Below are 128,964 nucleotides of genomic sequence, written 5' to 3'. Positions count from 1 at the left end.
ATAAGAATGTACGAAGATACTTGGTGGATGCGTATGAACTGCCCAGTGGTGCCCAGAGCAGCTGTAAATTGTGATGAGATGGAAACTGTCACGCCTGCAGCTTTGGGTGGCTTTGTGATACCAACTTTGGTCTGAGCTCTGATGAATTCCTCATTGCCAGCAGAATATCCTGTTGTGCAAGCTGCTCCCTGCTAATCTTCTGATGCTTAAAGTCACACTGGCAGTTTCCTTCCTTGCACGTTTTGACACTAAGTCGATACAAATTATTTGCACTGCAAGAGCCTGTATTGTGTGCCACAGAAGAAAGTTAACAGCCTGAAAAAAAGAAATACTATTCAATGGTGACTTGAGGCATATTGTTGGTCATACTGCCTGGTTTTCTGTAGTTATTTAATCTCCTCTTTTCCACCTAAATATCATCAGGGATAAGGGTGCTTTGAAACAAAATGAGGGAAAAAAAATGATAGATGAATTTTTCACTTTGCTTTGATTCAACATTGCATAATATTCTTTAGCTAATGAGGTGGTTTGCTGTCTTGTCCCTCTGAGGACACCTTCAAGACCATTTCTAGCAAAACAACTCCTGACCAATGTTTGCAGAAGGCAAAGAAATAGACTGGGAGCTCACTATTTAAAAAATGAATCTCAAACAAAACTAATTTGTAGCAATACCAAGTCTGAATTCTCCTTAAAATCAAGCCAAAACTGAAAGGAAGGTGAGGTCTGAACGTGCAGTATTTTTCCCTACATCTGAAAATCCATGAAAGCATTTGGCACCCTGAACCTGTCAGCAGATGGTGCCCTTGGATATATTATGTTCTTACACAATTAAATACATGGGGGTGTGCTTTAATCTTGAATGGGTAATGTTAATTTTTACCACAACTTCAACTTACAAATTCCTCCCACAGCGGAAGATGATTATTAGCTAGGAGCATTCCATAAAAGTATTAGTACCCACTTGAAAAATCTTGATATAAAATACCTGATCTTATTTATATAAACGTGCACAGAAACAGCAAAATACTAAACATATTTAAGTTTTAGTAATACGTTTGTGTTTATTCAATGTAAGCAAATAACTATTACTCCTGGTTTTGTTTTTGTTTTTTAAAGTATGCAGAGCTGAGTTGCCTATTTATATGTCCACCATAATTTAAAAATAAATGAAGTGAAATTAATATCATTATACAGGAACTTTTCCAGTTTCTGCTTCACAGCTATCCATTGCAGGTAACTTCATTTACAGTTTTCTTCTGACAGTAAATTTATAATCCTTCTCCTTTCTAAGCAGACATACCTAGACACCACAGTTTTTTCATAAGTGGTTTTACTGTGAAGTGGGTTTAGGTGATTTGCCTGAAGTTGTAAGTTCTGGTTTGAAACAATGAACTTGAACTCACTGTAACCGTGATTCAGAAGCTCCAATGTAGATTCAAAAGAGTGTAGTGCTGTAAAAATAAACTTTCAAGTATTCAAATCTCTGCAGTAAAATACTGAGCCTGAAGGTAGTCACTCTCCGAAAAATGCATGCAGAGAACTGCACGAGATCCAGAAATACTACAAACTGTTTTAAATCGGCAAACTAGCTAAACGAGTTAACCACTGACTATAGGGACATAGTACGATGTTGCTCCTGGGAGCTGTGCGTTCTCCTGCGCTTTCTTTCCTGGCCAGTAGCACGTGTGTGACAGGGGGATGAGATGGCTCAGTTAGTAACACAGCAAAAAAACCCACACATGTGTACAGATGTGATTCCACGAAAACAGCGCCCTGTTCCAAAAGCAATGGGGACAGCAATGAGAAGGTGTGGAAATACATTGCCTGGTGCAGAGATGAAGAGCAGGATAATGGCAGGCTGCATTCAGAGATACTTGAGCTGCTGTGGTTGTTGCTATCAAATGATGCTTCTTGTCAGAGATAACAAAGCTTGTGAAGAGAATATGCCCTTGCACTTGGAAAGGAGCAGGGACTGGAATCCAGAAGAGCCTGTTTTGGGCAGATGCCCCTAAAAGGCTGCTGAAGCTTTTACTTCCTCTGGTCCTCCAAATCTTCCATCCTTTTCTATATTATTTCATAATGGCAGTGGACAAATTGCCAAAACTGGTATACGGACTAGCAGTTAAAACAATTTCAATGGGAAGTGGAAAGAGATAAATTGTGGCTGTTGCTGCATTTTGTGCAGAGACATTCTGAGGACTCCCACCAATAGAAAGTGTGAACATGGGTGGGTATCTCACCCTGGACAATGGCCAAACCTGGATGCGTGACCAAGGCACTGAGCGGTTCAGCTCTGTCAAGGTATTCCAGGGCATTACCCAGTAAAAGGGAATTTAAATTGTCTGCAGGAGAACCCTGATCTAAAAAAAAATGAGAGAGGTTGTCAGACTGGTAGTTTTACATTTAGATGCCTACTTTTGGAGTCAACCATTAAGCCAAATAACTTCTCCAAAGGGCAGAAACCAAATTCTCCAAAGGGCAGAAACCACTGGATAGGTGCACACAGCATGGGATGGCACTAGATGGGATAAGGTTTTGTGCATGCCACTCTTCAGGGGCTTTCTGCCTAAGCAGAGACATGTATAGTAGAACTGGTTTAATTTTTTCCCATGTTTCCCACCTTGAGCGGTAGAAGGGGAAGCAGCAGGGGAATGAAAACTCCAAGATGAATGCATCCGGGAAAAAACACCACAATGAAAAAATTACTGCTGAAAGTGACAGAATGGTGGGTGAGTGATAAGCCCAAATAGGACTTTAAACAACTTCCCTGAAGGCAGCCTGACAAATACACTAGTATCAATCCAGGGGTAGCAATCAAGTAATTCCAGGAGGGATTTCAATCTTGGAAAATTGCTACATGAGCCTCTCCTGTGGAGAACCAGGTAAATTTCCACATTGCGGAAAAGCAAGAAAAAAATAATAATCATATGACAACAGTTAGGTTTGGGTATCTAAACAGTTGCAAATAATTACGTACCTAACTAGGATGAAGGGAGAGCAAGAAGATGAATACGTCTGGGCCAGCCCTCCCATTAAAATACATCTGACAGCTGGACTGAGACTGGACAGGCTGCTAAGCTGCTTGTTTTCACATAGCTGGGAGCCACGAACAATACCCAGATGGTACCTGTCTCCAGCTGGGATGCACCATACGTTTCCTAAGTGATATCTTGTGCCAGAGACGTTGCAGAGAGATTTCTTTTTCTGTGAGTGGTAAGTGTGGTCCAACACACAAACGTTCTGCAGAAAAGCGACAGCACGGTCACTGTCACGAAGGTCAGAAAGCATCCCCGTAGGGCCACTGCTTTACCTAATCAGTGCTGTGTGTCTGTGTCTCCGTGTATTCCTGCTTCTAGCTGCTGGGATGTGTATTGCATTTGTGAGAGCAACTATGTATGCTCCTGTCCCGTTGTCCCTCCTCCTGTTGCTGCTCCACTGAATATGTGGGACCTGGTGGGGGAGAAACTATTCCACCCTATTAGATTGCTTACACAGAGGAGATGTTCAGAGGCTGTAAGCTGTTAGTTCCCAGTCAGGTTCTCTGAAAAAATACTAATAAATTAAGAGCATTTTGCTTGTGTGTTTATCACTCCCTGTATTCTTCACATAATTATTCTGAGATTCTTTTAATTGAACAAATAATGAAAGAAATACTGTGCTTAAAATCATCAGAAAGTTATTATATTATAAAATGAGTCATGCTTTGTCATTTTCAAACTGTTCTAACACAGTAGATCTGTGAGATCTTAAAATGATCTAACAACAAGAAGACTTATTCTTCCACACTCAATTGTTTTAATGGTAGTCTTAAGAGTTGAGTGTAATTTTATAGCTGCAATATAATGAGCTAGATACACATATGGTATTTCCCGCTACTCATCATAACCTATGAATGGACAGTAAATGTGAACATGTGTGGCTGCCCTTGGATATTAAATCTGCAAGAGGCTAAATGAATGCTGAAGTAATTCCTTGACAAATGCTCTTTTACTGCAGTAGTGTGGTATTCGAATCACATATACATTAAGAACATTATTAATTTACATAATCACTTTTGTGGCTCATTTAACTTTTTTATTGTTATTGTTTTGAAACTTTATGACCTCCCAAACTGGTACAAAACTGAGCTCTGAAGAGACTCTCTATGCTAAACTATTGATAACAGATAATTTTTCTCTGCCACATATTAAACATCTCCCTTGCTTGAGTTTTCCTTTTATTTTGCTGCCATCACTTTATGAGATTGATTATCGAGACCTGCTTATCACGTCTTAATAAAATACATTCAAGACATCTGTGTAACTTCATTAGATGTGTACAAACCTTCTGCTGCTGTTCTAGATGGACGTCTTACTAACATCAGAATTCCTAGTACAGTTTCTTCCTTCTTAAATGCACCAAAATGCTGTTAACAGCTATCCATATACAGTGAGCATTGTAGGCATGCAGCATGATCTGATTATAAATTAACTATCAAAGAACTCTTAATGTCAGCAATGAGAACCACAGTGTAGTTCTCTACCTAAAGGTGGCTCAACAAGGCAGAGCCCCCCGGACTTGCCCAGGAGTAGTTTTTAATTAGGACTGCATGCTAGAGTACCAAGATGACTTCCTTTAGAAAGAGGCACTGTTTGTGCTCTCCACTTCTGTATCTGAAACCAGCTGGAATCTTCCTGTCAAGGCACGTGGAAGGAGAGAGCGTCTGCTTTGTTAGCATCATCTGATCAAGGACCTTGTCAAGCAGGATGATAAGGAGAAAAGGGGGAAGCCAAACATAAAGACGCACAAACCCAACCACTGAATGAGGCTCACAGCAAGATGAGCTGGACAGGGACCTTGTCAAAATGCAGCGAGCACCGAGCCCTGACAGCCAAAGGAGAGAAGGGAACTTGGCTGTCAGTAGTTGTGCAAGTCCTGTATGTAGGTGCTATTGAAACTGATGCTGGTTGAGGGACAAAGCAGCGTCCATGTCCACCTGCCTGGGACGGACACACCAGGTCCCCGGGCTGGGCTCCAGCAGCTGGGCAGGAGAACTCCCAGTCCTGGAGCTGCAGGTGGCAGCCCCTTCGTGTAACCGCCCTTCACACTACCTAGGTTGCACAACCTGATACAGAAAATAGTCAGATATAGTAATGTAAGAATGTATTCCAGAAAAGATACCTTGCATATACCTTGCCTGAGGGGAAAAACTGAGTGGTGCCATTTATGACAAGAACATTTTGTTTCAATTTGCCAGACACTCCAGCCTCCTCCTCAAACCCCAGCTACCTTCAACCCAGCTCCTGACAAGAAGCCTGTAATTACCTTTGTTTCCGCTACTATTTTCTTGTGTTTAATGTTTAATACAAGCATGAATAAACTCTGCCCCAACTAACCTCTCCTGTTGTAGAGAGAGGCTGCCCAAGTACAGTCATTTGGGAAATGTGTCCATGAATACCTATGGTTTAGATTATCCCAGGATCTCCTTCTGCTGTAACGCAATGGTCCTTTGATATGCTCATTCTTGAGTTGTTCTGCAAAAAAAAAAAAATTCTGTAGGTTGCACCACAGAGGGAGGAGGAAAGGCATGGAAGAAAGGGTCTCTCGTGACTCATCTGGAGAGTGATGAGAGTCATGGAGGGAACAGAAAGGAAGTGTGGGTGTGAAGAAGAGTAGAGAAGAGCCCACATCCATGGGGAGAACCTACAAGGGCAGGACACAGGGATTCTTCACAGTTCTCTGACCAAAGGATGCTCCAAGATAATTGGGAGCGTCAGTCAAGCCTGGCTTTTTTGTCATAGCTAAATTAAAGTGAGGTTTGTCTGTTTATTTCACTAAATGGCCTAATTTTGAAAAAGAATTACCATGATTTTGGAGCTCTGGTAAAGAGTATGTTATAATAATAATTATCAATGTAATTATTAGCATACTAAATAAGAAAATTCTGATTATTGAGAAATCTGAGCAGTGAGAAGAGGGCAGTAGTGGTCATGGAAAAATTAGAAAGCTGGACTACACAAGCCCATTTCTTTGAGGGGTAATAAAAAGCTTCTGACCAGAAACACTATGATATAATTTCAGGACTATGTAACACATCATCTTTTCATTCCCACATCTCTGGCAAACTGCCACCTCTCTATATACACAATTTTACATAATAACTATTATATCAAGGAATTAATTACTATGTTAAAAAGTCTTCTCTACTATTTACCATGTTTCCCTGGCATGTGTCACTGTTAATAAGCCCAGTATCACATGCAGCATTTTGGAATGGTTTATAGGAGAAAGCTTTTCATAGCCCCCTGGTACGATGCAAAAACTAATTCACCCTTATGTTTTCAGCTGCTAATGTCTCATGGAACAGCCACGTGTCCCTGGGAATACACAACACATGAGATGCGTTATCCTTTGTACCTGAGAGAGGTCACTGTCAGGCATCTCCATCAAATTAATTAAATTGCCTTCATTTCTTTTAACTTTTGCCAGTAAAGCATGGGGTATACCATGAAGTGGTGGTAATTTTGTTCCTTATACTTCTAAATTCTGTAAAGAGTAACGATGGATGTTTTCATTAAACGTACTGAAGTCAAATCCTTCAAATGTTCTATTAAGATGATGGCCTCAGTGATGACTTGCATAATTAACTGCAGGTAAAATAAAATGGCCTCATTAGTTATGTTATGTTGGTTTTGGTCCCTTTCCTCTTCTTTTGTGAAATACAGTATGTAGGAATGGCAAATCTCGTTCTTCCATAAGATTCACTATATCTCTACTTTTTAAATGTATAATACTTAATTCCCCATCATGCAAAAGCTTTTCTTAAGTTATTATATTCCAGCCTTTCGATGGCGTCATATTTTGTTAATTTCTCTTCTATAATGACTATACATTGTGGAGATGGTTTCACTGAGCCATCCACAGTGAGATATGAGTCTTTTTCTTGAATGGGCAAAGATCATTTACTGCCATGGGATACGTAATATTCCTCTCAACACATCATTCTATATTGCTCATTCACATGGTTCATCGTGGCTAACTGGAATTCCTTGGCCCCGTCTTACAGTAGTGAGGGGCACATAATTTTGCATTACGTAAAAACACTGCAGCCATACAGTCAACTTCTTTTTCTGGCTCTTCAATAAACACGCTAGCAACTCCGTTTCGTACTCTGGAACCTGGCAGTACACCTACTATTGTTTTTGTCATATTTTCTCTATTCGTTTTTTCTCTTTCACAGCCTGTTTCTTAATCTATGGCAGTTGTACACCTTCCAGGTTGTGATTACTTAGCTTCATGCGTAGTCTCCTGTGCGTAACCTTATACAAGCCTTTTTTCCAAGCCCTAACACATTGTAATCAGCCAGCTCTTACCTACCGCACCACCAATGCCGTGAGAGACTCTAGCACATTGCAGAAATACTATGGGCCGTGCTCCGCATTTCTAATCCTGGAACGATAATTCAGCAACAATTTGGGTGCACCCACGGCAACGCAGTGTGGGTTTACTATGCCGTTCCACCAGCGTTTCCTTGCGATGGCTGTAACGCGAAGCCTCATCGGGAAAGTGAGTCAGCACAACCCCTCGCCACCTTCCCTTGGCCAAGCACCCGCCACGGGCAGGGCCAGCCACCGAGGCCTCCCGCGGCCTCTCGCACACTTGTTGTTCGTTGTATGTCACTCTGAAACGTTACTTGCAAACAGAGCAGCGCTTTTCTTAACCGAGTGTTTTAAAGTATTCCCAAGGGCACTCAGGTGTCTCCGTCCCCATTCCAGAGGCGGAAAAGCTGTGCCGGGCACCGGCGGTTCAGCAGGAACAGGAGCCATCGGCGCCTCCAGCCACGTAGCGCCCAAAGGCTCCCGCACCTGCGGGCTTTCCGAGGCACGTAACTCATTTTCTCACGAGCTGAGCTGCCCCGGGGCCCGGCCCCGAGCTTCAAGGGAGCGCTTCCCGCTCTCGCCAACGGGCGCCGGCGGAACGCTTCCCTCCCCGCCCGGCCCGGGGCGTCCGGAACCAGCCGGACCCCGAGGGGACGCGGTGGCCCCTCGGCCGGCCCTTCCCCCCTGCCCTGCCCCGGCCCCCGGGGGGGGAGCGGCGGGCGGTGGGAGGAGCGGCCCGGCCCGGCCCGGCCCTGCCGCGCCGGAGAGCCCTGTCAGCGCGGGAGGAGGGGCCGGGGCGGGCTCCGGCGGGGAGCACGGCCGGGGCGCGGGCCCCCGGAGCGAGCGGCCGGGATGCGGTGCGGGAAGATGGCGGCCCCGCCGCCGCCAGCCGGGGCGCCGGGCGCCTGGGGGGGCGTGCGGCGGCGCTGCCAGCGGCTGCTCTACTGGGTGCCGGTGCTCTTCATCTCCAGCATCCTCTGCTGGTCCTACTACGCCTATGTCACCCAGCTCTGCCTGCGTGAGTGCCGCCGCGGCGGGCGGGGGGCGCGACGGGCTCCCGCGGGACGGGGCCGGGAGCAGCCGGGCTCCCACCGCCCGCTCCTGCCGGGACGGGGCTGGCGGGGCGGGGGGCGGCGGCATCTGTTGTTTACGAGCGCTGGGGCCGCCCCTGGCCGCCGCGCCCGCGGGCCGGGGCTGCGACACCGCAAGCGGCCGGCGACCCGCTGGGCTGGGCGGGCCGGAGCCCGGGGGGGCGAACCCACCAGCAGCCCGTTCCCCCCACCCCAGACGGCCGGAGTCGCGCTGGGCCTCCGCGCTGCCTGGTTCCTCCCGCCACCTGGTCACGCGTGTTTTCCATTTCCATGCGAGGAGGGAGCCGGTCGCACCAGGGTGTTTTCCTCCGTGGGGTGCGGAGCATGTGACACCCCAACCCCTGAACGTGGGAACCGGAGGTTCTCTGTGCAGGTGGCGTGAGCAAAGTTACCCGTCCCTTCCCTTCCGCTGCGTGACAGCACGCACATGTATACATACACATATATACAGGGTCTTCTGTCAGCTCACACGGAAGCAGGAACAGGTAGCAGAAAATCCCAGAGGGTCCCAGTACCACTCTTCAGTCATCTAGAAGATGCCCAGCTGTCACAACTTCTTGGTCCTTCTTTGGCATCAGCAGCCTGCAAGTCACTGGGAAGTCATCCTGACCGTGCCCCTTGGCTCTTCCTTAGCGTTAGGCAAATAATTAATCAATTACTGGAGATCTGGGTGTGATCCGAGTAATTGTGTGAATTCGAGTAGTCGACCCAGAAGGATTTATGAAATGACCAGCTTGCTAGGCTCCCTTGAATTAATTTCAGTTTCTGTTGTGGTATATCCTGTAGCAAACAATTTAATCTTTGAATTTTAGAGGCTAATGTATAGCATACTGATATTTCATGAACAGTTTTATAATAATGTCACAAAGTAGCTGTCATCTTCCCTTTCCCCTCTACTGTGGCTGAGGTTCATAGTGACTGTTGGTCATTTAGTGTCTGTTTAAGGAACAGCGATGAGGGGAAAACACCCAACTCAAGTTGAGTGCATTTATATACCTACATAACTTGGCCAGACTTCAGCTGTTCATGTTGAAAATCTCAGCAGTCTGGTACCTAATTTTGGATTTTTTTTTTTTTTTTTTTTTGAACAGAAGACTGTGGTAAAATTTGTGTCCTACAGATGCTTGGCTGAGCAGCTGAGACATTAAGCAGAAAATGATTGCCAGGCCTAGCACCTCTGTTTTGGAGGGAGATACCAGCACTTGGTGTGGTTCCTTTATTGGAGGTGGACTTTTTACATCTTTTTTTCACTAACCATGTTCAGATCTGTTAGTGTTAAATGCTGCTCTTCAACTAGAAAGTGGGAGTTGAGTTGCTCTCAAGAGAGGACTGAAGTGTCTACCTCCAGCACAAGGAAGCGAATTGGGAGGTTGTGGGAGGAGTTGACCAAGAGAGCCTGGAAAGGGGACCTGTAAGCTGACCTGAGGAGGGCAAGGACATTTCAGGGGACAGTGACCCTCTAGTTAAAATCTGTCCAGTGTACACTGCCCCGTGATGCTGACACGGTACAGTAGCCTTGATTCAGACAATAGTGTTTGAGTGATCTGTTGTATTTTTTCTTCTGTGTAATTCGATATAACAGAGAAGATTGGGTTTTAGCTTACCTGAAAGCAAGTTCCTCTTAAGGAAATGGCATGCTTGAAACTTGCTTCAAACTGTAAACTATGGTACCATAATTCTTTGATAACCATGTAAAGCGAAAGGCCTGCAATGGGAGGGGAGGAAGAGGGAATCCTGGGGCTCTGCTAAAACATCTTTTACTGAATTCCTTTCTATGGACAAAGGTGATTTTTTTTTTTGTTCCCCCCTCTCCTCCCCTTCCCCATTCTGCCTGGCTCACCAGTTTTTGAATTCAGCATAATAGTTGTCTGTGACTTCTGCTAATTCCATGTTTTATCTTTGTCTGGATGTTTTCCCTCGTTTTTGGCAAACTAAGATAAAATAAACTTATGTCTTGTCTTATTAATGAATATTTAGTGTAAACAACAGAAGGAATAGCTAACAACTCTGAGAACGAAAGCCAAAGGCAGGAATAGCCTGTAAGCGTTTCAGCGCTTTGAAGCCAGCCTGTCTACTCAGTGCATCTTTCATTCCTGCAGCACTGACTGCTAACGAGGACGTATATAGCTGCTTATTTTATTGCAGCTTACTGTCATTGATGCTGATGACAACGTGCAGGAAACAATGTTAACCATTGTGCAGTAGGACTTAGCAAGGACTTTGGATAGTTGTGATGTAAGTGGTTTCTTTGAGCTTTCAGTAATGAGGAAGTGTTGCAAATGTAGTATTTTGAATGTGTTTTGCAATTTCAACTGAATATTGTAGGAGAGGCATTACATTAAAAAAAAAAAAGAAAAAGCCTACTAAGATGACCCCTTTCAGCCCTAAAGCTGAGTAGTTACAGTATTGAGTAGCATTTTAGAAACAAAACAAAAAGTTTTAGAAACAGAAAAAGGAATCTGCAACTTTTAACTGTAGTATTACCATGTCTAGAATTCTGACTTTTTTTTATTAGCTGATTCAGTTAAGTGTTCGTGCTGCTTCAACCTTTAATGAAAAGGAAAAAGGTATTGAACACTAGCAAATTGCTGTCTTCTTCCTGCTGGTTATAGAATACTGGAGTTAAACATGTAAATGAATTTGTTTTACAATACCTGACTAAAAATTGCTTCTCTCTAATCCAGTTCCATTCTCTTAATTTTGCCAGTATTGTCATCTCATGGCCCCTGTCTGGCAGTAGTAGTTGTCTTTTTCCCCCCAAATAATTTCCTTTGTGTTTAAAATTAATGGGCCTTTAAACATTCTTTCCCTTAAAAAAAAATCGAGTGTGTTTATGAAAACCTGAGGGTTACAGATTTATTGTTCTTCCTTTAAAAAAAGATGAGGAAATACAGGCGATGTACAATGAGTACATTGAACTTTGATAGCTGAAGCTTCTGAAATGTCAACCTAGGATATATGGAACAACAACAACATGAAGTGCAATTGGAATTCTTTCCCCTGGCCCCTACATCCTTGTGCCTGTACTCTGAAAATACATACTGGATTCTGTAAACTCTGCATGTGAAAGAAAATGTTTTTTCTTATATCTTCCTTCTTATGTGTATCTCTAATCTGGGTTAGCAGAAATATTTGGGACGTAGAGTAGTTACCCACTTCATGCTTTGGGTAAGGCAGAACCAGTAGTTATTTGCACTGTTTGTGACAGTTGTTTGTCAGATATGTTCTTGGCAAACTGGGATGTTGAGATCCTTTTGGTTTTTGTTTTGTTTTGTTTTCCTACTGGGTTGTGATTTGGAGCTGCATGTAAGAAGGAAAATGTGAAAATTTGACAGTGCTATGGCATGTTTTTAGCGACAATATCAACTGTGCTGATGAAAGGGCTATCTAAAAAATACAAATTGGTTGTGTATGTTCAGGTTTGATCTGTTTTTACATGTCACTGATTTTAATTCTAAGGATAATGTGCTTGCTCAGGGAATCCTGTCTGAAAATGCAGGTTGAATTTGTAATTTTGAAGAAGGGAAATAGATTTGCCGTGAAACAGAAATAAGCAATAAGTGTTTCCTGACTGTTTGAGTGAGGGGAAAGGGAGGAAATCCTCCCACCTGCTGAGTGATTTGCCTGGTTTGGGAGAGAGTGACTTCAGCATAGCTGAAAAGGGGGACAAGAAGACGTTCCCAATACAGTCCGGAGAGCTCATAAGCTACATCTTTGGTTTTGGAGTAAAATATGTGACTGGGATCTTTCTGCCCCTTCCTTCAGTGTGGAACAGAACAACATGAAATGACGTCCAGCTGCTAAAGATGCTAATGACCGTGAAAGATTTTTGCTGGAGAACCATATTGGTTAGTGCTGAATTCAGGTTTTTGACTCTGTGTAACATCAGTGGAATGGAATTATAGCAGGATGAAAGGTGCTTCATTCATCACAGTTTAGCGGGAGAATTAATGTGTGCCCCGTAGGCATGGCACAGCGTGATCAGGGGATCAGAAGCAGCAGAAAATATGGAGATGGAAGCTGATGGACGAAAAAAAGAAAAGAGAAAAAAATTGTGGACTCAAGATTTGGTCAACTGGATTTGAGCTCTTTGCTCAGTATGTTCTCTGAGTGGATCAAAGGATTTATGGTACTTACTGCTCATGTCTTGTAATTACAGCTTACATTGGGCTATAGAAATAGAAGTGCATTGTAACACTGCAGTTGGCTATTGTCGAATACAGGTTAAACACCCTGCCTGTACATTGCAGTGCTAAGGCAGCAAAGGATTTTGTTCAAAGCACGTTTGTATTTTTATACCATGTTTTGCAAACACCACCTTTTTTATCTTCTCAGATCCCTGGGTACTTCTAGAAAAGTTTCCCAACTGGCAGCTGAAGTAAAATAGGCTTCTGAGTTTTAGCCAGCATGACTCCTGGGCATTTTTAAAAATGTCATTTGGTTTCTTTCTCAGATTTTCAAAGACAGCTGCCATTCTCCACTTCTGAAGTGGAACTGAAGTCTTTGTTAAGTGTGACTGGTTGTCTCTCGTGTAGTGTCTAGTGTACTACCTATGGGGTTTATGCCTTGAAATTTAAATCATGGATTTAAGCTGAAAACCTAAGGTCTATGGTGAAGATAAAATTATTAGATGAGATTGTATTTTCAGTTAAAGATTTAACACTGCTTGATACATAACAGCTTGAATAGATGCACTTGTCAGGGTGTACTCTTTGTTTGCTAAAAAGGATCTGGTCATACAACTTCTCTAGAAGTAGTCTTCACTCTTCAGGTAGTCCCTGTGGCTTGGAAATTAAATGGGAAGTTTGTAAAGATGGAAGTTAGATCGAATCTTGGGCATACTCCATTCAAAAGCAATGGGTTTGTGACCTTACTACAAAGATATCAAATAGCAGCTTGCTGCTGGGTAGGTGTTGAGGTAGTTTGATGGACACAGCATTAGAGGTGAAAATGAACTTACTGACACTTTCACAAATACTGTCAAATCCAAATGTATGGGTTATTGATGACTATTTATGCCAGCCTTAAATCTCCCAGAAATAGTTATTTCTGTTACTTTTGTCCTGGAGGGAAGTGGTGGTGGCTAAGTCTGCACCTTGTCACTGTGAATCAATGCAAATCACTGCTCTGTCTCACCAAGAGGTAGTTTTTATTGCAAGTGCTGATTTTTTTTGCTAAAGGACTACTGCAGACAAGGATAGAACACTTGTCACACCTATAAAACACTTTTATATGTACAGAGAGCTGAGTTAAACTGCATCTATAGATCAGTGTTTTACAGTTTCAAGTATGCTATAAAGATAAAATACGTACTTAGTTTTGTGAATCAGATCCAAGATGTTAAATTGTATAAAAGTTTGAGAGAAACTGCTATTTATAGATGCGGCTGCAGAGTCTCTGAATCAGATGTATCTTATTTTACCATTTCAGAGTTTTAAATATTTTTAAAATGTACATAAAATATGGAAGCAAGATTTTGTATATCCACTTCCATCAAAGCTTTAAAAATTAATTGCTTTCTCCAGTCTTTTATCTAGTCATTACATTTACTGTTCAGGAACTTTGATTTTGGTTTTAGAGGTCATGCAAAATTTAATGTTAGAAAAACAATGCAATTTTTTTACATTGACTTTATCTTCCAAAATAATTTGGGGTTTTTGGTAGCAATGCGTCTTGCTATGTCTGTGGCTACATGGAGATGGATGCTGACTTAATTTTTCCATGGGTGAGTGAGAATAAAGATTTCTAGAGAAAATGAGGTGTGGTTCAAGAAATGGGAAATCCATTTCTATCACTGAATTAAGGTCTGACCCAGTGCAAGGTGCCTGGCTATGATATTCTCTTCCTAGCAAACTAATTTGGTGATGGAGTTCTAGCAGGCAATTTTGAGATACTGTGGTGCCCCCTTTGCCTGCCAAGCCAGCATTCCTAATGCTGCATGACTTTCTCCCCGTGAGGAAGACTACCAGCAAGTGTGGGATGAACTCCCCAGGCTTCTCTGGGTGTCCTCCTCATCCTGGACTTTCTCTTGTCTTTTGTAACACAACTTTTTGTCCTCAATCCCAGTTGTTTTTTGCAAGCACAGGCTGTTCAGCAGCACTGACTACTGAATATGCAGTCCCTGCTTCTGGCTGCTTGTGGCTCAAGGAAAGCGGGGAACGATGTTGCTGGCTCAGGACATAGGCATCTGCATTGGCCAAAGTCCCGTGTGTGTCCCAGCCTGATCCCGAACTCTGATGAGCACCGTCTGCAAGCTGCCTAATGAAACCGAGAGGCTCTAATTATGTGATAGTCTGCTGGAACGGAACTGTAAATGGCATCCTGACACTTCAGCAGTGGAAGGCTGGTTCCTAATGAAATTGGCCCCTGCAGTATCTCAGGCGAGCAGAGCTGTAACTTTTTAATGACTTCTTGAAGACAGGTCATGGTTTTATAATTATCTCTATCTCAAAATATACATAAGCTATCATTCCATTCCTCTCTCAAAGGGTTTTACCCTGTTTTCCTCCCAGATTGTAGAAATTGCTTAACAGTTGGGATTGGTGTGTCCTTGGTGGTTATTTTAGTCATTGTAGACAGAAGTACTTTTTACTTTTATTATTATGTGCTATTTGACTACTGGTAAGTGAATTTGCAGCATTTCAGCTGATATTTATTAATGACAGGCTGCACAGTCTGACCTACTTTTCTGTGCACTACCAGCAGTGAATATAAACCCTTGGAAGAGAGAAATGAGAAAATTGCCAGAAAGACTGTTATAAGTGATTCACAGAAGACTATGTGATCAAATACTATTGAATAATATAGCAATGCCATGTCAATGTATCTTCTGAAAAATATAATATTTGGTTTAAATAAATATATCCTGTGTGCTGTTCGGAAGGTGGGAAAAAATAGCAAACATTTCTTTAATCAAATCCAAAATGAAAGGTGTTTTTCTTGTTAGAAAATTACTTTCCGTGCACTTAAATAGTGTGATTTTAGACTTACAAGCATCTTGTGGTTACCCTAAGAAGTCACGCTACAGATAGAGTGAGTTTAACCTTTAAGAAAAATTTAAGAGAGAGTTTGATTTGCAAGGGCTATTTTTTTTTCTGTGGGTCAATTCTGCCACATTTGTGAAAACAACCAAACAAAACCAAACAAAACCCCCAACAAACAAACAAAAAACCCTTTATGACCTCTGTGGTCCTGCAGGTGCCTGTCTATTACTTTCCCACATATTTCCCACTCCTCCTTCAGGGAGCCATCATCAAAGGCGATTTAAAAGGGTATGTGCAGGAGTCATACTTCACTTTGGGAAAAGCTGCAGGTTATTGGATATCTTGCATATTCCTCTGTGTCACCGTGTGAGGGGACGTTTGTTAAGCAGCACAGCCAGTCTCCTCCTAAACACCAGTTGCAGTAATTGTGGAGAAAATGATGGTAAGATTGAAGATCTGGCATCCCTCTTCAGCCTGACCTCTTCTGCCTTGGTCTCTTAGTGTGGTTGCAGCTTGGGAGGATATGAAATAAATCTGAGTTATGCTAAAGTGGTAAAAGAGATTAAAATGACAAGATGTATCCAAAAAGTTCGTTCTTACCCTAATGGCATTAGCTGGATGTCTTTGGGCACTCATATGGTGTGCACACCTTTGTGGTGTGCAGCTCCTGACTGTCAGGAAGATTTGGCTTCTAAGCTAGGTACCACAAAAGTTGAAAAGATTGTCCACTGAGCAGGTGCAGACTCTGAAGAGGGCATTTTGTCTGGGCAGTGGACAGAAATTTTGAAAAGGTGTAAGCTTGCAGTCAGGTAGAAATTATTAAATTTGGATTTATTAGTTGTGTTGGTCCCTCACAGGTACGTGGAATGGTTTTTGTTGGGCAGAAAATAGGTCTCAAACACGTTAATTAATACATTTTATCCAGGGTTAAGGGGGAAAAAAAGATGACAGCTGCTTTCACAGCAGTACTCTGTGCCATTCCCTTGTTAGGAGAGAAAAATACCACAAATCATTGTGAAAGGTTGGTTAAGTAGATATAATTTTGAAACTGGTGATTCTGCAATGTATGCTTGGCTACAGCTTTTTAATTAGCAGAGAGCAGTCATTCCAAGAAGACTGGCAAAATTTCTGCATAACTTTCTGACCATACCAAGTGGAGAAAGAAAATCAGGATCTGAGTAGTGACTGGTTGGTCCTAATCTGAGACCTCCGGCACTTTTACATTGCACATTGACTCCAAAGATGTCTTTTGCTTTTTTCTGTTAAATGACTGTTTACTTACAATTTTACAATTTTTGTGCATTGTTGTACTGCAGCATCTCTGCTCCTCAGAGTGAAATGTGTATGCATGTTCCTGCAGTTGTTTAGATGGATATTTAGTTTATCAAGCTCCAAAGATTTTTCTTATCGCGAAGTAGAAAACTGAGGGCAGAACAGAGTTTGCTTGTGCAACTTCTGTGGTGTCTTTCTGATTTTTTGTGAGGAACTTCATAAACGTGCTCTTCTTCTTTCTTCTTTCTTCATAAACTCCATAAACATTTACTGTTTTCCCTCTGGTAAAGTAGATGCCCATTTTGGTAGAACTATAGTCAAATATCCATTTTAATAGACCTATTTTATAATTATATACTCATGGAATGATTCATATTTGAGGGGACCTCAGCTTATCTAGTCCAGCCTCCTGATCAAAGCAGAGTTAGCTGTGAGATCAAGCCAGCTTGTTCAGGATTTTGTCTGGTTGAGTCTTGAAAAACTCCAGAGATGGAGACTGTGCAACCTGTGTGGGCAATTTGATCCACTGGTGGACTGTTCTCATGGTGGAAAAGTTTTTCCTTGTATCAAATCCAATCTTCTCCTTTCAGCTTATTCCTATGACTCTTGTCCTCCCACCCTGCACCATTATGAAGGGCCCAGCTGCTCCTCCCTGGAGGTCCTGGTGGGCCTGTTCCTCCAGCCTGTCTGGCTCCCTCTGGATGGCAGTCCTGTACATGAGCATACCAGCTGGTGTCACCAGGGTGTTGTCATCTGTAAACCTGATGAGTGTTCATGCTTCTAGATCATTAGCCAAGGTGTTGGGCAGCACTGGTCCCACAGTAGATCCCTGAATTGTGCAAAATAGATTTAAATAGCGACATTTACTCTTCTCATCAAGCCTAGGTTTAATATGCCAAAGTAGGATGACATGGTTGGTTGGCGTTTCAATAGGATTGCCTAGTGCCTGCTCTTTGGAGAGCAGCCTTGTGAAGCCTTTGTTGTTAGGAAAATGAGCAGACGAGACATCTATATAGCCACTGTCCTCTTGCTTGCAATTGTAGGTGCCAGTGTATTTAAGTTTGTAGCCTCCTTAACTGGGATGGATAAATGTGTGCTGGAGTGGTTTGGGTGGAAAGGGAAGAGTTATTTTTTTCAATAATATGATCGAGTTTCTGTTCTCTCTCTGCGATATCTGTTGCGCATTTTTTGTTTGTTTGTTTGTTTTTAATAATATGAGAGTGGAATATAGGTGTAAGAAGATTTATTCTCTTTCATAAATGTGGTGACTGGTACCTGTGTACTCCACTCCATGCCTGCCATACCTGCACCGTTCTCAGTCTCTCACTATCCCCAAATCCTATAATCCATGGGCAAATTTCTTAAAGGAAATGCAACTTTTATCTGAGATCTGAGGTATCACTGAGTATTGCTGGCAAAACCAGTTTCAGAGTCTGACACCTCCACCTCAAGAACAGAACATATATCAACAGTAAAACCTGTACAACCACAGTTAAAGAAACAACTGTTCTTCTGGGGTGGTTTTTCTTGGGTCAAACTTGGGCAACTTCAGATAGATGGAGGTGTGAGTTCCCAGGAACTGAGCCTGGGAATGGGAGCCAACAAACCTTACAAGCAGTTAGCATTGTCTACCTATTCTTGTGATGAATGTAAACAGCATAAAAACTTGATAGTGTGTGGCCTTAACCTTGTGTTCTTTGATGATTAATCTTCCCTCTTCAGTTGAAAAACAAAAGTTTAAAATATTCAGTTTCATAACTTGCTGTTTAAACATAATTTTTACTCTTCCCTTTTTTTTCTCGTTTTTCAGTGACAATGACAAATATTGGAGAAAAAGGTAAGATATTTCATAGCAGTTTATAAGTGGAATTCATATATCAGAGTAGTATAGTAGTTTACTAATAAAATTGAGATACAGATCTAACCTATTTTAAGTGTATTTTTTGTGTTCTTCAGCTCCTTTTATTATCTTACTGTTTCTGAATATTGCTTTGGCCATTCTGAATAGAAATGAGAAAAATTAGACCTTTTTACCTACTCTTATTGGCTTTCTGAAGGATCAATTAGAATAATCCTTATATTCTCTTTTAAAAAATTTCATTCATAACAAGGAAAGCTCTTGTAAAACCAGGAACTCTAAACATGAGCAAGGTGTTTATGCAGAGTGCAACATACTTAAATGGGAGGTGATTTTTTTTCTGCAGTTTAATTTTAGCCATTGTCTTTGAAGAAACAGAATCCTTCGGATACATAACCTTTTCAGAAGAGAATAAAACTGCCTGATTAGCTGTCATTGGAGTTCCTACCCCAAGGCTGTAGCATGTTTAGATTGCTTTTCCAGATGCTATTTTAATACACGGCGCAACGTGGAAGTGTAAAGCGTGGGGCTGCAGAGCTTTTGGAGGAAGGGGTGGCGATTAGGAGCCAAGGTATTTGATTTTTACGTTGGTGTAATTCCAGTAGGTTTTATTAAGTCATTTGAGACTTCCTCACTTCAGAAAGTGTTTGCCAGTCAAAAAACATTTCCTTGAAAAACTTTTTTCAGTTCAGTGATCTTTCCTCTTACCCTATTTGCATGAATAAGTGTATCTGCAAACTTTGGCACCTGAAAACTTGGAAATAATTCCAGTTTATTGCCACTCCATAGTGTGTATGTGGGGAGACCAGTGTGGTGCTAGGCTTTGCTCACAGGGCAAATTAGAATTATCAGCAAAATGCACTGGGGAACGTTAAATTTCCTTATTTTTAGCTGCTCAAAGCCCTGGTGAGCTTCAGCCAGTCAGAAGTTATTTACCCTGGCTGTACTTGTGCCCTAAGTGTTTTCAGGGGTGGAAACTGGGCAAATGTGGCTCAGCCCTATTACAGGTTGCTGCATATTTTCAGGCAACTCTAGCTATGCTAGCTATTTGTAAATGGGTTGTCTTCAAACCATTGGTTTGGGAGTTTTAGGTTTTGGGGTGCTTGGTGTGGGGTTTTTTGTGTTTTTTTGGTTTGTTGGTTGGTTTTTGTTTGTGGTTTTGTTTTGTGGTGGGTTGTTTGTTTGTTTTGGTTGGTTGGTTGTTTTTTTAAGTGTAAAATAGAAGGATTTCTGCCCAGGGAGCTGCAGACAGCTCTTATTTTTCTGTCTCAAGGGAACTGAGGTTCTTATGTTGGACCCTCAACACCCACAGATCCAGTGGAGCACGTGGGTGGCTCAGGCTCTCCGTCGCGGGGCAGGGACACTGCTGGGTAGGTCGCCTGGCAGATGAGACCGGTTGGGACCTGGGCCAGATTGGAGAACTGATGTGCAAAAGCAAAGAAGAGCTTAAGTCTTGTGCAGATTTTAAAGGGGAAACATGGGATAATGTCGTTAGGCTAAATTTTTGTCTTCCTCCCATAGTCTTTTTTTAGTGCGTGAAACAGGTATTTTCTTACCAATCACAGTTATTGTTATTCTCACAACAATAACATGTAGATGTAGATTAATAAACACATAGTGTACAGAACTGATGTAACTTGCCCTACCTTGTGCTCACTTTATGCTATGAATATACTGTTGTTTAAAAAAATAATCATTTTGCTTGAGTAAATAGGGTTTTTTTAGGGTTGATGGAAGTGTTCTGATGAAAATGCAGAGTATTCCTGCCAGATGCTTGTGCAATAACAAGATGGTAATTTAGAGTAAGCTGGGATATTGTGCTTGATGTGGAGTCCAGTTCTATCACTATACTGATGAGATTTTTTTTTCAGTTTATGGACATGGCATATGGCTCTTTTCTCTTGTCATCCCAAAAGCTTTGTACAGTGCTGCTTTGCAGATTTTGTTAGCTGCTTTGTTGTTTTTTTTTTTTAAACCCGCCTAATGAGTAAGAATAAATATTTACTGTGTTGCTGCTTTTTTGAGTAAACAAACTTCAACACCAGAAACATTATTCAGTGTTACTTTTCAGGCAAAATTACGAAAAACAAGAACATGCTGGGCTCCTGCTCCTGCATTTATGCACACCATGCATATGTTATGGAAAATTCTCTAGCACTGAATAGCATTACGTATATAAAACCGTGGACTAAACATATGAAGACAGTATTTCAGATTGTGTATTTAAAGTACACAAGTTTCCCTTTATAATTTTTTTTATGATCTTATGAATTTATAGAAGTTGTATAAATACTATTCGACCATATAGCTTCCGTATAACCTTGAGCTCTCTATGATCTGAGTTCATCTGTACAGCAGGGAAATAATATTTCTCACTGTTGCTGTCCTAGCTGTCCTTCATTTGCTGCTTCTCTGCCTGAGGAAGAAAAATCCGTGGAAATACACTTTCTTGTGCATTAGAGCATATTAATCAAGGGATACAAGTTTTGGATTTACTACTTACTGTAGTGAATTGCTTAGTACAGTGAGAGCTTTTAAATGGAAACACTTTTCCACCCATGGCAGGCTCTCTGGAAAAGTTAATGTTGCCTTCAGTATTCTAGTAAAATAGTTCAGCATGGTAAATGTTGACTGGTGTCTGTTAAAAAAATCTTAACGATAAACCACTGGCTGTGAAGAATATAAAGTAGTGAATGAACATTTGGATTTAAAGAACCTGCAGGCTTTTAAAAAAACATGTTGCTGTCCTCCCTCCTAAAAATCTCGCAAAACAAATGAACTGGTTATGGTTACTGCTCAGGTGGCATATGCTTATCCACTCAGAGACTCTCCGCACTGTAGCTGTTGTTCAGGAAGTTATGCTTCCTTTTGGGGGGGAAACTGGGGGTTTGGGATTTTTGTGTATGTGTATGGCTAGCAGTCTCTCTACATGGTTTATAAAGCTGAAAACCAGGGACACAGCAGTTAAATAGGGTTTAACAAATGCATGAAGGGAGAGTGCTTGCTTAATAGTTACGGGGCTGCAATAGGCTATTAACCATTCCCCTCAGATTTCTGTAGTATATGTAGCCTGTATCATGACTTTCCCCACTCATTCTGTATTTGTCTCCTGTAAAGTTGCTGTGCAGTATTTTTGTTGCAGAGCCAATGTATTTACATTTGTTAGAGTAACTATCCGTGATACGTACAGCATCTGTTTGTAAGAACTATGATATCACTGGCCTGTTTGTATTAATTCTGTTCCTTTTTTATTTTAGTTGTGTGCCTGGTTGCGTACCACATATTTTTCATGCTGTTCGTCTGGTCATATTGGAAAACAATCTTTACGCTACCAATGAACCCTTCAAAAGAAGTAAGATAAATTAACTTCTGTTTCTGAAATAGCCTAGTCAAATGCCTGATTTTGTAGTATTTGAATAACTTAGACTCTGATCTCATGTAGTTTTACTCTGTGTAGAAAAATACAGATGGTAGTTACAGCTTCTGAATAGGAGTCAGATTGCAAGCAGTGTAATGAACAAGACAAAAAAATTACACCAACTCTAAGTTTTAAAATTGTTTTAATATATTTGAAAATTTACATGATGTTGATGATATTAAGAAGAAAAAGCCTCTCCACTTGAAAAATAAGAGTTATTTGAACTAGCAGCTTAAAGCATACTTTTATATGGGAAAAAATGTATTTTCGTGTGTTTAAGACTTACATTGCCTGTCAACATCTGTCTGTTGTCCTCTAACTTAAAGCTTCTTTCCCATCTGTTTTGGTGTGAAGGAACTTGGTTGTGATGTGAACATACAATCAGGTAAGCTGATGGTAGGAAGCCACGGCTGGCTAAGTGGGAACAGAGCTAGTGTAGAACAGCTGCATGGAAGAAAGGTCTGAGGTAAATATATACCCCAAATCTTAAATCCATCTAGTACAGAAATGCTAAAGAAGGATCCAGTTGTCTTGGAGACTATTAAGATACAAAACCACATTCAGCATGATGTCACCTCAAAATAATTGCTTGTAGTTCAGTATTATTTATATTTTAATTTCACATTCTTTTTAACATTAAAAAAAGAAAGAGAAAACTGTCATAGTCTTGATGGAATTCTTCCCCGTGCAGCTTGGTACAACCAGAACAAGCTTTTGGCCTCTTCCATCCTGTTTCTGTAGAGAAACCCCAAAGTCCTCAGCAGCTGCTACGTCACACAAGCTGTAAGATCACGAGGAATCATGCTATGGCTGCTGTGGAGTTTGAAATATTCACAAAGCCAATACTTCCTTCAGAATGGACTCGTAACTGTAGCTCCTATAACTATCATGCCAACACAAAATAAATAGCTTGTGATTTCTACTGTCTGTTGTGCAGAGGTTTTAATTCACTAATAAGATACGTAATTGCGGAAACAAGTAGATCATTCAAAGTATTTGGCATCTTCCTTGAATTTGGGGTGGAGAGGAAGGAAACAAATTAAGAAACTATTTCATTTGGTAATTACATAGCAAAATATATGCATGTGTATGGTGACTATAGTGGTAATTAGAAGGATTTTCAAATCACTGGGCTGATGCCAGTAAAAGACACTAAAAATTTTGGACAAATCCTTACTAATCATACTGTCATTCTAAAGCCACCATACAATGCTACCAGAGAACCTCAAATGAGATATTTGAAGTATTAAAGTTGGATAATAGAAAGCAACGTGTGGTGTTTCTGTGTTCTTTGAATTTACACAATGTTGCTGGCAGTGACATCTTTTGTTGCTTCGTTTTCCTGATCTACTAGAGCAATATTTTAAAAATTTAATTAGGATATTTTGTAATGTTAAGTTACTGCTTGGCTTCCAGTTTCTAGGATGAAGTCTGTAAATGTAAAAGGATGTCTTTCCAACTAAACTGAACTTGACTTATCAACTAACACAAGTACTCATTTGAAAACTGAAAGACAAATACAGCGTTTGTGTTTTGTTTTCATTAGTACTGCAGCTGGTGCAGGCCACACAGCCTATATATCTCTTTTTAAGCTTATTTCACCTTTTTACATGTATGAAAAGCACTGAAGTTCCATTACTGTGGCTTGGAATTTAAAATATTGTTAATCTGACATTGTTCTTCTGAAGTTCAAAGTGTTATCCCCAGCCCTCCCATATTGGAAGTACATGTCCAGAGAAACACTTCAAACTCAAGCAACAGTGTACTACCCCGTATGCTTTGTAGAGCTTTTGCATAGATGGTTTTCTTCTCTCTTGTGAGAGCTTGTGTGTTAGGAGCTTTTCTCAGTGGTAGAAGAAGACTGCCGTAGTTGAGGATCTGTGGTGAAGGAGTCTTCTGGACGCAGTTTCTCTTGAAGGAAATTTGAGAGACTTCCCCGTAACGTGTGCAGTTCTGTACCTGCGTGCACCAGCTATATACAAGCATTGCATCAAAGTGGGAGAGGTTATGATTTCCCAGGCAGGAAGGTGACGTAGACTTAGGACTACTCCAAGAACCAATACAAAATGATGGAGCAATAGCTCTATGTATGTCATACAGGAAGCATTGAAAATAAAGTATTCTGAATCAAGTTTCTGCAGTGAGAAATCCTATGTATCCCCATATAAATCACTTCTGGTTTTGGCAAGAGTGCATTCTTGCTTGGGAAAAAATGAGAGGTGGCCTGAGAAAGTCATGCTGAACAGTGAACCTCCAGCTTCTGCTGGAAGATGGTGAACCTGTTCAGGGAAGTAGAGTGGTGCCTTCTCTATGGAGATGAGAATAGGCTCCTAACTGTATGTTTCTGACTGGTGTCTTAGTTTTACATGCATCACTTTTGTTTAGGAAAAAAATTAATATTATAATGACTAGCCTTTCTGTAGACATAAGTGCTATGCAGAGGGCTTCTGTTTGTGGTGCAGGTTAGGGACAGCCACTCCTCCTGCCACGTGTGGACTTCTTTTTGGAGGTGATTTTGTGTCCCGTTTCTCTGATGGAAACACCAAAGACTTTGGCATCTGCCGATTTCTAGAAGCTACAGCAACAAAGCTGAGTATGTTGCTGTGTTACAGAGGACTTTATAAGAAATTTGGAAATAGTGTATACCGTGCTTCTCTCCCAGTTATTTCTACCCTCTCAGCTCCTTCTAGAGCAATGTTTGTCATTGCCATTTGGGCAGGGACAGAAGTTGTCCTTTTATACAGGAAGATGTTATGACATGGTTTTTATGTCATACAGGACACCCAGCTCTTCCTTCCCTCAGCCAGTCTCTGAAGTAAAAATACATCCTAACACCTGTGTGAAGAAAACAGCGACTCTCCAGTGGCAAAGAATAAAAGGGAAAATGCCAGACACCAGAAGAGAAATAAAGAAATAAAGCTATTTTTTTTCTGTTATTACTAGTACTGTATTTCAGTTAAAGACTGACATCCCTAGCTTATATTGACAAGCTAATATTTAGTCTTACAGAAGTAAATTAACTCACTTTTCAAGGGAATAGTAGGCTCTTGATCCTCCTCTTGAAAAGTGTCATTTATTACTTCTGGAAGCATTCAGCATTGCATCAATACCAAATCAGAAATATTATTAATTATGTCTTCAATTGCCATAAACTAAATTACTGGCCTTAGGAACACTGATTTATTTGTTGTGATACCTTGCACGTGCTGGTAATCCATCTTTGTGTAATGAATATTTCTCTTTACATTTCTACAGATATTTCTTTAACTTGAAATTTGCTAAAACCTATATTTGATTTTAAAAATTATTGCAGTTTCATCTATCATATTCAGACAAGGAATCCCTAGAGAGGGAGCCTAGAGGTGAATCCCAGCAAGAAGTCTTAAGACGGGCAGCCAAGGATCTTCCTATCTATACACGGACAATGTCTGGAGGTAAATAGGTGTTCAGGGGACCACCAAAGGCAGGTGTCTTGATGTACTTGGCTACCTAAACTCATTTAAAAAAAAAAAAAAACAACAGGGTTTGGGTTGCTGGGAAGAACTACTTTTCATACTTCAGAAAATACAAAAGTGGCCCAAGGAGTTAACTTTCGTGTAGCTTTATGCAACTACACTTACTCGGTGAAAAGATCATTGGAAAGTGAATTGCTGTGTACAATTTATGATTTTAAAGTAGATTGGCAATACCTTGCTAAATGTTTGCAAAGTGAATTTAATAAATAGTTTGTAATACAAAAAAGATGCAGAGGAAGCTGTAGCAGTCTTTAATTGCATAAACTTCCCTTCTTTTGTAAGTTAAAAAAATAACATAATAACAAATCAATCACTTTCTGCATGTCATGTATAGCTAGATAGATCACAGCAAGAAACCATTACTGTTTTAGTTGGTGGTGGTTCTGTTTCAAGAACAAAAGTTTTTCCAAACTAAGAGTTAATGTAATGATATTGCAAGTTTGTGAATGCTGGCTAGGCAAGCAAATCCAAGAGATAATCTCATATAGTAAATTAAAGCTGTTAGAATAATAGCTTAAAATAGCTGTATTGTTGAACAGTCTTTAAAGGTTTTCCAATCTAGTGAGGGTTTTGTGGGTTTTGTTGGTTTGTTGGTTGGTTGGTTTGCAGAGCTGAAGTCTTTGGAAGAAAAAGCCCTGATCAGCATGATCAGCAGAGATTGCAAAAACTGAGCTTTTTGAGTTCACTCTGCTAAATTCAGCCTTGCAAGTACATAAAGAATGCTTCAGTATTCTGCAACTGCTTCTGATCATGCTGAGACGCTTTCCTGGGAGTTCTGCTGGACTGAGCTTCCAGTATTTACTTCTGAGCAGACTTGAGAATCAAAATGTGTAACTGTACGTTGAGATCTAATCTTAGACCTTTTTTCTTTAGCAATCAGATACTGTGACAGATGCCACCTTGTAAAACCAGATCGTTGCCATCACTGCTCTGTATGCGACAAGTAAGAAAATATTTTAAATAAGTGGTTTTCTGAATAAATGGATTTTTTTTGTTGTTGTCACAAAAGCTTTTATTTTTTGATGCTTAGTTTTTTCAGATTTAATGTTTTGGCAGATAAGGTTTTTTTTCTTAGATTTTTTTTAGGTTTAGTTTTTTTTTAATGTATTTATTTCTAAGGAATCATAGAATACGAGGTTGGAAGGAAGTCTGTAACTTACTCTAATTCATTTGATGGCTTTCTTGATGCCAACATGGATTATGTGGTCTTACACATCCTACATGTAATGGTTAAAATTATTAATATTAATGAAGAACTTTCCATAAGAATGTAACCAAAAATAGCTGATGAACAAAAAATTGCTGCTTTTGTTAGAGTCTGAAAAAGGTCACTACCCATCTTAAGCTAATCGTGATGTCACTTGCATCTTATCTGAGGTAATAAACTTAATATCCTGTTTTTAACTGGTTAACTTGCAGGTTATTTGTGTTTAAAGAAAGAAACAACCAAGCATCCCCCATTTCTAACTGAAGCCATAAAATTTTGTTTGTCTAACACAAAAGGAAGTTCACTTCCATATTCCCTAGAAGTCTAATTGCTTTCTAATTTAATCTTTCCTTTAGCTGTTCCTCTCTCTGACCTTTCTCCAGTTAGCTTGGATGTCTTTGTGTTTCTCCACTCTTGCCCCCAGTGGCTTAGATTTCTAACTTTAAGAGAAGATGCTTCCTCAAACATTGATTTATTCTTAGCTTTGAGGCTGTTCCAAATACTCTTCAGCTGATAATGCATCAAACCTTCCAACATGATTGTGAGGGAGAGAAGACTTTCCATTTTGTCCAGCAAAACAGCAGAGGCACTGAAAGATTAACTGAGTTGAGGCAGAAAGAGGATCTTGGTTGTGTGTTATGGGAAGATAGTGGCCGTGTAAGATGGGAATGATCTCATGTCTGAGCAGGGTAGATAAAAAGGGTGACCTGTGCTATCCTATGAAATATGAGTGAAATTTGAAGACTGCCATTAGCTAATGTATTTGCAGAATACCTTAATCTTGTCCTTCTCAAAATTCACTGGCTTCAATTATAACTGATTTTCTTTTGGATGTTTTATTAATGGGGAGCAATTTATTGCAAAAAATGTTTAGGATTTTTCATACAAGGTAAGTTCTTAAAAACCTCATGTGTATATACTTTGAAATATATCTAGTTGCCTTACTAAGTATATAATAATTGAATTAGCTCAGTTTCTAAGTCTCTATCAGAGCATAAACAATAGTTAAAAAACCTATTCAGACTGAGGACCAAATCCTAAAACTGAAGTTGTAGGTAGCATTTTATTACATCACTTCCTGAAAGAACAATTGTTTTGGGATTGGGTTGCCTACGGTTTACTTGAAGGTAAATTGTCTTATGTGAATTTAAATAGGCATCTTTAATAAATAGATTAGGTGACCAGTAGTACATATGGGCAGTTCTTAATCTGTATGTGAGTGATTTAAATCTGACATGTACCTCTGCTTCTAACTTTTTTTTTCTTTTGCATTTTGCAATGCTTGGAATTCTGTTTTTGTAAGATGCATTTTGAAAATGGATCATCATTGCCCATGGTGAGTGTACTATCTGTTTTCTTTTGTTACTTCTGATTTGGTAAAATAAACTCCTGAGGAGCCTGTTATGAAGGTGATGCTTCACTATTCTAGAGTTAGATGCTTATATGAAGTTACTGGTCTTGCAGGACAGTTGGAGCTACTTCTTATATGTCCTCTTTTCCTAGTTGTGAGATGCGGGAAGAAGTTCGTACATGGTTTTTCTTAGACCTTTTGAGTTAGATAACGCCATATTTTAACAGTTAGGATGAGGTAGACTTCCGATCAGTAAGAAAACTACTTTTAAGAATTGTATCTTTTCTTTATGGACTTTGAGCATTATTGTAGCTTAGTTGCACTGAATGATGAAATATTACCCTAGGTTAAAAACCAAAGAGGAAGGACTGCACCTTGTTCCCCTTAGTAGAGCTCCCAGGACAGCTTGAGTGGGCTTGCTGGAAACAGCAAGTTAGCTCTTTTATGAGTTCTTTGTTTTCTTCCATTTTTTCTTTCATTTTTTCTCTCCCTCTCCCTCCCACCCTTCCTCCTTTTGCTGCTGTGTGAGCCTGCACAGCGGTTTTGTTTTCCTGTCTTTTCTCAACAGCCCTTGAAATCAGTGGGTAGGCAGGACGTGTAATTCATTTTATGTCAGTTTGGCATCTACCTCACAGAAATGATTAAAGATAATTGTTTAGTAAGGTCCAAGTTAAGAGGACATGCAGTTCATCACTGCATGAAACTGATCAGCAAAGAATTTCCTGCACAGGATGAACTGAATGGAAGATAGTTCTAAGCAGCTGGTTTGACCTTCTTAAATCAAATTTCTGGGCAGAGGGGACTCTGTCCTGGAGAAGGAAAGGGTGCTGTACTCCTCCTGTTCGTCTTGGTCCTGGCTACAGCCTCTGACATAATGCAGTATGATTTAACAATTCCCCCTTATTTTGTATGGTAGATACAGCTGAAAGAAATACATAACAATATAGTATAGTTAGTTTCTACATCTTTTTTTGCTGTAGGGATATCGACTGGCATGTGAAACTTGGTGATGCTTAGTGTTAGTAGTGCACTTGTTGTAAAAAAACGAATACAGATAAATTGTTGAATAATGAACAAATTTCTTGTAAGAAAAAAAGGCTGTTTCCTTTTTTCAGCCTTCTTAAAGCTGTCTTTTAGAAAGGTATAAGAAAAATAGCTGTCAGGCTATTTCTGACAAGATATCAATGAAAAGTCTCAATATTACTATTATTATTCAGTATTATACATGCTTCTCATAAGCTTTATGGTGTGTTTAGGATTTTTTTGAGTTATGCATTTTGAGATTTGTTGAGTACATGAAAATGTCCTTTATGTAAACTTCAATTTCAGAATAAAATTCCATTGCATCAAACAACAAATCATAAATGGAACACTAAAGTTTGTATAAAGGAGCAGTGAAGTAGTGTTTCACAAGGGCATAGACCATTAGAAAAGTAAACTCCATTTTCCTCTCAGTAGCATTTGCTTATTTTACCTGTTTGCACACTCTTCATATCCAAAAATCATAACATACCCAGTTCAAGAGAGTATTTACACTGCTCATTGTTTTTCATCTAATAAGCAATTGGTGCAAAAAGAAAAAGTGGAGAAGGTACTTGCAAGACATGTAACACTTCTTGTTAGGGGATTGTTCCTTTTGTACTCCAAGTAACAGAAATGCACTAGAAAAAGAGATATTGTCTTGCTTTATTTTTCCTAAGCTGAGTGGATGTCCACAGTTACTTGTTCACCCTGAAAATATTAACTACGTGCACAGATGCTGATCACACATTATAGTTTCCTTTAAAGGCCTGTATTCAAGGGTTCTTTGGGAAATATCCCATGTCTATTTTACCTACAAAAGTAAGGGTATAATCAGTATAATGGGTGGGGTTTAGCCTCCCTGAAAACATCATTAGATCCCGATTTGCCTTTCATCTTGGTGGAAGCAAGTTTGGTGGCAAAGAAGGGAGAAAGAACCCATGTGATACTTAGGGAGAGCAGGCAAACAGTAACGGGAATTGCTATTTTAATGTTCTACGAGGAGAAGGATTTCTGGAGAGAAGACAGGTAAAAATACCCTGGGGAAAGTAAGAGCATTTGGAAGGCAGAGGTAGTAAGATGGTAGTCATGTCCTAGCCCCAGGTCAGCTGTCTTCTACTTTTTGGGAGGCTTTATTTTGGCTATCACTCCTGCAATAATGGAAGTGCTCTGAGAAATGGAAATATTTAATGCCAATTGCCCGGTCACTACTCTAAAAGGTTTAAGTGATGCAGAAATAATAGCATAAGTAATTTCTGTGCTAGTGCTCCTGCTACTCATACTGTTGGTAGAGCTGCAGGCAGGAATGTGATGGCTTGAGGCATCACCCAAAATATAGCAACTCTAATACTAACAAGGTGCGTTAGAAAGACCTTAGGAATTGTTTGAAACATCTCTGCTTTGTCTTTTGGATTATCAAAAAATAATTTAGATTCTCCTTAATTCTGTAATGCTTTTTGTTAATTGAGTTGCATCACCTTTAGTGCTTTGTGAGTTTTTTTGTTGTTGTTGTTGGTTTTTTACCTGGCATTTTCAGTAAAATAGCTTTTAAATGTTTTAAATGTTATCTGTAACCAAATTGTTAAGCTGGGATGTTCTTCTGTATGAATGTTTGACTGCAACAGCACACCATTATTTAGCCAGTTGTTGATACATTGTTGTCAGTTTTACTTTCCCTCAAAATGTTAGACTTCAAACCCAACCACCATTCTTGGGTTTTATGATTTGATACTACATGTTTAACTTGTACAATTATAAAATGTTGGTGTTTACTTTCTCTTTTAAGCTTTTGATGAACTATTCTCTTCCAGTTAGAACCGCTCAGTCTGGGGCTTTGTCAAAACTGAGAGGAGCAGGATAATTTATGAAAGTTTGTTTTAATGTGTGTATCGTATGCAGTAGTGCAAAAGAACAATGAGAAAGAAATCTGTCTTTGATTCAAGAAATTTCCTCTCTGGTGAATAACATTTCACTTTGTATTTCTTTTCTCACTAAATAGTGTCATAAATTAAAAACTGTCATAAAAGAAATACCATGAAAGTAAAGTAGGGTTATCGTAGAAACTTTGCAGTTTATCATGAAATAGCTAACTTGAACATATTGAATGAAAAAGACACTTCACTGTGGAGAATTGTAAATTCACTTTGTAATTAGAATCATGATGATCTTAGAAACATCTCTTCTGGGATTTTTTTTAATTAGAACAATCTCCTGTGAGTCCATCTTAATTGTAGTTAATATCAGTGCTTAGCTACTGCTGCATGTTGAAGTGGCAATGCTAATTTTAATGTTTAGCCAAGGTGGCATGTTTTGTAAAAGCAAAGCAAACAAACAAAACTATCCACCCTGAGGATGGATAACAGTATTGTACAGTGAAAGTTTATTTGGAATTTTAAGATTTAGCCCTATTCTGATTACCATCACTGTCTCCCTAAAGAAGAGAATAGTTGCAATCACTTGTCCTGCACTTCTAGATGCTAAAGTTACAATTTCTACACTAATTTGAGAGTTGAAACTAAATACATTTGAGTAGCTTGAGACATTCACAGGTAGGAAGCAAAACTTGTTTACATGCTGATATTAACTTTTTTAGAGTAAATATGTTTAATTTTAAATTGGATGAAAGCAAATCTTCACGTTACATTTTTATTTTTACTTTTTTTTTGTCAGGGTGAACAACTGTGTAGGATTCTCCAATTACAAATTTTTTCTTCTATTCTTGGCTTACTCTCTACTGTATTGCCTTTTCATTGCTGCAACGGATTTACAGTATTTTATCAAGTTTTGGACAGTAAGTACATACTGTCTTTAAGCTTATGAATTTACTGCTGTGCGAGAAGTCTAAGATTTGGGGCTTTACATAGTAGTCTAGTGTCTCCTAATATGGGGCACAAAAGTTTATCTAATAACCATAGCCCTCTACCTTTTTCCTTTTATCACAGGTTATGAAATTTCACTTATTCCTACATTATTTTGAAGCTGTGTAGTACAAGTATGCAATTACTTAGAAAATATTTTACAAGGAAATTTAAATTATACATAGGTTTTGTTAAATTCCTTTAATGCTATGCTATGAAAAAGCTTCAGAGAAATTTTCCAGTATTTTAATTATGATTATCTGCATTCACAACTTAGGATATTACCTTCTTAGATGTACATTATTCATGCTATTATATGATTGTTTGGAAAAGGCTCATTAAACAAGATAATTTTTGTAAAGATTATTCTTCTCTGAAAGACAGTTCAAAGTTCGGATCCAAATTGCAGGTTCTTGTTGTCTGTATTTATACTTTCTCAGGAAAGAGCCCATTTGTTTAACTTAGATGCTGTCAACAACCTAATTGCATGGTCGTCTGTACATAGAAGGTGTATAATTCATTTATTCAGACCCTTGTTGCGTGGTATGTTTGTGTCTGCACTGAATTTGATTTGGCTGAATAGAGGATTATTAATAATCAAATTAAACAGCTATTTCCCCAATTCTAACGGCATGTTGTGTTGTTTTTTTTTTTTTCTTAGAATGGCCTTCCTGATACTCAAGCCAAGTTCCACATCATGTTTTTATTCTTTGCTGCAGCTATGTTTTCTGTCAGTCTCTCTTCTCTCTTTGGGTATCACTGTTGGCTTGTCAGCAAGAATAAGTCTACATTAGGTAAGCGTATTTAATGCTTCTGTGTTTGACAGCAAGAAATAAATAATAGATGTATATTGTATGTATGAGGTTAATGGAAACAGTGGGCGATCCTCTGCAGGTTCCTGGATCCTGTTTGGAAGTTCCCAGGTCTGGCAGTGTCCAGTACTGACTCCCCAGTTCTGCTGCTCCCCAGAATTTCTGATGCTTTTTCTCCTGCCCCAAAGGACCAAGCTATTAATGAACTTATCCTCTTCCTCCCATCTGCAGCTTGTTAACAGAAATGGAATAAATTTAGAAACATAAATTGAGTTCACTTTGTGATAAATATTGGACACACTAATGGATGCTTGCACAAGTGCTTCTTGTTTGGCATTCCCCAGGTCCGAGTCCTGTGATGTGGTGTCTCAGGGCAGTGGCTCCAGCGCTTCATTCCCACCCTTGCCTCCTGCGGAACCAATGTTCCTCTGTTCAATTTGGCTATAATTTTGCTTAAAAGCTCTGAAAGGCAGTTGTTAATTCCAAAACTTTGCCTGTACTGGAGGCAAGGAGAGAAAAAAACAAAAATCTATAAGGTAGGCTGATGGTGGCCTTGCATTTGTTATTTTTGATCAACATGACTGAGCAAAAAGAGCCAGTGTCACAGAATGATCTGATACAGAAGAACAGACTTTAAGGCAGTGCTTCTATATTTAGTAGTAACTGAACAGAGATCTGAAGGGCAGTTTCACAGTTGTGGGTCCTGTCTACTGCATAATCAAAGATGCATAGAAAGGAGAACGTGTTATGAGTTAATTTAAAAAACCTCAAAGAAGGTGGCTTGTACCTCTGCTATGGGAGTGTATATATAACTGCATCAAATATCAGTGTTAAGCCAGGATTTCCCACCACCTGAATGCATGTTCGTCTGGTTATAAATCTTAAAAAACAACAGTAGAAGTAGGTGCAGAAGATTTGAGTGCCTGTTCTATACTATATCCCAGACTAGAATAATACCAATTTGTGATATATTCATTGAAGTACTTTATTCTCTAGATGCTTTTCGGTTGATGTAAGCTGAATTAGAGCAAGCCAATGAATTGATCTGCTTTTTTCTCATTCTCTTGGGATTTAGTAATATGTAGATGATTAATGGAAAATTTTTAATATATATCATTGGAAGAAAGCTTGTTTACGTCAAGATTTCTCTAGGGTTTGTGGGTTTCTTCAGTATTCTGAAAAATCATCTCCTTAGAAATTAAGTGTTGGAAGAAATTTGTTCACTCCAGTTGTAAGTGGAGAAAAGTTTCATTAATGATGCTTAAATAAATGGAAGTAATTAAGTATTCTGTTTATAAACTGTTCTTATCATTTTAGTGCAAAAAATATTGTTCGAAGGTAACTATAATGTCTTACACTTCTAATTCAACATTTCATGGTTTTAAAGCTAATTTAATTCCGTGCTGTTAATATACCAGGTTTTCTGTACACTTAGCTGCTCAAAAAGATCCGTTTGTCTCATCTTCCCATTTTACTTTGGGAAATTCCTCAATACGTGAAACCCTAAACATGCAATACTTCGGTAATGAAGCTGCTGACAACTTTAAGTGTGACTGTGCTTAAATCATCCTGGGAGCTGATTTCCTAGTCTAACATGGACCTCTAAAAGAGTATCTCTATTTTCCCTTCCCTCTTCTTTAAAACACCTCATAACTAATGCACACTACATGTCAAAGGTGATTTCCAGCAGTTCATAGCTGAGGATTTACTGCAGAAGGACGATCTCTGCACGGTTCCGCCATGATTTGTGTGAGCTGTACTGTCAGCACATAGTTTGCCTGCTATATGTGGCCAATTAAGGGAATTAAATGGCCATCAGTCACTTGGTGGAAAGTGAATGAGTTTTGTGCTTCAGGCAGTTTGCAACACTTGAAGCTATATTTAGCTCTCTTCTCCAGCAAGTTAGGTTGAATGTCCATGGGGAATAATATGGATCTACAAGTAAAGTGATTTCTTTATGCAGCTGTAAAAACAGAATATTTTCATACCCCCGTGTGTGAAAAGCCAGTCTTACTACTGAAGCAGGTTAAGCTTTTCTTCAGTACTCTTACTGTAGTAAACCCTTGTCTAAGTTTTTTTCTTTCTTGAACGCTCCCTGTGGTATGGTCACATGCTAAAATCTTATAACATATCAGACCTTCTTAAAAAGTGAGTTGCTCACTCTTCCTTGCCTTGATAAGAGAGGAGGGTGGAAGAGACTTCATCCTTCCTCAGCCATCGGACTTGCTCTGCTCACACAGTGACTGCCCAGCCCTGCCCTTGGCTTTCAGGAGTGGAGTAGCTTTCCTCAGCCACTTGAGTAGCACGGTCGTTCCTCTTATGTGGTGGTATCACCGGTGCAATTGCCTAAATACCAACATGAAACTTAAATGTACTATCTTGTGAAGAAATCTGATTAATTTTTTCCTTTTAAGAGGTATTCAGAGCTCCCATATTTCGTCATAGAACAGACAAGAACGGCTTTAGCCTGGGCTTCAGCAAAAACCTAAGGCAGGTGTTTGGTGATGAGAAGAAATACTGGTTGGTGCCGGTGTTTTCAAGGTATGCTCAATTTTTAATGCTTCATTTGTTGAAACTGTTGAATAATCAGGATGCACAGGGTGTGAGGGGGTTAGCTTTTTGAAATAAGATATGGTAGTATTCACTTTAGAAAAAATACCAAACAGTTCTTGGAAGCATTTTTTTTCTGTATATGACACTAATTCTGGATTTTTCAGCCTAGGGGATGGTTGCTCCTTCCCAACTTGCCTTGTTAATCAGGATCCTGAGCAAGCTTCCACACCTGGTGGTCTTAATTCAACATCCAAAAAGTAATCTGCTTTTTGTTTCTTATTTCAAATAGTTGATATTCTGGTTTTTTCCAGTGCACATATAAATGGAACCATATATAACATACTTCAAAGTGGTAAGCAAATGAAGAGTCTCCTATTAAAAAATACAAGTCAAATTTTAAAAAGCTAAGCTGTAATTCAGCTAGTCCTCAGACTTATATTTAAATTTATGGAAATATGCTGGGGATTTTTTCCTGTGCTGTGCTTCGTCTTGGTTCAGTGGCCTAACGTTCAGTATCAGCAATATTCTGTTCTGCGTACGTAGGAGATGGTCAGTGGGCCTGCCTGTGATACAGATGGGTTACCTTGCCAGGCTTTTGGGGGAGGGCTGCTCCTTCTTCCTATCTGGTGAAAGATGCTTCACTTAAGGGAATCCCAGGCCTTGGCACTTGAGACAGAGCACGGAAGCTGCATATTAAATGCACATGTTTTGTTTCTGCTGATAACAGGATATATTTTCTTCTTATCCTTCAGGATATGACATCTTTAAAGTGTGAAAAGTATGCAGATGCTTCTTAAACTAAATAAATATAATAGCCTAGTGTTTCCTATTGTAATTTTTTTGCAACAAGTATGTAATGAAGAGTGTGAGAAATATAGTAGACTTGGGTATGTGACTAAGAAATGATAATGGAATCGTATTGACAATCTTTTATTCATGAAGGAAATACATTACGTTTCAGCTAGGTAATTATTGATGTTTTAAATTTTATTGCTTATATTAGGTAAGAGATTTTGGAGGTTTTCTCTCCACTGTTTATCATGTTGGGTTTGTTGTAGTGGGAGAGAATATGGATAGAGTGCATTTGGAACTGAAGTACATGTATTAATATATAATAGCTGTCAAAGGAAAAATCAGAATGTTTCCCTGTTCTGTGCTAGGGAGTTGCTTTTTAGATTGTGCTTGCATCTGTAACAACTACAATGTAATGTATGTAATGATAAAAGTGTGAAAAAGATGAAGCAAGGTCAGGTGGGGAAAATACTGCGTATGACAAACTGTTTGTAATGCGTGGTAAGATAATGAAAATTACTGCAATTTACTACAATTTTATTGGCATTACAGTGAGAACCACCTGTTTCCTGCAAAGCCGTTGCGTGATTCCCAGAGCCACCTTCTTATGGATACATCATCTTGGTCAGAAACTAGTGCAAAGGCTGAAAATGGCAAAGTTGGTAAGGAATTGATTTATGCTGCAATAATTCGTTTTGTAATAAACTAGTTTTGGAGGATATAATGTAAAAATGACCCAGGTCACTTGGTTTGTATTCATAAACCAAAATTAATGAAGCTTATTTTAAATGCATGTTTGTAGGAGGTTCCATGTGTCCAGCTGCTGTGCCCTTCCCAGTTAAACCTGACTGAGAGATACTGAGAACACTAACACCAGTAGGTGCTAATTATCTTTTAGGCTGAGCCTGAGAATTCTTTTGGTGACAAATTGCTCATAGCAGAATGTGATGACACCTTGTTACAACTAGTGAAAAGTCATGTAATGGACACAAGACAGGAACAGACTGGGTAATAGTGGAATGGCATTAAGATGAATTGTTATTTAAAGGTTGTATTATTTGCTGGAGTAAACATGTGACCTTTTCCTGTGGAAATAAAATTTTTTTGTCTTTACAGGTATGAGCAATCCTGCACTAACCATGGAAAATGAAACCTAATTTCCCTTAAAATAAACATCTGATTATGTAAGGAAAGGTATGTTAATATTCTCTCTACTTAATACGTTATTCCATGATTCCTTACCACTTGAAGAATGCACAGAAGAACATTACTAAAGCAATTCCTATGTTTTATTTTTTTCAGTTTAATGGTTTTTACCATGACTAGCAACACATGAATTCAAAGTTTTAAACTGAACCTCCTATTTCTTGATGTCTCGTGTCTGCAAAATAGTTTAACCTTTATACTCATTGCTTTTAGGTAATATTCCAAAATATTATTATTCCCTGTCTTTAGAAAGATAATGAAATTGTGACTATGCAAGCTGTGCAGTAAATATTTGTGAAGTTAAGTTTGAAAATGAAGTTAGTTCTAAACACAACACAAAGACCATAGTTTGGTCTGCTATAGCAGGTAAAGGTCTATCAGATGATGAAGGAAAAAAGATTAATTCTAATTTGTAAAACTATTAGCAGCTTGTTCCTCTGTGCCAGGTACTGAGCTGCATCCTATTTAATAACAAGAAGGTGTTGCCTACTGAAGACAAAAGGTGTCCATGTGACTTCCTGATCATTTAGTCACCTATTGTCTCACAGCTGAGATTTTTTTGATTTCTTGCATTGATATCTTGCAACATAGACTTCTCAGAAGGCGTGTTTGAGAAGCAGCTGGTAAATTCTGTTATGTACATAAGACGAGGAAACCTTAATTGACTTGGAGGGAATGTACCCAACTGATCACCATATTCACTTTTGTATTTCAAGATTTCTAACTCCACCAAAGCTTAATGAAAATCAACTATTTCATATATAAAGCTGGATAAAAAATTTTACTCCAACCCAAATAGTTTACAATTTTTCCAACAACATTGGACAAGTCATTCCAGCAAGGTCATTTCCATCGCTGCTACTGGCAGTACCCTTTCAGTCAGCCTGAAAAAGTGTCTCAAGGGGATGTCCTTCATTTGTGTGTGACATGACTCCTGGACATGCTGTCACGGCTGTCACGTTGCTCTCGGTCACTCCTGGAGGAAGTGGAAGGCCTGGAAAGTCATCAGAGAACTGCGGCGATTGTTATTAGGCCCATCAGGCTTGGCATTGCACTGTCAAGGCAGATAATAAAAATAGTCGGTGTGCAGATCCCACCAGGTGGCCTGTAGCTTTTACCAAAAAGGTCCCAAAAGTTCAGTTGGATTCATCAGAGAAACGAGAAAATTCTTGACCTTTACATTCTGGTTTTGTGTTTAGTGGTGAATGAAGACACAGATGGTTCCAGATATAGGTACATCTACAAACTTGATGATGGTGTGAAGTGTTAAAGTGTTGAAAATGTGGGTGTCAGATGAAGAGAGTTAAGAGATGAGGAAATGAAACTCAGCTGGAGTCTGCAATTTTAGCTGCTCTATGTAGATTTTCTTAATAGAATCTAAACTCTCACTTCTAAGATTTAGTTCAAAATGTAAAATGACATGCTGCTGCCCTGTTTAATCCATCAGTTGTTTCAACAAAACAACAGCCTCTGAAAAAGAATAAATTACTCAATTTCAGTTAGTTTCATGTCTTTTACATATGGTCATTGCTCAAGAATAAAGCACTGGAGACAAGCTTTAAAGAAAACAATTTTTTAATTATGTTACATAAATATCATTACTTGCAACTAGTTTTATCAGGTTGGAGTTCTACTCTCAAAGGTCCCAACATTTTATTTACTCAAGTAATAACCTTTAAACTTAAATCATTCTCTGAACCCTGTGTACATTTTATCAGAACTTTGCCATTCAGTTTATTCTGAATGTCAAACGTAGTCGGTGATTGTTCTCATCGTGCTGCAAGGGTGTAAGAAAGGTTTTTTTTCAAGCTGTTTAACTTGATAAAAATATGTTGCTATTTTTTAGGGGGTTTTGTGGTTGTTCGTTGGTTGGGTTTTGTTTTTTTTTCTTGTTTGTTTGTTGGGGGTTTTTTGGTTTTGGTTTTTTTTGTTTTTTTCTTTTAGTCCAGTCAGGCAAAGTAACAGATTTGTGTTTGTAGTCTGATTACCCCATCCCCAAAGTTTTAGGGGGTGGGTTTTTTGTTTGGTTTGGGTTTTTTGTGGGGTGTTTTTGTTTGTTTGTTTTCTTTTTGAGAGCATCCATTTAGAAGTGCGTTTTTTTTAAAGACAGCCCAGCTTCAGAGGAGGTTATGTTTCAAAGAATGGACGTAACTCTTAAACCACATAAAGAGGTTTGGAAGGCAGTTTTGTCTCGGACTGCATGCACATCTCCAAAGGGCAGTAGCTAAGGACAGATCATTTCTCTGGCACGAGTGTAAGTGCCAGTTTGATTGTACCCTTAGCTCTGTCTGAGGTATTTCTATGTGGCACTTAAAAGACTTTCTAGAGATGTAACAGCAAAGCTAGTTTAAGATTACTCTGTGTATATATAGGTAGCTGACATACAGTTCTTGGAATAAGAGCTCTTATATTAAGAAGTTTTTCACCTTTTTTTTTAGCTATGTTGCATTTAACTTCATTATTTTACTGTCAGTATTTGAGTCTGTCTGTTCCTAGGGAGTGAACAGAATACTTTAATAAAAATGCTGAAGTCATAACAACCAAACCAACTAATTTAATCTTTGACATGAAAAATACAGTCCACAGCCCCTGCCAGTTTGTTAGTAATTTGAATTTCTGTCCCAATTAAGGTTATGTTCAATATCCTGTATCCTGTAATCCTTTATAGTTAATCAGAGGACTAATTACTGAGAGTGGTTTACACTAATGTAATAGAGAATCATTTTTTAATGATGTTGGTACCTGGAAGTACCCTCAAAATAGCTCACTTCATTTTATAAACTGGTAGCCTGCTTGCTATGTAGTCGGTTTTTAATCACTGTCATCCTGAAGTGGACTAATAACAAAACTCTGAACAGTCTTACCGTGTTCCTCTTCAGGGTCAGATTTCCATTCAGCTGTTGTTCACTTTCCTCTTTGAGTTGATGAGACCTGTTGCAATAACTTAATTTTTAAGTATTCTTCAATTCTGTTAATGTATTTTGTGATCGATGTTCTGTTCCAGTTCAAGAAAAAGCTGTTGTTGGAAGGAAGATGCATTCTTCCACGTATCAGCCCTGTAGGCCAGCTGCTCCTGTGTGGACGTGCTCAGAAAACAGACTGACAGACGATTAGCTGTCTCCATGTCACTGCTTGAACCATGAAACTAAACATACTATTTCTGAACCATATAAAGAATGTTTCAGCTTAAAATTACTGGTTTTGAATGACAAAGGATGATTCTGAGTATTAGGAAATGAAGAAAAAAAAAGGCGTCTGAGTTTACTATTGTAAAAATTCAATGGCTTGTTTTACTTGGATATTCAGCAGAAGAAAAATGTGACCTCCTTACATATCAGTCTGTGTTCTTGCCTTGGTTTTGGAAATTCACCCGTTAATTCAAATTGCTGTAAGTAGTTAACTTTAAAATCAAATTGTTGCACTACTGGCTTTATGAATTGGGAAAACAGCCAGTGTCGATTACAAATAATTTAGTGGTTTGGTGGACTGTATTTTGGTTTGAGCCCTTGATAAGCAATTTTTGAAGTTGAGGAGACCCAAGTGAAGTGTCTATTTTTGGATCATTTTTGGAAAACATTATTGCAAAAGCTCCGTTTTCGCTCAGATCTGCACTACCAGTATTTTGAAAAGCTGCAGAGGGGGGAAAACACTCCTTTGTTAACTGAATGCTACAGTGGGTCACTGGTAAATGGAGCCATAAAAAGCCTGCATTCAGATGGCTCATACATAAATGAAGCTGGCCAGCTGGGGATTTTGGTGGGAGCCGCACAGGGCAGTGCTATGAAATGGGGATTTTATTGTCCTATTTGCAGCCATTATCCCCTTCGGGAAATGAATGTTGACACTTAACTTTGATCCAAAATGATTTTACCAACCTGTGTTCCTGAGGGCCACTGTCTTTCAAGATCCTAGTTGCTTATTAATCAATAGTTGTCTCAGATTTCTTTTTTTCCACTTATTCTTTAAGACACTGCCTTTCTTACTGCATAGTTTAACAAATATCGTGTACAATCAAGGACACTTACTGTTATGACTTGTGATATTTGCATTTACAGAACTATGAACGTTTGATTGCAATACCAAAAAGCCAAGCTGCTGCACGTAGGAAACCCCCTTAGGTTAAGTTAGGAACTGGCAGCTTTCTTAGGATCAGAGTGTACCAGCTGGATAATAAAAGATGCTTTATCATCTTTCAAAGTCAAGGAAGTTTCAGCGACATAAATCTAATTGTCTTGTGCCTTTTGTATACACTACATTTATGGTATCAGTGTTTACATTTAAATGCAAATTGTTATTCTGAGAACAACCGTAGGAGAAACTTAGTTATTTTTTCTAGGTGGCTAGATAAAAAGACTAGTCAAAAAAAAAAAAGTGAAAACCTCTCAGATTAAGCTCAGTTCAGTTGAAGCAGAAAAGTACTTCTGTTGTGAAACCTTAGTCACTTAGCAGGTTTGTTCACAGTGTAAAGATGCCAGTTGTTTGTCTAGAAAACTGGCAGCGGGACTGACAGATTTCTGAAAGCAAAAATCTTATCAGTAACTTTTCTACAGGCAGGTAACTTTAAAATTTGTCTTTCCTGGGTATACAACTTCAGTGATAGCTGGTGGAGCACAAATGTGGCTTTTTTTTTTTTCCCAATGAGGAAAAATGCATTTATTTTACTACTTTTTTTTTTTCAAAATGTTACCAGCCTGAAAACATCTGTTTCTTGCCAGAAGTGCCAGAATATGGATCCCTTGATGTAAACACCTTTTTTTTTAAACTAGCATGGAGGTAGCATACAGTTTACATGATGCCTGCAGACATCTAGCAACCAAAAGTTTTTGCAGCTATTTATTCAGTGTTGTTCTGTCAGCTTACCTCGTATTAGCATTTGCGTAAAGGCTAACTTGTCAAGGGATAAGGGGGAAGAGGGAAAATATATTTTTTAACACTTCCAAGTTCTCTATCTGTATAGTCTTGGTGGTTTGTTTTTGTGTTTTTTACACAGTCACAGGGTAGTTTGTCATGGAGCACGCATTTGAAAATAATGAGTAAAAAGTTGAAATTCACGTTCAGTGTAACTTACTCCATATGTTTACATAAAGACAAAGTACAGATTTCTTCCCCAGGAAAACTCATAATGGAAATGGGCCTCTCTAATACGTGACTGTGTCCAGGGCTCCAAGAGCTCTCAATGAGGCTGGGGATCAATGTAGAGAAAGGACAGGGTAAGGGCACTGAGAAATGCCTGGCTTCTCCGTGTCTCAGGAGTCACACTTAGAAAGCACAATAGCCCTAAATAATCTGCAGGTTTGATGTAGCCAGCGGCTGTCCCTCTAGCAGAAAACTGCTGGAGGTGTAGGAGACATACGCTGTTGAAGGGAGGAGAAGGGGAGAGAGAAATGAGGGTGGCTGGGAGGTCAGTGTTGAACAGCTCTGAGCCAGAGAGCTGTAGGTTCAGCAGCTCTCAGGAGGGGTGTGAGCGGTGCCTCTGTGAAGAGCACTCTCGGAAGGATCTTGAGGCAGTTCTCACTGTATAGACAATGGACAAGAGTGAGCTAATCATGCTTCAAAGTATAATTTCTGATAAGACTATATTCTTGGCTTTAAGCTCTGTAGTAATACTTTATATAGCTAAGTGAAAAATGGTCTTTCTGACATATTGTCATTGAACATTGATGCTGTGACAATGCACGCTGGAGAATTTATGAAGAGGTAGGGGAGCAAGGATGCAGTGGTGTTTGTCTGCTCACACTGATTCTCCTGTTCTTTATAATTCTTGCTAGGCACTTTACTACAGCCTTTTGTGTAATTTCAGTATTTTTTTTAAAGACTGCTTTTTAACTACTGTACAGTTATTAATCCACTTTTTGCTAAAAGAATAACAGCCCTGATATTTGTCTGGCAGTATGACTGCATTTCAAGCTTCGGTGGAAGTTGGATGAGTTCTACGGACTTCTCAGGTAGACCTGAGTCCCTAATGACAACAGAGTTCAATTTATTTTGTATACTTGTAAACAATCGTATGTATCGTAGCTCTCCATATGTATGTAACAAGCTTCCTTAATTTGTAGGTTAGAACAAATTCAGTACGTGTCTGCACTACAGCTGGTCTGCATGTATTCTGTATCAGTTGCTGCACTGGTCTTCACAGAGAGCTATTTTTATTGGGTAAATGGAACACCCAGATGGTGGTGAGCCCTTCCCACTGAGCACTTAGACACAGCTGTTGCTGTGCACTTTAATGCTTTAATTTGAGAGAAAAAAGATTATCCAGTTTAACTTGCAGATTAAAAGCTCTTTAGTTACATACAGCTGTGGGCAGGTAGTGAAACACTAGTCATTATTTTTAACTGTTTGCATACTGAAAATCTGGGTGTTCGGGCAAGACTTCAGCATGGTTGGTTCCAGGAAGTTGACTTTGTGCTGATATGCTGGAGCTGTTGCTAATCCCATGTTTGGACTGGTGTGCTGGGTGCAGGGAAAGGAAACTTGTTTCTACAGAAATGTTGTGTATAACTTTGCAACTTGTTTATGTATTGCTCACATAAATAAATGCTTCATGTTCAGCAAGCCATGTACACAGTAGTCATTGACACGTCACCTTTGGTTTTACTGACAGCGTACCTGAACAGCAGAACAGCCATCATCGGTACTATGGCATCTTTAACAACATAGTTGTTGTAAATGTCTCCCTTCACCAGGGATCTTTGACTTTTTCAGGTAAGTTTTTCCTCCCCAGTTTAATTTCTAGATCCATAGCAGCTCAAAAAACACCTACTCTATGAAACAGGTTAAGAGGGAACCAAATAATTTTTCATTTTTCATGGGTGAAACACCCCCGTCTTCATACTGGCAGAGCAGACACAGCTGCAGTCCTTTGGATACCGTTAAAGGTGGAATTCTGCCCTAAAAAAAAGGGGGGGTGGTTCTTAAACCCTCCTTAATTTATAGAACCGAGAAGGTGCAAGGATGCGGAGTTAGTTACTCACCAGAGTTGTCACCCACAGCCACTTTGCTTCATGAGGGCTCTCCAGTCCGTCCCATGCCCTATTCTGATCTGCCCGACTTGCCACTCTTTGCACTTTGCTAACAGTCTCCTCTGGGAAAGCATCAGATCCACCCCTGGTCCAGAGAGGAATGAGACTGCTCAGGGACCTCTCAAAATGCAGGAACAGTCGTGTAAAGATGAAAGCAGCTTTCACCTGTTCCAGTTCAGACATAAGCACCAGTATATGCTCAGAACATTTCCCATTTTTTATTTAAAACCCTTCCATAAGTATTTGTATTGAGCCATACACAAACATTGTCATTCAAAACAAGAAGATTAAAAAAAAGAACATGCTGCTAATGCTGTGTGGGTGGTAGGGTGTCTTTATTGCCACTTCACTTGCAGCTATCACTTCTTCATCAGCAACCTGGTAAGAGAACAGGAAAAGCAGCAGCCTTCTGGGGTGAAATTTTGAGCAAGTGGCATCTGACGTAACCAAAAGGACACCTTGCCTCCTTTGCCATTTTTCCGTTTTTCCCTTTTAAAATTTTTAATCATCCTTCTCTCTCTCCTCTCCCCTTCCTTAGAAGTCCAGATTGAAAAGTCTTTCATTTTAAATGTACTATCATGATCTACCTCTTTGTCTCCCTCCCTCCCAAGGTTTATTCTAGATTGATAATTCCTTCACTTCCCCAAGTTTTCCTGATGGCATCCATCACTGAAATATAGAAACTCAGTCATCCTGAAATCTGGCTGTGTAGTTTCCAGTATTTGGGGCAATAATTACGTGCTTTATCCTAGGTCTCTGAAATGTTCTCAAGCAGATGGGCTCAACAGTTTGCCGGCAGCAGTTGGAGGAGCGTGTTGTAAGCCATGTCCCCTTTCCCACCTCCTGCCTGCTCACAGCTTAACTGATGGGCATAACTGGAACAGTCCCAACACTTTCTGACAGTCATCGTTTTATGAAGTCATTTTCCTTTTTTTCCTCTGAAAACACAATCATTCTCCATTTACCTCAGAAGGAGCCCCAGTTATAAAGAGAAAATATACAATGTACACAACTGTTACAGCCTGAAAAACAGGAACCTATTTCCAGTTATTTTCTGTCGTATCGGAGACTAAACTAGTCGGCCAGTAGTGCAAACAGATAACAGAAAATCAGTAGCTTAGTGATGATATAAGCACACCAACAGTTAGCCTTCATAGAAAACACTACCATAGATACTAGAGATGCACTCCAGAGCACGCAGAGGGACGAGAACAAAGGAAAACAGGGAACTTGCAAAGCTCAGCTATTCTATGATGAAAAGTAAATAAAAGATGCTGCCAACTGCAACCATAGCTCTGATGTGCTACCCTATAAAAGATAAAGCATGCTCCCTGTAGGGCAGCTCAGAAAGTTCAGCTGTTGCCAGTTTGTACCTGATGCTCAGAGAAGCGAAGGCTTCCCCTCCCGTTACCCACCACCATTAGCTGAGGCAAGGCTCTCATGAGCACAGGAACAAGCACACTTTGGCAAGACAATTCTCCCACTTCAGCAGAGGCAGAAAAAAATATCTGTGCTGGTAGAAAAAGGACGAGAGAAGCCTCTGCAGAAATCAGGTCTTCATGCTTGGCATCAAGGAACTCATTTCATTCCCAACCCAAGACTGCTAAAATAATGCAAGAGAATCCTCCTCATTGCTCTACCATCCCCAGTCAGGCAGGAGGGAAGAAAACACCAAAGCTATCTCGCATAAACCAAGCAAGGTACACTAAAGCTTAGATCTACTAGAAAAAGAACTTCATGGTATGAATGGGAAAGTATGTTGAGACAACCTAGGTGTTTCACCGCTATGTAAAAAAGGAGTTCTATTATTTGTGAGGTTTTGTTCAAAATCTACAATTTGTGGTAGTCAAATACCAACAATTCTAGTAAAGGCTTTTGCCTTTCTTTGCCGTCACTGACTTTTGGTGTTAAATAAAAATATCTAGAAGTCTGTTTTATTTAAGAATTCCCTTCTTGTGAAATAATTATTCTAAGTTAATAAACTGCAATGAACCCATGCCATCCTAAATCCATTAACATCATGTGAATATTAACTTTCAGGGAAGTTCTAAAAACGGATTCACTACAGAAGTAATTTCTTCCTTTCAGTGCACTCCACTAGTTCAGCTGAGTTACTAGTTAATTCAAGGCTGAGAAAGCAATTGGGAGATTAAAATGGAAGACACAGAAACACATGCTCTCAAGTAAAAATGACACTTGAGAAAATGGTAAAGAAAAAAAAAAAAATAACACAACCAAAAAACGTCAGCAAAACAAAACCAGATATACCATTGGGAAGCCTAAGTGAAGATGCAGGGGCTTAAGTTTGTGGGTTTTTTTCCTTCCTTTGTTGTATTTGTTAATACATAGCACATTTAAAATAAATAAAATCAGCAATACTTGGCCTTACAAAGCCACGGTTTCATTCTGTGACTGGTCAAAGAGACCCTTTGATGGAGGAGGGCCCAGAGAACACAGGCAACGATGATGTGCTGACGAAGCTCAGAAAAGCCAGCCACACCAACATGGGGACGTGTATATGCCTCGGCTCAACATAGAATATAAAAACTGAACACCCAGCAAGATCACCTTTGAAGAGAGCAATGGGCTTGATCTGGCTTCAAGCCACATGTTCCTTTCCTGTGACTAGGGTCACCCAGCACTGTGACAGTGAGCATGCTATAGAGATCAGTAAAGGGAATGTTCGTATTGTGATTCAACTGCATATACGATTGCTATATTGTGTTTGTGTTGCGATTTCAGTATATTGCTGTATCACTTTTCTAAATCAAAAACCCATATAACATCAAATATCTTCATGTAAGCAAGTTTGGCACTAGAGCATTAAGCCTTCTTCATGTGGAATATATTGAAGAACCTGGTCAGAGAGCATTGGACTAAAGCACTAGCTTTGCCAGCTGAGTTAGTTAGCTCTTCACCTGTTCTTCTAAGCAACTGCAAAAGGATTACGCACGAAAGTTTTGTAGGGCTGAACAAGTACTACCCGCTCAAGAATACTCAGCCAACACGATTAAATGCAAGATTTCCTAAGCACTAATACTTATAAGCTACGAAATTTTACTTGCAACTATTAAATGAAAATACTATAAAATTATACTATCTGCCATGTGGGTTTCTATGACAAGAATGCCTCAAAGGACAAGTTTGATCCTGTAACTTTCATTCTCAAGTACACGCTATTACTTAAGGCAGTGTTTAAGGTTATCCCCCAGCATGAAACAATACCATCAGTGCTGTGTAATTAATAGAAATCTAATTTGTAACCCAGCAGAAATAACTCTCAACTGGATTTATGTACAGCTAAACATACTTGTTATCAACCAGCTTCTCCAACTGTGACTAATCATCCTCCTAGGACGTTACTCAGACCTACTGCGCTCTACATTGCTTAGGCTCCCACAGTGCAAGCAATACTACTGGAATTATCTTTGGTAGAGTAATTCTAAACTAAAGAAAACCAGATGAACCGTCTGTTCTTGCTTTGAGAGGTTAACATGCCCCATTACCCAAAAGTGGAATCAACCACACTTCTGTTCCTTCAGCAAAACACATTGCAAGAGCAAAAGCCTACCTGAGGCAACGCATGGACTTTGCACAAAACAAGCTCTCTGCACAAGTTACATCTTCCAGCCCATGCTATACAACATGAAATAACCACTGTCTTCTGGGTGACCAATAAGCCCATGTACCTTGTGGGTGCAGACACCCATACTCACGCCTCATCTATTTCAGACACAAGGATCCAGTGCAGTCTGCCCAAGCGTGCTCTAATATCAGAGGAGTTAGCACTGGAAGGGACCTGTGGTGACCATCTAGTCCAATATACCCGCTGAAATGAGGGTAAAATACAGCAAAGTGGTCAGAAATTATTTCCCCTTTGAAAGTCCAGGCTACTTCCAACCACCTTATCCATTCTATGTTTGGAAATGGTTTCTAGGATTATCTGCTCCATCCCCTTCCTCCTTGCCCTTCTTCAAGGCCGAAGTGACATCTGTGCTCTTCCACTCTTCAGGAAACTACCCTTAAACACCATGATCTTTCAAAGATAATGAGAATGGCCTCACAATGACATGAGTAAGCTCCCTCAACACTTGTGGGTACATCATATCAGGTCCTCTGAACTTCATGGCCAATTTGTATATTCCTAGTGTGATCCTCCTCCACCAAGGATAAATCTTCCACATTCCAGACCTTCCGAGGTATCTCAAGGACCGGGGGTTCCTGAAGGCAAGTCTTACAAGTAAAGACCAAAGCAAAGGCAGCATTGAGTACCTTGGCCTTTTCCATGTCCTTTGTCACTAGGTCTCCTGCCCCCATTCAGCCAGTAGTCTCTATTTTTTCCGATCTTTCTTTGCTCCTGATGTAGACGCTTTTCTTGTCCCTCACCAGATTCAACTCCAGATAGACTTTGGCTTTCTTAACCCAACCCCTGCACACTTCAGACCTGTCCCTGCTTCCACCTTTCATACACTTCCTTTCTCTGCTTGACTTCAGTCAGAAGATCCTTGTTCACCAGCACAGGCCTCCTGCGACTTTTGCTTTAGTTCCTGCACGAGGGAATGAACCACTCTTGACCTTAGAGTAACCAGTCAGACATGATTAAAGAAAGTTCTTGGATGTCAGAGGTTATAGGTCATCCCCAAATTCATACAGGAAAAAGCCTCAAATACTCTGAATACGTTCCAGACCTATTTTCTTCCATGTCAAAGATCCTTCTTGCCTAGTTTCCATAAGCAAAGGGATTCAATATTTTAAAAAAATGTGACAGAGAACATAATGTTCCTGGAACACTCATCTGACTCCAGAAGCCAAAAATAAAAGTGAACAAAAACCCAGAAATAACAAATATAACAGGTTTTGATACTGCATTTCTTCTGACAAACCTACTCCAACAATATATTTTAAACGGATTGGGAAGAGCAGAGGCCTGGAAAGAGAATTGTCTCTGAGTAAAAAGGTGTATGTCTAGACAGCTGGAACTGTGCCTGCACGTTTATTTTTGCAAAAGCAATTAAAGCTGTCCACTTTGGACATTCAGATTTCAGGCTCTGCAGTATACAAATAACAGTCCTACATACAAGAAGAAAGTATGGCTTTCATAATCTCTACAATTCACCATTTAAGTGACTCCGTAATGGAAACTAAATCTAATTTTGCCATGGAAACCAAACAACGCACAGATGTCTCCCCAGCTGTAATCAACTCTCGGACAAATAATATTGATCAGACCAGGAGTTCTCGCGCAGAATAGAGCTAAATCTTAGTTCCATGCTGGTCAGTGGCTTTTGAGAAAAGCTTTTCTTACATGAAGAAAATTGAAGAGTAGAATTCCTCAAAGTCAAATGCCCACAAGAAGTTTAGGTTAGGGCTTAAGCAAACTCAGCCTGATCCTGCAGACTGCATGCTCATCTGAAGCTGGGACATGAGATGCAGACTCATCATGTATCTTTGGGTTTAGCTTCTTCCAAAAGGAGTCCAAGCTCTGACAGGCTCATGATGGGAAGCTAGGCAAAGCACAGCACACAGCATGTGGGATGCTCAGCAGTCGCTTCAAAACCGCATCCCAATCTAAACTAAAACTTTTATTACTGTAGGCACACATTTAGAAGCCTCTAAAAACTTCCTTTGATACACAACTAAAAAGTTACTTCAAAACAAAAACCCATCGAAGTTCTTTGAAGAGTCATTTCCTTCAAAAGTTAACCCCAGATAGCTGTTATCATATGCTTCAGACAAAGCTACTATGCAAATGCATCAAACTTCACAGGTTCTTCATTCCATGTGTATGCATGTTTTCCACATAAGCCTACAGTTCAAGTGTGAAAAGACACAGATTGATGCCACAGTAAGAATCCATCCTGATTTCCCAATAAATAGTCCCTATCTTCTTATTAAATCCAGAGACAACCAAAGTTAAAACACGTCACCATCATCTAATGCATAATGGTACTAAAATAAATTACTAATGGGATTTGGATGCCTCAGTAGCAAATTGTAAGCACCACTCTTGCAACCTAGGTCAGCAGGAATGAAACAACTGGAAACACATTAAGAGAATTCTGCTCTGAAAGTGGAACCAGTCAGGGAGCAGTGAATTGGAGCATCCTGTTAAGTATGTGGAAGCAACCTATCCTGCCTAAACAAAGCAGAACACAGAACTGAACTGACTGAATACAGACATTCCAGGAAAGATTTTGCAACAAAACCACCAGTCTGTTGTTATGTAAGAAAACATTTCTTAGGCCTTTATTTACAAAAGCTTTAAAAACAAATACCCTCTGTTATGCAAATTATTGGTTGTTTAAAAAGGACCAACCACCCAGTTACATCATCTTAACTCAATGAAAAAAAGGTGTTTGATTTTGTTTTTAAGTACAAGATAAAACAGAATAATTTGGCGAACATTTGGAGATTTCTCTACTATTGATTTCCGTGTCGAACACGCACACACATACGCGCGCACACACAGGCACAGTGTCGCACATTCCATCATTTCAGGCTAGTATTTAGCTATTCAATACCAAAAATCCTTCCTGCACAACTGCTCTGTACATATGCTATGCAGAGTTAACAACATACTTTAGGGTCCTTTAAAACAATATATCTAAAATATATTGCTAGGATATACTCAAAAATAAACTAGCATTACACTCCTCAGGTAACTTTATTAGCTATAAGTTATTTATATTTTGTTGTCTTACAACAAATATCTGTAACATCTGTCTTTGTAGCAACTACAAAAAAGCACGATTTAATTGTCCTTCTAATTTAATAATTCAATTAAATAGTATTTTTGCAGATCTTTGGGTTTTACCTTCAACGAAACTGACTTTCAAAAAATCATCAAATCAAGTACGTAATAAATATGACTTCATAAAAAATATTTGAGGTGTACATTACTAGAATAAAAGCTAGGAAGTTAATCAAGGTAGCGTGCCATTACAAAACTCCTACTATTCCAATATCCTTCAACTCTCAGCTTAATGGCAAAAATGCTAAAGTCATAGCTGTTCTTTTCCTGAAGGGTGTAAAGCTGTTTTTTCAAGCTTCTTTCCCCCACCACAGAGTGGTTTTAAAGCAGCAGGCCAACCAGCAGTTGATGTGTGCAGGATGTGTCTGAAGATGACCGAACGCTAATAAAATAACAGCAGTTGCTATGATTTCAGTAGTTTGTTTTGCTTGAACAAACAGAGGTTATGCAGCAAATAAGTGTTCTACGGGTTGAGATACCAAGGAAATACAGTGTGAAGCTGCTGAACTTGGCAGATTATTGTTTTCTAGCTGAGGGCAAAAGAAAAAACAAAACTTCAAATAAAACAGAGGATCTGAGTCAGAGTCGCTCTCTAAAGTGCAAATTTGATGGTCCACGATCTTGAATAGCTAAAACGCCTGCATACTGGAAGGAACAGACATGAACGGGGAAGTTAGTTACAATCAGTGCCAGTTAATCTGGAGAAGGGAGAGGAAAGAGACAAAAAACTCTAAGATCATTACAGGTATGTTTACCAAACTATTCATTATGATTTAGCTTTCCCCTTCTCTCCACCACACTGATCCTATACATGCTTACAAATGGGCTAGTTACAAGGCCAAAATGTAACCCGGAAAATTTTACATATCAATATTAAGATCAAAATCTGTGATAGGAACAGTCAAGTTTAGTACATACAAAGGCAGAAAAGAAAGTGCGCTGAGAAAGGAGGAAAAAAAGCCTTATTGTCCAATGGATTCGACCAGAGATAAAACCTATATACAAGCATGTGGAGGTCAAAAAGACGGCCTTTCATTTCATGTCATGACTGTTTGTTGGCTTCTTCTTCATATGCATTTCCTGTGCCATTTTGTACATAAGATGACCCCGAACCAAGGCCATATAAGTGGCCACAATATTTAGCATCATCAATGTGATCTTCAAAGAACATCTAAAGAGTTAAAAGAGAGAAACAAATTATTACCAAAAGAAGACTCAGTTTGAATAGAACTATAGAAAGGCTTTAAAATGTTATTTTAGTATAAGATATCAAATCCTCAGGTACAAAAGATGATATAATTAACATAATACAATCTCAACATATTATCAAAATGCACTATATGACATGATTCTTTAACGTAAATCTGCCAAGGAATACCATCAGTCTTCCTGTGCACCTTTCCTGATGAAACGGCCACATGCGATGATTTGATAATTTTGTGTTATCAGTTATCACTTCTTTGGCAAGTGCAACAAAGATATTTCTCCCACCGATTTCTGTGGAGTTTCTCAGAACAGGCATATGCTCAGCATCCATCATCGGTGCCCGTACTCCACCTGCTCCTGAGTGTGGGGGTTTTCATCATACCCTGTCTTGGAACATAGGTCTGTCCTGATTTATAATACAAGGGTCTGGCGGTGGGAAAGGGAGAACGTTTGAGCACAGAACTCATTCTAGAGTTTAGAGAAATGCGGAAATATGCATTTCCAGCTAGCTCCTCACAGTGTGGGACTTCATTTAAAAAAGAAACAGCAAAATTAAAATAAATTTTGTACTAAGACTGCATTTATACAAGTCTTAATTCCAAACAGAACCTTTCAGTGGAAGACATACAAAACCTCATGATACTCTGATATTCTACCTTTCAGACTTAGGTTTTCAAGTGAAAACAAGTTATCACACCACCACCAAAGAAAAAAAAAAAAAAGAAAAAAAGACGACACATATACACAAAAATTCTTCACCCTAAAAACTTCATGGACATTCCTGTGGTTGACATTTTGAGTCATCATCAACATCAGAAATCTAAGGCAGCCAGAAGCATGCAGGAGCAGGGTGGACAATATACAATCTAAATGCAGAGGACTGCATAAACCCCACAGGCTGAAAACTTCTCCCTTTAATCTTTGCTCTTAGCAGCAGAGTCTGGATGGAAAGTTCTGTACTGCAGGAACTGAAGACCTCAACTAAAGGTTTTAAACCCCACAGCAGTTCTTAAAGAAATAAAAAGATAGGAACACCCCAAACCAGCAGCTCTCCTGTTGTAGCATCAGTATTTAAGTATTTCTGATTAAAAAAAAAAAAAAAACACCACACACCACACAGTAACTTTTTTGGCTGGTACTCAAAATCCCAGCAAGTTGCAACTCCTTCACAGCAATTAGTAGCACACTAGTTACACATTTATTGATTCTGTACCTCTAAAAGAACTTTAAGATGAAGTTTTTTCACTCAGAAATACATTGCTAAACCATGAACTCTACTGAAAAGGCTTTAAAACACACATTAAATCAATTTCTCTCTGCTGACTACTGTATCCTTATTTAATAATGCTGTATTTGGAAAGAATCTCTGAAAAATAGTGAAATAAGTAATCATAATCAATCCATCTTTGTTGGCTTAATTAATCAAGTGTTTTGCACTAAAAAAACCTCTACTTCTCCCAATAGGCGTTTTTGGTAAACAAATTCAAGAAGCTAATTTGCTACGCAACACAAACTGCATCTCATTACAGAAACAATCATGGGTTTGAAAGTTTTCCTCTAGGAAACTAGCTTGAAAGGCAGTATTTTAGGCATGATGATCATACACTTCCCTTTTCCCTTTATTTGCTTTGGATTTTGTTTCCAACTCAAGAGTGACGTTAACACTTTCGGGTAGGCGGCAGTTGGCCACACTGGGCTAGGATCGTACGGGAAACACGATCCTCTCTATTGCATCCATAGCCCGTGACCTGCTTGACCACTGCGACACTTCAGCGGGGACAGAACAGTGTTATGATGAGCAAACCAGCTTCAATCACAGACTTTATTTTTCACCTGTCGTCTCGCCAGTATCTGTCTGAGACTTGTGGTCATTTTATCCTTTATACAAAAGGCTGGACTGCAGAAGGTAGACCCTCAGCATACAATACTAAACCTTATTAAAAGATGAGGTTTGCTATTGCCATCTGTTTTGACATGGTAAATGACACCGAATTGCTGGCAGAACGCCATGTTCTGATGCACTGGCATTTGACCAGTGCAACTGCTTTCCAGAAGAGGCCCCTTCCACATTTGTTTCTTCTGGTAATAAAATATACCCTAATATCTTCCTATTGTACGCAGACAAGCAGCAAGAATATGTGAAGCTTGTAAGACCCAATTTTCATTGCTGCATTTGAATTAATTGACCAATGTATAATCTTTCAGAACTACAGCTAATCTGTGCTTTCCCCAATGGTGAGGAACAAATGCATGGACATTCTCCACAGCAGCCTGAAAGTCATTATTTAATATACCTGTAGCCTGCAAGTTTAGCTGGCAGTGGCTAGTCCAGATACTCTTTCCCTTCCCAGGCCTGTCACAAGCAGCAGCGCACACCAGCTGAGTATTACACTGAGCAGAAGCTCCCAAAAAATTGGCTTGAGTATGGTCCCTGAGAAAGGAGTCTGGCTCCAGCAGCTTGTAACTCACTGCAGCAGCCACCTAAAAATAGGTACCCTGCAAAACAGGGCAGGGGGGAAAAAAAAAAAAAAAAAAAAAAAAAAAGCGAGGCACAGGCTGGAAACACAAAGCAACACTAGGGAAAGTACAGGTCGTCTTATTTTTGTCAAGAAATAGTGACCCCTGGAGCCCTTCAGAGACCTCCTTAAAATACAGCAGACTTATCAGAATCAGCAATTCTATCTGACTATCACAGCACATTACTATCACGGAAGTAAAACCAACGTGTCCACCTACTTCTCTCATTTTGAAAAAGGCCATTCCTGTGAGTAGAGAATCAGATCCTGCCTGATGCTGTGGTCCTATCCTTTCTAGCTCTAGCTGCTCAGCCACTTCTTGTAATCCACCCTGAAAAAGAAAACATTTTTGTTAACTGCTGAAAAAAATTAAATCAGAAAACTGAACAGCTATATTTGGGAAAATCTGTTAAACAAGTCATACAACCTCAGGTAAATTTTAACATTTGCACAGTAGCTGAAGCAGTCATTATACTGGATAAATATACACCCAGAGAATCAAACTTTCAGTATCAATAGCAGCATTAGAATTCTGTGTCAGTATTGTTTAAATAATCAGTATCTGTGACCAACAAAACTACTACTCCTTCATGTTTCAGCTTCTCCAGTAACTGGATGTCATTATTTAACAAAACAATTCCTTCAAGATGTCAAAAGGACTGGCAATGCTGAAGAACAAAACCAGGTGTTCTTGTACATTGTATTTGAATGAAAGTTTAAAAGGTAAAAACATCGTTCTACAAACACAAGAATTCAAGTGCTTACAAATGCAGTGCTCATATGCCTCCACATGTTAAAGTATCTAGGCTTCCTTTGAAACAGACCTTTTTCTTTCCACTTACCTTTCCACAATTAAGTTGAGGGTTTTTTCCGCTTCCCTTCACAAAAACTGAGAGTACCCTTAAGTATCTACAACACTACAGGTAGCCCAGGAAAATGTTACAAAGCAGGCATTTAGAAATGAGGCGGTGAAGTCAAAAAAGGAAGAAAGTGTCCACTCAATCTCCATAAGACATTCTAACCCCCTTTGAAGTTCATTTCATCAGCTGCCATAACAGGAGAGGATAAAAAGCACGAAAAAAAAAAAATCCATCATCTTGCAACTAGTTTTCCAAGATACTAAAATCCAATAGTATAGCCAGCTTTTCTGTTAGATGTATATTTAATAGTCACACGTGATGAAAACTACTTAAAAAAAGCATATAAACATCTCACATACAAAAAGGGAACAATCCGACCCAGTAATTGTCTGCTTTGAATGTTGATATGTTGTTTAAAAGGACAGACTCTGAAGCTGTAGACATCACCCCAAAGCTGCAAATCTGTCTGCTCTTAAAGGTAAAACTCCAGCTTTGAAGGAAATTTTCTTCCCAATGAGCTTGTGTGAAAAACTATCCCCTTAACTGCAGAGTGGCTAAATAAGCCTATTTTTGGTGCTGCCCAAAATGGTAATAACCACTATGTGTGGAAGCAAACCCAGAGGTTGGTTTGGCTTTACATAGAGAACACAAATCAGTTGAAGGATAGACATGTTACACTGTAACTGAAATCTTTTAACGCTGTAAGCTACACTGTTAGCACGTTTTTGTACTTTTTTTTTTAATCATTAAGCCATAAAGCTACTGGAAATAGACTAAAGCACATGCATATTCTTTAACATCTAGAAAGATCAAAAAAACAAAGACAAAATCCTTAGTGCTGCCATAAGCTTTGCAAGGCAGGAATGTTGCACAGAGGCAATGCTTTTAAAGACAGACAGACTAGTATCTGAGTTCACCTTTCCTTGTGCACTTAACCTGCTTCAAGTACAGGAAGGGAAGCAAGAAGAGGACAAAGCATAACAGTCAAAGTTACAACTCACAGAGCAAGAAAAATAAAGTCTGACCTGAAAATCAGATCAAGCATTATGAAGATTCCTGTGAATCGCACAGCAATAGGTTTAGGTGCAGGTTTTTGTTTTGTTTAAAGAGATGGAAGCTTCAGTAATAACATTCCCAAGTAACACCTACAAACCAACATGAAAACCTAGTACTAGTACAGCTAGTTTTATTATAGCTTGAGTAGCAGGAATATAGTTTACAGAAGTTTATGACAAGAGTAAGTCTATACACTGTACAATTATAAGCACCAAAGCTACTTTGTTTTCTGTATGTGCTTGGATACAACATTAGAACACTGCAAACATGCTCAGTTATTTAACTCACACTCAAAAACATGCTGAGGTTTGGTGAGCAGAGGAAAAAAGTGCATCTCAGACACAAGCACGCTCTCTGCTAATTCCAACACTGAGCTGTTAGAATTAGCAACAGCGGGTGGGCCCAAACCTTTCCAAGGCACCATATTCTACTCCTAAAGCCTCTGCTTCCTCACGCTGTGGTGAATCAGCAGTACCTCATCATCAGGGTCTGCTAGCTATAAGACCATCTACTCGAGCTTCAAACAGCTTTTAGGAGAAAACACTCAAAAATCAGTGATTTTTACACAGCAGCCGCAAACTCTGGAATGTAGACTTACTAATTCAAAATTTACAGTAACAGCAGCCTACAGAAGAATGCTTTGAAAATAGTGTTTTTAATGGTATATATTTATTTGTAAATATATCACACACCATTTTTGCATGGAACTTCTTAGTCTATAAATGCAATAATCACAGAATAAAATTTGGCTGTCTCTGAAAATTAATAGACTATTGAGATTCTCCTTCAGGCAAGACTTTCGCACTCCAGATAAGAACATTTTACTCTTGGAGGCGAACAACAAATTCTTCCCAAATTTTCAGAGCATTGGACTTCCAAGAAAAAGGCCACAGAATGATTTACGTAACCACATGACCATACTCAACAGCACATCCATTTCTAACCCTTGTTTCATGGCACTGGTACCAGGGTTCATTGTTTTGTACAAACCCCTATATTAAAAGCAAGTTTCCAACAAGGTCTATAAATCTACATTATTTAGAATTGTTGTTACTATCAAAAGGTTTGGAATTGTGTACACAGAAAGATTTTTAGAGAACAAGCAAGAGTTTAACCTGTGCTACATTAACACCTCAAGTTAGCTCCCAATCTGCATGCCAGTAAAGTATATTCATGTCCATTTAACTTAAGAGTAACATACTGTAAATTCACAGACTACTTAATTCCACAAAAAGAGCATCAAACAGCTTCCCCATCCTGAAGCATATTTCTCTTCTCAATGCCAAAAATTCTTTTTCAGATGTGTGGAGGCAGGGAGTGCAGGACGTACTGCAAGTCAGTGACTTTCATATGAAAAATAACTTAGACAAATCAATAAAGGACAACTGCACAGCAGTTCAATTCACTGCAATTTAATAGAGATTGAAAGTGACAGACATTAGGAGACAGCACATGCATTTTTCGAGTGACAGCACTGAATGTTTACCAATTTGTTTTAGACAGCTGCTCTCAGTACAAGTCACCATCATTTCATTGTTGGCAAATTTGGAGGGGTAGGGTAGTCCACATCCCTTCCCCTACTGTCATTACGAGTCTGCAGGTTAGGTGACAGGATCAAGATTTACTGCAGGAAAGCTGACCTACATATTCAGTTCTGAAAAAAAAATGACCCTTGTTCTTAAGGTTTGCTGAAGTAAGACCTGCAAAGGTTTTTCTTGTCTTCCAAAAAACATTTGTGTCTCTAAACAATGCAGGTTACACACAACTATGTCTTAATGAAATGACAGTAAAAACAATCCCCCCCACCCCAAGCCCACTGGGAATATCACCTCTGAAATGGTGACAAAGAATGTCATTCTGTCACCTTTCCTACATCACTAAATATGGATTGTACATTGGGTTCTCGCTAAGTGTGTCACCACCTCTAAGACACTGGATGCTTTACTTTTCTTCACCAGGAGTAAGAAAGGGAGGGCAGCTTTTATTTGAGGTTCTCCCCTGCCCCTCTCTTAAGACTCCTGAAGTTTATAAATATTTCATTTTTTCTTCTGGCCTTTATGAAGGAAAACTGTTACTAAGATGTTTTCTTATACTCAGCCATTTGCCTGGCTGATTATATCAATAACAACTCTAGATGAACACAGTTGTTATGCTTTTCTTACTAACTGGAAGGGAGGTCTCAATTTTCAACATTAATTTGATTAACAAAAGGGTTTACCCACTTTATTTCCCACACAAGTACGCTACTACTTAAAAGTGACACACTCTTTTGGTTTATCTTGGAAAAAAAAAGGACTATAAACCCCACATAGATCACTAGTTGAGCAAGAGGAAGTGGCAAGCCATCCCTTGGTTAGGATTTGGTTGTACTACAGTTAGTTTTCTCTTTTGCCTGCAGGTTCGCATTAAGAAAGCCTAGAGAATCGAGTCACTTTCCATAAAAGCAGCAAGTCGTTAATTTCCTCAGATGAGCGATGCACCTCATTTCAGCAGCAGTCCAGGCTCTTACAGTTCTTTGGCAATAAAGCTGTTAACAATCCCTGTAGCACCTTTCTTTCACTTGCTGCCTTCCCCTTCACATACTTATTTCCAGTTTCCATTCATTCTCCAGTTGAATAAAGTACCACAACTTTATGCCTGATAGAGTAAGCCAATCAGTAACCCCACCAGCTTAACATGAGAGCTTAGTTTCTAACGCTGCAATTTTTTCTAGAAGTCACATGCTGTCCTTGAACATACGCTGTTGTTTATCTTTCCTTATGGGGTCATCTGAAATATTCTTCACTCCATTCCCCTTCCCAAGATGCTTCCACAGCATCATCATTGCAATTCCCTTTGCCAAGATGACTGCAGCCCTTTAGCAGATTGTACAGTGAGGAAATAAAGAGTATACGAAACCCATCAATTCTAATGGCTCAAGAAGCAAAGGATCAATTCCAAACGTGGGTTTATCATCTGTCAACAAAGACTGGGGACTATAAATAGAGTATCAAAGTGCTATTTTTAACTGGTAAGCAGTTATTAAAAAAATTATGTGTGCTCCTGCCTGCCTCTATCAATAGCCTTTAATATTAAATATACAAATTTTGAGACAACAAGGCTGTTTAATAGGTATTATGAAAGCAAAATCAGAAAACAAAAATACAGAAAATAAGTATTTTTAGCAGAAAGTACTCTCTCTCAACCCAAAATTTGTTCTGAACCATTAATAGATTACTTACCTTCAGATTTTTGCAACTCTTCATGAGATATTTTACATCATAGATGACAGGGAAAAACAATCGTAGTATCTCAAAGAAGTCCAGCTCTTCTTCAGGTAAATTAGAATTTGTCAGGATTTTTATTAGATAGCCAAAGTCATATCCACTGCAAATTAATAACAAAAACAATATAAGCAATAACTTAGAAGCATTCTTCTCACTTCCTGTATCAAGAGTTTATTACGCATCAACAGGACATTTTGCTTAATTTCAATGCAAATGACTCTTACAAAAGACTAAGCCTCAGTGTAAATGGCCCCATTGCAGCTTTCAGGGAAAACATTTCAATTTAGTCTCAATAAGGACAAATGAAGAAGCAACACCAGATCTGCCTAGAGGAGCTTCTCCAAATCCTGAAACAAGGTTGTACTGCTGGGGTTTCATCCGAAAACAAGAACTTAAAACTAGAAAGACTCCTAGCTGGTTCCTTTCACAGAGACTGGAGTTTCTCACTACAAACTGAATGGGACGGAGATACTTGTACAGTTCTTCAGTTCCAAAGGACTCCCAAGTTTCCAGAGTGAACATGTGTTTATCAAGTTTCACCCTCAGCAACGAAGAGCAGACTGTCTTCCAATTTTCCCAATTAAATCAGCATACAGACAACTTAAAACTTTAATATTTTGGAGACTATTACCCCTTTTGGAAGCAAGGACAGAGTAAGCTGGAAAATTTTTTGTGAGTACATGTAAGTCAGCAGGAGGCAGTAAGGTAACTGAGCAGTACAGGTTTGGTAGAAAAAACTGAGGTATTACATGTAATTGTGTGTCTAGTGGAGAGAAGAGTTTGGGAAGACTTCCTTCTCAGTAGCTTGACTGAAGAAAGAAGACATAGCAAAGAGGTTTGGCAGTAAAAGGGGAAATCATGTACTTTTACAAAGAGCTATGAGAGGAAACAAAAGGTTTAAAGCATAAGACAGATGTCAGGTATTAAGCAGGACTGAACACCACAACGAAAAGCAGTGATGACTAGTTGTCCTTTTCCTTAGGAAAGCAGAGATTATAAAGCAGATTATTCATTATCTGATCCGTTCTGATCCCTTGTACTTGCAGGATTGTTCATACACGTACACACTGGACTAGATGGAGGACTGAGATGTTATCTTCTTTGTTACTAAGTTTGTGTTGAACAAAATCAGTTCCTAGATTTCATTGATGTGCAATTTTAAAATTGTCTGTACTAACAAAGAAAATGAAAACATGCAGCAGGGCTGCCTCTATTGAAGGCTACATCAGTTTTGCTGCTTAAGGAACCTTAGCTTATAGCCGAGAGACAATTCAAGTGAACAAGTGGCCACCACAGACTCCAAACTCCTAGTTTGAGACTTTGTGTTTGTCCTTGGTTACATGAGGATGACACTCAAAACCAAGAATTTTGCAACTTCGTAAACACTGACTTAGATCTTTAACTGAGAATTGAGCAATACAGAAGATGTATCAGTTAAGAGCACTGTACTGCTGATCCTGTGGATATTTAGCATCCACAAAGACTGGTGACTGCTAATGCAGTCTCAAGGCTTCACTTACATACTCAATGTAAAGAGGCTTGCTTTTTGTACCTTTTGTATATGATGGGGTTTTCTACATCATCTTTATCTTACGTATTTCTAGACAGAGGGTAGAAAATTTTGAACATACTAGGAATGAATGGACTGTTTGCTGAAAGTCCATTAATACAAGATATACAAAAGGTACAGACTATTGCAGCTCTCCCATGGGGACTTCCAGTGCTCTTAACAGGAATTTCATGCTGAACGAATCCTGCGCTGCATCTGGTGCTTTGAAGCTGTGCTGGCAGCACTCCAACCTCCACAGCAGCAGCCACTGGCCAGGGAGCAAAGGAGCCAAAGATAGAGAAGGATTTCAGCCGAGTCTTACAAAGTAAAAACCTGTAGTATACTTAGCAAAACAGTAGCTATGAAGCTTAATTTTATTAGATCACCTATGAGGAAAAAAAAATTAAAAAACGGTGGGGAAGGCTTTATGAGCATAAAGCCCTCTACAGAAATCAAAAATAAAAAAGCCATATTAGCAAAAAAGCTGTTCAGAAAGATGCAAAAAAGACTGTTCAGGATTAAGGAGCCTTATTCCTCTACAGATTACTGATCTTATTAACTCACTGAATTCCTGACATCTGCCATCCTTGTGGCTCAAATGTAACAGCCATATAAAAAACTTGTAAAGTGAAGAAAACTGTATCTGCCCCTCTCTTCCTCCAAATAAGCCTGTTTGTAACTCCCCTCTTCTTTCAAAAAAAATTATGCTCTCAAACACTTCCAATTTCTATTAAGAAGGAAGTACTGTAAGAAAACTCAAGATTTATTTACTATTTGTATTGAGAAGGAGCAGGTTATCATAATCTGCAATTTCGATAAAGAATTTTCATTATATATTATTTTTTCTGCTGGAGATTCTAGCAGATTCTTTCATTCCAGGATCCTCATGAAGAAAAAGGGAACAGGATATCTGACCAGTGGATTTAAGAGGCATGTTCCATTGCATGACAGCATTCAGTCCAATACCTGGTCCTGGATCCTAAGCATGGGTTAGTTTTAGTCAACTCAACCAAATTATTTCACACATTCCTTAAGTTCCAGCTGCTTACTCTTAGTCCCACTGCACTTATAACAGTCATCACAAACCACACTTTACTAATCACAATGCAGTATCAAGACACTTATATAATCTTTTTAGTATACTTTGAGGCGATAATATGCTCCAGTGACCCAAGCTCACACAGACATAAGAACCATCACTCCAATTCAAGACTAAGATAGATAGACAGATATTTCAAAAATTTTTGAGTGGCCACTGCTGAATACTAACAGAAGGCTAAGCAAGCCTACAGCGAGCAATTATGCAATTACTTGCTCATTAAAAAAAGTTTTCTTCTAATCCTCCAACAGGCAATTAGTGGTTGGTTTATACCCTAAAGCACACAGGCTTCCTTTCCTTAAAAAGCTTTCACCATTTCTAATATAATCACCTAAAGTTACTAAGTGCAGTTAGCCACAATCCCTGGAGCTATATAGCAACATAAGCACTCTTACAATCTTTTTTTTTTCTTTTTTCACTGAACATAGACAGGCTGTAGACAACAAGACCACAGAAAAGATCAAATGTGCTTTTATTTCTTTCTCTTCCTATCCAGAAAGAATTCAGATAGCCAATTAACAATGAACTCTACTCAAACACCAACAGTCTCTGAAATAAACCAAAGCCTGACAGGGCTCAGAAAGTTTTACTTTGTGTTATAGCTGGCTAATAGAAATGAGCCAACAGATTAAATTTTACTAAAATAAGTTACACACAATAATTACTGAAATACCATAGCTTGGAACTTTCCAGCTTCCCCAAAACATCTGGGTTAACAGGCATATTTGTACAGAGCCTCCAAAGACAGATTGAGGAGGTTGCACATAGGTGGACACTTAAAGCTTCAGCAGATCCGTCAGCTGAACACCCACAAAAACAGTGTTCGAGCTGTTCTGTTTTACAACTTGTTAAACTGTCAAGCACCCACACCTCCCTTGACTGTGACAAGAATCGGAAATTCAGGGCTTCCCCCTCTTCTCTCATCACCTCAAATATACTCTAACGCACACATACACGCAAGATTTGATGGAGTTGCTTAGGAAGTTGCAGTATACAAGAATCAGTGACAGTGCAAATGTTTCTTCACTCGTGCCTGGCAGAACTGCAGGTCCACACAGATTTGCCAACAGGTCAGAGCGCCAAGGCAGCTAAATCAAATGCAGAGGTAAAAAAATCACATGAAGCAAACTCTCTGAGAAGCTAAGAGCTTAGAAATAAACTACACAAGAGTTAAAGGAAATCAAAGACTGAAACAAAACAAAACCAAAACATAACCTCACACTCTGAGAAAGGAGTAATTCCCCTCTGCCCACTTCCTAAGACACTCAGATTTTGAGGGTTAGTAGTAATTAAAGCATTTTAAGGAAAAAGCAGCAAAAGCATAGTCAGCAGCTATCAAGCACAGCTTTTTCAGTAGTCAAAGAACTACTGCATGGAGAGCCTAAACAGAATAAATTTTCAACCGAGCTGTCCTGCTGTTTGAGTTTCCACTGACAGAACATAATCACAACCAACCTAAGATATATTTAGAAACAGCTGTTTACTATTCTTTGTGGCACATTTTATGTGACCCCTGTTATAGCTTTGTGCAATCTTAGCTTCCTCAGAACTCCACCCACTACTCCAGGGTTTTGTGCTCAAGCTAACATCAACATGCTCTGTGAAGCACAAAAGCCTTTAAACATCTTCTGACTGAAGCAGAGTTGTGGATAACCAGTGCTTGACAAACATGTGCTGGAATAGCTGTCTTCAGAGGATTTCTAAAGACACTTTCAGTGAAGTACACAACAGAAACTCATTTTAACACAGATGAAACTGAACTTTAGTAAAGCCATTCCAAAAATCCTTCATAACCTGCACTAGTACAAATGGCATTATTGCAATAGCTTGCATTATACGTCGACCAGCATATTAGTCAGGAACCACACACAATCAATATAATTTTGCTTTAAAAAGAATACTTAGTGTAGAAATTGCTTGGGTATTCTTTTGCTAGAACAGCTTACGCTGGGCCCTTGAAGTTACAAGGCAATATTGGAAAAACACCATTTTGTAGCTGCTTCTACAAGACAGTGTCTGTTGATGCACCAGTTGCATGCATAATATGCCCCCCCTCCCCTTCTCCTGAACTATCCAAGTTATTCTACTGTAGTAAAGTGTAAATCACAAATATGCATATAAGGGCCCATAATAATGGGTTTAAGAAGCTGAAAGAAATTTAATTCACTAATTCAGCCTTTGCAGTTACATTGACACAGTTCATGGCATTCTTATTCCAGTATTTTTCCCCAAGGTGCTACCCTAGTAGCAAGATTATTTTGGAGTCATATTGTGAGTCGAGACAGCTGCAAGTGGAAAATGTAGGCAGATTAGGTGACAAGTGTTCTCAAAGAGGATCCTCAATTTTTTTTTTAATTGTCTTTTGTCCCCCACTCCTGCTTTTTGGAAAGACAGTCTAACACTTGCTTTCTACAAAACAAGTCAAAATTATGAATTCAGCAACAGGCTGTTATATATACCTTTCTACTACTGTTTTACATTCCTTGCTGAAGCAATTCTTAATTTTTAAGGTGCAATCCTTCTGTAATTCAATGTGCCTTTCTTTCCCCCAACCTCCCCTCCAAGACTTAATACTTAAGCATAAATAAGTCAAAGTTTTTCTGTTTGGGTTTGGTTGGGGTTGTTGTTTTTTTTTTTTTTTGGGGGGGGGGTATGTTTGGCTTTTGTTGTTGTTTTCTTCTCTAATTTCATCATCTACATATTACCACCAACATAGCACATGGGATAAACAAGAATAAAGCTGTAAAGAAACTACTAGTTTCAGCTAAAACATTTGGTCTACCTTTGTTGATTTGCTTAGCAGCCAGCATTTAAGATGTCAGTTTGGCGGCATCACATAGCAATAAGACTATAAAGCCCCCATTGCTTGCAAAAAGTGCAAATTATCTCTGGCATGTACTTGACTATACAATGAGTATGGCATAAATTTTAAAGTGTTAAATCTTATTAACACCAGAATATCTTTCATATCTTGACAGATTCATAAAGATTTAGCAATCACATTTCTATTTCACTTGGCAGATGAGCTCCTGCGATGGCATAAATAGTAAAATATATTGATTACTGCAGCTAGAATTAAGGCTCATCAGGGTTCTGCTTCCAAAATGAGTAATCTTCAGCTGCCAAAGAGATTTAAAACAAATTTAAGAGTGCTTTATAAAACTCCTCACTGATAATTCTACAATCTTTCCCATGAGACAAACAATGTTAACTCAAGAATTGCTTAGGAATAGTTTGCTTTTACTATTGTTACGATTATTACTTGCATGCGTGATTTCAAAAGATAACAATGCCACCTGCTGGCTTAGAAGTTTCATTTTTTTTTCTGGTTTACAGTTTTCTGGTTACAGTGTAAGCACTAAAAGTACACCAGCACCACCCTTGTACGCTCTGTTCTTCTGATAAAGAACAGCAATATATACATATCACAGCAGAAATAGTTTAAGTCTTACTGACAAGATGCATATCACTTAACAAAAGATGTGAAATCCAAGCTCTAGAATTCAATAAACAAAATTGAAAACTCAAATACTTCACTGCAGAATTTACCTGTGAAAGGAAAGCCACTTGACTCCTTCACACAGTACAACTCCTGATGTCATAAGCAGTTCTGCAAAGTACTGTGTCTCAATTCCTTCTTCCTCATGCTTTTTAAATTGGATACCAGATGTTGTCAACAATTCAATGGAATCCTGGGCATACATATCTTCTCTAAAAACAGAAAGGAAGCAAGTTTTCAAAACCTACAAACCTCAGTGGTCAAAAACCTAGTAACATTTTTTTTGCTATTCATTAACAAACTTAACTTTGTTCTGTGTTAATTACCACTTCTCATAGTTTTTGTTAACCTTCACTAGCATTTCATCATTCTCAGTACCTCCATTCTTGCCTCCTTCATAAAAACCTAGTTGCTGCTCCTCCTCTAATTACCTAGAACTCCCCCCTTGCAAATCTACGGAGGAAAGTGAATGTATGAATACAAATATTTTCCAAATAAGATTAATTACTTAAACTGTGACAAATTGAATAGTTGAAACACTAATATCTGTTACATTATGGAACTAAGAACAGTAGACTCCAGATCGTAGTGCTGCTGTTCGTTCTGTACATAACATCTGCCACACATTTCTTGAGATTTAAGTTTATGTAAATGTTTAGGCACATGCTTATCAAAACTTCCTACTCACTGCAACTGAAAATACTTGCTCCAACTAGTCAATCTTTAAAATTCAGATAATCAACCATTTTCTTTCTATATGACTAACTTCAAGTTGTCTTTAAGAGCCGTATTTTAGACATAAAATGTAATGGGAGAGGGGGGAAAAAAAAAAATGTGCCTTGCCTGAACCCCTCTTATCCCTGTGTTTATTCTCTTTACTGCTAAAATTTCGTAAAATCATAAGTATTTTCTCATTAAATGGATGGGACTTTTTTTCTAAAGTAGAATATACATCACCATAACAAAGACATAGAATAGTTAACTGGGGAAAAAAAAAAAATCAAATGTGGCTCTAATTAGAAGATTATATTCTTATTACTGTCCACAACATAGTATCCTACAAAGTGTCTTTAGTGTATAGTTTTCAATTTTAATAAAAAACAACCAAAACACCAAAAATAAAAGACAACCAATATATCAAACTTGACTGCTAGATTCAGTCATAGACTTATATTTCTTATTCCTAATAGCAAGTCATCATTCATCAGAACATACAGATACATTCTCAAGATGTGTTGTATCTTTTTAGCTTCTTCCCACACAGCTGCTCATTAGTACTCCAGCTTTAAGGCATCAATTTGCCAACACCTGTCCATTTCCATAACACATTAAAGAACACATCCAAAACAAACATGCCCATTTTGCAAAAAGTTTTAATTCCAGCTTGTTGCTCTGTACTAATCAGGTGGATAGTTAGCTTAGAGAAATATTTATGCTCTTTAAAAGCACACTGTAACAAGACCTGGCTGGAACCACACGAAAAAAAAATTACCTTCTAGGAACAGCCAACAGCTGTTTTGCTTTAGGAGCAGAACATTTGGCACAGTGCCACTTCCCAAAAGGAAGTTTAGAAACAGACAAAAATAAGTCATTTCTCCACCCCTATAGGAAAAAAAAATTTGTGTCTCATGCAACACTTACCTAGCTCACTTTTTTGTATAAAATTCCCCCCAGTGAACTATTAACAAGTTAGCTAAGTGACTACCTAGATCTTGGCTTACTAAGCTGTCATATCTATGCAACATCTGGCACAAATGGATGGAAAACTACTTTTGTTTTCAGCTATTTGACATTAAGTAGACCTTTGAAGCTCAGAAAATGAATAAAACATAACACAGGTTCTTCTTCCCAGACCACAGTTTGGAAGTTATTAACTCATTCCTCCTCCTCTTTCGCCCCTATTTAGCAGGATTAGTATATTCTTCTACAAAGACAACGGATAACTTCCACCCTGCACTTACATGGCTGGATAAGTTTAGATACCAAAATATCAAATCTGCACTTCTTTTGCTTTCATGAGGTGCTTCAAACTAAAAAGAGCACGTCATTCCTCAGACTAAACTGATTTGTGACAAGCCACAGCACTGCTTGTTTAGAAAAGTAGAAAAATCATGAAAGACAGCAGCAGTTTTTTCTTTGTAAGAACCCTGATTACTTTGAAAACAAGTCTTTTTATCTGCAGAAAAAAGGTCTTTCCTCCAGACTTTCTTTGTAAGTTGCAGTTTTAATTCACATATATTAAGTTTTCCGGTTATCAGCTTGTAACACAACTGAAAAAAACCCAAACACAACAAAACAAATAAACAAAACAAACACCACCAAAAACCCCCCAAAACACCACCCCTTGCCTCCTCCCCAAAAAACACCCCACACCAAAAAACAAACAAACAAAACCCACAAGCCTTCAATACATTTAAGTTTGAGAAGTGTTTGCACCAATACTCAGTTCAGGCCATAAAAGAGCCTACCAAACCAATTATGTTTACTTCAGGAAAAAAAATTCGGGAGGCTAGTCACCTTATCAACTACCTGCTAAAGATCTAATTAGAACTCCACATTAAGTATCTTATCACACTGGAAAAGGTAGGTCCATAATACAATTCCAACAGATAATAAAAATCGGCATGCTTTTTAACCAACACTTTATAAAAGATAACGCAGAACAAAAACCTCCACAGCAGTTATGCTCTAGAATCAGTAATCCTTTTCAACCTATTATAAAAGAAAATTCAAATACAGTATCTTAATAGAATAAGCTGCTTTTGAAGCACAAGAAAAGCTGCTGCAGTACAAAAAAGTTGACAGAATTTTATCTAGAACATTATCTAGAACCTGTTGTGAGCATTTTAACTACAGTAATATTTTTTAAAGAGGACAGAGCACAATTGCTTTAGACTTGCTGATAACATCTGTCATACTTCTCTTTTCGTCACCTCAGTAACTTCACAATTTTTTCTTCATGTTCATATTTTCCACTAAAAATTTGCAAAGAAACAACATGAGACTTCTTACTTAACTGGTAAGAGTTAAACTAAACTTAGGTAAAAGCACTTTGAAATGCTATATATGAAAATGCAGGGCTAACTCTTGTACTAAGCATAAACGTATCTTTTTAGAACTTTTGTTGGAATTGCTTAGCATTTTTGACCAAATTACCAACAGTGAGACAGACTGCACAGAAGTGAGGAGAAAAAAGCACACGTCTGGCTGACAACAGTTTTCCTCACTGTAAAGCATCTATGGTATTCCCATCACACACATAAAAAGACTTGTTGCTACAGCTTTCACAACCTATAACACATTTTCAATAAGTCAGCAACATACATTCATTAGTACAGACACTTAACACTTACGTTAAATTAAATTTAAAATTAAATTGCCAAGTTGAAGTTCCTGGAGGGTATTCTCCTTGCTCATTCATAAACGTCAGTCCTAGTTGGATTATTTTTAGTAAGTCTACATTGCAGCGTAGTAACTGGTACTGATAGTCTGCATTGCTTCTGAATTCTCCAATAGGCCTTGCAACTACTCCTGGAAATTCTGTATCCTGTAAGAACAGAATTAAAACTTCAACAAAAGACACCCAGGAAAATTTACATTGCTCGTTCTCCAAAAAAAATACTTCAAGCATCTAACAGTTTCATAGCTGAAGAGTACTCTAAGTTTAGCTTTTAAAAGATAATAGATTAGGATCCTAATGTTTGTATACCATTAATTCAACATTAAGAATCCATTATGCTTTCAGTGAAAATGGATGAACAATTTTATAGCTTTAACTTACTGACAGATGAAGTAACCGTGTTTTTTGCAGTAACTCATAAGATAAAGATCAAGTATCCACTTACCATAGCTACATAGTTATACTTCCGTATAACCTGGCGTATTTTCTTCATCTCTTCATCTAAGTTACAAGCCCAAACTTCACAGATTCTTTGGCTATGGTCTACGGTAGCTGCTGGCATAGTGGGGTGCTTTAGAGACCATACATCAAAAGCTACACTTGACTGAGGAGCAGCTTCATAAAGATGACTTCAATTATTTATGTTTTTAAACCTAAAAGACAAAGAAAGTATCAAGTGTAAGTTTTTATTCTTCACTTATCTGAAAAAAATGCTTAAACACCAGGATCAAGCTTTATTTTTCAGAATTCCATAAAAGAAGCACAATGTAACTACCCAAACCATGTGAATTTCAGCTATTCGAGTTTAGATTACTATTCAAAACTAAAACCCTATGATGCTGTTTGTAACTTTCTTGCACAAAGCCAGAGAAACCGGCGAGGGACACTAGTTCGACAACAGATGTGGTACTTCTGCGTTATTCCTCCATGGGTTAGAAGCTACATTCCTGGGGATCCCACGGCTGCGTGCAACATGAAATGAAGCGGCAAAGTGACTCTGAATCTTACGCCAAACTCGGGGACGCTGCGGCGGACAGAGAGCCGCCCGGGCACGCAGCCTCCCTCGGCAGGAGAAGCATTTTCAGCTCGTACGGGCCGCGCTAAGCCGAGGAGTGGCGCGAAGGGACTAAAGCGCGGTCCGACAGGCTTGGACCCGCGCCTCGGCTGAGTTCCCGGGCGCCTTCTTACCCGGACAAGGCCCTGGAAGCGGCCCGAGGAGCCGCGGAGCCCGCCCGGCGGGCAGCACCCCTCGGCGGGTGCGATCGGCAAGGGGCCGCCGCGGTTACCACCCCCCCGGGCCGGCCCAGCGCAGGGCGCTCCCGAACCCGCCTCCGGCGGCAGCCGCGCAGCCCGCGAAAACTCCACCCGCCGCCAGCGGCCGCCAGGACTGCCGATAAGGCCGCGGGGCCGCCACGGGCCCGAGCGGGGCACAGCCAGACCGAGGCGAGGGGGGTACCGGACGGCTCTAGGCTCCCTCCCCCCGCCCGGCCCCCTGCGGCCGCCGCGCCCCCGGCCCTCGCTCGCTCGCTCACTCACTCACGCTGCCGGGCGGGCCGGGCCGGGCCGGGCAGGGCCGCGGCGGGTCTGGCGAAGTCCCGCGGCGGCCCCGACGCCCCAGAACCGCCAGTCGCCGCGCGAGACGCAGGAAGCGCTGCCCCCGCCGCACAAAGCCATTACATCATCGCCGAGCGCCGCGGCCTTTCCCCCCTCACCTCTGACCGACGGCGAGGGCGCCAATCGCCGGCCGGGCCGCCCCTCCTTCGCCCCGCCCCCTCTCGGCCGGGAGCGCGCGCCACTCCTTCCTCCGCTCTCCCACGGCACACGTCACGGGCGCGCGGCGGTGACGTAACTTGCGTGCCGTCGTGGGGGCGGGGCGCCGCCGCTCGGCTCAGAGGCGGGGGGAGAGGGGGCGGCGCCGCCGCGCGCATGCGTGAGGGCGCGAGGCCGGGGTGCGGAGCGGCCGCTGCTCCGCGCCCGCCGGGCGCTGCCGCGGGAGGATGAACTGGCTGTTCCCCCTCGCCAAGGGCGGCGGCTCCGCCTCGCCCGCCGCGCCGCTGCCCGCCCGCACCAGCCTCCAGCAGCAGAAGCAGCGGCAGATCGAGTCCCTGCGCGGCGCCCACGCCTCGTGAGTGGCCGCGGCCGGGCCTGCGGCGGGGGAGGGGGACGGCCTGCGCCGCCTGACGCGGGACCGGCGCCGCCCGGGGCCCCTGTGGGGCCGCGCCTCGGGAGGTGGCGTGTGTCGCCGCACGCACACCCAGGGACGTGGTTGCGTCCCGTCCGCCTCCGGTGCGGCCCGGCTGCAGCCCAGGCCGGCCAAGCCCCGCGGGGTTTCGGGGGCGGCAGGGTCCCGCCGGGCGGGAGCGGCCCCGGGGCAGGGGCGCCGGTGCGCGGCCGGAGGGCGGCGGGAGCAGGCCCGCGGCGGGGAGGAGCCCGGGTGGGCGGCGGGGCGGGAGATTGCGCCTGGGAACCGAAAGCGAGATTCGCCGTCCCCGGTGGCCGGGGGTGTGTCCGTGTGGCTCGGCCGGGCGGTCGGGCGCAGATTGCCTTGCCGGAAAGTCAGCGGAATGATTTAATGGGTTTTAAGGTCTATGAAGAGCTAGGGATTGCGTGTGCTGGAATAAAGTGGTTGTAGGAGCGTATTTCTTTAAAAGTTAAGAATAAGACATACGGCATAAAGGAGCCATGTGTCTCAGTGGTCTTGTCAGCAGTAGCAGGCCTGCTGGCTTTACAAACTGTTTACAAACTGGTTTTCTGCGGCATAGTGCTAACTTGCTGATAACCGACTGTTCTTCAGTAACTTGTTTTGTTTAGGTGCTCACCGGAGACAAGTTTGGGTTTTTTTTTTTCCTGTTCAACAACCACACTTTTTAGAGCTAAACACTTTCCTCTATCCTGAGATACTCTAGCTTTTCGGTATGCTGATCAGTTTTGCCTAAATATTAGTCTTTTAGAAGTGTTCATCTTTTAAAAGGAGATCCACACTTCATGTATTTCAAGTTATATTTTCTGTGAATGTGTAAGTATTCATTCTTTCCAGGATGTCTGTTGAAGTAGAATGACAGAAGCCTCCAAAAGCAATCCAGACAAAGAAAATACAATATTTTCAGTTATGTCAGACTGAGGCTAGGAGTGGAAGAGGAACTGATCTTATTTCTAAGTTTGATAACTGCGGTTCACTCACTACCCTAATGTTTTGAATTATCACACAGTAGACATAAGTATGACAGTATTACTAGGTACTGTTGCTTGCTTAAACTTAATTCTGCTCAGAGCCAATTTCGCAAATATTTTTGAAAGATGGTTTATTCTTCTAAGGAGCTGTCTCCAGGAGTATGCAGCAGCTTATCTAACTAGAAGTTTTTGTTGGACTGGCCTTACTTAGCCTTTTATTTCTACCATTTTTTTTCTCTACTGGGGAGGTGAGCTCACCCCAAGTTAAGTCCTCAAAAAAGGAGATGGGTTTTTGTCAAGGTTGGCTCGCTGAACTGTTTTACTCCCTGCTGTGCAGGCACCGCTTCAAGCATATGCAGAGAGGGAAGGGGCCGTGCAGCCAGGAATGGAGATGAGGAGTGGGGAGGTGGTAGCTGATCAAATGTAACTTTCGACAGTGTAAACTGGCCTGCCTAATCTTACTTGAGGATAGATGTAAAAGGAAAAAAAAAAAAGGTGAATGAGGGAGTACATTCTGGCAAAGCGTATTGTATTCAAAATTGATACTTATTACTAAATAAATCTGAATAACTGTGCCTTGAATCCTGTGCTTCTAAAAAGATATGAGTAGTTGGTGGAAGTTTTGAAAAGTAAAAATGGGGGGTTTTTTTGAGGGGGGAGCGGGCGTAGGACTGATGTGCTTGCTTGTGGACTCCACACCAGCACAGATCTTTAGGATAGGAATACACACGAAGCATTGCAACAACGTTGTTTCCTAAGCAATGTTTAAATGAATGCTGTTCTAATGTGTTTGGGTTTTTTTGTCTGATAAGTATATTTTGTTGTTCCTTTATGCATATCCCAGCTGCTCCTTCCTGAAATACTCAAATTCTGTGCATGGTGTAGTTTCCAAAGTTATGTAAGTTTGATTAGTCTTCATAGGTAATAAAAGCCCAGGTATATGTGATCTTAATTTCGTTACAGTAGTTAGTCTTCCTGTTCAGGATCCCTCACAAGTTGGGAGGTTGAAATAAAGTTTTGATGTTTAAAAACCAGTTTTCTTACATTTGCTGTTGTTCTAGACAAAGTTAAGAATGTGTCATTTTTCCAGCGTACCCATTCCCACTTGGGAAATGGACAAATAAGTTTATTGGTTCAAGGTTTTGCCCAAAGGATCTTATAACAGTTTGGATAGCTCAGTGAAATTCTGGATTTATCCTTTCTCTCTCCCTGTTCTCCTCTTCCTCCCCAGCTCCTATAGGTTGTGCATGTCAGTGGAGCTTAATTATATACCCTTCTCAGAACGATTTTGTAGCAGGCTATTAAAATGAGTGACAGATGACTACAGGACAGGAATGTGCATGAGAGATTCCAGGGAGAATCCTTCAGTTAAGAATGAGGAGGTGGTGATTTTGTTTTGTTTTAAAGCACTAAACTGATTTGAGTTCTCTGGTGCTGAGGATGCCTGAGAGTTTCTTCAAACAGTGTGTCATTTCACAGGGATAGAACAGACACTGGGTTGTCTGCAAGAGGAATAAGGTTGCACTGCAGAAAGCAAGGTGTGTAGCAAAGTTTGTGTCTTAGTCCATTTATTGCTGACACTATGAAAACTAGAGTTTTAAATTCTGTATGCAAATAATGCTCTGGAGGGATACAAAACACTCCTAGCACTACACCTAACACGCATTTGCAGGTAATGTGTTTTGGTGTTTTTGAGGAAGTAATTGTCTGGCATGTACCTGGCGGTGGATGGATGAAGGGCCATTTCTGAAGCTGAGTACAGAGAGGCTTTCTGGGAACACCTAGCGCCGTTATTCCCAGTTGGAGCTTTATTCCTTCCCTTTATAAGGGAGCCTTAGAGAGATGAGGGAGAAGAATATTCTTAACAAGGTGCAGGCAGGAAAAATACGTGGAAGAGGAACCATTCTGCTTTTTAAGTGTATTTTGATTGAGGCATTATAAGATGAAGATGATTTTCTGCCCTGCTTTCTCTCCCAGTCCCAGCTTAGGTATGTTCATTTTGTCTGGAAATTCTGCTTCTGAGCTAAGTCTCTTCCTCCTTCTCCACATTCTTTGTGATGCCATCTTTCAAAACTGTCTTGCTGTGCATACAGATTGCAGAATGCTTTGAGTGTATGAATCAACTTCCTGTTAAAGCAGCTGATTCAAAGATTTTTCTCAGGAACTTAGCTGTTACAAGAGGAGCAAATTTGGATTCAATCATACTAGGTTTCATAAGATACATGTTTCTTCACTCGATGCTTTCAGAGGTGTCTGTGTCTTGAGCATCACTGGATTACACAGCTTTACATTCTTGCAAGTAGCTCTTCTCCAGATAATTCTTGACAATATCTGTGCAAGTGCATAGAACTTGGTTCACATGGCAAAAACAACTGTTAAATAGTAAGCTAATCTATTAAGGAAGAAGGTCTAGTGTAATATATGTTTTAAATATTGATCTGTAGGCAGTGTTGCAGAGCAATACTTACTTGTGAACCAGGTATAGCGCCTTGGCAAAGCAAATGATTTGTCAGATAAAATCAGTATATAAAAAAATCACCGATATTATGTCTTAAGTTAAGCCATAAGTAGAGAAAAATAAGTTGAGATTGCTGTCAGATCACTTGGTAGCACAAATTCTCTGCCTTTATTTCCATTGCTTGTGATCATGTATGAAGTTTAAAAGTTGAATCTAATAATTTTTGCATTAATCTTAGTACTCAGTATAGCATTCTGAAGCATATTAACTCATTCCAGCGTTTTAAATTTTATTCTTACAATGCTAAACTAAATACAAAAGTCTAAGGTCATGCCTTTTTTTAGACTTTAGGGTGCTCTATTGATCATGAATTGGATGCTAACATTTTCTTCTTTGACAGCATTACAGAAATTCAGAAAGATGTGGAATATCGACTACCATTCACTGTAAACAACTTGACAATTAATATTAACATGTAAGTAGAGTGAGATACCTCTATGCACATCTTGAAAATAAAAAATGTTCTCAAAAAAAGTAGTAATAGAACATAAATGGCTCCCATCTCATAACTAATTTCAGGAACTATAACCTGGATTTGCATTAGTAGTTGTGCTGATATGAGTGAAAATAGTTCTGTACAAGATGCAGATGCTCAGCTGAAAGCAAAACTATATTTTGCTGTGCTCAGCTCCTAAGATACCTGCGTGGTTTTAGTTGAAGGTAAGTAGGAGAGAACACTTGAGGGTTTCTGATGACTTTGAATCCCCTACAAACGAAAATAAACTTAACTATTAATTTATTAATCTGCTGTAATTCCTTGTACTAACTCTTACCCCAGTGAAGCTTCTGGATCACAACTTAACTGATTTATTGTAACTTTTCCTATGCACTTACTTTGGGGAGCGCTTTTGCTCTGGCAAATATTGGTGATATTCTATTTACAAGTTTTCTATTGCTTTAGCTTGATAACTTGCCTGACATTCTTGCAGGTTACACTACATTGTCTTTGCAGTAATAGCATTTGTATTAGAAAATATTCTTGTTATGCTACAGCTTTTTCTTTATTCATGGACATAATTGCTTCATTGTTATACTGCAGTTTTGCCCAGTAAATGGTCTCTTCAGTTCTGTGAAGTCTAGTATTCCAATCTGTCTGACTTCTAATTTTGTAACTGATAATCCTCTTGTATGCTTCACTCTGTATTTCTCCATAACTCTTCTCATAGAAGAGTTTATGTAATTAATAGTACTTTTTCTCTGCATAAGAAGCCTTCTTATGCAATCTTTATAATGGTATGTAGCTGTAGTAATAATTGTTCTTGTATTTGCAGCTTGCTTCCACCTCAGTTTCCTCAGGAAAAACCAGTCATCAGTGTTTTCCCACCTGTGAGACATCATTTAGTGGACAAGCAGGGAGTATATGTGACCAGTCCATTAATAAGTAACGTAGGTATAATTTGTAGCTTCTGATGTATCTACTGTTGATAGCAATTTTAATACATGTCATACTAGATTATTGCTAATACTTCTGGTAAAAAAAAAACAACAGGGGTCTGGAAATAAAAATTCAGTAGTGTTCAGTATGCAACTATTCTTTTACTGCTACCATTACCGAGTTCAGTATTCCATATATCTAAAATTATTTTAAGTTATGATGGCTTAGAAAGTTCCTTTTACTTTTCTTCTAAGTACCAATAGCACAGTTCTTGTTTCTCTGCAGCTATTCCAATTAAGGGAGAAGGATTCTTTAACATTGCTCTGTAACATAGTTCTTTCTATTGTAAACCTGTTAGAAAGATGTAAAGGTTTTAGCTCTAATATGCAGGATTTTAATATGCTGTGTTTCGGGTTGTTTTGTCTTCTCTGCCAACAAGGATGTGATAGTTTTTTTGGCTTGTAGAGTGGTGTTATGACTTTTTTAGAATGCAATTAATGATGCTTTTTGTCTCAGACTTAAATCTTGATTTTCTTTTTTTTTTTTCCCCCTAATTTAACTTGGTAACTAAGGTGGATTTTTTTGTTTTTTTCATCAGAAATGTTATACTTGATTGATTCTGCATTGTTAATGGAACATATAAAAGACTTGTAGTTTCTGTTCAGTTTTGGGTATCTTTATCATTTTATTTGGAGCTTGTGTAAAAACAGTTTACATTAGCTGATATGTCTCGGAAATGGCTTACAGCACTGTTATGTGGATATAATACATAGTCAAATTCAGCACGTTTTGAAACCGTTGGATTCCAGGAATAATTTTTCTCCTGCATCGTGCTGCTTTAAGTTTTTTGAGGTTTTTGTTCTGTTTTTATCAGTTTACAATGCACTCAGATCTTGGAAAAATCATTCAAAGTTTACTGGATGAGTTTTGGAAGAATCCTCCAGTTCTGGCTCCTAGCTCAACATCGTTTCCATAGTAAGTATCTATAAAGATGATGAATGGAGTTATGTGTATTAACTTACATTTTTTTAAAAAGAGATGAAACCAAGTATTAGGAGGGCAGAAACAGGAGTAATGTAGCAGATGACTTGGGAGACCTAGATTTCCCACACTTGCACAATTTCATGCTTGATGGCATGATTGTTTTGAGAAGAAACACTAGATTTTTTCAGAGTTACTTTATCAACATGCTGATATAACTTCTATTTTCTTGAAAAAGAATAAATATTTACATTATCAGGTGAAATCTTGAATTTGCTGTACATCATGATTTGAGCAGTCATGTTTCCTCATATTCTGTTCGTAATCTCCCAGGCTTAGAAGCAGCTTCTGTTGCACAACAGTGCAACAGAAATTGTGAAATTTAAATAACTGTATTAAATATGCAAAAGTGGTCTGAGACATTACAGCTTTATCAGTACAACTGTGGTTCTTGTGGCTGACAATACTGAATTTAGATGCAACTGCAGTTGGGAATTTAAAAAAAAATCATTCATGTTATTTAGAAGTAGTTATGTGTGTGTTGCTCAAGCTGTTAAATGCTATACTATAAGTAAGAATTAACGTATGACTTGCGTGTATTCCTCAGGACTTTTAGACGGAAACAGTTTAAATTTATGCTCATACATTTTTGAGAAGTAGTTTTCTTATAATTGAGAGTGTGAGCGTGTATTTGGCTGCTTTACAATAATATAGTTTAATGGAGTTGTATATTATGTTACAGTATAAGACATAAAATAGACTTACTATGTTGGAAGTAACTGAGAACAGAAAATGCAAAGTTTATGGTGTTTTAAAAATTCAATATTATGTCTTTGTATATGACCTAGTAATTATAATTCAAACGATAAAAAATGTGCTGTAAGCAGTAGGTTGCTCATGGTCATGTTTTGTTCGTTTCATTGTTTTTAGCCTTTTCAACAAACCAGCTGGAATGCCTACTTATGCTCCTCAGGGGTTTCCATTTCTTCCTCCATACCCACCTCAAGAAACTAATAGAACAATGGCAGCCGTGCCAGTTGCTGAAGCAGTTCCTTCAAGCTACACTGCAGACAAGCCTGCTGCTCCCTCTTACGGCTTGATTGCTGATCTGCCACTGCCTGTTCCGACAGCAGAAGCCGTGCTTCAGGTCTGTGCACTGAGTTTTCCTGCTTAAGCTTTTGGACTCTGGGCTGCACAGGGCATTGCCACAAAACTCAAGGGAACAGCCTGAGTGACTGCACTTCATTGTTTTGCTCATGCTAGGAAAACGAAACTGTCATTCTGGCTTTGATTGAAAGTTTTTTAGAATGAACTTGGAGTCAGAGCAACAAGTTAATCTTTCCGAGTTTTAGTGAAACTAGTGCTACGCTAAATATCTTTGAATATACATATACATAGTGCAGCTGTGACTGTTTCTCCAGCCAGAGAAAATGAGATCCTTTTCTCTATATGGGATTTCCTGCCCAGAACCTGTCAGGTGAGAACAATGTGCAAGTCTCAAGCCTTTATGTGTAGAGTATTTATTTCTCGGTTTCATGCTTCAAATAGCTTCTCTTCAGGGTTATTGTATGTGTGTACTTACAAACTCCCTCTCACTGATGCACTAGGAGGATTTTTTTGAATGTTCTCCAAAAACTTTACATCTAAATGTTTAGTCTTTAATCAAATCTTGTCTCTAGAAACAAAAGCTTTCTTCATCTTGGAAGTCACTTTTCTGGTTTTGTAGAATTTAAAATTTCTGCCTTCTGTGAAGACAGACTTTTTTTTTACCTTGCCCAGAAAGTTTTTTTTGCAAGGGATTGATTATAGGTTTAAAAACCACATGAGAGAGATCAATATGTCAATCTTTTTCTCTCTTCTCACTTCCCTGAGTTAAACTCCTCCCATGTGTTTCCTGGGTCATCTACCTGTTGTCAAAAGGAGGACAGTATTATTTTCCTCTAAAATTGACTCATCTTTTATGACACACCTCCCCAAACATCCTCAAGTATTTTGTTGCCATGGCTATCTTCTGTTCAGTAACTAGTGCTACTGCTTCTTAGTGCTTTCCTGCTTTTCTTGTTACTGGCAAATACTCATCTTGTTCTTGGATCAATCAGGTTAAATAACAAGGAATTTCTCTTCAAAAATCTAAGCTTTTCTAAACTTACATTTAGGTTGGCCAGAATGGATGTACTTACAAGATGCCTGATGTTCCTGATACCTTTCCAGAACTCTCAGAACTAAGGTAAATTTTCAGAAGGTAGCAAAACTTTCCATAGCCATTAAAAGGCAATTACTCCTGGTCTGTATTTTCTTTTTCTCAAAAGTCTGTATACATCACTGAAAGGTTTTTGTAGAAATTATGAATAGGAGAACTACCTCTTACCAAAATTGTAGAGCCAGCCATGTGTTCAAATGTGGTGCTTGTTTATGGTTTTCTCAGCGGGAACAATACTTCAGGATTCAACACCGGGAAAAAGTGCATTTATTTTTACTTTTTCTAACTACCAGTGTTCTTCTGTCTTCTGGGGCCTCACCAGGGACTTGATTTCTGCTAATACAGTAAGCGTAACTTTTGAAGGAGGAAAGGGGACAGGGAAATGGATTTGAAAATGGTTTGCAAATAAACTACTTGGTGAGCAGCTCACCACAGGTAAGGGGGGTTGGGTTAGGTAAATCCAGGTGGTAAATGTGCCAGCTGTCCCAGTGAAAATCGCTTCCACATCTACATACTTCATACACATATTATACAAAGATTTGCATCAAAAGTATATCTTGTCACAATTTTTTAAAAAAATTATTGGTTATTATTCCCAGCAATTTGCTCAGATCTAATGAGATGACCTCCTTGATTAGTTATCTGAGATTAAATAGATTACAAATCAGCTATTAATTCTGAAAGACTTTTAGGAGATTGATTTCTTTCTGATCTCACATCTTCATGGTGGTATCATAGTTTAGTGAGTTTTCAGTCTGTCATTTCAAAAAGGAAAAGACCTTTGGCAAGAATGACTTCTGGGTTTGTTTGTTTCCCTTGACACCTTCGTAAGAGCCTGTTTAATTTAGCTAAATCAGCCGTAAATTCTAGCAGCATCCTTATTATGTAGCAGACAGTTAGAAGGTTTAGGGGAGGAAGTACAATTGGTTTGTTTAAACAAAACTTTCTAATCAAGTTGGGTCCTTCCAGGAAGACTGGTTTAAAATTCCATGATTATTCTGGTGGTAAAGTCACAAACGGCATTCCAGCTGTACTGAGGAGCTCTACTGGGGTTAGGTGGCAATGTCTGGGTAGCCTGGGGAGAAGGACTGAGAGCAGCTGGGTGGGTGTCTGGTAGCTGGCCAAAGTCAACCCATTACAGTAGCATTAAAAAAACACTTCATAGGAAAGTAAGGCTTGAAATGAGAGATACTTTTTAACACACTGCTTTTTAAGCTTACCACTGGAGATAGTAGAGCCCACAATCCAGGAGAAAGGAGAAAAATAAGTAGTGGTCAAGTGTTGTGTATCTGTAAAGTCCCAATGAATGCCTCAAACTTTTGACTTTTGGCAGAAATGAGTAACTCTACATGTGGTATTTGCTGTTAGCTTTAAATTTTCTTTCTTTCTGTTTGAATGTAGTATATCACAGCTGACCAATATGAACGAGCAAGAGGAAATGTTACTGGAACAATTTGTGACTCTACCACAACTGAAGCAAGTCATTACTGATAGAGCTGAGTTAGTGAAAAGCATTGAAGAGCTGGCAAGTAAGATGTCAAAACATTAGCATCTGTGGCTGTGTTCTGTTATACAAACTGAATCCTTTAAAAAAAGGAGTAATAGTGACTTTATTTTACAGAAAAGAACTTGTTGCTGGAGCCTAGTCTTGAGGCAAAAAGACAGATGGTCTTGGATAAAGTAAGCGAACAATAAAATCTTTTTCAGAAATATTAGTTGTAATATTCTGTTTTTCTCAGGAGTAAAACATTCTTCTTCGTCTTCCAGTATGAGCAACTCACACAGATGAAAGCAGCCTTTGAAAAAAAGATGCAAAGACAGCATGAACTTAGTGAGGTATAATCTCTATATCGTATTATCTTTAAGAATACTTCACTAAAACTGAAGCTGAGATTTGGATCTTTATCCATAAAGAATACTCTCTTGGTTGAGCTCTAATTTTATATGAAGTAGATTCACATCAGGCTTGAAATAAAATGGGATGAAGTACCAAACAGTTTGAAAGCAAAACAGGGTTATGACTTCACTACTGTGGTTTTGGGTTGGGTGGGTTTTTTAACACTAGAACAGAAGCAAAGTTGGAAGAAGGGAGTGTGACAAGCATTTAGAGCTGTTCTTAAGTGCAACCCTGGATTGAATCCTTTCTAATTTAACAAATTAGGCTGTTTCTTGGAGGTGAAGCTTCATCTAGGCACTTAGGCTTTTGTGTAATAATATTGTTCTGTTTCACATATCCCATATTTATGTAGTCACTTGATTTTCTTCTTGGAAATGTAGGTTTTAATGGACAGTTTAATATTACATAAGAGTTTTTATTTTCTTAGAGTTGCAGTCCAAGTGCTCTGCAAGCAAGACTTAAAGTAGCTGCTCATGAAGCTGAAGAGGAATCTGACACTATTGCAGAAGACTTCTTGGAAGGCAAAACAGAAATAGATGACTTTCTTAGTAGTTTCATGGAAAAGAGAACGGTATGTAATATACAAGTAATTCTAATCTGAGAGGTATATGACACATAGTGAATAAATTTAAGACTTAAGAGTTTGAGCAGTCCATGATACAGAACCGCGCTTCAGTAAGCTCCAACAAAAGAAAAATACATCTCTAAGTGGCTTCAGTCTATTTAAAATACAATCTGCATTCTGAAGGCGCACATTTTCAAGGCAGGACTGCAAAGGTCTCATGCATTAGACCCTAGTCCCATGTGGTTGCAGATATTTTTGTGCCGCTTTCTTCTATATCCCATATAGATATCAGGATGATAGCTACATAGATAATTTTAAATTGGGTAAGTTGACATAGTATGACATATTAAGCAACCTTAATGTTTAATTTATTAAACTTGTTAAGCTAATTATTCTGTTGATACCTATCACCAAAGAAGTAACTGAAGTTCAAAGGCCACCATTCTTGCTCATACTGTGACAAGAGAATTTACTGGTTGTGTACCTTTCTTTAAAGATGCGTATTAAATGCGTTTCTCTTGTAAGCAGTTGTGGGTGGAATATGTTATCGATATAGACAGTTGTTCAGCCAGAAGCTTGGAAGGAGGGTGGTTCTCAGGGTTTTCCTTTTTAAAAGAGCCTGCAAAACTGCTAAATCATTGAAGAGAAATTGTAGTATGCGTTATAAAAAATTATTTTCAGAATTCTTTCTTCCTGTGTCTTGTTTTGTAGCTCTGCCACTGTAGACGAGCCAAAGAGGAAAAGCTTCAACAGGCAATAGCAATGCACAGCCAATTTCATGCTCCGCTATAGGTAAACTGCTGGTTTAATATTTGTGGTGATTTTTTTTTTTTAAATAATTTACATCATTGTCGCCCACTTAGGAATTGCTAACTGCAAATGGATTTGTTACAATACTTCGTGTTCTAACAATGCTTTCAGTGGAAATCAAGTATGTACTGCATCTGTTGTTAGCTGTATTTGAAACATAACTTCTGAAGGAATTTAAAATGTCTAATTATGGAAATTTGTCTTTACAGACTTCCTGCAAACTACACCTGCCAAGAGAATGAGTGAAAAACCGAATGAAGCACACTTTTTAATAACTATTATTTGCAAATAAGCATTTCATCTTATGTGCTTGTATTTATAGAAATTGTATACAGAGTTGGGATGGTTTTTGTACAAATTAGAATGTCTCTTTATATTCTCATTGTACTCAAGAATCCTTCTACTGCAATCTTTGCACTAATTTCCTGTATTTATTGTTGATAGTTCTTATTATATTTAAGTTCCTGCTGCTATATTCCATTCTTCAGAGATTAAATATCTAAACATGTAATTTTGACTAGCTTTTTACATTTTTTATAAAAACATAATTCATATCTTTTGTATTTTGAACTTTACACATAGATTTGGCTTGATCTATGGAAGAATTTGAGATAAATAATGATAGGGCTTTGGAAACTGAAGAAGTTCATAATTTGAGATTGACAGTGGATTCACAAGCTGTCGTTTCTTGAAGCCAAAATGTTTAAGAACAAGATTTTTTACTTTTAAGTAATAATACAAAACTAAGTATAGCCTGTATTGTGTTTTGAAAAAGTAGATTTGCATTAAGCAAAGGGTGTGTTGGAACAAATTACATGGGAATCAGAATAAATGATCTCTGCGTAGGTTTGATATGTTTCTCGGTAGCACTGATGCACTTGATTTCAGGAGTGGCTTGGTACCTACCACTGTAATTAAAAACAATTTTCACAAAACAATTTCATTTTCATATGTTTTTACTTAAAGGAAAAATAATCAGGTCACTTCCCAGTTTCTGTTTTATGCAATATGAATATCTTCGTCATGTGAGGAACTCAAAAGCACTTTACAAAAATTAGTTCTCCATGAAGTAGCAGTTATTTTTTCCTAATTTCCTAGCTGGAGTTGCACAGTGTGTTATGTTAAGGTCAGTGATAGAATTTGGAAGCAAGACTTAATTCTGCCTTTGAATCTCTGAATCTTACCTCAGGTCAGCGGACTTTTTTTTTAGGATGGGGGTATATCCGGTGAGAATGAATAGGACCAAGTATTCTATAGGAGAAAAATACAACCTCTAAATATGCATTTATGTTCTCTGTTGCTCTTGTAAAAAGGCACATTCTTTTTCTTAATCTTGTCAGTGTGTTAGGTGTTCATGGAGAGAGTCAAGTTCCAGAAGAACAGAAGGAATTGTAGACTTCTGAGAGGTCAGTAAGATAAAGCACTGATTAAGTAATCTCTCAGGAATCCTGCTTCTTTCTTGCCAGGAAGCCATCTGGAGATAAACCTCTTAGCCAAGACATGACCTATGTGTTGCCTAGACAGGGTTATGGAACATTACAGATTGAACTCTCAAACTAAAGCACGTCCATCCAAGAGAGTTCTTTGCTGCATCAGTAACCTTCAGTCACTCCTAAATCCGATGCTCATCTAGCAAAATGCAATGAGGTGTATTTCTTCTGAATTGGAGAAAAGGGAGTAAATTTGCAGTTAAAAAAACTATGTGCAAGAAGTCTTCCACATGCTAGTGAATCTTCAAATGCAGCTTTCATCTCAGCCCTTTCATACTTTACAGTACTGTGGTTGTCTGTCTTAAGATACTGCCTTTCAGGGGGAATGAACTATTTGCTGGTATTTTATGGCATTTTTCTTTGTAAAGCTGGTCCAAATTCTGAGATTAGGTGTCCCAAGCAAATAGAACTATGGTCCAAATCCAAGAAGATACTTAGGTGCCCGAAAAAATTAATGGGTTTTAAATGCCATTGCTAAGCAATAATTTTAGAGTATCCTCTTGCAAAAAAAAAAAAAATCCTCTGACTGCATTATACTGCTTGTGTATTAGCATAGCAGTTCTGCTCATATGCTTACTGAAGTCCTAATTAAAAATGAGATCATGTAGTTTTCCACGTGCTTCTGGACTTAAGTGTCTGAGTAGTGTAATTTCTGCAGCTTTGGAGAAAAGTTAGATTTAAGTAATGAGTGTTACCTTCTTGGCAGACTCTGTCTGTTTCTGTGCTGAGTGCACAAGTTGTTTTGGATCTTTTTCAGAATACCTTGCTAACAAGCTTAAAGGCTAGACATACAATCCTCTACAGAGCTGGTGTGGTGTTGTTTCTTCCTTGTAAGCAGAGAAAAGAACAGATGACCAAACATCCAGTGCTCTTCCTGAGTTGGGCTGGTATCTTCTTTATACATTTTATAATGGCATGGGATGACAGACTTCTGACTTCATCTGACTCCTCCTCTTGAATGTTATGTGGTGTAATGTGGTGCTCTACTGTGACTGAACTCTCTAGCCAGGTCACCTTCAGGGGATTTGCTTTCCAAACTAGTACAAGTTCTCAACAATTCAGCTTTTTCTCTTGCGTTACTTTTGTGAGCAAACCTACAAATTCAGGACATCTCTGTGGAATCCTGATGATGATAATGGAGGAGAGTCTAGAAGAAAATGTCACTGTTCAATGCAAGTTCTTAGTACAGTGTTTCTTGTTTGGGGATATGGAAGATTAAGGTTGTCTTTTTTACCCTTTCTATTCTCTCATATCTTCATATGTTCATATTCTTAGGATTTTTTTCCCCTATTTTTTAGCCCCTTCTGCAGTCACAAACCAATCCTCTAGAAAAGAAGCACGGAAGTCTCTGTATGCAATAATAGTATACGGGGTCAGCTACAGGCATCCAGTCACACACAGGAATGGCCAGCCTGTTTCCGGCCCTTAAAGGACAAGCCAGCCTGCTGCTGGTTTGTGTTGGGTTTTTTGATTTTGTTTGTTTGTTGTGGGGTTTTTGTTTGTTGGGGTTTTGGTTTTGTTCTGTTGTGGGTTTGAGTGTGTGTGTGTGTGATTGGTTGGGTTGGGTTTTTTTTCCTCCTTTCATTTAGTCCAACGCTGGTTGTGCCAATGCAAACATTTTTCCTTATAGGCAATCTTCATAACTTTGACTAGAAGACTTACTTAAAACACTAATAACACTCTGTCAGAGTTGGGTTTTTGGCTTCTAGCATGCTGAGTTCACTGTTAAGCACATTCCTTACCTTATTTTGCTGAAATGTGGCATGTAGGTGTGAATCCAGCTTTAAACAATTCCCTATGAAGTGTAAGAGAATGGCAGCTGCTGCTAGATGCTTATTCTAAAATCTCTTGAAATGTGTCAAGTGAACTTTTAAGCAATCTGGAATAATAGGCTACATACAGTGACTTGTTTGTGGAGAACCTTGCACTGTGTCATCCTCATGCTGAGGTGTTCTGCCAAGTGGAAAAGTGAAATAAATAAGCAAGAAACACAAGAGTGAGGAGGTGGCTTGTCTGTGGTGGTGCGGTAGTTTGGGCTGGAGGTGCATTCTGTATTGTAACTGCTAATTGAGTCTGGGTTTTGCCTAATTTTAATATCTGATCTTAGTGCTAAATGTTATCTATAGCTGAGTTTAGGCCTTTTGTTTCTGAGTCAAGTAACTACTTAAATCCAGAACTGAATTCTCCACATAGCAATTGTAACTGATGCTATTGCAGACCAGAGACATTTTAAAATATGTCTGAAATAAAGTAAGTTTCATTTTAGAGTGATCTTGTATGCAACTGGTGTTAATAGTACATTCTGCTGGTGCACATAGAGGAAAGTTTTCCTAGATTTCGTAGTGTGTTTGACATGCAAATCTTTCTGAAAGACTGAGCTCGTCAGGTATATACAGCTATGCTAGCCACCACTACAAGCAAGAGACTACAATAATGTTAGTTCTAAGCAGTATCAAATGACCCACTATCATTCTGTTGTTTGCTCTGTACATACTCCTGCAGCTTTGCCACTTTGGACTTTGACCAAATGTGGAAGTTAGAAATCTTCCAGTCTTGTTTCTGTCGAATTTCTTACTACTCCCTTCAGAGACTAGGACAGATCTTTCTAAAAGAGAGATTCAAGTGACCTTCAGGTAAAACTGAATTAAAGCTCTGGCAACAAAGTTAAGTCAGTTCTCACAGCCTTATTGTGTATGTTATTCTGAACAGTAAATACTGTAATGTGTTAAACTTACAAATAAAGGCTTTGGGATGTTTAATGCATTTCATAATCGTCCAGCTTACGGATAGAATTGGACATTGCAGGACTTGTTGGGTGGATACAGAATTGTGTTGGATGCAGTAAGCGACTCAAGGACAAACTTTTCATCTTTATGTGTTGTGATTTGAGCTTTTCCTGTTTAACCCTTTTAACAGCGGTAACTCCTGGAGCCACCTGCACTAAAATGGGCTTCAAAACCCCATATTGCATCTCTGACTACTGCTTAGGTAAATGTCTTGTTTTGGTTGGATACCTGTAGCAATCAAATTTATATGTAGTAATAAGCTGCAAAGAAAGCTTATATCTCAATAATAAGGGAATACCTTAATATAAAGAACTCTGTGTTCTTTAGTTTTTGGAAACAAAATAAATTGATCTGAATAACCTTGGCAACCAGCAGACTTAAAAATGAGTCCTTGCCTGAATTCAGTCACAATGAGTCTGGTGAACCTATAAGGCTTCATGAGCTTCTTTCCAGAATTATTTATATTAAAACACCGCTAAATTTTATTTTAAGATTTAACATGATTTGCTTTGCTAGCTCCAGGTGTTTTACTGGCGATTCAAATGATACATGTAAAGCTGAACGCTTACTTTACCTTTCCTGCTCTTCAGCCCACTCTGGCAAGATTTCTGGCCTCTCTGAATTTGGAGTTTGCTGTACACTTGGCCTTAGATCTTAGGCAGATGATCAGTTGACCTACTTTTAACTTACCCCACACATGTTCCTGCCTTCCCAAATGAATTGTCAGTGTCTTACCCGTCCTCGGAGGATTTTTCAGTCACTGTGGTGTTTACCTGTGTCTGTGCTACATAGTGTGTGACCAGCCAACCTAAAAGCTACACGCAACCTTCAGTTTACACATAGAAGCAGCCCATTGCCTCAGCTGCGATGTTTGTGTTAAACTTGAGGCCTCTGTGTGCAGGTCAGGGCAGTGTCCACAGAAAAGCACCAAGTTAGCTAGTCAACAGTGATGAAATGCTTATCTTCACTGCAAAGGCTACCTGCTGGTTGCTGGGTTTTAATTGTTATTAGTTTGTCATCAAACATGTCATGCTGTGTAAACTGGCGCTCTAGCTTGCCCCTGTCTTCAGAGAATGTGGCTCCTTGCCTTACTGCTAATTTTACAGAGCTTTCCTTCCCTGCCTCCCTCCTTTTTTTTCTTTTTCTCGCCTTTTAATGATATTCTCTGATATGAGTTGTGCCCTTCGACTTTTTAATTTTATTTCTCAGCTGCTCAGAATCCATCACCAGTTTTACCACCTTTGTGTCTTGTATAGAGTTACCAATAAAAGCAGCCAGTTCTTTCTGTCTTTAGATGGTGATCTTTTGTAGAGAAAACTTCAGCTGTTTGATCCCATTGCCATTTCTAGTGTCCTTGAGATGCACATTTTCATACTGAAGAACAGTCCGAACCCAGTGAGGCTAAAATTACGCCACGGAAATCTGTGTGTCCTATTTCAAATTACAGTGGTCTCATGCCAAATTTTAAAGGATTTGCAGCAGAGGGAAGATTCCCCACAAAGCTACAAGAAATCAATGTAGTTCATAGTGTGGTTTTCTCATCCTTTTTGTTTCAAATTCCCTAAAAAAAAAGGGGGCGGTGGGGAGAGGGGCAGGATGTAACACACCCCCTTATGATTAACTCAATTAACAGTTTTCTTAGTTATCAATCTTCACAGCTTAAACTACCGAGTTCAAGTATCGAAGTAGGGAAGATACAAAAATCCCTTGATCTCAGTGACAAAGAGCTGTATTACAAAAACTGGGAAAGCAAACCTTGGTTTCATTCACCAGTATGAGATAACACTAAATGACCTAAGTGTTTATTTGGTAGTGCTTCTCAGCAGGCTAATAATGCCACAAATACATACATTACAATGAAAACAGTAGTAGGTAATGCAAAATTCCTAGTACTGAAAGACACATCACAGAAGGCTGCTAAGTAAAGGCTTAATATAAAATATTAATACGTTAATATTTTGGTTGTAAAGTGAGTTACAAGGAGTTGCATAAGCGACATGAAGACAGTGCTTTGAATTTGCATATATTCCTGGTTTGCATTTATATCTAGACATGTCTAATAGGACGCAATACCACCGTACACAATTTCACATTTTAAAGATCTGCAATAATATTGCTCATTTCCAAACTCATTTTTAGGCAGAATATTTGTTTTGTTTTTGTTGCTGACTCTGCAGCATGTTTCTTAGTTTGAGAAAACCCATTCAAAATCTCCTTTAATACCATAAATTTTACAGGTTATGTCCAGAATATGAAACATTTTTAAAAGTACAATTAAAATCAGGGCTTTTGTTTATTAAAAAATTCATAAAGATTAAAAACCAGAAGGCTAGATTCTCAATAGAGTATAAGTTAGAGCTGTATTTATTTCAGTTGAGCTACAGTGATTTATCAAATTGAGGATCTGGTCTTTCCAGTATAACACTAAGATAAATCTTGCTGATAGGAATTGAATTATTTGTTCAAAGACAGCAGCTCCCTTAAGGGGATATATTAATAATACTGAGGTTTACCTACCCATTTTTAATACGTTAAGTTCATAGAACTGAATGAAAAGCCATTCCATAAAAGCAGGCTGAATAATAAAATCTAAATTGAGGTATATTTATATAATTTAATTCTGCCTGTAAGTCTCTATTTGAAGGAGTAGTATGAAATGCAATTAAAGTAAACTTACATTATTCCTGCTTTGCCTTACTACAGTTCAATACCACATTGTCTCCAAGCAGGTAAGAACAGCCATATGAGTTATATTTTTAACAGCTTGCTTTAATTAAAAATAAACAAACAAAAAATTTGGAAGAATTACATCCTGGTATGGAAGCCTTTCTAGTGTTTCAAAACCCCGTATTTTAAACCATTTTCCAGTGGTTTACCTCTGTACCTATGATGATGAAAGCTATTACTACTTCTCTTAAAAACCACGAAAATGCTTAAACCGAACAAGATTAAACTGCCCGTTGTGGTGAATCAGTCTTTTTCTTAAAATAGCACTGCCATGTGCTGCTCAGGTTGGGAAATACTACGAAGGAAATTTTGCGAGAGGATAAAAAAAATAAAAAACCAACACAATAACTTTGATCGTGGTTAGCTTATTTTGAATAATAAGATTTGGAAGAAATATTCTTTATAACAGTTCCTTTATGGACATAACTTTCCTTTAATTCTGAATTTGGAGGGATGCTTTCATAAGTGATTTTTTATAAGTGATTTTGGACTCCCTGTTACCTCTACTGTATATGTACCTCACTCCTGCTCAAATAAAACATTTGCAAGTAAGAGTCAAAACAGGCTGGAAAACTCGGGGGGTTTATTACCTTTAGAATTTTACCTTTATAGGTTGGTTGCAACAAGGATAAGATATAAAAAAAAAAAAATCAAACCTGAGAAAAAACATCAAGAGGCTATAGAGTATACTGCCTAACGTACCTTTCGTTATAGAGGGATCCTTTACCCCAAAGGCTGTGTAAGTATTGTTGTATTCCTGGAAGATTTGATCACAGAAACTACTGAACTTTCAACACTGGTTGAGACTTGAGTACACATGGGGTGTGTTCACATGCAGCAGCAGCAGCTGCTTATCAAAGGATATTTTTGCAGGATCAAAGCTTCATTTCTCGCCTAAGCAAGCATGTCCATTTGTTAGTTTTACATTGCCTTAAAGGATTCTAGTAGGAGAATATACAAAATAATTGTTGGAATTCAAAATCTAACACCTTCCATTAAAAAAAAAAAAAGTGGATAATATACAGAATATGTCTGAAGGGAAAAGAGCTCTACAAACCTAAGTTTTGACTGATTCACCAGTAAGGCTAACACTAACTAATCTTCAACCTTGTCGCTATGCCTACAAGAGCGCTTTGGAATTTCACGTTTTTGTAGAATTGTACAATAAATAATTATGGAAATGTACAACGTAAGGAATAATTATGTACAGCACTGATAAACACCACATTGGCTTAACTAAATATAACAGCAGATATTGCCTTTCTTTAGCATTATGTCTTAGGACTAATAATGGCTTGTTCTGCTTAGATCTTTACTTACACAATTGCACAGTTCCCTTTCTTTGGATTATTTCTTTAGGCCACAGACCGCTCCCATTCCTTCATCTGATGAAAAGATGTCATACCAGATTGCGAAAGACTCAACTTCATTGGGATCCTTGCTGTTGTGAAGGTATTTCAGACTGCCAGATATACAGCCTCGTCTGAATCCTTGCCGCTGTCTTCGCTGGGCAAGCAGCCACCCCCACTTGGGGACCTACAGCTTAAGTCCTCCACACCAGACTCCTGGTCACTGTTTGCTGAGAGGTCGGGGTCAGAGCTTTTCAGGTTGTCCTGTGTCAAAATCAGGGCCGAATCATCTTCATCCCCTTGTGAAGGGCTGCGGGATGGGAATGATTTCAGGTCGTTGCTGTACTCCTGGGGAGTGTTTGCTAAGCTGTTGCTGGAAGTAGAAAGCCCTGACTGTTTGCTTCGGTCTTGTTGCTTACTCTTGACTTTAGTACCATTTAATTGTGATTTCTGAAGATTCGCCAGTCTCTGAAATTAAAAAAAAAAAACCAACAGTGTGTATTACATGGACACACTCTTATGCCTTTGGTCTTTGCCTTAAAAAAAAAAAAAAGAAAGAAAAAATAACTTAAGTTCAGAGCCCAAGCCCCTTAAAACTGCCTATTTGCATTTATAGTGTATGAGAAGCTCACAATTTATCATAAACCAAAGCTCAATTACAGCATCCTTCTGAGTTACAATTCCTTCTGAGTTACAGAAAGATAGAAAATTTCTTTCAGGAGTAGTACTTGTGCAACAACACAGGCGAAATTTTATCCCTGAAGAAAAACATCCACTGTTATGTCTTAAATGCAAAACATTCATAGTAATTGATGTGAGAACAAAGATGACAGCTGAACACCCTCATGCCAGAAAAGGGTGTAGCACGCAGGGGACTGTACAGAGTAAATATGGAGTTGGGTTTCATTTACCATCAGTTAAGTCTGGGGCATCGAGATCAAGTGTTTATTACCTCTCCCAAGACCTCCAGCTCTTCTTCCAGCTGCTGAGTTTCTTCCTTCACTGCCATCAGATAATCCGTAACTGACTGTCGAGGATGAAGCCCCTTCTCAAAGCGGTTGTACATCCCACTCCAGAACCTAGAATTGATGGGAAAGTCAGCAATTTTCTTATTTGGTGAGGTGGCCCCAGAAGACTTAAATACACAGGTTTTTTTCTGGGCATTGTCCTAAATGGTTCATCATTTAGGATTATTCATCTTTAAGGTGCATACACGTAAATTCATTGAATATTTGGGAAGATTTATGGTTCATTTGCATTGGCTCTGTCCTGAAGACACAACTGTGTGGACATACACAGCTTGAAGCAGTTTTGGTACACAACAGAAAGGTGAATATAACTTTAACTTAGATCACATGGCTGAGGGTGGTTCCCTGAAAGCAAACTTTTGCTGTATTATTTTCTCGTTCTACACTGTGGGCTTTAGAGCAATAGTACCTATAAAACAGCCAAGGTTAAAGACAGTTTTTCATAGTCCTGGTTCCCAACCATTGTTTAACTTCCCATTAAGTCAACTGTGAAATTTGGTATGCTTGGTTTTGTCTGGGGCTGGGGAGGGGTGAGGTGCAGCTAGTCAACAGATTTTTTTTTTTTTTCCCCTGTAGAGTTGAAAATCAGGAGTACAAAACAAGTATGGTATCCTGTTCTCTTAAAATCTAAACTGACATTTTAAACTGGCCCAAGAAAATTGCATGAAGCATACACATTGGCAAGTTCTCTTCCTGTTCGATGGAATGTATTTGCAAACCCTTAGTTAAACAGCCATGCTGATTTTTCATTTTCAGGTGGCTGCAGCCAGACTCCTAGTAAGTAGGTAACTAGTTCACCAGACAGGTTAAGTAACCAAGAGACCTGCCCCCAGCTGCAGCCAAGGAGCCGACAGATATTTTTGGAGCACGTGTGTGCTCCTTGGTGGTTTATTATTCCTACTCCACTGGTATTCTATTTAAGTCACATTTCCCCTTAAGTTATCATCTGATCGTTCACACATGGAAATCTTTACACACCCAAGTAGTTCCATTAAAATCAACAGGATTATTCATCTAATAGAGGACCTCCAATATCAGTACTTCTTTTATAAATCCCACTATGCTAAAGAATGACTATTTTTACATTGTTTTAAAGTGGATGTGACCTGGAACAGTAGATGTGAAAGAATTCATTTTCTGTCATTTAGGATATTTATTGACTTTTTAACAGATGCTTTTACTTGCAATCAGGAAACACACTGATCAGTTTTACTTAAATAAAAGTTTTCATTGATTTCTAATTAATTTCTTCTGTTTGTTAAGATTAATTGCACAATTACTCAAGTCAGAATGTCAATAATAACATTTCCAAAATTACGATATTTTGTTACATTTTGAAAAGACTTAAATATCAGGTAAAACTTACTGCATATGCTTTGCAGTATAACAACAACATTGGGAAAGGTTCCTTTTTGTTTTACTAAACCCTTGATTTTTTTTGTTGTTTTTGGTTTTTGCTTGTTTTACTAAATCCATATGATTTCTTGAAATGTCCATTTTTAAATTTTTTATACCAACTGATCCAAATAATCACCACAAAATCTTGGGACGTAAGATGTTTAAGCAACTTTAAATTTGGAAACCACAGACAAGAACAGAACTGAAAGCCATTTCTCAGTGGAAGAAGTGAGTAACCATGAAATTAGGACACAACTATCAAAATAGCTTTAATCTTAAGCTGCTTTTCAGACTAATACTCTGTTGTGGAGTGGTGCAGAGGTGTTGGCTGACTATGGGCACCCAAGGAATGAACACATTGCATCCAAGACGAATTCACTCTCTGTAAGCTACCTTATGGAGTGAAAAATATTTAAATATAAAGGTACTCTGTCCTGTACTTACACAGCATACAGTTCTGAACAGCAAGTGATACTACCTACTTGTACAAGAAGTTGCAGGGAGCCATCTGGGGGTGCAGGGTCCCTTGGGTTTGGCTGTGGTCTGATCTATATAAAGGATTCAGATAATCAGCACGATTTTTCCACAAGTGAGCCCATAATGAATATGTTCGTTCATGGATTCTGAAAAAAATATATTAAGTAAAAATATATTAAAGTCTCTACAACAATTCAGGTATAGCTAAAGCTTAAAGAAGACGTTCTAGTGCTTTGATTTTACGTGGACTGTGACACTGAAGCTGCTCTGCATTTGAGCAGTGAAAAGGACCAAAGGGAAGCAGCAAGCGGTAACTCCCACCTTCCTCTTGCTGCTGCTGCTGCTGCTGCCACGATTGGGATGCATGAGGAAAGCAGAGGGTATCATGAGGTAACTGAGGAGCCGGGAAGAAAATACGAACATCAGTGCTGCCAGGAACTATATTATTGTCTCTATTTGGGCCTGAGGGCTGGTAGATTAATGCATAATTGCCTTGGGGCCGAAGAGCAGAAGGATGGTTTGCTGAGTCAGTCCTAGGAAGGGCTACCAGACAAAAAAGGCTGTTTGTAAGAAAGTATCGGAGAGGTCAGGACTGAAGTGTTGGCTGGGATGGTCATGAGATCCAAAACCACGTTAAACCACAGAAGAGCAGCGACTCTTCAACTGAGATCTTAACTAGAGTTGATAACTTTTTTGTATTAGAGCTACAGTGACAGCTTGCCTTGGATGTTGTTAATGCTGCAGTGAAGTTAGGGCCACATGGCTGAAGGGCTAATGCTCTGGGCAGTTTTCACTAATCCCTGTCACACACCCTGTGGATTACATTCCCAGCAGAGCCACATTGCAGAGGATAAATCTTAGAGGATAGACTTTTTTTCAGTATTAATCTGTGTCATCAGCAGGTGACAGCCAAGAAGTCTGCATGTGCCTTACGAAAGCACATACATGGAGATGGCAAATGTCTGACTCCTCAATACAACACCCACAGATGCCACACGTAAATATACTACTAAAGAAAAGACTTTCATACTTCAGCTCTCGTCTCTCCTTCTGGCTGTTACACAGGAAATTCCCAAACTGGCAGGAATAGATGTGATGCTGTATGTGGATGAGGAATCTCTCATTGAACTCGAAGGCACAAGGAAACTGTTCCATCAGCTGCCAAATGCACTCGATGAATTGGTCAATAACAGGGGATATCTCCTTCGGATCTCCGTCTAAATTGCCATATCTGAAACAAGACAAGATACTTTCAATTATAACCTGAAATCCTCCAGGAAAACTGAATTAACAGCAATGAAAACAAACACTTGCATTTAGTGTACAAGTTCCATCATAGGCGTTCATTTCTAAAATCTCAACTGCTAGAATATTTTTATTTACAAAAATGGTGCGAGGTTCCTGGAGCAGAATGAAGGCAGTTTATCAAGTATAAATAAATAAATAAATAAAAGCCACAAAACATTCACAAGTGTCTTGTTGCCTTACAGCTACTAACAGCTGCCTGCTGCATAGCCATGTTTTAATGCTATTAATATAAAGTTATGCCGAAGACATAAGACATCATAAGAATGACTGCAATGACTTTAAAAACCGAGCTTAGACTTTCTCTCAATGGCAGACCATTGCCAAAATCAGAAAACTGAGCAGGGGAGGAACAGAAAAACCTTGGCAGAAAACAGTTTAAAGCTGCCCTCTCTTGGTGAAATTTTTAGAAAGTGGTAAATGTTTAACATGCTACTGTGTATCTCAAGTGAACATTGAATTTTCTGTCTATATAGATGTCTTTTGGAACCACCTGCAATGGGGTACCTTGAAGAACAGGAGCCTGAAAATATAAAACACATGGAAGTAAAAAATATTTTATAAATATAAAAAATATTTATAATATTTTTATAAGAAGAAGCACTTTCAATCAATTATTCTGCTTATCACATGTGTGTGCATGCATGCAGAGTGGAATTCCATGAACATCTAAAATTGAAACCTCTAATTCTATTATTATTATGCATCACAGAGAATATGGCGATATGGTACTGCAAACCAAAGCTATCAGTGGTGATTACATTTCGTAGTATCTTCCACCACTGATAATAATAGACATCTGACTGTATCATATTAACTGTAGTAATTCCTGCTAGAATTTCACAGGTGGTGTGCAGCTGCACAGTTTTCCTGAAAGTTTTGTTGGTGTTTTTTGGAAACTAGAACGTAAATTTTTATTCAAATCAAGAAATATAATGTAATTACATTCCAGTATAAAAATTGCATTTTATATTTTTATGGAAACTAAAAGGAAATACAAGAAAGAAAGGAAGTGTGGATATTTATCCATGTTTAAATATATGGAGTCTTCAAATATTTTAGTTACATTATAGCACTCATATTTCGTACATCCATTATAACTTGTCCAAATAGATGACTTTCCACTTCCCTTTATGTGACGTTTCTGAACAAATCCTACTGTTTTCGTTAGAACAGAGGATAATGGGAAGAGTATTTTTTTTTTTTTACATGCTAGATAACTTGCAGACATGCCTAAGATTAAGTACTGTCCTGCAAGATGTAGTCTTTGCTGAACAAGGACTTAGGTGGGAAGTCTTGGCGCTGCTGAAAGATCTGCTGGAGTCCCAAGGGATTTTGCAAGCCACATACATGCTTTCCTCTCACAGGGATCTCTCAGTGCTTGAGGAAACTGCAAGACCGGCACTCAGGACTCCCAATAGCAGTCGTGGAATGCTTATATAAGAAAAGACTGATATGGAAATATTCGCCTTTAATTTTTCCAGGCAGCTGAATTGTGTAGTAGGAGAAAAGGGTACGGCCGTTTCCTGAGGGCACTCTGTTGATATGCTTTGAAAGGCAACAAGGAAGTAAAATTGGAGTGGCAGCAGATAGTGACTACACAAAAATATCTAGAGGAAAACCTCAGCACAAGCTTACCTGTGGTTAAATTTGTGACCAAAGGAAACCCAGTCCTTTTCAATTAACACCTAAAATGAGAATATTGCATTCAGTGTTGTGGCACAGAGCTAACATGTTAAGCAGGCAGAAGAGTGGTGTAAACAAGCAGTATCGGAATCCCAGCTAATTCTTAGAATAAGCAGAGAAGTGAAAAGTGATAATGATGTAAGAAAGCAGTATTGGAATCCCAGATAATTTTTAGAATAAGCAGAAAAATAATGAGCCGGCAGCAGTGCTCATCACTCAAGGGAAAGCAGCACTCTTCATGGTTGCAGATTGGATGCCAGTATTTCCGCACAACTTGAATTAGCTTGATACATCATTTTCTAAAATAGAACCTAAAAATGTCTCTGACATCTCTTTACCATGTGACCAGTAACTTGATAAGCAGCATTCCTAGCTGCTTTACCGGCACTGATTTGCTTGGGAAAGGAACAGATTTTCCAACATAGCTGTTCATTGCAGCCTAATGTGTATGGAGCACACACTTCTGACACCTGAAACTTGGCTGATCCTCGAAAACTAATACAAATTCTTGCTTGCATGAAATCTCCTTGGGATATGAGAAAGTTCCTTGGTCAAGGTTAGGAAAAACATAAACAGGTGCTCAACTGATCCCCACCTTTGATACCATTTCATACAGAACCTTGGAGACTATAACTTGGACACATAAAAACCTTCCTTTCTAATTAAGAAAAAAAAAGTATATTTAAGAAAAGTTTATTTTCCATTAAAACGAAAGATATTCATCTTAAATGATGCATACTACTTTATTTACCCTGTGAAAGAGAACCTGCTTACCATGAATCCCTTCATAGTTCTGTAATACGGATCCAAGAGAAGGCTCGCTACAGAGCAAACCTGGGCTGTCCTATCCCAGCCATCAGAGCAGTGAACAAGCACACTCACGCCTTCCTCAGCCACAGCCTAAAGAGACAGGAAAAAGTCAGAAATTTCACAAGTAGGGGGAAAGGCAATGGTAAGAGAGTTACAATGAGATAGTGCAATATAGAGAGTATCAATTTGGGAACTGGGAAACCCTGTTAATTTTTTTGTTCTGCCACAGAGTTCTTGAATTACATTGAGTGTTATTCTCCTCATTGAGAAGTCTTAATCTCCTCCCATCCCATGCAATATGGTGGTTGCAGCATCACCTGTTTATGCTCCACTACAGGAGGATGTGGGATCTGTTTCAATTAAAATACATCAGTTTGCCAGAGCAGACAACTGCTTAGAGCAGATTCAGATGCTGCTAATGCTCTAATTCATAAACCAGCAACAGAACAGCCATATTTGCAATATGGCTCTTTATTTCCCTTCTTGATGATAATGTCAATAAAGGCAATGTCTGTTTCTGATGCCAGTGCTAGCACAGATACTATTACAGCACACTGCATTGCACACCGATGACACACTTCTGAAGGTTTGTGTGGTGATAGTGGTAAACTTCCATATCTAATAAGCAAGATTGTATTAGCGTCTTTAATGTAAACAGCTAGGGAGAGAGTATCCCATTTTATATGTAACCACACAAGAAGAGATCACACTAAGTTCTCCGAAGTCTGGTGTTGCATTATTTTTAGAACTTGAGGTTATTTTTTTTTTTAAATTCTGAGGGGTTTGGCCTTCATAATTTCTAAAGAAAACTAAATTTAGAATATAGGGAAATAAAATAGGTTTGGAAAGATACTGCTTAGAAAAATAAACATTTAACTTAAGCTTGGGCTTAATAGGGAATGAAGAATAATAATAAATTTTCTATGTTTATCTCAAGAGACAAGTAAATTCTACCAAAATAGAACCTCTGTGGGCAGGAGACCAATAACTGAGAACAAATAAGAATGAGTCAAAATGCATGTCTGAGGAGGCACGAAGCTAGCAAGCATATGGATAAAAGATAAAATACCATCCAGAAAAAAAATTAAGACTAGCCACTGGGGAAAAGTTGGCAAGAACTAATGTAAATGACCTGATTTCTATCAGCTAATGAAAGCTAGTAGGGCTGGGAGAAATAATAACGTGCATTTGTCCTGCAACTGCGGTTCAGACAAGAAACTACAATTGCCTGCTGAGCAGGAAGGAGGAAAGTAAGAGAAATGCAGTTACTTAAAAGGGAAACCCATGAAGTTTTATCCATATGTAGCAGGTCATGTGAATAAGGCGGCTTAAAAGAAATTGTCATCGTAATCTTAAAAATAACATCTGAAACTGTAAAAGGCAGAGCACAAGGAAGGGGTAATAGAATTAAAACTACTGACGATAGATGACAAATATCTGCGTTACCTTGGATGGGATTAGGAGAAACAATTTTTTGTCAAAACCAATAATTGTTGCCTGAAACAGTTCTCAAGTAAGCAAGAGTAGAATATGCTAGAGAATTTGGCCATGGTGACACACAGGAGCTGGTTAAGGGGGTGAATTTAGTTGGTTGCTAAATAACTCAGAGGGGATAATGCAGTAGATAATATTCCTATATTACAGCTACCATGCAAAAAAGTAGTCCTTGAACAGAAACATTCAACAAAGAAAATGTCCAGAAACCAGTGGAGGAGGCAGAGGAAACAGGGAGAGAAACAGTGACAATTGCTGCTGGAGAGTACAGTAAGAACATTCAAACGTTACCTGGTGTAACAAGATACAGGGCAGAAGAGGCTTTCATACATTTGAAGTCTTCAGTGCAGAAGAACACAATTTTTTTAAACCATATTAGCATGAATCCACATGACAGCACCTAAGAATTACCTCTTGTCATATTTGAAGCATTGCAACATGGGGGTTTTTTCACCTACAACATCACTGAAGATAATGGAAGTTGCCCACGTGCAGAGAATTTCGTCCTCACTTCCTGTATCTGGTTAGTCCAAGTTTTGTTCTTATTTTACACACTTTACCTTTGCAATAAAAATGCCAGCATCCATAATGGCTTTGATATGCTTCAGCCAGCCAGAATTTTCTAGGCCCCACAGAAAGTCACTCATTGAAGGCGATTTCAGCTCACAAACTGCAAAATAAGCTACATCTTAAATGCAGAGTAATTATACTCTCCTAAACTTTCACTGACTGTTCAACCTAAGAGTTATCTCTTCAAATATCCGCTGTGTAAAACATCCATATTTTAAAAAGAATGGCTACTTCACAGTCAAACTTCACCATTGAAAAAAATGATATATCTAAGAAACAGGGCTAGGTCAAATTTCACCCAATATGTTGATTTTGATTAAAAAGAGAAGCTGTCATAAAGCCTATTGCAAACAGTTTACCAAATGCATCCTTCTCTGCAGCACAGATTTTCCCAAATTGTGTTGGGAGCAAAGTTTTCAAACCCCTGAGAGGGGATTTTCTCAATAACGAGGGCTTGGAAGCAGAAAGCATATGATTTCTGCTGTGGGACAGGCAGGCAGCAACCTGAATTGGGCCACAGCCTCCTATGCCCAGCCATGGCTGGTGATGAAACTCCATTAGGGGAGGCCCACCCAAACCAGCCTTCAAAATCACCACAGGTGGTGGTGTTGGAGTTAAAGTGATTCACTCAACAGTTCTCCATCCCTGAATGAAACCTTATTAAAACTTCACTTGTAGCCAGAAAGTATTCTGATGGTGAGGAAAAGCTACAATTCATCACGGAAAACATTTTCCCGAAAGCTTTCCAAGCTCTGTATCATGTTCAAAATAAAACAAACAAACAAACAAACCAAAAAAACTCCCATTAAGTGTCTATCCCGCTGTATCCAAGTGGGTTTTTTTTAATATTGTAGATTTTGTAACGTCAGGAAAAAAAAAAAGGCAATCAATCTAATTCAGATGCCTCTATCCAGCAGCAAACAAATATTCAACAATATTTGGTTAAATCTATTTTAAACAGTGAGATACTAAATTCACCCCATAAATAGACCAAACATTTATTTTGATCCATGTAGAATTATACTGTCTTTTACGGAAAAAGATATTATCCAGTGAAATTCATTTAAGAAATACAGTTAAAAATGTCATGGTTTTTATGGAGTTAATGTATGATCTGTGAATGAATAATGTCTTCTTGTCCTCCAGAAATCTTTTAAAAGACTCAGTTAATTATGGCCATTATGATCAGTGGCAAAACTTTAGTTTCCTTCAATGTAACTGGAATTTGATTTTATGAGTTTATACCATATCTGAATGTATCCAACTATCTTAATTCCATTTAATTCAGAGGGAAAATAGCCTAATGTGTTCGTATGAAGTCTTGCAATCTTTGTACGTAGGGCCTCTTTGAGATGGTTATTTTAAGTCATTTTTGAAGGATATTTATAAAAATGCATAGATAGCAGCACTGAAAGCAAACAGCTTTTCACATGATTAATGCTCCTGTGCAGATGGGAGCATGACCAATTAGTAGCTGAATTCTGGCTGAAGCTGCCGTCTCTGTTTACAAAAGGCCAAGGTAAGGCTGAAATAGTGCTTTGCTCATTCCCACTACCAAATTAGAGTCAATATTTACTGACCACTTCACTGAGCAAAGTTCAGACTGTCCTAAAGGCATACACTGGGTATTTCACAGGATTTTGGCCACCGATCTGGACCTTAATACTGACTTCAATTATTAATTCAATTGTGAGGCTTAACCTAAGGGGAAAAGGTGTTTCCATCTCAGCAGAGAAGGTACCAGACTTTGGAGAAATAAGACCTGCTCCACCTGCTCTCTGAGCACAGGAAAATCAAGAACCCCTGTGCAGAGCTCATAGCAACCCAGCGGTGTTCCCTTCCCCAGGAGGGGAGGAAGAAACAGAGCACATGGTGGAAACTGCCTCTTCCACCAGCGAAAGTGCCTGGGGGGGGATGCTGGACCAGCTCCCCCATTTCTGGCAGCACAGCCATAGGTAGAGGAAAGGTAAATGGTGCAGGCCAGACCCTCAGGCTCTCTTTCTTGCTGATCTGCCACTGAAGTCCAAGGATCAGGGCGCTGCTCTGACATCAACGACTACTCTTCCTGATATCAGGGGAGGAGAAGCTCATATTTGCTGTCTAAATACAGATGGGGACCCTGTGGGGATCATCTTCTCAGTGCACACCAAACGGGTTAAGTCTTGGTTGGCCCCTGGATGTACAGCAAAGCTCACTCCGTCGCAAATACCAAACAGCAGCCTCAGTCAGTCCTTGAATCTTTACTGAGAAAAGTCCTCGTGCAGCGTTTCCTTCTAATATTAAAATTTATTTCAAGGAGGTTCTGCATAGGATCAAAATTATCACAAGGATTTTCGCATACACCTCTCTTTCAATGAAAAAAAATCACTACTATACTAAAGCAATATAAGGCAGCAGAAACAAAAGTAAAATTATTTGGTTTTTTTCTGGAAGGAAATTCCAGCATATTGAAATGCGTTTTACTTCCAGAGTACAGTCAAATCTCAACATTTTTTGCATATTCTGAAAATATTCTCATTATCTTACAAATTTAATCATTTTATAATGCTGACGTATTTAGCCAAAAGTTAACATTATACAGGAATAAAAACATGTTAAAGTTAACATAAATATAATTGATAGAATTAAAGTCAGTAGAATCACAAAGCTGAAATTAATTTTTTTTACCTACTAAAAGAAATTATTGACATTATATAAGTATAAATTAATTTCTTCAGCCTTTTCCTAAAGAAACATCATTGAAATTAGCACGTTCCTAATAAGTGCTTTTTCCAATGGAAAACTGAACAATCAATTTTTGTTCAAATTTCCTTAGCACTGGAAGTTATTTAAAATTGTATATTGAAAATAAACTGCAGTCTCTCACGTGAAAAAGATCCTCCAACCTTAATTTCTGCTGAATTCCAGTAAGCTGAATAAAATTGCCCTTGCACTCCTGCAACACATCAGACCCATTATGTGTTGGTGTCCTCTTTACCGTGCTGCACACTTCTAAGCAACAATACAGCACATATTAAACTAAAATCAGTTTTCATCGGCCTCATTCATATTTTCAAAGGTTTTTATGTACCTTATAGCATCTCACAACAGATCACGAGCAGCAGACATGTTTTGTAATGTTTGTAGTGTAATGTGATGTTTTACCTTAGAGATTCACCTACGTATGTTTAAGTACTTCTTGATAAAAATTTAAAGTCATATTAAATATATGTTATCATCATCCTTGACAGCCTTTTCAGTTCTGGTTCCCTTTGTATATGTAAGTCAGGTAATAAATACCCTTTAATGGTCACCAGAGAAACAGTTGAAGGAACACTGGTAAAAATTGAAAAAAAACTACACAATACTTTACATGAGAAAAGCCTTGCTCATACACTGAAACTCGTAAGATAAAAAAAGTACTTGAAAGCCTCAAGTACCTGAAATTGCAGATTTAACTTCTCTAATTTCCAATCTTATCAGCGAGGTCACTAATATGAGATTTCAACATAGCAAATATAAAACTTATGAAAAAAGCAAATGTTCTAAGCATATGGCTCATTTAAAAATAGATGCTAAGAAGTTGTGTCCCCAAAGCAGCCTGAAGTGTTAAATGCATTAGAAATTATCTTGTTACATGTCAGTTTGGGCCATGGGTCTGTCTCATGAACTTTTGGCTCAAAAAGAACACATAGCACTGTCCCGTGCAGCCAGGCTGGCTGTTTACTATTTTAACTTTGATGGTCTTAAGCTGAACAAATAAAGCAACGAGTTTATTCACCTGGCCTCTCTCCTAGCCAAACAAGACTTTGCAGTGAACTAAAAATCCTTCTATTTTCCTTACTGAGACCCTTAGAAGAAAGAATTAAATGAAAATAAGTCATGAAGAGAGCAACTGTTTCACCTGCATCGCACTTCACTGCTGGTTTTCGTAAACTGCTCTTATTTGAAAACAGAGCACAGCTCTCCTGTCATGGAAAAGGTAAGCCCTTCTTGGATCTAAAATTGACATTTGCATACAGACAATGGGAGACAGATGAAGTATAAAAAAGGATGTGCAGCGCATCGAGTCAAGAATAGCTAGAGCAAGCTGATGCAGGAGGTAACAGAAGGTGTTGGTGATATACATGAAGTAAATTCTGAGACTCAGTGAAATGGGGTGAGCACTATTTATTATTTGCTTGTTAAAAATAAACAAGCCCTTGAGGGTCAAGGATGGCTTATTTGTTCTTACCGATTTCCCAGAAGGTCTCTAGAAAGTAATCTGATCCAAATATTAAATGGCAGTACAGATGTGGTAATTTATACACTGATAACTACTTATAAAACTATTATTATTAATTTGCGTGAGATTATGAAGGTTCTGAATGGTTACACCCATTGACTGTGAGTTTCATAAATAAACCTGGTGTGACAGGGCATGAGTAAGTTTCTATTAAAATTCACAGTCTAAAATGCATGAGTAGCTTATTGACCACATATTAAAAAAAAAATATCAAACCATAGGTGTTCTGAGCTTATAAAAAAAAAAAAGTTATTTTTTTCATTATACCATCGAACTCTAAACTGCAAAAGGAGACGTAGTAGAAGTAAGGTGTATTGAAGTCAAATGAATTTTGCCATTAAAGTAAATAATGTCTAGATTTCACCCATGAAACAAGATCTTTGTATAACCAAAAAATCGCCACTAGTTGGGATGACACTCCATTGCACAAGTCCCATTAGCCAGCAGGCAGCTGCACACAGCTGCAACAGGCAGAGACCTCTTTTCATACCTATTTTCACTGCTGCTGATTTCAGAGCAATTATCGTGTTTTGTGTAACAGAAGGATGACATCTTTCCTCTAGTTTTCAAGAAAGAAGCATATTACCTTCAAGCATTTTCTGCAGACTATTTCTCATGACGTGGATGTTCTCAATGCCTATGAATTGGAACTTGATGTTGGAATAGTTGTCTTCATTTTCGTATCCCTTTCCTGCTGCTCTGTTTGCCATAGCATTGAGCTGAAAAATTAGGGAAAATTGGATTAAATCCAGTAGCAAACAGATTCTTTTCAAAACAAAGCTCATGGTCTACTGCAATAAATCAGAATTATTTGAGTCAGGGATAAATAGGAAGCATTTGTCACAGTGTCAACACAATGGGTTAGGAATCGGGGATCTGTTTACAGCCTATTGCAGGGTGCTGGGCTGCTGAGGCTCTGACCTCTATTTCACACACTTTGAGTGTTAACTTCATTAGTGCGGTTAGACACAAAAACCCACAGCCTATGTAGGGTTCCTCTGCAAGAGAGTAAAGGTTTTAATTTGTTTTTAAAAGGTTATTCTGATTTTGGTTTTGATCAGCATTATGTTTACTTGCAGAATACACCCAGGAGGTGGCAGTGTCCTATCTGCCATGCCACTGTTTCACAGCATATGGACACTGTAATGTTGCCCAAATTGCTGTGTTTTACTGCTCAGATCATCCAAAAATTGATACAGCCTACTTCTTTGAAGCTTGAAATAACAAAGAGAGAGTTGAAGTAGTTTTTCTTAAGTTTATAGCATCTTGGCTCTAGTTGTGTAAGACCACAAAATATTTGAATTGACAAAATTACCACAAATATTTTCATCTGCAATGCAGCAAAAAATACATTCAGCTGGAAACTGGAGTTTTGTCTTTGAATCTGTTACTTGCTTCCTGGCATGGGAAAGTCACTAAATGTTTCTTTAGTTCAGTTTTCCCAAGCATAAAATTAAGGGTTTTTTCAAATGCTTATTTTCCCCCCTTGTGAGATTCTTGGGGGAAAAGAAAAATATCTTCTAAACCCCTTATGCCAAATGTTGATCTCTGAGCCAAAAACTAGAAGTACTTTTACTTTACTGCCCCCCCGCCTTTTTTAAAAAATTTCCTATAGCAAAATCTCACTGTCCAATAGACAGAATTGTCTTTTTGCATGAAGTCTCTGCTCTTCTATGAAACGGATGCTCCAAGGCTGGGGTGCCTTTGAACTTCCCAAGAAATACGAAGGCTCCAGGAGTAACAAAGCGGCCCACATAGCCGAGCCTCCACACTTCCAAGCACAACTAACAGCTTCTGCTCAGGAAAGATTTTAGAATTAAATAACTATGGGTATTGGACATCCAGATTGGAGGGCCCTAGTAAAGCTTTTGGAGAGACCTTACGAGAGATCAGCTGGACAAAAAATTACTAATCTCCATTTCAGTGAGAGCCAATGCTCATGAAAAATTAACATAATGTATCTCTTAGGCATTGCCTAGGGGACAAGAGGCTATGCAGATAATTCGGTTTCCAATTTATTTCCCAATGTTGCAGGCAGTACTATTGATTTGCTGCTTCTGTGGTCACTTCCGAAACTCATAATGATACACTTCTGTACTCAGCTAATGGTATCACAGGATATATACAATGTGTGCCTTCCTGATGTCTTCCGTCCCAAACGCACATACTCCAAATATTACATTTCAATTTGGAGCTGAATGCATGCAGCCGAGCAGGACTGATTGTCTGCTGCCAACTTGTCTCCAACTAAGATGAACAAGTCTAGCTTTTTTATGTCATATGTCAAAATATGGACCAAATTTAACCTCTAAACTTTCAAAGGAAACAGCTAAAGAATACAAGCTTTTTATGCCATCATAATCTCATTCTAGATACACAAGCAAACAGCCAGGTGAGACTGCTTTTCAACTATTTTATTCTGACCAATTCAATATGTGAAGATAGGGGATTTTTTCCCATCTTCACACTTTCTAGTGCATCCATTCCCATGAGAACTTGGCAGTAGAAATACATAGTTAAATTTGGGGAACACCATTAAGAATTGAAACATTGCATGAATTTTGTAATAAAACAGAAGGAACCATAGTCTAAGATAGGAACTGAAGCAAAAAAAAAAAAAAACACCTGCATTTTTCATTTACTCGAGTCTTGTGTAAAACTTCTTTTAACTTGTAGAATGCAATTCAGGAAAAAGAGCAGGCACCAAAAAAAAAATCTTGTCTATCAACTAACGGTCTGCTGATATTTTGACTATCAATGAACAATAAAAAAAGATACAGCCTGTGAACAGCATGTCCTTTAAGGACAGAGTCCTCAGTGTGACTTGCTAGAAAGATACAAATTATCTGCTGAATCCTAATCTTTCTCTTTTGAAGTAGACATCAGTGTTCTAATACAAACAAAATGAAGGAGTCTCTCTCTGCAATAGCATAAAGCTTTAAGAAGAAAGATCTGTACACAGGCGTCTAAGCCACCACAAACCCCTGAAACTCTAAATGAAAAACATTTAGCCCCTAACTGACCTAATCCTTAGTACAATAAATGCTATTAACTGCCTCTCCCACTGAGCAATTTTATCACAGAAATCCTTCATTAAGACAGTCTGAAAAAGCCCTCTTTAAAAGCAAATAAATGTAAGGTTAAATTTGCAAGGTTTTCTGGCACTCATTTATTTTAAATATTGTCAGTTGCCAAACTTTGCAGCTGCCACAATATTTACTAACAAGTTTTCCACATCACCTACCAGAATTCCATCTGTTGCTCTCAAAGTAGTTGTTGCAAAGCTCTCTAAATTCTGCCTGTCCTTCCTTAATCTCAGCGAATATGCAGACACCTCTAAAGGGAACTGACCTCACTTGCCAGATCTACTGGCATCTCCTTTAATGTGGAGAATAACCGGGTCCGATCTTGTTATAAAGAATTACAGAACTAATTTGTTTTACTTATAAGCAGTAAGTTTATATTAGCTTCTTCTGTAAACACATAGAAGGATGAGAAAATGAAGAAAGACAGTAACCTAAATAAAGCTCTGCATATGGTCATCCTGGTATATTTAAATGAAATGGAAATAAAGCTTTCTTCCACAGCCAAAGCTTTTGTTTTGAAGATTATCAAGCACAGTGAGGGACAGCGTATGAAGAGCACTTGGGAATTCTGAATTCACTGGCCCACCAATATTCATCATATTTGCAAGGAACCAGTTCTGATAAGAAAAGAGAAGGTAGTTTTTTAGCTTCCTGGAGCAATGGGAAACCCTGCACCAGACTGGATAACTTACCTTTGCCTTTATTAAAGGTTTCCTGAGGAATGCCAGGAACAGCTTGGACTGATACCTGTCACTTCCTATGTACTCTAGACTTATACATGCATTAGGAGCTGCAAGATTAACTGTAACGCCTGTATTTGGCTGTATTTGTAACAGCTGTATTTTTATTAACTGTAACAAGGCTGTATTTGGCACCTGAGATCACACGAGCTTTAGGCAATCAGTCCGTTCTTGCAGCGCAGGTAGAGATAAGTAAGAATCTGTGCATACGAATTTCTTTACATCAAAACTTTTTTTGGTTTCCAGAGAAGTTCAATGAAAACAAAGAGTTTTCATCTGCTGACTGGCTCCTGAAGAAGCCAGTGTTGCTGGAAATATGCCATAATTCATGACTGAGAGAACCAATTTCACTGTCTCCACTTAAAGTACAGGGTCTTTTCACTGCACACAGGAGGTGTCTTGCCAAAGTCATTTACCAGAAAAGTTTACAGGGACCTTCCTGTTATTACCTTGCAAAGCATCATTAACAGCCAAGTCGGTAAGGGTTTAGTAATATATCCCATCAACGAGCACCCTCCTTAATTAGAGAAGGGTACCAATATAATCAGCCAGGAAATGCCAAGGTATAAATATTATCACATACAGAAAGCTGTTAAACAAGCCTTATTTGGGCAGCCAGGTCTGCACTTCCTATCCAAAGCCTGCATTGAACACAGTTGTACAGATTCTTTCCTAGTGCTCATCACAATTAATTTTCTTCAGGACCACAAGTAAAGCAGGGCCATCTTTGTCTTCCCAATAAAAAAGAGGGAACTGAAGGTCAAAGTAACCACCAAATTACAAAGTGCAATGGCACATCCCTAGGCCCTGATTTTCTGGCTACTGCCTCCCACTAGAGCTCTGAGCGCCCAGCACTTTCCCACCAGCCCCCAGATCTTCAGTCAATCACCGACCAGCCAGGTTCCTCATTTCTGCTCAAGATCTGCCAGGTTTGCCATTCCTCTCTCCATTCCTCACATATCTCAGCTTTAGCCACCTTGCCCTTGCAGGATCTGTCTCCTGATCTTAGGATGCTGAAACAGCTTCCTTGTTCCTTTTCCACAAGCCTTTGCTCTCATTTTTCCCTTTCTCCTGCTATAGGTCATCCTATATCTGCTAGAGGTTTTGTGGAGATTTGTCCCTTTGGTTTCTTTTTCTTCAGATGCTTTGGTAACTTCAGCAGAGAAGCTACTGATAGTGTAAGAAAGAGCATATCCCTGCTCCCCACTCCAGGCACTGAAGCCTATCTAGTCCTCATCATCTTGAGCTGTTTGCTAGCATGCCACATTTAGACAGAATTTTTGTTAGCTTTCATTCTCTTCTAGATCGCTACTGAATTTCTGTGCTTCTGCACAGCATAATTGTTCTAAAGGTTTTATCTTGGCCAGATTTTAGTCAATTATAGAGATATACTCTTTACCGTATTTCAGATTCTCTTTCAAACATGCAGAAATGCTGCAGATATTCAAAGCAGTCAAGTCTTGTAACCTGAGTAAATGGTCTTTCCTTAGCGTCATGCACAGGTCGTTGAAATTTTCCCACTTGCAAGAGAAATCTTGCATGAAGAATTTTACTGTAAGCTGGCAGAAGTTTGCAACATTACAAACAACTGTAAATACAGTTTTATAATGGGAATTATTTTTCACTAGCCTCATCAGTAATATAGTTACTGAGAGCTCCTCTGTGTATGGAAACAGTTACTTTTCTAAGTTATTTATTTTTCTGTATCTTAACATTTTGTTAAGAACAAAAAAGAAAAAAAAAAACGCAGTGTAAAAAAAAATGCCTAAAAGATAAAAATGTGGGCAAGGTTCCTAGTTAAGATTCCCCTGATAAATCCTGATTTACCTGTGGAGTTGCACAGGTGCAACTAACGTCAGAATTATAATCAGTCACTTGGGCCATGCATCTTCCCTAATTTATTCAACACAGATTCAGTTTTGCTGTGTGCAAGAAATTTAATGTACTTACTTTGGGTCGAGTGTCAACAACATATATGAAATCACTTCCTGGATTTGCTTTTCTAATGGCCTGAAGCATCTGTTCATCCTCAAGGCATCGTGCACTAAAGCCAGATAAAGGCTGGCTGCTTCTACATATTGAGGCCTTCAGAAAAACAGACAAACAAAAAACCCCAACATAGTTATTAAGCAGAATTATTTCGCACCTAGAAGCCTTTACAAAAGCAGCTCATTAGATGTTTCCATAGGTGTACAGTTACATGGGAAGGGCAGAATAGCAAAATTAATTACATACTAATAAACACAATATTTTTTAAATGGCAATGAAATATTAAAACAATACAACCCAATTGGCTGAAGTCTAGTCTTGAATCTAAGTTTTAAAGCTATTTTAAATATAATATTTCCCTAATGTGGAATAACTTCTCAAAGGTGGTCTCTAGAGGATGTGACAGGTACAACATTGCAATCACAACAGTGACATAACATAAAAAATGGGCCCTTTTGCACTGTCACTCGTGCATACCAGCTATGATACTGATGACATCTAACTTGCACCAACATGTGCTTTACTAAACAGCCTGAGGCACCATGAGTCCAGGAAACAAAAATGCACACCATGCAGCTAGATCACTGGTGGTGGTCTGTTTTTAGAGCTGCCTCTGGAGATAGACCTCACTGCATGGGAAGTGGGTCGGGCAGCCTGACTCCTGGGTACAGTTATCAATCAGTGCTGTTGAAGAAGGCAAGAGAATTTCCCCATAGACCCCTCAGGATCAGACCTCCTGATGAAACTGGGAAAGAAGGAACAACATGTGAAATAAGTGAGCGGAGAGGTTATTTCTGCCAGGCAGAGGGCAGCTAGATTTGTAGAGGGCAAGGGGCTAATACATGCACTTTCTAAGCACTGAACATAAGCATGAAGAGAATTTGTCTGCTGAAGGTCATGACCCATGCAAACTGCCCTACAGACTATTTATGACTGAGAGAAGGGACATGCTCATTTTGAGCCAAGTCTTTGAACTATCAGTAGTTAGTCAGTAAAACATGGATCTTCAATATAGAAACCCTGAATTGTGTGAAAGCCTGTTCATACTTTATAATAGTTTTTGCAAACAGATTATTAGTCTTGCCTGATCACCACACATTCCAGTGATTTAAAATATGCTTCTTTCTTCTTTGCATGAATCAAAAGGTGCATATGAACACGTTCACAACCCGTCATTTTAACAGAAGGACATTTCTCTCTCATCCATAGTGTACCGTACACAAGGCAGATATAGACCTCAAGATGAAGGTTAAAGTTAGGATTGTAGATGAAGGTTAGGATTCAGGAAAGTATGGGTTGGAGCCCATTACATTACATCATCCTGGGGTTCCAAGGTCTAAGGTATGTTCCAGCACTGGTATGAGAGAATTGCTTGTCTCTCAAGTTAGGTTTGAGTTTAAGATCATGGTTAGCTCCAGATTAAAAAACAGCTGCACTGCCAGTAATGCAAACTGGGAAGAAAATATGACGTAGTGACCATTAGATGTCGTAAGTGGGAATCATTACCCATGATATCCATGAACAGATCACCTCCTGCTGACCCAGGCCAATTGCTTAGGATAAGCACATATGTCTAAGAAATTTCTTGGGCTATGTTTAAGAGCAAGGCTAGAGATGAGGTCATGTTTTGCTATTGCACCGGCTCACCAGATAGTTCCAGGGTCTGACCTTATCATCACAGAATCACAGAATGTTAGGGATTGGAAGGGACCTCAAAAGATCAGCTAGTCCAATTCCCCTGCCGGAGCAGGAACACCCAGATGAGGTTACACAGGAATGTCTCCAGAGAAGGAGACTCCACAACCTCCCTGGGCAGCCTGTTCCAGTGCTCTGTCGCCCTCACTATGAAGAAGTTTCTTCTCATATTTAAGTTGAACCTCCTGCGTTCCAGTTTGTACCCATTGCCCCTTGTCCTATCATTGGTTGTCACTTAGAAGAGCCTGGCTCCATCCTCGTGACACTCACTCTTTACATATTTATAAACATTAATGAGGTCACCCCTCAGTCTCCTCTTTTCCAAGCTAAAGAGACCCAGCTCCCTCAGCTTTTCCTCATAAGGGAGATGCTCCACTCCCTTAAGATGCAGAGTAAGATGTCACATCATCATTGAATTTGTCATTACTGAAGAGCTATGGGAAAGTTCTGGGTATGAAAACCTGAATGAGTGGCACCTGTCCCCCCTGCATGTAGCAAACCTCTTCCCAACCTGCTGTTACCATCACCGTTCAATGTCCACTGTCACAAACCTTACCCCAATCCTGCCCATTAGTCTGTTAGCTGGTAACTCATGCCAACCTCCAAACTCACAAGCCAAAATTCCCAATCATTTTTCAAGTCATTTGAACCATGAAGGAGCCAAGAGTAAACACAGTACTTCAAATCCTGGTAGTCAGAGCCTTAACCAAGCACAATAGGGAAAAGACTCAGGCTGAAACCATGAAACTAATTCAAACTGAATCACTTGATATTGGAATCTAGCTGATCCTTGAGATGTCTTCTTTCACTGAGATTTGGAAATGTTCAACTGTTTTGAATCCTAGATATCTATGTTTGGACATAGTTGATTATGGAAAGTGATTAACTTTGAAAATTTTGGCCCTAATGAAATATTAAAGGTAATATGCAGTTTATGCAGAGTCTGTATTTACTATGTAAACCATCCTATCCTTCTATTTTGTTGTCGAATTCATGGATCTTTACAGATGCAGAATTCTGATTAAGTAAGAAGTAAAGAAGGAGTCAAAATAATGTCTCACTCCTTCCTTCTGAAGCTTATATCTATGATATGGGCCACCGTAAATATAAGACTTCCATGGGGACTGTAGTTTATGATTCCGGCTTTGTGACATCGGATGAACTATCTCCCATGCTGTGTGGCAAATTCTACAGACAGCCTCTAATCCCACACTGGCTCTGACTCTTGGGAAGTCCTGGCCAACCCCCAGCACAAGAGAAGACCTCTCAATGCAGTTGCCAGTATGGAACTGAAACAGAAGGAGATATTAGACACACAGATCCTTTGTGAGTATAAAGCGGACACTATTCTCCTGATGATGAGAGCTGAGCTAAACCAGTCCCTAGGGGGCTGAGACACAAATGTAAAAATCAGCCAGTCCACGGGATCCTTCAGTCCAAGGGTCTTCCCCTCAGCTGCCAGAAAGAGAAATTCACATAGTCTAGGTACAGGGTTTTTTTTCCAAATGGTTACAGACAAGCGAGGCAGTTCCTCACTCAGCCCTGAGAATATCTGTCATGGAGAGGAGAAGGTGACACTCATCACTCTTATGGACAAGAAGAGTCTCTTCAACCACAATGCACTGCTCAGCAAAAATCTGGTAGCTCTTTCATCCATCCCTTTTGGGTCTATTCACAGATCCTTTCTTCATAGGCTACTCCTGATTCTGTAATTGTTGTATGTATAGTTTTTCCTCCTCCTTCACTTTCTCTCAGGCTGTGGCTACCAGATGCTAAATTGCTCTGTTCTCCTCCCAGTCACCTGCTAAGCTGCCTGCTACTGGCCTTCACTCTTCTGCCACCTGTGTTTCAGGACCTCTTGTCCTGCTCCGCTTCCTTGTGACACAGGGATAGCATTTCTGTGTGTTAGATGGATGATAAAGCTGCATTTAAATGACTGCATTAAACGCCTGTTAATGAACTAAACATAATCCCAGTGTGTGCTCATATGTACAAACCACACTAACCAGACTATTACCATCTTTTTTTTAAAAAGAAAAAATAGTCACTGATTTCTTCTTATGAAAGCTTACTAGGAGAATTATGAAAGCAAGGCCAAAACAATCAAACACTTCAAAGTTACAAATTCACATTTACGTTGTTATCCTTGCAGTAATAGGAAAGTGCTGGGAAACGCCTTCGGCTGCGAAATTTAGAGCTTCCCACTATGATGTGTGCAGTCGCAGACTTTGGTACATACACTTCCGTAGGGTAAGAGTCACAGACCTGTGAAAGGAAACTCTGCTTATTTGGTGTACAAAATACAAGCAACATTAGCCATCTCTACAGCAAAAAGAAAATACCAACGAACTCTAACCTCAGGGAATATTCCATCTCTATTGTATACACATCACTAACACTTCTCAAAATAGTCTTTTGAGGCTGGAAAGTATTAATTCTAATTTACAGGTGACAAAACTAAAGCAGAAGGGTTGAAGGGCTATATTTCCAAATATTAGTTCGTGCCTCATTGAGAACAGACAGAACATATGTTCATACCAGAAAAGATTCACCATTATGTACAGCAAGGCTGTATTTACAGCTGTGGTTTCCTCTGTAACAGAATTTGGACGGATAGGAGTGGGTCGAGTTCTCAAACACACCTCTGTTATAATGGCAGGGGACTATAGAGCTAAATTTTTCAGCAAAATTAATAATAATAGTAATAAAAAAAAGACAAAAATAGGGAATTCAAGAAAAGAAATTAAATCTGTATGAAATGAGGATACCAGAGGGCAAGCAGCCCTGGCAATGCCTACCACTTCTGAAAGGAAACCAATGAGCCTGCAAAAAAGCCCAGAAGTTCCTCTGAAGACAAGTGGGACCACAAATGGGGTCGTGGTCTAACTTTCTTTTCCTGATACTGCCTGTAGCATTCTGGCTGGAGTCAAAAGTATACCGAATATCTCTCTGGGACTTTCTGAGATGTCTAAAGGCATTAGGATGCCCAGGAAGAAATTAGGTTCAGAGAGAGACAGAGATACATAATGAGGGAGAAAGAAAAGGAAAGGCTTGTGGTTACAGATGCTTCTGTGGTGAACTGGGTTTTATTCATGATGCTGTTTTTCCTACGCTTTATCTTAAGAGGTCAAACATTTTTTCTGCTTGTTTTAACAGAAAGAAAACAAACCCTGACAGCACATTCAGTGTTCTCTGAGAACTTCATAGGCCTTCCTTAACATGGATATGCTCCAGCAACAGAGCCAACGGACAAACTTCCTTCAAAAATACTTTGGTTATTTCTCACAATTAATTAACATTCTAGGGACTTCAATTGTACAAGACAACTAGGCAGGACAGCAGGCAGCTAGGAAGAGACATGACCTGTCAGATGACTGTGAAATATACTAACAGTCAATCACAGAGGAAAAACACTAATGTCAATCACAGAGGCTTCAAAAGGATTCTGAGGATGGCCAGTGACAAAAAAGTATTGCCAAGTTCACTGTTTCAAGTATTTTTTTTTAATTTAAATGGATGTATAGTAATTTTATATAACCCTACATGTCAGGAAAATGCTCATTCAGGCATATAACATTAAGTATGATTTAAACTCCTACTCAGGCAGCTAAGCTCTAATGTTTAAAATTTACTGCATACAAGTTTGCTCTGCTTAATTTCCACATGCATAAAACAAAGACACATCCCTTCTATGTGCCTTTTTATGTGAAAGCATGGAAATTGCACCTTAATACATATAAGTACAGCATTGAGCACAAAGAGATTCAGCATTAAGCACTTTGGTTGATTCACTTTACACCCTCTGTAACAGAAAAATCACTACAACTCACTCCATAGTCTCTGTTTACATCACTAATCTGCCAATAGTTGTTTGGAATACCCATCCGATTATATTCTTCATTGAGGTCCACAAGCTTCCAGCCTTGTTCTCGTTCTTCTTTATCTAATTTTGGATTGAACGAGAAACAATACAGCTCTTCGTATTTAACTGAATAGAAAGAAAGCAAACAAACAAAAATGGTAAAACACTTCAGATTTCTCATAGTGAAATCACACATCAAAACCAAAATTTGATATTGCCCTTCACGTAGTTTCTCTTTTAAAATAGTATGCTTTGCTAGACAAAACACATATCCTGGCTTATAACTACATTCAAGTATACTTTGAAAGTACTGTGCTGTTTTGTTACTTGTATGTGTTGCAATATTTGTGCCTTACTAGTAATGCTATTTAAAATATACTGTTCTGCTAGACTTCTTCTCCACTGGATTGTATGTAAAGGCCGCCCTCAGCACAAAGACAGTGATAATATGCTTTCATCCAAATAAAACTAAAGTCAGTGCCAGAATAAGCACTTTTTCTGCAAAAGAATTTGCTGGCCAGAGATAGCTTGGAAGTCCCTTTATTAACATAACATCTGTCCTGTGACAAAGACAAAAGCTCTGAACAATGAACTATACAGCACAATCTTCCAAAAATGAACTAACTCAGAAGACTTTGTCCCTAAGTAGAGAAGTTTCCAATAGATTCAATGAATTTTTAGTTTTGTGGACTGCAAGATTCTGTCCTTCAGTTATTAGCAAAGGCATTCATGATACAGGTGTTGTAATAGTGTAAAAATAGCATATGTTATATCAATAATTTCATCATGAACTCATTTAAGTAACTATGCTACCTATCACCCTTGGTCAAGGACCATATAATAAACTTTGTTGGTGCTGGAGTTTTTAGATTTTTTTAGGAGTATATCCATATTTATGCAAATGAATGTCTTGATCCTGGTGACCAATAGCAGCCAGACACCATTGCCATTAAATGTCAACTGTCGCTGATACAGCTATTTAGCATTTAGCTTGAAATCAATGTTCTCATTGATACTTAAGATACTACAATATTATGTCACAGGAGTATGTTTCATCCTGTTGTTCTAAGTTCCTTAAAACTTTCTGACCAATAGAAAGCTTTAACTTCAGAACTGAAGTAAATTGTAAGTTGAGTCCTCTCTGATTTCGTAGCTCCTCACTGATATAGGTGCTTCACAATATAATTTTAAGAAGATCGGTAAATGAAAACACTACACTTTCTTTTCTAATAATCTATACCTAATAAGCAGAGTATTAAAACTCTACAGTATGGAATTTTTAGATATAAAAATAACAACAGCAAAACCAACTACAATATTAATAATAACAAGGCTTCTACCTTTTTCAATAGAAAGTCTTTTGTATTTTGATGATGTCTTTTAAAGGTGTAATTTAGGTTATATTTAGCTTTTTAAAATTTCAATTAAATTGATTGTATATACACACGAAAGTATGAACGTAAGGAAAAAAATCATGTTAACTTTGTCAGGAAAATACTGAAAGTCATCAAAGTCGTGAGTAAGGAGAAAGAAAAGAATGATTTGCACATTGTCTTATAGTTCAAACTCTGTACTCTCTGATTTCAGACTTCTGTCATGGCATAGATTAGGAAGACAGTCGGGTTTATTTCTCATCTGCTAACATAAAGTTTTAGCATAATCCATAAATCCAATCTGAGCTCATTTTAATACAGTGTTTTTGGTAGTAATCTGAGGTCTTGCTTTTACTGCTTTGTTGACAGAACAATCTGGATTTCCTTTCCAACTGCTGTTCACAGGCACATGGGAAGCCTTTAAAAATCCACCTGTTAAAATATATGAGTTATTTATGACAGAAGTCTGACTCAATGTTACAAATATTATTACATTATGATATCTACAGGCAGTAACAAAAAGGTTCAAGTATTAATAGTCAGTGCCTTAAAGCTCAGTTATCAGCTCTTCTCTAGCACTTCTAGGACCTTCTCTAATCTTTCACAGTTATTTTACGATTAGCATCTGTAATCCTGTTGTTACACCTCTAATAACTGTTATGGTCAGCTTGTTTCACAAAATGGGTTAATTAAGCAAAAAGGCAAAATTCAGCTGACAGCTTGACCTCATTAAAATGCTATTAACAGCTGACAAGAATAAAATCAAACACAAATTTGCTCCTTTAGTGTAACTAGGATATCAGATAACGTAGAATATATTAAGCCAGTACAAAAGACAGGCTCTACTCAGGTTCAGCTATGGTAGAATGAATGGCAGAGAATGAAAAACAGAGCCTGAATGAGTGAAATTTTCTCTTCATGGAGTAAAGGGGACCTTATAATGTTGAGTATTACCTCAAGAACATACAGCTTTGTGCTCAGACAAAAAGGCACAGCAGAGCACTGTCAGGGTGCATTGGGCTCAATCTGCAATTGGAGTCTTCTAATTTTAAGTAAGCAAGATTTTATCCTGCCTCACAGGAAGACTGGATGTTTTGCTGGAGAAGGAAAACTACTGTGCAGCTAAACTATGCAAAGACCTGATTCTGTTCTGCTCTTATTACATCTTCTTCATTCGAACCTTCTTGTCCATTGCAGTCTGCCACTGGACTTTTATTCAGGGTCCATAGCTATTCTGCCCTTGGTCACTCTGCACGCCTGTATTGAAGCGTCCTGTTCTAGTGCACAGCAGTACACACACCTCTTCTTGGCTCCAAGGAAAGGCCATTACAGAAACACATTCCTTCCAGCATGCATGAACACATACTTGCAGCTGCCGCCCATGGAATTAATCCAAATTTACATCAGCAGAACCACTGACTGAATTTGTCTCATTGTTTTTAAATTTCTCCAATTACTTTCATCTTGCATCACCTAGCATATCATGTTACGTCTGCTGCAGTTGCATATTACTACTACTACCACTATCCTAATTATAGAAGGTACTTTATAAAGTTCAGTAGCTGTGCTCACTGACTGCAATTTTTTGCCTCTCTACACACTAGATCATAGAATGGAATCATTTAGGTTGGAAAAGACCCTTAAGATCATTAAGTTCAACAGTAAACCTAACACTACAAAGCCCACAATAAGATAAAATTGGTGTTCTCCTAGCAAGATAAAAATTAAAGCCAGTGTTATCACTTCTGTAGAGACTGTGGTAAATGATTTCTTTGCATACTGTCAAAATAATGGTAAAGGACAGAGGTTGGTGTTGCATTTCTACAGTTATAATTTAAAACAAACAATCCAGAAGCCTTGTCAGCTAGTTCTTAAGAGAGCAGTTATAATGCGGAGGATCAGATGTTGGACTTTGCTGCAACATTTGGATTTTCATTGAAAAGAGGAAAAGTTTAAAAAGGAATTTGATCTGAATTCAGAAATTCGAAAAGTGTACATTCAAAACCTAGGTAATAATAGGCACAGGCGGTCCAGTGAAATAAATCACCTATTTGCTGCAATAGCTTTCACTGATTTTTAAGAAATTTATGCACAGCACAAAAAGGGAAAATTCAGACATCAACATGACCACTAATTATATACTAAGCTTTTCATTATAGTAGGAACATAAAAATTCCCTGGATTTAGAGACTTGAAAGTATTTTCCTAAATTCACATTTACACAAGGCATCCAGTAAAAAAGTTACACATAAAATAGAATTACAGTGTATCTTATGGCCAATGATAGCCTAGAGTATCATTTTCAACAAAAATTCATGACATACTTTGTGGAATGAACTACTTGTTATGATGCGATTTCTTCGTGGCTCTATAAGTGATTATTTTAATATGCTCGTCTGCTTGGGGACATTTTCTCTCATGGCACATCTTTAATAAAGCCTTTTTTCTTAAACTGGAGAGATACACAGCTACATATCTTCCATTACATTCTCCCTCTTCAGGACAAGGATTGACTTTTGTGCCTATTTCCATCTCATACCTGGTCGTGTCAGACGTATCAGAGATATGTAAACATCATGGCAGTCTCGTTCCTGAGGGATGACCAACTGGATGACCTGGAAGTTCTTGCAGCGGATCAGCAATGGGCAACCAGTGGCAGTGGTGGCCTGCTTCTCAATAGAGGAAATTTGGCTGTGAAGAACCTGCAAGAGAATTGAAATTGGTTATGCCAAAATATTCAAATCTTTAGGAAGAAAAATAATTATTTATAATTACATGTCAGGGCAGGCATTGTAGTGTCCACTATTGTTAGAGAAAATTCTCTTGTCGTTTTGTTCCTACCTCCAGCTCAGGCTCAAGTAGTGCCTGATACATCACCTGCAGACAAAGAAGTGTTTCTGGATCGTTTCAGCTGCTCAGTCATTAGCCTGGCTGTGCTATCCAAAGTTTTCTGTTCGTTTGCTTTACTGTAAGCTAACAGTTGTAAAAAAAAAATGAGCTTTTTAAATCTATCTATACACTGAAAAGATGAACCAGCACCATTTGAATAAGGCTAAAATGTTGGCCCTCCTCATCAGCAGATTGGTAGTCTTGATGTAGTTTTAAATACTGCATCAGATGAGATTAAATGTTACAAGAAGAATCTGGAGAGGAATAGTGGGACCAAAAGAGGATGGAATTAATAATTAGTACAAAACTGGACAAAGGATTCATAATTAATCCACATAAAAGACTCTCAAATGGTATGACATCAGAACTATATCCACGCCTATATGTATACAGGCAACTTGTTACTGGTCCATCAAAATACCATGTTATTTAAAAAAAAGCAAAACAAAACAACCAACCAAACAAACCAGAAAACCACAAAACAGACAACAAAAAAACCCACCGAACAAAGCAAAACAACAAAATCACTGATCCAGAATAAGCAGTTAGGAGAGCAGCAAGAGGCGACTGAGTCAAGGTACTAATTCGCATTCAAAGCATTTCTCCTCGGTTCTTCCTGGATGACAGGAGCAACATTGTAGTTTACAGCAGCTGTTCCTTGGTCAGTCACATCTGATATTCACATGGTGAAGGTCCTTCTACTCCTCTTACTGTGTAGTAATGTCCAGAATCCATTGAAAATTTTCAAAAATTACCACGTTGGAATTTCACATGCTTTGAAGTTATAAAAGCATCCATATGAACTAATTTACTATGTTTAAACTGTTTTGCAAGTTATTTTCAAATTTCCGTCAATAAAGTGCCTCACACTTACGGCTAACTGAAAAAATAAAAATACATACCCAAGTTTCTTTACGAGTTTCAGAAACGTTCTCCACAAATATGACATGAGTAGCTGTTAAATACAAGGTTCCCAGTGCAGCTTTTCTTGAAGATAAACGATCAAGTAACCGAACGTTTTCCACCTATACAAATAAATGACAGAGGAAAAAAAAGAAATAATTAGGCTATGACATAGCCTGCCATAGTGAGATCTTAACATCTACATCTTCTCCATTACAAAGTAAGTTCTTTTCAGTACCATAGGAAATTACTATCAGAAGAGGAAATACGGTTATATTATGTGACCTATTTCCAGATCTGCCTTAATGTTCATTTTCCCCCCTCCTGTGGTACCTCTGTATCCAAAAATCTGTTAGCAAAGACTTCCAGAGACAATTTCTCACTTGACTTCCCTTTTATCTCACCTTACCAAAACCCTGTGACAGCAAGGCAGGGCTTGGCCTTCAGCTAAACTCTAGCTCCATGTTGTCCATTCAAGCCATTCCAGAATTATCAGTGATATATAGGAAGCTAAATTTAAAAAATCATAACAATAAGCAGGAGGTGGTAGTGGTAGAGTGTCTTTCTTCACTGGGCCTCACTCAGGCTCCTGGGCAAGTCTCCGTTGATACTTCAAAAAAACGTTTCAGTGTTTGTGCCTACTCTCATATTAGGGCTGACAACAGTGGCCACACAAGAAATTTTTGCCTTCAGTCACTTTTCAATGGGAATCGAGGACTTCACATCTGCTGCTCTGCCTCATCGGACACAGAATGGATGCACTGTCTTTGTGGCACTCCTGACAATAAGCGAGTCCATAACACGTTATTAACTCTCAGATAACCAGCTTGTGGCTTGCGCACCATCAGTATTTTGTATATGGCACGTGTCAGAGGCATTTGGTCTGATTTGATATTAAATGGGATAAAAACTGCCTAAAACAGTCAACAGTTTGTTACCATGGATTTAGTTGGTTTCCCACTGCAAAAATTTTAAAGCAAAAATTTTAAAACAAATATTAGTCATTTTTCCTAAAAAACCCTACCTATTTCAAAGTTAAATCAAGGAATGCTGATGGCCAATATCATATAACTTGTAGTAAATTATCCAAAAAGTCTCTTCTGGTTTTATAATGTTGTAATTACACCAGAACATATGCTTTTCATGCAAGCAGCACAGATCTATGCAGCCTGCCCACTGCTACAAAAAATCTTCACCACACTGCTTGATCTTCTGTACCTCCTCTCTTCAACACTACACGTAAGACTTACAATTTCTTTCATACATCTAGTTATTTTCAGGACTTGGAGCCGATAACTGCTGAAGAGATACGCCTCCGTTAAAATCAAAAGGAGCTAGTCTTGTGTTTGAAGTACAGAAGCTGACTTAAAGGTTGCTCTGAGAAAACGGAAGGCGGGGTGGGGAAGAACAAAGTTTAAGAAGACTTTATCACTTTTGCATTGAAATAAATGTAATTTTGCACCAATTTGCTGAAAATCAGAATTGGGTACAACAAATACAAATAAAAAAGAATAAGACGATCAGCAAAATCAACTTGATTTTTAATAACGAAGAGATTCCAGATTAGATTGACAGAAACTTGCAAAAATGCTCACAGAGATGGGATGTAGCCATGTATTCTCAAAATTTTACAGAAACAGTTCCACTGAAGTCACACTAGAAAAGGAATGATGCCAGCATCTAAGAATTACATGTTTACAATGTGTATTCCAAACAAATTGCACTATTTTAAAAATAGGAATAAAGAAATCCTTAAAATCAAAATAGGCCAGTTTGGTAGCAAAATGCTTAAAACCAACCAATTAGTGAAACCAAGTCTTCTCCCTCAAGGCCAGCTATAATCTGCTTTAAACAAAAATAAAACAGCTAGAAAGCATGGATAAAGTCTTTTCCCAGGACCATCTACTTCAGAGGTCATGTATTGGGGTGGGGAAGAATGGAAGAAACACAGCATTAACCCAGTAAGCAATCAGTAGTAAGCAAAAGAGAAGATAGAAAAGAGCAGGAATGATACAAAACAAAGATGCAGGCAGTCTTGAACTCTAAAAAGAACCCACAAATAACAACAACAAAAGATGAGGTTTGTCTGGACAAACAAGATACCTACACTGCAGTCCAGCTAACGAGGACTCTGCTGGACAGGCTCTGGTGGTGCACAAGGCAGTCATCACCCCCAGATACCATCCTACAAGCTGAGGTAGTTTAGGCCATGAAACACCAGCAAAGTAGACATCCCCCTGTTTGCTTTGAAACTGCCACCATTGGCAGGTGCACCATGCATTTGGTGGACAATTTTGTAAACAGAGAATGTTGTTCCTCATTTACTTTCTCTGTACCACACATGCTGCTACAGATCCTTCCCTCCATCTTCTCATTCCCAGGCTGGAGAGCCCAACTTTATGTTGTTGTTACCTTTATGGAAGCTATTCCAGACAAGCTCTTCCACATTTCTGGCGGTCCTACAAGAGGTCTGCTTCTTGAAAAGAGGACAAAAGTGCAAACAGAATTCAAGATTTGGGTGTACGACAGGTTTGTGTAGTAGAACAGTGATGTTTGCTGGTTTGTTCTCTATTCGATTTTTAAAATTCTTCAAACATGGCTTGCTTTTTTGTCCTCTGCTGGATATAGTGGGGTTTTTTTTTGTTGTTTTGGTTGGTTTGTTTTTTGTTTATTTGTTTGTTTTCTAAGAAATACCAATTTTAACTCAAAGTCATGTCTGCATACATAAGACCTCTCCATGTGTATTATTTTACATTTGTCAATGAATAATTTCATCTATCAGTATCATGAGACATTGCTGCAAACACCTACAGCAATCTTTCATTTTCCTTACCTGAATAACGTAAGTACTATCAGTGAACTTCGCTTCCTCTGGCATCTCCTCCCCTCCCTGTATCTTTCAAAACATTTTAAAATTGAACATCACAGGCTCTTAAAGATTCGTTGGATCTCTAGTGATGAATTCCTGCCAGTGCAAAAATGGACAATATATTCTTACTATCTGTTTCTTAATTTTTAACTTGTTACTGAGAGGCCCGTATCTCTTATCCTATGATACTTCAGTTTCTTTAAGAGGCTTTGATGAAGGACATGCTTAAATAAGTTTTGAAAGACTGACTAGCTTCTATTGAAGGGACCTGCCTCACCCCTTTGTTCAGTTATTTTTCAAATAATGTTTTAAAGATTCTGCATTCCTCTATGAAAGATATACTGGCTTTTCCTGGTTTTATGATACTTATTCATAAATTTAGTTATTTAAAAGGAGGCCTAGGAAGTATTTGCAGCTCCTATTAATTTTCTCAGATTAGATGTTGTATTTATCACCTCCATTTTTTTCAGACCAGGAAACTTTTAAGCATTACACCACTGTTAGTGACTTGAGAGTTTTGTACTCTAGTTCTTTTAACCTGCATGGATACCATCTGGTCCTGGTAAAATTTTATTGTTTATTGTTACCAGTTTCTTCTGAAATCTCTTCTAATAATGCTTTTATTGGTGACAAATCTTCTGATACGTTCTTAACAGAGAAATATGCCAGAATGGGTATGCCCCTAAATAGCTTCCCTACTTTGATCATTTACTAGCCCTATAGATTTTCTGTTAGGACTTTACCTACTAAAGACATCCTGGAAATGGCTTTACTACCAGGTTTTGCCAAGTTGTTCTTCAAAATCTCTTTTGACCTGCCTTATTTTTTTTATATATTTAACTGGTTCATGCTTTATTTTCTTCATTTAGGCACAACTTCACCTTGAAGAAAGCCCTTTTACTTCTAGTAAAAGAAGTTCTTTTAATAAGAGACATCGTCTTACTCCTTCATCCTGCTGTTCAGCTATGCAAAACTTTTTTGGTCTTTTAAAGCCTTTTTTTCTGGAAGTCAAATTGCAGTGAGCTCACATATTTAAACAATCTTCATGACTCTTATAAACATTTTAACTTTTGGCTCTCTTTATTTTTAAACAGTTTTCACGTTTTTATGTAGTTTCCTCTTTGAAGTTAAACATTGCCATGGGAGACTTTTTTTCCCCCCTTTTTTTTGCGATTTCAAGAATACTCCCTATAAGTATGTTAGCTGCTGTCACACAGAGGTTTTAGCTTTATTTTGAACCAGGTTTTTCTGTCGCTGCTTAAGAGCAGGTCCTAGAGCTATTTAGAATTACTTAGAATTACTTTTTTTTTTTTTTCAAGATGAACAAATAGCCTCTATATAAGCAATCATTTGCAAAAACTAAAATTTTACTCAGAATCACTCGCCAGCCCATTTACATAATCTCAATTGGGTAAATGATGTTTCCCATTGTTATTGCATTTCCTGCCTTCATGCCTGTTTGATCTTTTCTAGGTTGTCACCGGCAATGTCACCATTTAGGTAGGACAGTTAGTACTACAGTCCTAATACTGTACTGCAGTCCTGTGGTGCTACAATTCTAATTTTCATATTTAGTCTTGTAATTTCAATATGTAGTTACTCTTTGTTTTTGTTATGTAGTTAATCTATAAGATTCAACTCGAAATTTTCTTCAAGACAAAAAATCTGCTCTTTGACAGGCATTACTTTATCGATCTTTCCCATGTAATTTGTCACTGATATTAGCCTGTCACGTTGATTAGTTTTCTTCCACCAAGTTTTTAATGTGCCTATTACATCGACATTTTCTTTTATAACCAGTAACTCTAGATTTGACTTTTTTTCCCAGACTTTCAATATTTGTACAGAAACGCAGATATATTTGGTCCAATTGTCTGTTTCTGGTTAAGCAGAGCTCTTGGCAGTTTGTGTTTATTTGAGAATATTGAATTTTTCATACTGACAGAATTTTTTGTAACACAGCACAACATCCAAAATATCATATGTTTTCTGCATTCTAGTAAGAGTTTCTCAGTTTTTAAGTGTGGATAAGTACAAGTCAGAATGAGCTCTCCTACCAAGCTCAACAAAGGAAAAGTACCGCTTGTGAGATGATATAACAGAAAGAATTTTTAGCTAGCCCTTATTTTTACTGGCCTTAAAAAGTACGGTAAGAGTAAATTAAAAATAAGGAGAACCTCAAAATCTGGCTCAATGAAATTAGCATGATTGATTGATTAACCTTGCCTAGTTATCACGGGATATGTGTCAATCTGTGATTTTACTATGAGAAAAATAAAGCAGGTTTGCTAACAACTTGCTTCATGAACCACCTTATCATATCTAGCGTAATTTCCAAAGGGAAAGGGAACTACTTACATCTAAACTCTACTTGGATTCAAATCCACAGTTCTGATTTATAGTGAGTGGCATGAAGTGCCTTCAGAAGCAATAAGGATCTCTAAAGTCTCACAAGCTTGCTCTAAAAACTCTCTGCACTACCACCTACACAGATTTACGTGGTTTTCACCTGAGCTTCATCTGTATTTCTTCTGCCTAGTTTCCAGATACTCAAACTTCCTGGAAAAAATCAGTATATTTCACCCACGGACAGGAAAAAAAGAAAAGAAAAAATAATAATTAAAAAAAAAGTCAAATCAATCTTAGATTTCATTCTGCTGACCAAAGGATTCAAAGAAGGAGCCTTCTTTCTTCTTCTCCACCCTCTTAATCAGGAAAAGCAAGCCAAGTCAAACAGTGTCTTTAAATGGTCTAGAGGGAACAGGAATATGTTCATTTCCACAAGAGGGGAACACACATTGCAATAGTGTTTTGGAAGAAGCTGAATTTTTCTATCTCAAAAGCAACAGCATGCTGAGAAAAATGAAATTAAATATCATTAAAAGTCACTGTAGTAATTTGTCTCCTAGTTTTTCTCCAAAAAGTGCTCCATTTTTTCATCAAAACTACTGTAGACTTTATTTGAGAACCTAAAATTAGGTATGTACTGACACACATCAGGAAAAAGCACACACACCACACACATATGCTTTGCCTAAAACGAACAGCTGGTGAGAGACACCAGATCAGAAAATGCCAGGTAAAGAATAAGAAAAAGAGAAAAACCAACTGTGTAAAACTGAGAGCTAGAAGATCTCAGGAGTGAAAAAGAAACCATTAGCCAAGCCAGTCTGGAGAGTGGCATCTAAGAAAAACTTCAATAATTTATTTGAAGCTGTCGCCCCCATCATTTATTTTTTTCTGATGACTATGGTTATCTAGGCTTAAAGAAAAGACTGCCAAGGGATTTATTTCAATGATTCCAACCCCTTACATGGAGATAAATAAAGTTGGCCAGAAAATCTATTTTCAATGCAACACAGATGACAGAAAAAAGAAGGCAAAAATAGAAGTTAAAGGGAATGCAGATTAAGAACAGATGGAAGGCACTTTTTACTCAGAGAATAGACATGACAAATGACTTACGAACAAGGTTGCCAGAAGGTCATTCAAGAAAAAGATGTCATATTAGGGAAAAACATGGGCCAAAGGTTTATTCAGGCACGACTCCCACCAGTTTCAATGGGACTCCCACCGAAGGAAGAATGGTAAATATAGGACCCTGAAAGTGTTCAGAAAAATTGGTGTGCCAAAACGTTATTCCTAAAAATATCCATGTACTCTGATTTGTTTTCACTCTTAGTATGGATTACTTCTTGAATAAGCTCTAACTACATGGACTATTTTTAAATGCTTCTTGAATATGCTACCTTCATTCTCACTTCTTTAAGATGTATCAGTATCTCCAAACCCATGGCAGCATCATAAAAAATGCAGAATTTACTGCTACTTTTTCATGCTCTTTATAACTGCACATGGGAAAGCTCCTTCAGTTGCAATATCAGATTTGACTGTGAACTCGGAATCGAGTAAGGAAACAAGAGAAAAGCAAAGCTGGGCAGCAGATTGGTCAGACTGGAAAAAAACAATGCCTTGGAGCCTCAGTCCCAAGCCTCTCCACATGTCTTTTCTTCCTGACACGACACCACTTGCACACAATAGGGAGATGTCATTTGACACAAAATGGTCTCTACTGTGGGATTTAAAAAAAACCCCAGGTATTAAAAACCATCTCAGAGTGTTTTATTCTCACCCCAGGTATTAAAAACCATCTCAGAGTGTTTTATTCTCACTACACTGGTCTTTGTTGTTTGTGTTTGCTTCCCGTCTACTAGCTAAACCTGAAGTAAAAGAGACTTTAACTGCCAGTTCTGTCACGGTAATTGCCAAGCTGCATGTTACAATAATCACTGTGCATCTGGAAGGAGGACACAAGGCAAAAATCCTATCTGGCAGCCAAGAACAAAATAGCTCTGCTCCCCTCTCTCACCAAGTGCTCCCAGCTCCTTTAAGAGGAACAGTTACAAATTTCTCTAATTCCTTATCACGCGCATGCACACACACACACACACACACACACACACAAAATAAAAAAAGAAGAAAGAAAAGGCCAGAAAATCCTCCCAGCCAGGACTAAGCTTCTAATTAAAGGTAAGCAAGGAATGTCCGAGCTCAGGTCACATCCTCCGGAGCTTCTCTGTTGTTCAGACAGTTAAAATTCATTGCTCTACAACAAAAGCCTGCTAGAGCAAGTGCCAGATAAAAGCTGATCAGGTACTTTGACACTTGACCGCACAAAGGAGTTTCAATGATTCTTCAAGAGTTCTGCTTTCACAACAGTCTGTGACCCAAAGCCAAGGAACAGGGAGGGCCCAAGGAGGGCCCGTTATGTTACTGGTGCACATGTAGTCCTAGAAAGGCTTCTTGTCCATCCAGGTCTCCATCTTCCCCTGGCTCCTATATCGTCCAGCGATTTCAGCCACCTTCCCTACTCACCTTGTGACGTTACACATGCGAGTAAAACCAAGAAGAAACTGAATCCTGGGAAGAAGTGGCAGGGCTCTGACCGGCTTCAGCACTGCAGACATGTAAAAACTAAGGGAAGAGCTTCTGCAAGCCAAAAGCCTGAGCCTAATGAGAAAAAAGGAGCACAGCTGGTATGGTTTGAAGCCAAATGGAATAGTTGAGCTTTCTTCACCCTAGTTGACCCCAGATATCCATGTGTTTAGTGTAATTCCTGAGAGCGAAAAAAATACAACA

The 128,964-nt window shown here is 38.9% G+C and overlaps 4 protein-coding genes across 7 annotated transcripts; 2 read left to right on the top strand and 2 right to left on the bottom strand.

Moving 5' to 3' along the window:
* The first annotated feature begins 8,151 nt into the window (after positions 1–8,151).
* Positions 8,152–43,806, top strand: ZDHHC2 (zinc finger DHHC-type palmitoyltransferase 2). Its single transcript, XM_065634394.1, has 13 exons — positions 8,152–8,376; positions 18,515–18,541; positions 21,820–21,914; positions 25,294–25,414; positions 26,369–26,438; positions 28,006–28,038; positions 31,744–31,864; positions 32,593–32,725; positions 35,158–35,284; positions 35,461–35,553; positions 36,641–36,750; positions 37,205–37,282; positions 40,299–43,806. Exons 1-12 carry the CDS (start codon positions 8,211–8,213, stop codon positions 37,243–37,245), a joined length of 1,137 nt encoding a protein of 378 aa, XP_065490466.1. The 5' UTR covers positions 8,152–8,210; the 3' UTR covers positions 37,246–37,282; positions 40,299–43,806.
* Positions 43,807–50,545: 6,739 nt separating this feature from the next.
* Positions 50,546–71,284, bottom strand: CNOT7 (CCR4-NOT transcription complex subunit 7). Of its 3 annotated transcripts, none has more exons than XM_065633967.1 (7): positions 71,231–71,284; positions 69,964–70,171; positions 69,472–69,665; positions 66,169–66,330; positions 59,927–60,071; positions 55,010–55,120; positions 50,546–52,238 (listed from the first exon to the last, which is right to left on the bottom strand). In XM_065633967.1, the coding sequence occupies exons 2-7, from the start codon at positions 70,078–70,080 to the stop codon at positions 52,110–52,112; spliced, it is 858 nt and encodes a 285-aa protein (XP_065490039.1). In that variant the 5' UTR covers positions 70,081–70,171; positions 71,231–71,284; the 3' UTR covers positions 50,546–52,109. The 3 variants fall into 3 exon arrangements, with proteins under 3 accessions (XP_065490039.1, XP_065490037.1, XP_065490038.1); XM_065633965.1 differs by lacking the exon at positions 71,231–71,284 and adding an exon at positions 71,055–71,203; XM_065633966.1 differs by lacking the exon at positions 71,231–71,284 and adding an exon at positions 71,059–71,203.
* A 175-nt stretch (positions 71,285–71,459) lies between these two features.
* Positions 71,460–88,240, top strand: VPS37A (VPS37A subunit of ESCRT-I). Of its 2 annotated transcripts, none has more exons than XM_065634598.1 (12): positions 71,460–71,643; positions 75,548–75,622; positions 76,479–76,593; positions 77,457–77,557; positions 78,494–78,710; positions 79,720–79,790; positions 81,165–81,292; positions 81,385–81,443; positions 81,531–81,599; positions 82,088–82,231; positions 82,937–83,017; positions 83,245–88,240. In XM_065634598.1, exons 1-11 carry the CDS (start codon positions 71,516–71,518, stop codon positions 83,015–83,017), a joined length of 1,188 nt encoding a protein of 395 aa, XP_065490670.1. In that variant the 5' UTR covers positions 71,460–71,515; the 3' UTR covers positions 83,245–88,240. The 2 variants fall into 2 exon arrangements, with proteins under 2 accessions (XP_065490670.1, XP_065490671.1); XM_065634599.1 differs by lacking the exon at positions 83,245–88,240 and adding an exon at positions 83,089–83,171.
* Positions 88,241–91,495: 3,255 nt separating this feature from the next.
* MTMR7 (myotubularin related protein 7) lies at positions 91,496–115,828 on the bottom strand. Its single transcript, XM_065633739.1, has 11 exons — positions 115,760–115,828; positions 114,066–114,194; positions 110,196–110,330; positions 105,006–105,138; positions 100,146–100,255; positions 98,056–98,181; positions 97,234–97,283; positions 95,321–95,521; positions 94,296–94,436; positions 92,340–92,466; positions 91,496–91,855 (listed from the first exon to the last, which is right to left on the bottom strand). Exons 1-11 carry the CDS (start codon positions 115,811–115,813, stop codon positions 91,496–91,498), a joined length of 1,566 nt encoding a protein of 521 aa, XP_065489811.1. The 5' UTR covers positions 115,814–115,828.
* Between the last annotated feature and the right edge of the window lie 13,136 nt (positions 115,829–128,964).

The sequence above is a fragment of the Caloenas nicobarica genome, chromosome 4, assembly GCF_036013445.1.
Source record: "Caloenas nicobarica isolate bCalNic1 chromosome 4, bCalNic1.hap1, whole genome shotgun sequence".
Classification (NCBI taxonomy): Eukaryota; Metazoa; Chordata; class Aves; order Columbiformes; family Columbidae; genus Caloenas; species Caloenas nicobarica.
The sequence above is the reverse complement of the archived record's forward strand: the minus strand, read 5'-3'. Positions and strand labels throughout refer to the sequence as shown.

Excerpts from the sequence above, each read along its gene's own strand:
- VPS37A (XM_065634598.1), top strand. The coding sequence starts at position 71,516 with ATGAACTGGCTGTTCCCCCTCGCCAAGGGCGGCGGCTCCGCCTCGCCC. Across the intron at positions 78,711-79,719 it reads CAGCAGAAGCCGTGCTTCAG|GTTGGCCAGAATGGATGTAC; the intron begins GTCTGTGCACTG and ends ACTTACATTTAG. Across the intron at positions 81,444-81,530 it reads GACAGATGGTCTTGGATAAA|TATGAGCAACTCACACAGAT; the intron begins GTAAGCGAACAA and ends TTCGTCTTCCAG.
- MTMR7 (XM_065633739.1), bottom strand. The coding sequence starts at position 115,813 with ATGGGTATTCCAAACAACTATTGGCAGATTAGTGATGTAAACAGAGAC. Across the intron at positions 100,256-105,005 it reads TCTGCAGAAAATGCTTGAAG|TTTGTGAGCTGAAATCGCCT; the intron begins GTAATATGCTTC and ends CTTATTTTGCAG. Across the intron at positions 95,522-97,233 it reads GGTCACAAATTTAACCACAG|ATATGGCAATTTAGACGGAG; the intron begins GTAAGCTTGTGC and ends GTCTTGTTTCAG.
- CNOT7 (XM_065633967.1), bottom strand. The coding sequence starts at position 70,080 with ATGCCAGCAGCTACCGTAGACCATAGCCAAAGAATCTGTGAAGTTTGG. Across the intron at positions 69,666-69,963 it reads AGTATAACTATGTAGCTATG|GATACAGAATTTCCAGGAGT; the intron begins GTAAGTGGATAC and ends CTGTTCTTACAG. Across the intron at positions 66,331-69,471 it reads AATTTTAAATTTAATTTAAC|AGAAGATATGTATGCCCAGG; the intron begins GTAAGTGTTAAG and ends TTCTGTTTTTAG.
- ZDHHC2 (XM_065634394.1), top strand. The coding sequence starts at position 8,211 with ATGCGGTGCGGGAAGATGGCGGCCCCGCCGCCGCCAGCCGGGGCGCCG. Across the intron at positions 21,915-25,293 it reads CAATGAACCCTTCAAAAGAA|TTTCATCTATCATATTCAGA; the intron begins GTAAGATAAATT and ends AAATTATTGCAG. Across the intron at positions 31,865-32,592 it reads ATTTTATCAAGTTTTGGACA|AATGGCCTTCCTGATACTCA; the intron begins GTAAGTACATAC and ends TTTTTTTCTTAG.